This window comes from Myodes glareolus, chromosome 13 (assembly GCF_982192425.1).
Source record: "Myodes glareolus chromosome 13, mMyoGla1.1, whole genome shotgun sequence".
Lineage (NCBI taxonomy): Eukaryota > Metazoa > Chordata > Mammalia > Rodentia > Cricetidae > Myodes > Myodes glareolus.
Window position 1 is genome coordinate 75,173,871 of NC_142038.1, and position 103,788 is coordinate 75,277,658.

At 38.2% G+C, this 103,788-nt stretch overlaps 1 protein-coding gene across 3 annotated transcripts; it reads right to left on the reverse strand.

Moving 5' to 3' along the window:
- Positions 1–2,213: 2,213 nt before the first annotated feature.
- Positions 2,214–98,181, reverse strand: Rbbp8 (RB binding protein 8, endonuclease). 3 transcript variants are annotated; one of them, XM_085676319.2, is made up of 19 exons: positions 98,008–98,181; positions 75,013–75,217; positions 65,215–65,257; positions 61,111–61,206; positions 49,624–49,736; positions 45,872–45,938; positions 37,732–37,907; positions 33,791–33,895; positions 31,417–31,514; positions 29,728–29,840; positions 27,675–28,566; positions 27,470–27,596; positions 24,542–24,630; positions 22,944–23,052; positions 19,374–19,514; positions 11,675–11,744; positions 6,726–6,822; positions 3,762–3,903; positions 2,214–2,464 (listed from the first exon to the last, which is right to left on the reverse strand). In XM_085676319.2, exons 2-19 carry the CDS (start codon positions 75,119–75,121, stop codon positions 2,367–2,369), a joined length of 2,685 nt encoding a protein of 894 aa, XP_085532445.2. In that variant the 5' UTR covers positions 75,122–75,217; positions 98,008–98,181; the 3' UTR covers positions 2,214–2,366. The 3 variants fall into 3 exon arrangements, with proteins under 3 accessions (XP_085532445.2, XP_048303930.3, XP_048303931.3); XM_048447973.3 differs by lacking the exon at positions 98,008–98,181 and adding an exon at positions 79,145–79,314; XM_048447974.3 differs by lacking the exons at positions 19,374–19,514; positions 98,008–98,181 and adding an exon at positions 79,145–79,317.
- Positions 98,182–103,788: the final 5,607 nt, after the last annotated feature.

Here is a 103,788-nt window from a genome sequence, read left to right on the forward strand (position 1 = left end):
ATTCTCCAACCTAATCGTAATATTCTAATTCATTTCACCATTTTTTTCTAGTAGTTTTCAAGCTGAGATTACTGTATGCATCTTTGCCTGTGTATTCAAATCATTTGTCTGATTGCGCTGGGCTGACTCACATGAAGTATTTTGTAGTTTGGCCTGAGTCTTTTAGTAACTTTATATTCCTCTGGGTCTAATGGTGTCTGAGTTAACTGGGTACATTCTGTGCCTGCTATTTTACTGGCAATTAGTTTGCTTGTGTCTTTTTCTACCATGTGCTCTTAACCTGTATGTTGCCAGTATTTTATGTAAACCAGTCTACAAAAGACCAAAGATACAAAATACACTGGCAAAATCTTCTCAGAGTTGTGAAAATTCTCCTAGCTTAGCCTGCCTTCATGAGGATCCAGGGTCCAGATCTACTCTATCACTAATACATTGTTTGGCTCTCAAGCTTTTACATCACTATGGTAGCTTCTGTTCATTACTTTCTTTCTTCAATAGTTACCTTGTTCTGGTGGGTTTTGTCTTTTTGCTATCTTTTTGGTTGCACATAATATTTTCTCTTTTAATTCTTGAATAACCTGTTCACTTAATAGTGCTGTTAATCTATGACAAGTAGCTCCCCCAGACAACCTTTTAATAAACAAATGTTTTTCCCCTCACCTTAAAAAAAAAAAGTCATCAGTCAGAGGCTACCTATAGTTCTGTAAACCCCCCACTGCACGCCAGTGACACAGATCTTCTGACTTTCTGCTCTTCCAAACTCTGTGTTACATTTATCTTTGTGGCTGTAAGAAAGCTATGCAGTATCTAGAATCATGTTTATGTTCTGTGAGAAAAGAAAAAAACACATGCTGTTTTATCCCCTTTAAGATGTTTTACAGACCTGGGTGTGGTTATCCACACCTTTACTCCCAGAAGGGAGTTAGAGGCAGGAGGAGGCAGGCCAGCCTGATCTACACAGTGAGTTCTACAACAGCCAGGGAGACCCTGTCCCAAAGAACCACAAATAAATAAAAAATATTTACAGCAAAAGTCACATGTACGTGAGAGCCCATAGATGCTTCCTTCCAGAAGCAGAGCTCATATCCCCAGGCTAGGAGTCTGAGAGATCTCTGAGCATGCCACAGACGTGTAGTGTCCACCTCCAGTTGATTTTGCTTTTGATAAAGCAGTCTAAGCAGAGGAAGGTTGCCTGTGTAATGATAGTGTGACAGTTGTCGAACTCATTAGTAATTAAAATATTTAACTTTTATCTTGTCACCCTGTGTAAGATTGAACTGTTGTATGAGGCTACTTGTTTGTTCCTAGCTGCTCAGCCCGAAAATAACCACTCAGCAACTATGTAATTTGCAATACTGTTTGGCCAATAGCTTAAGCGTATTTCTGACTCTTATATCCTAAACTAACCCATCTCCATTAATTTGTATATAGCCACGTGGCTGTGGCTTACCAGCAAAGTTTCAGTATGTCTGTCTCTGGCAGATCCATAGCTTCTCCCTGACTCTACCTTTTTTCCCCCAGCATTCAGTTTCGTTTTCCCCACCTAGCTCTGTTCTGCTTTGCTCTGCTATAGGCTCACAGTAGTTTCTTTATTAACCAAGGTATGCACAGCATACAGAGGGGAATCCCACATCAGTACTTCTACATGTACACACCAGAGGAAACAGTAAGAAGACCTGTAAGTAGCAAATTATAGGCTACAACAATCATATTTCAATAACTATAATTACCAAATAAAGTTATGGTGGTTTGAAAGAAAATGGCCATGTGACCTTGTTGGAAAAAGTGTGTCATTGGGGAGCAGCCTTTGAAGTCTCAAATGCTCAAGTCCAGTGTGGCACTCTTTCCCTGCTGCCTGCTCATCAGGATATAGATTGAATCTTCTCCAACATCATGTCTGCTCATACACCACCATGCATCCCACCATGACAATAATGGACTAGACCTCTGAACTAAGCTAGCCCCAATGAAACGTTTTCCTTTAAAAGAGTTGCCATGAAAAAAAAAAAAAAAGAGTTGCCATGATCATGGTATCTCTTACAGCCACAGAAACCCTAGGACAAAAGTAAATAACCCTTGAGTTAGACTGAAAAATAAAATGCCTTATTGTTTAAAGGCACAAAAGACAAAACAAAAACAAACAAACAAAAAAAACCCACAGCAATAAGTAAACACATCCACATTTTAAAATAGCTATTTGTATAGTAGGTAAATGTTGCTTGAAATATTTTTAATAGAAAACTCATTTATAAATCAATTTATAGAAGATCAAAAAAATCAAAGATCAATGTTTATTACAACTTTAACTATAAATAACTAAAAAAAAAAAACCCCACAGGTCATCTGCTCTGCTTTGACTCAAACATCTAGGTCCTCTGTTCCTTGCCCTTTGGAGAAAACACTGCATTGTAAGGCTGCCGTCTTTTGGGACGAGGGCAAAGATCAAGATCTTCCTTGATGTAACCTGAAAAACAAATTATGAATTTAGATCAGTACATTATTAACATGCACTTCTTTTCGCACAGATGTGCATGGTGGCTGTTTGCAGCCTCAGCACTGAGGAAGCCAAGGCAGGAGGATCTGGAGTTCAAAGCCAGTCTGGGCTTCATGAAACCCTATCTTAAAACACAAAACTAATCCAAACAACGAAAACAACAGCATCCTTTCAACATATATTCACCACACATCTAACTTGTTTAATGCCTAAGTACTTCTGAGTTTTAGCTTTGTGATGCTGGTGAATGATTTCACTACTTGGCATCAAGTCTGCTCATTTATACCAAGAGAAAAAAGAGCAGCAAACATTTATAAAATGCTCCCTGTTCACCACCTCAGAGTTCTCATGTTCCTTAAAGCACTTCTACTACACTGACTTCCCAGGTGAGGGTGGAGACCTGCGGAAAACACATCACTTGCTAAACAAAGTTGACAAAACTGGAAGGTATGAGAACCATGCCCTAGTTCTGCCTAACTAAGATCAGCGTTCTCAGGAGTTCCTCTATATTGCTCCAATAGGTTGTATATGGGGCCACAATGCTAAACCCAAACTCTACTATTATTACAAATTCCAGGTGATTCTCCTCAAAGTCTTTTGTGGTAGTTATTCTATTCAGTGAGACACCTCTATGTTCTCCATACCATTCAGATTCTCCCTAGGAATCTCCAATCATGTAATTTTCAATGGAGGATGGTGCTCTGGGCCAGGCTAGCAGGGCAAACAATCAGTGTAGCCACCTTATCTGATTCTATGCAATAACCAGGAGAAACAATGTCAATGACCTTGTGCATTTCTTTCTTACAGTTAAATATACAAAGTTTCTCTGAAAGTGTATCCTTTTTCATAAAAACTCAGTATACCCAATTTTTTTTAGTGCTGTGCTATCAGTGACAGTGAGAAAAATTACTATTTAAAACTTTAAAAACTAGCTTTGATGATGCATATTAAATGTAACTGTCAAATTTGAAGGAACTGGGGGCATGCCAACATTCTAACCTTTTAAGATTTATTTACTTATAAGTCATCTTGACAGGATGAATCTGAATGTCAAAGCTCATAATACACAGTTCCATTAAGGACATTATAAACAATGTCTAATCTCAAATAAATTAACACAGCAGTGGAAAATCTTTACAACTCAGGAATTCACTAGTATGTTGCAGAATCAGCACCTAATGTGCAGTACAAGATAGAGTTAGAGAGAAAAGGGTTAACAATCAGACTTTTAAAAAAAAATCTAAAATACTAAAATCTATAACCCTACCCCTTTCCAGACATGTCTGAGTAGAAGGAAAACCAACTTCCCAGAAATTCTCTGGTGTGCTGGGTGGAATGTAGCGAAACCGGTGTCGGGAGCAGGAAGCCAACTTCTTTTCTCTTTCTTCTGCTGGCATATCTGCATAGTACTAACAATGACAGGGAATAATAAACAGTGTTATGTTTACTGATTACAAACTAGAAGCTAAAAAGCTATTTGTTTAATTAAACATTCAAAGGAAATAATACTGATATTGTAATAATAATGATAATAAGACAGTGCTTGATTCATGAATGAGAAAAGGAGCTTATATCACAGCGTGAATCAACACAGCCTTCTTTTATCAACAGACGTCTGTGCTAACAGTTGCCAACCCTGGGCCTGTGGTAAGCTGAGAGGACACTGAAAGGTACTGGCATGATTTAACTTCTATTCTAAAAGATCATTAGGAAAAAACACAAAAGACCGGTGTGGGAAGTCCTTCTGTCTATGTGTTGCTTTTATTGGTTAATAAAGAAGCTGCTTTTGGCCCAATGGCTTAACAGAATATAGCCAGGCTGGCTATATATCTTCCAGAGACAAACACAGGATGAAATTTTACCCAGTAAGCCACAGCCATGTGGTAATACACAGATTAATGGAAATGGGTTAATTCAAGATATGAGAGCTAGCTAGCAATACGCTTAAGTAGATTGGCCAAATAGTATTGCAAATAATATAATTTCTGTGTGATTATTTCAAGTCTGGGCAGCCGGGAACAAATGAATGATCTCCAACTACAAAAGACCATCGTGTTTAATAAGAGGTAAGGACATAAAGGAAGACTATAGAGGTTAGCAGGTATGAGGACTGTCTTTTGCTTATGCTCTAAAAGGTGAAGTGTATTAAGAAAGGCAGAGTACTTCAACAGTCCAGGGTAAGATAGTGCCTGGGTATGTAGCAGGTATTGGTAGTAGAGATAGTAAGTAAAGGTCAAGGGGAATTTTATGAAGGTAGACTCTGTGGGACTTAATGAAAGATAAGTTATTCACACATGAAAGAAGCATAGTAACTAGAATCTTCTCCTCAAAACCAAACAAAATTAGGAAACAAAATCAAACCTCAGACATATAAGAGACTGAGTCCTGAAGTATAGAAATCAAATGTAGAAAATACATTTGTTTTTACACTTGTGAGATTTGTGCTCGCTACTTTTACCATACATTTCGAATAGACATTGGGATAGACTTCCAAATAGTAAGCTACAAATTACATTTAAGAACACAGGAGTTGTGCCTTTATTTATTCTTACCATTTAAAGAACTCTTTAACAGTAAACAGATAGCAGGAGTACATAACATTTCCGATGATTAGCAGTGAAGGAACTGACTACTGAGGAGGAAAGCAGATCGAAACTGTGCTATGAAAACTAGCAAATGGTTTTATTTGTACTGATGTGCTGCTTTAATTTTATCAACTTGACACAGGTAGTTGATAAGCGTTCTCCTGGGAAGAGGAACCTCAACTGTGGAAATGTCTCCATCAGACTACCTGTAGGCAAATCTGGGGAGCATTTTCTTGATTAACTACTGATGTGTGAGGGCACAGCACATTGTGTCTGTCTTCAAAAAGACTGGGACTTTTAAAGTTATTTATATTTTATTATGTTATCATGTTTAATGTACCATCTTGGCTATGGTTGTGGCTTAACAGTGATGTGTTTGTGTGTCAAACTGACATAGGGTCAGTTACACTGCTGGTTTGTGTGTCAACCAGAAACAAGCCAGAGTCATCAGAGAGGAACAAGTCTCAGCTGAGGAAATGCCTCCATGAGATCCAGATGTAAGGCATTTTCTCAATCAGTGATCAATGTGTGAGGGTCTCACACCTTGGTGGTGGCATCCCTGGCATGATAGTCCTGGGCTCTATAGGAAAGCAGCCACGTGGAGCAAGTCAGTAAGCAGCACCCCTCCACGGTCTCTGTCTCTAGAGAACTGCCTTGAGTTCCTGCCCTGACTTCTTTCCATGAGGGACTGTAACACAGAAGGTAAGCCAAACAAGCCCTCTCCCAAGCTGCTTTTCATCACCATGTATTATCACAATATCACAGTTTATATTCCTGCTGTGATTAAGAGCGTATTTTCACCAAGAGCTTACTGTAATATTCATGTCTTCATGTTACTTTAAAGTGCTTTGAGTATCAAATTGTTTTAGAGCATAGCTACTAAAAAAATCTAAATGAGGAAGTTAGATGTTGAGGACGGCATCTGACTGCTTATAGTAAGACAAAAAATAAAAATAGCATGTTGTAAGATAAAAAAAGAACCTGTCTAGGATAACTTATTAATAGGATGGTTTGTACTGATTCTTCAGCCTAAGGCAGACAGTGTAAAAAAGGGGGGGGGGAGTAAGTATTTTAAAGATGAAGGAAAACTTATTTTTCACATTTTGTGATAAAAAGTATCTCAGAGAAAAATAGGGCCTATAGTGGTATTGATTCTTTAAAAAGTTATGGGTACACCTTATTTCCTGATAGTGAAAAGAATGAATGTTAAAATTTCCTATTGAAGATCAATTTTCCCTAATGGTACAGATATATCAGCATTTGCAAGTAACTACAGAAAAGAATGGCACATAATGTCTTAAGATAGTTATAAGATAATAGGGTTAGGGTACCTGAAAGCTGGCTCAGCAGGTTATTGTTGCCCACTAAGCCCCACTCCACATTAAACAGATAAATGCATTTAAGAAGAGAATTAGAGTTAGGCCTCAGACTCAATCTAAGACAAGTTAGGGGCATTCACTTTCATTTATTCATATCTATTTAATTAATAGATGCTGGTCCTAGCTGGTATGTTCCTTATTCTTTTTATCATTACTGGATCAAAGAAAGTTTCTGAATATAATTACAACCTGTAACTATAATTTTAAAATCATGCACTTACGACCTATAAAATCAAATTCAAAAGAAGTGTTTATATCAGTACTTACAATTTCACACTCTTTACATGTGTGCCCAAGCAATTTCCTTCTCTCTTCTTTTTTCCGAACTACCTCAATATGAGGAAAATTCTGTATGCTACTTTCTCTGTAGGGAAAAGGAATTTAAAATTAACCTATTTGTTACTAGAAGATTTCTGGTTTAAAATCTGAATTAAAAAAAATAGAAGAACTCAGAAGAGAAAAATCCCCAAACACTCATACTATATGAAATGTTCTGTATATTGGGAAAACAAAAGATTCTTTTCAAGTGTTTATTAAAGGCCTACTATTGGTAAGTATTTTAGACTAATCTTAAGTCAGCACACAAAATATGTTTCACTGTGTCATTTCATGTATGATTTTTTATTTGTCTCCTTCTTCTACTGTTCTCGTCCATGCCATCTTTTCCCTATGCTCACTGGCCCCTTCTCTGCCAAGTGCCCCCCCCCCCCCCCCGCTATCCTGCCACAGGTGGTCCACCCTTTCTCTTTCCCCTACCCCTTAAGACTCTCCTCTTAATGGCTCCCTTCTGAGCTTAATGACTTGCATAAATACATACAAATTTATATCTTTATGAAGACAACTGCTGGAAGAGTTATCAAATGACATATATATATATAAAACTATAAATATCAAATTACACACACATGTATAATTTGAGATATATACATACACACACATGTTGTTTCTAATAGAAACACTCTCAGTGAACTGAAATACTCTAAAACATAATAGATGATTTTAAAAATGATTTTTCTTGGAGACACACCTACTCTTCTTGATTGGAATCTCATGTTTCTTTAACTGGAACAAATTTTTCTTCAAAACAAATTTTAACTATTCTGTTTCCAACTACACTGAGTAAGAGGTCCCTTCTGTATTCTAACTTTTAAAAACCCTCAACTCTACAGTAATGCATGAATTAAAAAAGGGAAAGCAAGAAAGGGTGGATAAAATTTTGCTACACAATATTTTTGTCAAAGAATTTATAAAATCTAGGCATATGTAGAATCCATTTTTGCCATATCCTGCCCTCTGTGCATAGTACATGTAGCGGGTACTCACTAGACGACTGGCATCCAAGGCAGACTCAAGGAAAGCATCACTTAAAAAGCTGGTAAGCTTTGTGTCCCTGACCAGACCTGATATATAGTACTGCCAACTTGACCGAATCTAGAGTCACTTAGGAGACAGTCTCTCGGCACACCTATGAAGGAGCAGGAATGCTGATTAGCTGAGATGAAGACCCATCTTAGCTGTGGGGGATACCATTCCATGGACTGGAGGAAGACAGCTAAGCACCTACATTTATGGCTCTCTGCTTCCCAACTGGGGATACAGTAAGACAAGCTGCCTCAAGTCCTGCTGCTGTGACCTCTCAACCGTGACAGAAGAGATCTTACAACTGTGAGCCAAAAGAAACTCTCCCTTTCTCATGTTTCTTTTGTCAGGTATTTATCATAGCAATGAGACAAGTACACCAGGGCTTTCTAGACTTCTCAGTAGGAGAAGCACAAGATCACTGAGACCTTTACCATCCTTCCACCTTTATCCATTTCCTGTTTCCTTAGCTTCAGAAATAAAACTACTCTTACTTGAAAAATTAGTGCCTCTCTTAGGAAACACTGAAACTACAAGCTATTGCTCTGTAACATCGTATTAATCTAGGACTGTCTTGAAGTCACAGAACAAAGCTCTTTATTCACTGCATCATTAGGTGCACTAGCCTCGCAGTGAATGAAACGAGGGTTTACTGCTAGAGAACAAGCCATGGCAGTCACATGACAGCTAAAAAAAGAAGACAGTCATTATTACAATTCGACTAATTTTCAGGATATACAATTAAAGGAAAACTAATAAAACAGAAAAAAAAGCTATATTAACATCACTTGCTTAAGTGTATCCAAACACACATGACATAGTGCAAGCATGTACGCTTCCCATAGGGCTGAAGCTCCAGGCAATTGTGAGTCACCTGACATGGTTGCTGGGAACCAAACTCACCCTGTGGAAGAGGGGTCAAGTGCTCTAAACTGCCCCAGCTAAGAACATCTTCTACCAGACATTTTGCGGCTTCATCATGGAAGCTATAAAAGGAGTCTAGGCAACTGTTTGATCCAGGAGGCTTCTAACAGGTGAAAATGGGACAGTCTGTCTGTAGTAGTTCCTCATTTGCAGCTTCGCCTCCTGCCATTACATGTATGAAGTTCTCTGTATGTATACAATGGAATCCTGCACCATCATGCTCCATCTTGCCCCTGATGTGAACAGCCCCTTTAAACAGTATTTCTGATCTGTGTATGCCACCCACCTGCAGTCATTTCAGGTATCAGACTGGCCATAGCGCTACTGTGGTGCTTGTGTTCAACTCACCCCTGTTTATTTAATAATGTCTCTCAAGCACAAACACAGTGATGCTGACAATTTGGATATGTGAGAAAAATGCTTCTTTTTAATGGGGTGAAAACGTTCAGAGGCATAGGATAAAATGCTGTGCATACAGGAGTCAGCACCGCCTATGGTTCGGGTAGGACTGGAGGTCGTAAATGTATGTGGACAAGAACTGTTACTATAAACAAGTTAAATGCAATGAATGTAAACACATCAGATGCTTAAACTCATGAACCTATGAGAAAAAAAAAACCTGCCTGCTTACATTTTTTTGGGAATTTTAGGGTTCCATTTCTTTGGGGAAGTGGCACATAAAGGAAAATAATTAAACATTTAATGGCAAAATGTCAAGTTAGTGCTTTTAGACTCATAGGAATCAATAAAAATTCATTTTAGGCCGGGTGTGGTGGTTGGGCCTTTAATCCCAACACTCAGAAGACAAAGGCAGACAGATCTCTGTGAGTGTGAGAATAGTTTAATCTACCAAAGTGAGTTTCAGGCTGCTGGGGGCTGTGGACCCCCCACACCCTTAATTTCCTGTAAACAACTTGTTATTCTTGCAGCTGCTCTGAGCAAAACAAGTTGCTTTCCTGTGTTTGCAGCTGCTCTAAGCAAGAGACCCTGAGGAGTTCCTGATGCCAGGAGAGTGGTTTCTGGTGGGTTTGGCTGGGTCATGGCTATCAGTCAAGGATCTCTATATAAGCTGTCCCTGAACACAATAAAGGGGGCATTCTTGTTTCAAGGATGACCCGTGTCCCCATGTCTCTGTGTGTGTGTGTATATGTTTAAAATCTCCAGCCCTTTCCCAGCTAGCATCCAGTCCTATCCAGTAGTGCAGGTGGTAGGATACAGGCGTAGTACCATAGTACATGTAGTACAGGCACTACAGGACCGTAATACATGTAATAGCACGAACGCTACATCAGGCCAGCCAGTATTATACAATTAAATTACACCATGAAATCCTGCTCTTAAAAAATAATTAATTAAAAATTTTGGCTTTGAGGCTACTAAAGTACTCAACAGAAATGAAAGCTGAAGAGTGACTTTATTTTGGGCTGAAGAGAAGGCCCAACAGGTGAGGGTACCTTCTACCAAACCTGACCTGAGTCTGATCTCTGCAACCTGTATGGCAGGAGGGGAGCTCCTCCTCCTCCAAGATGTCCTCTCATTTCCGTACATCAGCTGTGGCATGCTCATGCCCTCTCCTAACAATACATAAATAAATGTAATTAAGAAGAATAACTTATGAAGTGACTCATCTTGAGAACTTCATAAAGAAAAAAAAGCATAGTTTTTTAGAATAAGTATTAAGTCCTAAATTGACTTAATAATTTATTTATTTTTATTTTATGTGCATTGATGTTTTGCCCACATGTATATCATCAGATCCCCTGGAGCTGGAGTTACTTGACAGGTGTGAGCTGTCATGTAGGTGCTAGAAATTGAACCAGGGTCCTCTTGAAGAGCAGTCAGTGTTCTTAACTGCCGAGCTTTCTCTCCAGCCCCCCTAAATTTACTTTAAAAAAAAAAAAGCCAGTTAGACCATTAACTGAAAGTAACAGAATTTGCAATCTTTGTGAAAAAGGCAGAAAGTAGCACTGAAGTTCAAAATTAAAAAGCTGAAATTTTTGTTCCAAAGATTCAAAAATACTCAAAAATGATGCATGGCAACCTTAGCTTGTGACCTAAAGTCTTAAACATGTGAAAGTTAAGAGAACATAGTTCAACAATTTCCAAAGTTCAAAATGAAATAGACTAAAAATAAGGTATTTGTTACAATAAAGCAAAGAAACTATTTCTACTGTTGAAAATGAGTGATACTGGTAAAAATTTCCTTCTATGTACAATTTGTATTCTTATTTTCCAGTCTCTTTGTTTACAAGTATAAAGTAAATGGCACTGTGTGTGCAGGTGTGGGTATATGCATGTTGCCCATGAGGGCACATGTAGAAATCAAAGGTGGACACCAGATGCCTTCAATTGCTCCCCACACTTTTTATTATTTCTCTGAGAATTTCATTCAATGTATTTTGATCATATCCAAGTGGCCCTCTTACTCACTCACCCTCATTTTTTGAGACAGGGTCTCCAACTGAACCTTAGCGATCTCTGTTAGACAGGCTGGCCAACCAGCCCCTGGACCCACCTGTCTCTACTGGCCAGTGCTGGAATAAATGATGTGCACGCGGTACCTGGCTTTTATCATCTTAGGTCATTGTGCCTGTCAGGCAAGACTGCACCACTGGGCTATATTCCCACGCTCCCTGGCCCATAAGTGATTTTTTTTTTTTTTTTTTTTGTGAGAGAAAGTCTGTGTAGGCCATACTGGTTGCAAATGTGTAATTGTTCTGCCTGTCTCCCAGTGTTGGTATTAGAGATGTGAGCCTGGTTCTAAATGATTCTTTTTATCTTCTTCTTCTTTTTAAACTATGTAGCTTTGGATGGCCTCAGTATCCTTGTAAATTATTTTATTTTAATCAAAGCAATCATTAAATATCTTACAGACTGGCAAAGTCAGCTCTATTGTACCTCCAAACACATGAGTAATATTGAGACCCACTTACCTCTCTTTATCTTTAAAATATGGCTCCACAAATGCTTTCTGCTTGACTCCATCTTGTTTGTCACCATGTACTGTAAACAAAACAAGAATGTCACAAGATGTAGAACTTGACGAGAAATAATCAGCTTGCTTAGGAAAAAAACAAAACAAAAAACAAGTATAGCATGCACCAAACTTCCCTTTATATTGATTTTCACATTTGAGTCCTGGGAGGCAATTCATTAAAATTTTATTTTTTTTATCTACATTAAAGGTGATGATTATCTTGTCTCAGAGACACTAAACTAAAAATTACATTTCAGGAAGTATTTAACTGATTGATTAATTTGGGTCCAGGCCTTATCATGCAGCCTCAAACTCAAGAGATCCACCTATGTCTGCTTCCCAGTGCTGGGATTAAAGGCGTACATCACCACAACTGGCACATGAAAATTTAAGAACAGAACTATCTACATGCCTGATGTTATTTGGCAGGAGACAGAAATAATCTTTTAGTATATCTCACTTATTTGACCTATTAATTTGTATAATGTATCTTTAAAACAGGTTATGATTCAAAAAATAGAGAATAAAGAATTACATCAGAAAACTGATGACAAAATTGAAAAATATCCATCACTTCCAACTTTGCTGTTATTACTTTGTTTCTCATGTACAGGGATGTTCTCATATTTCTCTTTAACTCCCTCTCCCAACACCACTTTGAGTTTTTTCACCAAATAGCTTGTTTTAGAACTACATACTAAAAAAATTTACAATTTACTTTATCATTTTTATTTTCCCAGCATAGCAAATTGGAGGTTTACCTATGTTGTTTTGATGTATTTACTTATTGATGGAAATGTAGACTGTTTTCATTTTTTAAGTTATTGCAGGTGGCACTAACATGAATATACTTTTCAGTGCTACAATCCTAACCCTATAAAAAATAAGCACAGCTCTTTTGCATGTTTACTTTTCTTAGGGCATACATTCATAACTGAGTCAAATGGTGTGATAGGTATATATATATTTAATTCTGTACAAAACTGATGATGAAATTATGAAACTGGTTTATTTTCCTTACTTGTGTTAACTCCTGTCACCAACACACATGACTCCCGGCACTCCTCACCCTTTCTAATATTTGGTTGTCAGTGTTTTTAATCACCCCAGGAAATGTGAATTCAACACTTGATGCCCAAGAACACTAGATACTTGTTTCATGTGCTTACTGATTATTCAATTATCTTTTCATTCAAGAACGTCCAGTTGAAAACATAGTATAATCAATCTAATTTGGTCCATCCTGGTGTTCTGTAGAAAATACAGGAGGCTTGCGCACAATAGGTAAAATAGCAACGCTTTAGATCAGGGACAGAGAGAAAGAGAGTAATGTAAAGTATGCTTTGGACAGTACCTCTAGGCTTCAGACTAGGCACAAAAGTGAGGTGAAAAATAAAGCCAAATATGACCCCCCCCACTTCCCACTCCAACCTCTGGTTCCTAGGTTAAATCTCATCCTAGAACCAGCTTTGTGTGTTGTTCTAGATAAGGGAGCCTCTACAGACAGCATTCACATGGTAGGCAAGTCATTATCACTACAGCAAATAATTCCTATCTACTTTTCATTAAGATTTTAATTTTTATTCTTCTGTGATTTATTCTGACATTGTTAGAAGTTGACTCTCATTGAGTTTTGTTGGCATGACCTGGGTCTGTCACAAAACAATAATGTTTACAAATTGTGATTTTTAATTGTAATAAAAAATAAAGTATGTGGGATTGGAGAGATGTCTCAGAGGTTAAGAGCACTGACTGCTCTTCTAAAGGTCCTGAGTTCAATTCCCAGCAACTAAATAGTGGCTCACAACCATCTATAATGATATCTGGTGCCTTCTTCTGGCATGCAGAACACTGTAAACATAATAAATAAATCTTTAAAAAAATGAACCATGTAAAAACTGGTTTCTCACATTTCATTTAGCTACTGGGTAGATGGATACTGAAATAATAATTATAAGTTATTACAATTATAATAAAATAATGAAATCTGGAGTGGCAGGGGAACACAAAAACTGGGGCAGAAAAATTTTTTACTGGGCAGTTGGTATGTGCACCTTTAATCCTAGCACTTGGGAGACGGAGGCAGGCGGATGTCTGAGTTTGAAGCTACACTGGTCTACAGAGCAAGTTCCAGGACAGCTAGGGCTACACAGAGGAACTCTGTCATAAGAAACCAAGAATAAAACAAAAGAAAAAGAAAACTTTCTGAGTTGACTGCACCTGGGTCTCAGTACTTATAAAGATGCCACAGAGGGCTCTAGGGAAAGGAGTACCGTGAGTACACAAAACACTCCCTTTCCAGAGCAGCAGAAGCTCCTTCCCCTCCTCCTTGTGTCCAGAGTACCACTTCACTCTCCTTTGCTACTTCTGTTCATCTGCGCTTGGTCTCCTTCTCCCCATCCTGGATTTTTTTTTAATTGTACTTATTCATTTAATGTACATAAATGTTTGTGGTGCCATAATTTCTGTGGAGGTTATAGAACAAGTCCTGGGACTTGGTTCTCTCTTCTAACATGTAGATCCCAAGGATTCAACTCAGTAGTCAGGTATGGCAAATAGGCGCCAATGACTCACTAAGCCATCTAACTCGGTCACCTCTGCTCTCTAAGTTGCTATATGCTGGAGGGATGACTCAGCCTACGGGACATAGCAACTTAGAGAGCAGGACCACAGCCAAAGCTGTAACTGTTATATACTAGAGGTCAGAAACCCGAAATGCTTTTCTGCTTTACTTATTTTCAACACCTTGGTAATCTTACTCAGTGTCACACTTTATGGAGAACCTACTTTCTGTTAATTTCCTGTCCTCAAATTATCTTAGTACTCTGAATTTCTTGCTTAAAGTCTACACACACTAACTGCCTACTAACAGACCCATTTGAATGTCTAGCACATATAAATCTGTCAGAATGAGCTTTTGATATTGTTCCCCAAACTTAGTTTGCCTATGAAGAAAATCAGTTAGTATGGGAGTTGTGAAAATGAAAAACCAAACTCTAAAAGTTATGCCTGTGGTTGAGAAAATAAGAAATTACTCAGTAGGAAAGACATGGAACTTGGGTTAGACATGACTGTTTTAAATTGCTGAAACACAAATGTATATAACAACTATTCACAAATGCAGGACTGGGATTCATTAGAAGTCAAACCTAGAAATACAGTTTGGGACTAGTTTTAAGTAATGACTAAAAAGCTGTAGGCAAAAATGCTATGTGAGGGGGAAAATCTTAGGAAAACTCTGGGAAATGGAAGCTCTAGACACCAAATAGTCCAAAGAGTAAATGAGAAGAAATTTTGAGATGGCCAGTGTTTAAATGTAAACTTAGCAATAATTTTAACTTGAAATTGCAATTATCTTCTTAAGAATTTCAAGAAGATGGAGTACTCTTTACTATCACACTACCTAAAGAACACAAAGAATATTAAGTATTTTCTCTGAGTAGACAGTGCTCACAGAAGAAAATAGGTCTAAATTCTCTGTGAATCTTTTTCCCACTGCATTACAATTATTTATAAAATTAACAATTATAAAATTAAAATTTCTCACATTTTAATATATGTAAACTTTTTATATATTTATAAATATGTATAAAATATAAAAATATATACTGGGCAGTGGCAGCACAGGCCTTCAATTTCAGCACTTGGGAGTCAGACAGGTGGATCTCTGTAAGGTCGAGGCCAGCCTGGTCTACAAGGCGAGTTCCAGGACAAGCTCCAAAGCTACAGAGAAACCCTGTCTCGAAAAACCAATATATATACACACACCCACATACACACATATGTTTATGAATGTAAGTATGCAAAAAACTTTATACTACTGAACCGAGACTAACCAGCAGTGGCCTCCAGAAATTATCTGACCACTGGAGCCTCAGTCTCAGCCCCACCAACACCAGGAGGAACGGCCATATAAGCCTTGGGTCCGTAAGCACTTGGAGGAATGATCACCTAAGGCTCTCCTCTGCCTACACATGAAGGAGTGTTCAACGGAGCCACAGTCCCCAGCTTGTGGAGGAAGAGATGGGTAGACAAAAGGGTAAGAATACAGTCAACAACATAAAGAACAATACAGCACCACCAGAAACTAGTGGTTCTACAACTGAACCATCAAACACAGCAAGAACTTCATTCAGCAAGAACTGAACATCCCAACACAGATGAATCAGAAGAAAATGACCTTAAAAATAACAAAATAGACTTCAAACTAAAATTAGTCAAAAGAGATCACAGGAAAAATCCATTGAGATGAAGTCTCAATTCTGAAGTCTCAAATACAAGGGCACCCACATTGGAAGAGGAACATTATTAAAGCTTAAATCACACATCAAGATCCACATACTAATAGTGGGAGACTTCAACACCCCACTTGCACCACTGGACAGGTCTGCCAGACAGAAACTTAACAGAGAAATAAATAATCTAATAGATGTTATGACTCAAACGGGTTTAACAGACATCTACAGAACATTTCACCCAAACACAAAAGAATATACCTTCTTCTTAGCACATTATAGATCCTTCTCCAAAACTGACCATATACTCGGTAACAAAGTGTATCTCAATAGGTACAAAATAAATTGGAATAAATCCCTGTGTCATATTGGACCATCATGGCTTAAAGTCAGAATTCAACAACAATACTAACTACAGAAAGTTGACAAACTCATGGAAACTGAACAATGCTTAACTGAATCACCCCTGGGTCAAGGAAGAAATAAAGAAATTAAAGACTTCCTAGAATTCAATGAAAATGAATGCACAACATACCCAAATCTATTGTACACTATGAAAGTAGTGCTAAGAGGAAAGTTCATAGCACTAAGTGCCTACATAAAGGAGCTGAAAAAGACTCACACTAGTAACTTATCAGCACATCTGAAAGCTCTAGAACAAAAAGAAGAAAAATCATCCAGGAGGACTAGATGGCAGGAAATAATCAAATTGAGGGCTGAAATCAATAAAATAGAAACAAAGAAAATAATACAAAGAATCAATGAAACAAAGAGTTGGCTCTTCCAGAAAAATCAACAAGATAGACAAACCCTATCCAAACTAAGCAAAAGGCAGAGAGAGAACATCCAAAATCAGAAATGAAAAGGGGGGGGGGGAACATAACAACAGACACTGAAGAAATCCAAAGAATCATTAGGTTATACTTCGAAAACCTGTATTCCACAAAATTGGAAAATCTAAAAGAAATGGACAATTTTCTGGATAGGTTACACATATCAAAACTAAATCAGGACCAGAAAAACAATTTAAATAGACCTAAGGAAATAGAAGCAGTCATCAAAAGTCTCCCAACCAAAAAAGCCCGGGGCCAGATGGTTTCAGCTCAGACTTCTACCAGAAAGAACTTCAAAGAAAAGCTAATACCTATATTCTTCAAATTGTTCCACACAATAGAAACAGAAGGAACACTACCACTTTTTACAAGGTTACAGTCACCCTGATACCCAAACCATACAAAGACACAACCAAGAAAGAGAATTACAGACCAATCTCCCTCATGAACATTGATGCAAAAATTTTAAATAAAATACTTGCAAACCAAATCCAGGAACACATCAGAAATATCATCCACCATAACCAAGTAGGCTTCATCCCAGAGATGCAGGGATGGTTCAACATACGAAAATCTGTCAATGAAATCCACCATATAAACAAACTGAAAGAAAAAAACAACAACAACATGTTCATCTGAAAAAGTCTTCAACAAAATTCATGCTAAAGGTCTTGGAAAGAGCAGGGATACAAGGAACGTATCTAAACATAATAAAGGCAATATACAGCAAACCAACAGCCAGCATCAAACTAAATGGAGAGACACTCAAAGCAATCCTACTGAAATCTAGAACAAGACAAGGCTGTCTACTCTCTCCATATCTATTCAATATAATACTTTAAGTTCTAGCTAGAGCAGTAAGACAACAAAAGGAGATCAAGAGAATACAAATTGGAAAGGAAGAGTCACTTTCATTACTTGCTCATGATATGATAGTATACGTAAGTGACTCCAAAAATTCCACCATGGAACTCCTACAACTGTAAACCTCTTCAGTAATGTAGCAAGATACAAGATTAACTCAAAAACAAACAAAGAGTAGCCCTCCTATATACAGATGATAAACGGGCTGAAAAAGAAATCAGAGAAACATCACCCTTTACAATAGCCACAAATAACATAAAATATCGCGGGGTAACTTTAACCAAACAAACAAGTGAAATATCTGTATAACAAGAACGTTAAATCCTTGAAAAAAGAAACCGAAAAAGACACCAAAAAATGGAAAGACCTCCCATGCTCTTGACTAGGTAGGATTAACATAGCAAAAATGGCTATCTTAAAAAAAAAAACAGATTTAATGCTAATGCCCATCAAAAATATTCTTCACAGATATATAGATATATAGAAAAATTCTTCACAGATCCCAAAAGAATACTCAACATCATATGGAAAAACAACAACAAAACAGGATAGTCAAAACAATCCTGTACAATAAAGGAACTTCTGGAGATACCATTTTACACCTGTAAGAATGGCCAAGATCAAAAACACTGATGACAGCTTATGCTGGAGAGGATGTGGAATAAGGGAAAAACTCCTCCATTGCTGGTGGGAGTGCAAACTTGTACAGGGACTTTGGAAATCAGCATGGTGGTTTCTCAGAAAATTAGGAGATTAATCTACCTCAAGACCCAGCAATACCGCTCTTGGGCATATACCCAACGATTCTCAATCATACCACAAGCACATGTGCTCAATGTTCACAGCAGCATTACTCATAATAACCAGAACTAGAAACAACCTAGATGCCCCTCAACTGAAGACTGAATAAGGAAAATGTGGTGCACTTAAACAATGGAGTACTACTCAGAGGTAAAAAAGAATGACATCTTGAAATTTGCAGATGGAACTACAAAAAACCATACTGAGTGAGGCAACCCAGACCCAGAAAGACAAATATACTATGTACTCACTCATGTAGCTTTTAGACATAAAGCAAAGAATAAGCCAGTCCACAACCCCAGAGATCCTAGACAACAAAGAAGACCTTAAGAGAGACATACATGGATCTACCTAGGAAGGAGAAAAAGACAAGATCTTCTGAGTAAATTGGCAGCGTGGGAGGAGGGAGGGTGGAAGGGGAGACGGGAGAAAGGAAAGGGAGTGGGGTAAAATGTAAAGCTCAATTAAAAACAATTTTTTAAAAAAGGTACTTAGCAGAAGGTATAGTTAAACATTCTCAACTTCTTTTTTGGAATATTTCCTTAGTTTGAAATTATTTCAAGTAAAAAAGTAATTGGGAGAGACAGCTCAAGTCATTAAGAACACTGGCTATTCTTCCAGAGGACCCAGTTTTGAGTCCCAATACCAACTTGGTGCTCCACAACCTTCTGTAATTCTAGTTCCAAGAGATCCACTACTATAACCTGACATCAGAGGGAACAAAATGCATATGTGGTACACAAACATATACACACAAAACACCCATACGCATAAAATTTTAAAAAATATCTGAAAAAGAAATTTACGTAAGAAACATGAAACTTTTGTTAGTATTTCTAATCAATCGTCTATTAATTAGCTTGATGACTTAAGTGAATTCAGTATAATGGTAAAGATATAATTAAAGAGAAAGCATATTTACTGTTTGTTTTTTTTGTGGCAGCAGACAATTCTTCCTCATCTGGTACCTGGGGAAAGTTATCTGTCAAACAGGATTCATATTCTTCATGTGCTGTCTGATCAAACATTTCTTCCAAGCTATCGTTCATTTTTAGGTCTCCATCTATAAAAAAAGTATTGACTTAGCAGCTTTGGCCTTCTGTGAAGCCCAATGTGAATAGTAACAAAGATAAAGTAATGTAATATGGTCTATTCTGAACTAAGACGATTCTTATATATGGACTACAGGGTTCATCTTCAAGAGTGCTCTTTTAAATAGATGAGTACAGTGAACTGTTTATAGACACATGTGTAAAATGTGACTCTAAGACTGTTAGCTTATGACACCTTGTTAAGAGAGAACGTTAGGTGGGTAACAAACCTTAATACATGTAATGGGAAGTTTAAAGATACTTAAAAAAATACACAGCTATAATCTAGACTTCAGAATCAGTTGTAAAGAGTGTTTTGCTGAATACAGAGTGAGGTGGAGGCATCTATGGACATGTTAAAAAGATGATAGAATATTAGTTGCAAACTCTAATGTTAAGAGCAGAACTTTGTGATTCAAAGTGAGTAACATACTACAATATATGTAATTAAGAATTTAGAGATCTTTAAGTTGAGATTCTTTCCATGTAACTTAATTCTTACAAGGGGCACAAGTGGTAATAAACTAAGTCTATTTATAAAAACCTTTTGCAGTGACTTCAAGTGTTATCCTATGATGATAAAGTTCTCTTTCGTTACTGTCACAAAACTGGATCTCTTACACATGTTGAAGACTTTCCCCTTCTATCAACTCACATATAACTTACAAAAACCAAAAGAATTCTTATCAAGGAAACTTTGAGAACTAGAAAATATACCATAATATATAATGAAAAATGCTAAATATAAAGAAATGTATAAACAGCAGACATTAAACTGTATAAAATTTTATTTGATTTTTTATTTTTCTAACAAAACAGCAAAAAGTTATTCTTTTTTAAAAATCACTATTAGCACTTGGTAATTTAAAATGACGGCAACAATGAACTCACACCCCATCTAGTACATCACAGTGCTGAATTCATCTTCACAAATTCCCTAAATGATTGTTTATAAGTGTTTGTTATATTTAAAGTGGAATATGCTATAGATATGAATACTTTGCTTGGTATAGTTCCTAGTCTATTGATACAAACTTAAGGTCAATTTTGTTATACTGTGTATATGTATTTCTGCTCTTGATTAAGGTATTGTGTTTGTGCAGCTCATTTAAAAATGTAACATATAATTAAGAAATATAGGTTAACAGATAATCACATATAATAGTCAAGCTTGCAGTAATGTTAGTTAGATTTCTAGACATATAGAAATATAATATATCTATCAGTTAGATACACATTCTTCAAATCTTTCAAAGACAAACAGAATATGGTATTTAAATGTTTTAAGAACTTAGGACTTTTCATGACAATGAGACACATGTTCCTGGCAGTACCAATCTACATCAAGAGATGATGGATTATGGAGTTTGCTAGTCATTTGGGCAAGAAACTGCTCTTGCCCAGACTGCTTGGTGTCATGCTGTATGAACTGGACATGCAGGATCCACAGAAAAATGACTGTTGAACTTGCCAGAAGGTGAGAAAGTCTTTTGGGGTTTCTGCTTCATGAAAGAGTCTGCCAGATATTCTGCAGGACACATACATGGAACTATCTTTGAAATTTCCCACTTCATGGGAAAGTCTGCCAGATACTATGGGCCTGTATGCTAAAGATGGGTACCCCAATGTTACAGAAGACCTTTGGATGACTGTCCAGGTGGCAAGATGTCTCTGTCAATTCGAGAGTTTTGGAAGTTGCTTACAATGGACTTCCTGTTAACTTAGGTAATAGCATACCCTTCTGGAGTCTTTGATGGAGTTGAAGAATAGATAGTTACAGTTATAGTTTTTCTTTGTTATGAAAAAAGATTAAGTAGATATAAAATTTTTAACTATAATTCTTGCTTGATATCTGTTTTGTTGTATCTAAATTTCCTATGTTAAAGTTAAAACCTTCCTTTTTATTTAACAGAAAAGGAGAGATGATGTGGGATTCTCCTCTGCATGCTGTGAATATGTTTTATTGCCATTGGTTAATAAAGAAGCTGCTTTTGGCCAATGGCTTAATAGAATAGAGCTAGGTGGGAAAAGCAAACTGAATGCTGGGAGCTCAGAGCGGACTGGGAAACAAATGAGGGAAAAGCCATGTAGCCGCCACAGGAGACAGATGCCTCCACCAGAGCCTGCTGTAACTTTGCCCAGTAAGCCACAGCCATGTGGTGATACACAGATTAATGGAAATAGGTTAATTTAAGATATAAGAGCTAGCTAGAAAGACACTTAAGCCATTGGCCAAACAGTATTGCAAATAATACAGTTTCTGTGTGATTATTTTGGGTCAGGGTGGCGGGAAATGAATGAGTGCTGCCACCAACACCTACTAAGTAGTATTCATGGTAGTAGAAGGTAGTTTGCATGCTACAAGAGGAGAAAGGTAATAATCAAACCAGCTACAAACCCTGTGACCTACAATGGTGACGTGGGAGGAACCATCTATACTCTGACTGGGTGGAAGGCCCATTCCATGAGATGGAACCCATGTGTGACACTGCTAGGGTGGCCAAGAAGCTGAACTGGCCTTGGGCCTAGACGAAAACCACATACTATTGTTTTACTAAAGGAACACAGCAATAAAATGATTGTTAACTACATTCTGCTATACCCATGCCAGTGCCTTGCCCAGCTATTATCACAGAAGTTTCATGCACTAAATGGGAACTAATACAGAGTCCCACAATGGACAATGTGCAGAAGAGTGAGAGACTTCAGAGCACTCAGTCCTAAATAAGATGTCTTCATCAAATGTCCCTCAGAGATCAGGGGTCTATGTGGAAGAGGAGGTGAAAAGACTATAAGGGCCAGAGGTGATGGATGACTCCAAGGAAGCCAATGCACATATGAACCCAGAGACTGGCAGTATGCATAGGACCTGCGTGCACAGGTTCCAGTCAGATGGGGTCCCATCACTGAGAGGAGGAAGTGGACCAAGGCTCCTACACTTAACCAAGGAGCTATTTGCAACTGATAACCACTTGCAGAGGAAAAACAGTTTTCTCTAATGGAATCTCACTGGTTATATTAACTACATTTTGGGGCAGGCCCATGCCTGGCTATAGTCAGCCAACATAAAATGAACTCAATGGTAGTTTTGTAAGACTTTTTGTCTCACACAACTTTGGGAAATTTTTGTCTTATTGGTCTTTTGCTTGTATATTTTATGTTTTAGTGGTTTTTTCTTTTGATTTTTCTAGAGAAAGAAGGTGTGGAGTTGAGTGGGTAGAGAAGACCTGAAATGAGTTGGGGGGAGGAAAATGTGACTAGAATATATTGTATGAAAATTTTTTACAATAAGAAAAAGTCCCAAAATCCAGTTCACAAACTTACTGCACTTATCACCATCATACAACTATACATTTCATTTCACATTTGATTAAAGTAAATGGAATCAAAATAAGTCTTACTTGGACTTTTTTCTTTTGGCTCTTGTTTCTTCATTTTTAAAAGCACGGTTTCACTGACCAATGTACAGTCCATGTCTACTGTTTCTCCTGATCGTGAATGACTGCTGTCCTAAAGAAATATATTAAAAACACAAAAGGTTAGCAGTTATTCCTTCATAGTCTTACATCTGCTCTTCTGACCACAAAAAAAGGGTTAAAAACTCTCAACAAACTTTACAATTTTAAAGCATTAAGTTATTTACTTTTGTATCTCAGGAACAGATATAGATTTTCTTGCTTCTAGAACACTTTAGCCTCAATATATAAGCTCTTAATGCCAATCTGAGGAAAAGGAAAACTGACCGTGGAAGACAGATTTATTTACCACTGATCCTTTGTGCTTTGCTTACCATCTCCAATCTGCCTTGCAGTAATAAACTTCAGTGAACATGAAAAGCAACTTTAATAGTCAAATTTGATCTCTTCATAGCTACATGTTACTTTAATAAATTACTTAATTTCTTAATGTGCCACCAAGTAGGAGAATTTCACTAACTATATGGAACTTGAACACAAAGCAAAATCATATTTCCAGTACAAATTAAACAAAATAAAACAAAACACCATAGCTGGGCATAGCGACACATGCCTTTAATCCTAGCACTCAGGAGGCAGAGGTGGATCTGAGTGTTCAAGGTCAGCCTAGTCTACAGAGCAAGTTCCAGGACAGTTAGAGCCACACAGTGAGATCCTCTCTCGAACATTCATGCATATATAAACACAAAAATGTTACTTAAAAAAAAAGTAAACTGGGGAAAAAAATGTCTTGCCAGCATTTTTTTCCTTTCTTCCTTCCTTTTTCCCTCCCTCCCTCCTTCCTTCCTTTTAAAGCTAATTAAGGTGGCCAGAGAGATGATGGCCTGGTGGTTACAAGTACTCGCTGCTTTTGCAGAGGACCCAGCTTCAGTTCCTAGCACTCATATGGTGACTCACAACCAATTGTAACTCCAATTCCAGGGGATCTGATGCCATCTTCTGACCTCTGCAGGTAATTTCAGGCAGATGTGGCACACAAACACACATATAGGCAAAACTCATGTGCATAATAAATAAATATAAAAATAAAAACAAAAACATTAAAGCTAATCAAGACACATGATGGAATTATTAGCATGGTGATACACATCTACGATCCCAGCATGTATAGGACTGAGGCAAGAGGAGAGTAAGTTTGAAACCATCCTGGGTTGTATGATGAGATCTTATCTAAAAAACTAAGAACATATGATAAAGGTAAAATCACTTGAAATACATAACTATAATTCTTTGCTATTTAATAAATACTGTCTTGTGTTTACAAGATGACTCAGGGGGTAAACATACAAGTCTGATAACCTGGGTTTGATCCCCAGGACTCACATGATAGATGAAGAGGACCAAATTCTGAGGGTTGTGCTCTGATCGCTGCATAAATGATGTAAAATTCACATGGTGTGCAGTACTGTACATATGCACACAAACATAATAAAGGAAACATGTAAAACAGTACTCCAAGGGGAGGAGGCTGCTAACTCACTGGAGTAAGACACAAATGGGCTTTAGTTCATTTTCTAACATACCTTTGTATCTATTACAGTAACATCCATTTTATACTGAGAAAGGTCTGCTCCGGGATCGACGCTCCACTGGATATTTTCAAAGGACACATCTTAGAAAAAGAGGACAAGCACAAACTAAAAACCCAATCTGAAAATTTATTTCACTTTAAAATGTTAGGAATGCACAGAACAGAAATATTAAGATTTCATGCAGCATTTACTCAGAAATCAATGTCCCAGGGAGCTGAAGAAATAAATACTTCAGTAGGTGAAAGCACTAACTGCTCTAGCAGAGGACTTGGGTTTGGTTCTTGGCATCTACATGGTGGATCATAACTGTCTATGACTTCAGTTCCAGGGACCCGATACCCCTTCTGACCTCTGCAGGCATGAGGCACATACACGGTACAAATTATACATACATGCAAAACATTCATATATATAAAAATTTTAAAATCTTAGGGGGCTGGAGAGATGGCTCAGAGGTTAAGAGCACTGACTGCTCTTCCAGAGGTCATGAGTTCAATTCCCAGCAGCCACATGGTGACTCACAACCATCTGTAATGAGATCTGGTGCCCTCTTCTGGCCTGCAGCATACAAGCAAGCCAAACACTGTATACATAATTAAGAAATAAATCTTTAAAAAAATTTAAATCTTAAAAAAAAAACCAATTCAAAGAGGCCAAAGAATCTCACAAGACAGTTCAAATGGCCAATAAACATTATGAAAAAGTTATCAATATAACGAACAATCAGAAAAATGAAAGATAAAAATGAGATCATTCACAGACTAAGATGGCTAGACTCAATCTGTGTGCATGTGTATATATGTTTTTGAAAAACCTGAAACTGTTACACAATCATAGTGTTAATGTGAAATGGCATAGCTGCTTTGGGAAACAGTCCCTTAAAAGGCTAATAGCTGATATGAGGTCAGGCAATTTTAGTCCCAGGTAAATTGAGAAAAGGAAACACCCATTTCCAGAAATTTCTGTACACTAATGTTCATAGCAGTATTATTCATAAAGGTAACACTGACAGCAAATTTGTATTAACTGATGAAAACAAGATTGTATATAATGGAATTTGATTCAGCAATAGACAGTGATGGAATACTGACACATACACAAAAGGCTGGGAACTGAAACGCTATGTCAGTGTAGGGAGACGGCTCAGCAGGTAACCCATGTCAAAGTTCAAAGACAGAACCGACTGCACGAAGTTGTCCTCTGACCTACACATGTTGTGACATGTTCACATTCATATTGAGGAAAACATCACACATGCAACAATAATAGTAAAATAAAGTCAAAAGAAAACATTATGCCAAGTGAAAGAAGTTACAAGATTTCATACTAAATAGGTCTCTATTCACATAAAACATCTACAATATTTCAATCTACAGCGATAGGAAAGGCTTGGGAGATGATAACCAGACAGCCGTACAACTCTTAAGTATACCAAAACCACTGGACTGGACACAATAGACATTTTCATAAGTGATTTGTATTTCACTAAAGTAATTGTTTAAAAGGTAGAATTGTAAAATTGTTTCAATTTTGAGTGTATTATATGTAGATATAACACATGACAACTACAAACTGTAGTTTAAAACATAAAACAACAGTTGGGTGGTGGTGTGTATCTTTAATCCCAGCACTATGGAGGCAGAGGCAGGTGGATCAGTGAGTTCGAGGTCAGCCTGGTCTACAAAATGAGTTCCAGGACAGCCAGGGCTACACAGAGAAATCCTGTCTCGACACCCCCCCCCCAAAAAAAAACATGAAGCAAAATGATACTAACTGCAAATGACTGTGGAAAGTTAATAGGTATAGTGTGGTTCCTAGAGGAATAATGAAACGAAAAATAAACACAAAAAGCTAAAAATCAGGAATGATAGAAAAAACAAACAAAAAACTAAAACCAAACTTTTTTTTCACTTAGGGATTGAAACCTGTGTAAGAACAACTAAATCATGTGCTTCAGGGGAAAATGGAAATAAGTCAATTATTTATATAAAAAGGTAGGTATGGTGAAGACAGAGGACTGATAAATCCTGGGGCTTGCTGGCAGGACCGGGCACTGCTCCAGGCCAATGAGAGGCCACCTAAAAATAAGGTGGACAGTATCTAAGTAGCAATAAACCAGGCATACATCCACCTACATGTGTTCCTATACAGATGTGCACATGCATGTATATACATACATAAGCAAGTACAAGATTTAAACAAGAAGCTAAAATAAATTTGCATATGTAAAAGCTTACAGACAAACATTTCAATGCAAAGAAAAAAGACAGCAGCTAAGTATCCAAGGGGTGAAGAACAAGTTTTGAATGATTAATTATTTATTCATACCATTAATATTACTACTACTATTACTGCTGCTACTGCTGTTGCTGCTGCTGTTTTTTAAGACAGGATTTCTCTGTGCAACAGCTCTGGCTATCCTGGAACTCACAGAGATCCACCTGCCTCTGCCTTCTGAGTGTGGGTACCACCACAGCCCAGTGATAAATTATTTTTAAATATTCTGGACAGTTTAGGTCTATGGATGGAGCTTAGTGGTAGGTTGCTTATCTAACTTGTTTAAGGCCCTGTGTTCAATCCCTAGTATTGTGTTCCTCTAAAACACTAAAAACCAAAACCAACTAACAAACCAAACAAGCAAACAAACAAATAAAAAAAAAACATGGAATAGTTAAAACACTTTTTAAAAGCTTTTGCAAAGGAAGTAAGAAATAGATCCACAAAACCATCTAAAAATACTTATAAAGTATTTAAAATAAAATTTTAAAAAGTATAGGAAAATCAAAGGCAAAATAAAAGCAGTGAGAATGATGCTATATGCAGGAAAAAATAAGGTATCTTCTCCCCCAAATTTATGTCTAAAGAATGTAAATGTCACGCAGTTAAAAAGAGGAATGAGTCTGTTTATAATGCACATACCTTGGTTGTTTGGCAGAGACTTTGTCTTAGCGCTTCTGCAGGGATTCAACTGAAGAACTGATGCAAGCTCACATCCTCCACGGACTGATCTGCTTTTTACTTTTGTTGGCACAAGAGAACTAGTACCCTAAACAAAAATGATTATTAGCACCTAAATGAAATCACAAACAATTTTAATCAAAATGACTGAACATGGAACACAAACCTTCACATCACTAAAAAGATTCTCTGTCTCCGAACTTTCTTGTGAACACAGAGGGGTTTTGAAGACAGGGTTTTCCTCTTTTATCTGCAGGGGTGTTTTATGGTCCGGAGAGCCTTTACTAGAGGTCTGGAGGATACACCGCTGCTGTAAACAGGACGCCTCTGCAGACTCTTTGGCTAATATGCACGTCCCACTCAAGGCTTTACGACCTGAGGAAGAGCCCTTTGGAATGGGCTTCAAAGCCTCATAAATAGTCACTTGGTTAAACTTGTTTTTACAAGTCTCATTTCCATGGCTCTTCTCTTGACGTTGGGTAGCTGCAAACCGATCTGACAGGTCCAGGGGTTTATCCATCACATGGTCTCCATTCATGAAGAACTGATTCTCCATTGGAAAAGGAAGAGTATTTTCCTTATCAAAACAGGTCTGGGGGCAGTTGACTACATGTTGACTCTCTTCCTCAGTCTTCTTCCTTTTGGATGCTTTGCCTCCCAGTGATTTTAAAGGCACCAAATATTTATCAGTAATAACGTCTTTAATAGGATCTGTACTGCTCTGCTCATCTACAGATTCACTTACATTTTTATTCATAAGTATCTGCTTATTAGGAAATGATTGGCTAATGACCTTGTTCACTTCAGACCCCAGACTATGATGTGTGAGAAGAGCACTGTCCTCAGATTTTGATCTAGCTTTCTCTGATTTAGAAGCAGAAATGTTACTAAAGGGAGCCGTCTTCAGAAGGTTTCTTTTCCCAATGTCTAAAAGAGAAGGGGAAAAACTTGTATTCAAACCCAAATGAGTTTTCACAGTAGAGGTAGCTCCAAATACAGGAGATGAGACCCGAGTAGTAAATTCTTGGGGAGGTGTCTTTGAAGTAGAGTCTGAAAATCTAAATAAAAGAAGAATGATAAGATTTTTTTTTTAAACTGAAAAGTAGGATAAAAATTAAAAGACCAGTATACTAAGAAAACATTTCTTGAAACAGAACAGTAAGGCACTATCTACCTACTTGAGGGAGATGATTAAAACAAATTTAAGATACAATGTTGGTTTTGCCTCATTTGACAGAATGAAATCCTCTGAGGACTCAAAAGTCTTTTGCTATTATTAAATCGTATGAGCAATTTCAGGAAGAGAAAAATTCTTAAACTACAGAACTTAATATAGAGCTTGGTAAGTGCTCACATTAGCTATACGATCTTAAACAAGATAGTCAACCTTAAAGAACCATATTTTTGTTATCTGTTTAAAGAAAATAGGAATGGGTAATAAAACTCACTTGATAAGTTATTACCATGATAAACTCAAAAAATAAATTCAAGCAAGGGCCAGATGGTGGTGGCACACACCTTTAATTCCAGCACTCAGAAGTAGAGGCAGGCTGATCTTTGTTAGTTCAAGGCCAGCCTGGTCTACAGATCAAATTCCAGAAAAGCCAGGGCTGCATAGAGAAATCCTGTCTTGAAAAACCACCACCAACAACAAAAAGAACAACAACAAAAAATCAAAACCAAAACACTAAAAAACAAGCAAAATGCCTTAACAACATAGGTATTGTTAGTTAAATATTACAAAATAGAGAAAAACAAAAACAAAAACAAAAAAATGGGCTAGAAATATAGCTCAGTGGGTTAAAAGCACCAAAAACTGTTGCAGAAGGTCCAGGTCGAGTTCCCAGAACCCACATGGCAATTCACAACCACCTATAACTCCAGTTCTAGGGGATCTGACACTCTCTTCTGATCACTGTTACCTCCAGGGAATACATGGCACACACATATACATACAGGTTTACACAAAACATAAAATGCATCTTTCACACCATTTAGTGTTTGGAGACACAAAGTAATGACTATGTCTTTAATAGGATAAAGCAAGATTGGGAACTCTTAATGTTGCTTGATGATTCAGGAAAAGGATCTAAAAATAATATCTGAAGCCACTTTGGGGGTGGGGTGCATGGAGTATTGCTGAAATTCAGCCTTAAAGGGTTTATGGAGCTACATTAAAAACAAAACAAGACAAACAAACATTATATGCTCCAAATCACCTTAAACTATCTTCACTACTTCCTGCAGATTCTTCTGAAGGCTGTTTTTTGTGATCTCCTTCAAGACAGTGGTAGAGCTCACCCCCAAGAGGGCTTGCAGGACCTTGGTGTTCCTTCAATAGAAAAATATGTTGAAAGTTGATAAATGCTTCAATGCAAATAAATCTCAAAAGTACATGAAGTAAAAGAAACCAGAATGAAGAGGTAATTAAACAGAGAAGGGAGTTGTATAATATTGTGAATGTATAAAATATCCTTATACTGTAGACTTTATTTTTTTTAACAAATCTTTTTTTAAAAAGAATCATTGATTTATTACGTATACAGTGTTCTGCCTGCATGTATCCCTGCAGGACAGAAGAGGGCACCAGACCTCACTGTGAGTCACCATGTAGTTGCTGGAAATTGAGCTCAGGTCCTCTGGAAGAGCCTGTGCTCTTAACCGCTGAGCCATCTCTCCAGTCCTATACTGTAGACTTTAACTAAGTTTGTTATCTAAATTTTATTTAATAAAATTTAGAAATTTTATTTCTAAAATAAATAAATTTTATAAAATTTATAAATAAATATTTATTTATTTAAAATAAATAAATTTATTTTTAAATTTTAAAAAATATAAAAATATACTACCATTATTTTAATATTTTACATAAGTATAATTTACAACTGCATAGAAATATTTCCATTAAGATGAAGGGTAGAAAACACAGGTGAATTTAAAAGAATCCTTTAAAGGGAATTCTCAAAATTTAATGTGCATACAAGTCAATCAGGAATTATTAAAACACAAGGTCAGTAGATCTGAGATTCTGTGCCTATAACACATTCAAGAACAATAAAGAGTTGCTGACCTGTGAATCAGACTATATGAAAAGTCCTTTGATATCTTGTACTTTAATATATAGTGGATACTTGAACTTGGTGGATTTATGGAGGATAGTAAGGAACTAGAAACTATTAAATACATTTAAATGTTCAGAAGATAAAAGTTACCTACTGTCACTTTAAGATAAACTGGAAAAGGTTAAAACAAATGTAAAGAAAAAAAATCAATCGAGTTTTAGAAATTTAAGAGTGAGACAGTTCTCTAAGAGCACTTACATATTTACTGGCAAGAGCATAGGAGGACTGTTTTAAACTATCATTTGCTTGTTTTTGTAGTGCTAGCAATCAGACTTGGGGCCCTGACAAGTGCTCTGCCACTGAGCTAAATTAAATCTTCAGTCCTTAAAATTGTATCAAAATGGAACTTAACCTAATATTTGTGAAGCCCTGGGTTCTAGTGGCCAGTACTACAAACAAAGAGACTAAAACTCTACAGTTTTGGGCTAGAGAAACAGCCTAGTGGTTAAGAACATCCTCTTTTAGAGGGCTAGGATGTGATCCCCAGCACTCGTATGAGGCAGCTCACAACAGAAGAGAAGTGGATGGGGAGGTGGGGGTGGGGTGGAAATGGGTAGGGAACAGGAAGAGATAATGGAAGGGAAACTGTAGTCTTTATGTAAAAAAAATGAAAGAAAGTTAATTAAATAAAATTAAAAATGTTTTGTCCTCCTGCTCATTCTCATAGTCCCTGTTTCTGCCTCTTCAGCATATTCTACTAGCCTGTTTAGTTCTTTAAGAACAGGTCCAAGTAGACATATCAATTATTAATAATTTATATAATCATCAAACTAAATGATTACTTACAGACTCTTCTTGAGCATTAAGTCCAAGTGTTTCAGCGACAACAGTGTCTAGACTGAAAGGTGACTTATCAGTGGGATAATTGCTCCTTCCACACATTCCTAAAGTAAGAACAAAGAATGCTCATTACACAATTTTAGAGGAGATATATTGGAAAAAAAAACCCAGAAAGATTAGGAGAAGAATCACGGCATTAACAACAACAAAACAACAACAACAAAAGAAACATTAGCAAAAAGCAAACAAGCAATCAAGCAAACAAAGAAACCAAGGTACCAGTTTTTAAGATGACAGCGAACAAATTTTAAATTCTGTTCAAAAGGTTCAAAATATTTTCTACAAATAGCAATGGGTTACAGGTATTTTAGCATCCAACTTGTTAAACCTTTTTATCCATCTACTTTTTCCATAAACTGAGTAGAACAAGCATGTTATGTTTTCTTCTCAAGGAGCTTAGTGATTACACTTGAAAGGTGAAAACAGAATCTTTCTGTTTTCTAAGAGGAAAAAAAGAATTTGCAAAAGAATGTAAAAAATATAACAAAGTTTTAAATGCAGGCCCTTCAATCTCCTTTGGGAAATCAAGATAAACTATACAAACTAATGCCTAAAGTGGCCCTGAAGGTAAAGGGAAGTTTGGCCACTTAACAAGATTGGGAAAACAGAAAGTACAGTTTTAGGTATCTTTAAGGATACAGACATATGGGGAAAGAGAAACAACAACAAACTGCTGCTCAGAGGACGACATGTGATTTAATAGCCAGGAACTGAATTGTAGCCAGGAAGATGAAAGTAGAAGGATATGAGCCCAAACCTGTGAATTAGGAGTCAAATTATGCTTAAGAACTCAAAATTTCAGCCGGGTGGTGGTGGCGCACGCCTTTAATCCCAGCACTTGGGAGGCAGAGGCAGGCAGATCTCTGTTAGTTTGAGGCCAGCCTGGTCTACAAGAGCTAGTTTCAGGACAGGCTTCAAAGCTACAGAAAAACCCTGTCTTGAAAAATCAAAAAAGAATTCAGAATTTCTCTTGTGAACAAGGAAAATATCCATATTTTGACAGGCCAGATGTAAATACTCGGGTAAAAAAGGTAATTCTGACTATGACAGCCTCATGGCCAAGAAGCAAACTCTGACAGGAGAATGAAGCAATGTACTTAAAACAGTTCCAATGATGCTGGTGGCTAAAATCAGTACAGAGATCCCATAAACATACAAGGAGTCAGCACAAGTCAGTACAGAGATCCCATAAACAGCCATGGAGACCGTATAAATCAGTATAGAGATTCCATAAACACACACGGAGACAGCACAAATCAATAAAATTTGGAGGATATTTAGAAATGAGGAAGCAGAAACCTAAGATGACTCAAAGCTCTTTGTGTTAATACCCAGGAACACTTTGGTCCTGCCCCTTGGGAACCTGGCACCCATGGCAAGTAGCTCCCTGACTGTACACTGGTGCAAAGGTCCCTTTAAGAAGCAAGTTCTGTGCACTTCCAATCTCTCTATTTCTGCAGAAGCAAGTAGCTCTCCACCTCTCTTCTACCTCCCTCTTTGCCTCTGTATCTCTCTCTGTCTTTGTGTCTCTCTCTCCCTTCCCTCCTTTCTCTCCATCCTCTCTACAACCTCTTCTCAATAAACTCCAGACTCAAGCTCTCTCTGCAGTCTTCTGTCACCATTGTGATGCTCACCCAACTGCGAAGGTCCCAACTTACACCACATCTTAACTCTTAACAATGGTGCCGAAAACTCAGCAGGCTCTCCCTTGCAGCTGAGGAGTGCTGGGGATCCTGGAACCCTTCTATCTGGTCACTTTTCTCACTCAGGATCGCTGGAATCCTAGACCTAACAGGGGCAAAACCAGCAGTAACAGTGCACCCTTGACTTTGCCTGACAATTTTGTTTTCCTTCTTCCACCACCAGACTGAAAGCTCTAGAATGGCAAAGGCTTTGTTTAGTGCCTGACATAGAAGATTCTTAAATACTTAAAAGATGAAGGAATAAATCAAAATAAAGTCTTTTTACTTAAACTGTTAGAACTTTGTATTCGATTCGATAGTAACATGAATTAATACTAGCATAACATTACTTTTTCAAACAAAGTTTTAAAGTCGGACGGTGGTGGCATATGCCTTTAATCCCAGCACCCAGGAGGAAGAGGCAGATGGATCTCTGAGTTTGAGGCCAACCTGGTCTACATAGCAGGTTCAGGACAGCCAAGAGTACATAGAGAAACCCTGTCTCAAACGAATAAACAAAACCAAAACAACAACAACAACCCTCCCATACCTTTAAAATACTGCCTAATTCTGACTGTTGGTCATTTTTGCCTACCACCAACCACAGTCTTAAACTTAGAACCTCAGTATCTACTTACTAGACCGGGGTGAGTGACTTTGATTGCAAGTGTCAGCTACTAGAATTTCATGTTCCTCAGAGTTATGTGGTGCAGGAGCTAAAGCCTTGGAAATTTTTCTTAATTCTGAGAAAAAAAAGAAAGAAAGAAAGTTACATAATAAACAATGAAAAAGATGCTATCAAGCTTTATTCTGATAAGTCAATATAAATTTGCCTTTAATGCATTACAGCCATTATTTTATTGACACAATTCTCATAAGTCATATGTCTCACTGAGAAATAAAGCGCAGGCTAGGATAGTGGAGAGAGGGGACTCAAACTAGTTAGCTTCTTCTGACCGAAGTCACCTAGGTCGTGACAGTTCAGACACTTTTCTTCTAATGGATAAAGCACTACGTTTACTGAAAATGTTATTGGGTCGTCTTTCTTTACAATCTGTCCTGAAAGGAAACTCTAAGGTGTGCTTTATTGGAAATACTTTTACTGCTTAAATACTTAGTTCGAAGACAAAAGGACAAGGTAAAGGAATGGAGCTGTACTTTAATTATAACTTGAAAACTAAAAAGTGTTAGAAACTGTTAAGATAAGTAAATATGATTAAGAGAATAACACTAATTAAGTCATTAAATTATTTCTTATTATTCTTATTTTCTAAGTTAAAAAAAGAAATAGAGTAAGATTAAAACTAGGATTTAAAGTGTTTATATTATATGCCTGTTTTCTACAGTTAGGAAATACGACAGAAGACTTATGGATACAAATGACTACTAATAAAATCACTGCAGCCGTTTTCTATACATTCAAATGACTAGATCACGATTCATATTCTGCCCAAACTTAAAGACCAATAAATGCTCACTTAAGACATAGGGTCTTATATTTTAACTTAACTCCAATTAGATGAAGGATTTAAAAACATTTCTTTTGTTTTCCACTAGATGGTGATGAAAACTCACAATTGAAAGAAACTGCAAAGTCTTATATTTTTCAAATAAAGATGTAACTAATTTTTTTAGAATTTTAATTTCTATTAAAAATTTTCATACAATATATTTTGATCATAGACTCTCTCCACCCAAATCTTCCTTTCCAATTCAACTTCATATTCTTGCTCTCAAAAACAAAACCAGGAAAAAAAAATTTCTAAAACCCCATCGAAACAAAGTAAATTTAAAAACTTGTGCATCGAAACAAAGTAAATTTAAAAACTTGTGAACACACACACACACACACAGCTGTGCTGGCTGACTCACTACTCCTGGCCTGGAGCACGGTTGATAGACCTAGTGACGCTCCCTGCCCAGCAAGCTACCGACTGCAGATGGCTTCTTAGTTAGGGATGGGCTTTTGTGCCCACTCTCCATTCTCAGTGCTGGAAGCTGACACTGTCACAGTCTCTGTGAGTTTATGTGTGTCAGTCCTGTTGTCTGGAAGACGCTGTTTCCTGGAGTCCTCGACCACTTCAGCCTTTCCGCCTTTTCTTTTGCACACATCCCTGAGCCTCCATGATACAGATTTGATAAAGACATCCCATTTAGGGTCAAGTGCTTCAAACTCTTTCACTCTCTGTATGTTTTCAGCTGTACATCTCTTTGTTAATTACCATCTATTGCAAGAAGCTTCTCTGATAGGGACTGAAGAGTGTTCTGCTCTATAGGTATGGCAATATGTCAGCACAGCAATTTTATTGCTATATGTCTTTGGCAGAATAACAGTAGTAGGTTTTCCCCTAACTCCATAACCTATCTAGTTTCAGGTTCTTGTCCACATTAGTAGCATCAGGCAGGAGCTCCATCTCATTAAGTGGGCCCTAAATCCAATCAAAAAGTGGCTGATTACTTCCACAACATTTGTGCCACTATTGTATTATTTGGTAGGCAGATGTCTGCTGTAGATTGCAGGCTTTGTACGTGGGTGAAACTGATTGTTTTTTTCCTTTTTAGTGTATAGAACCTTCCAGAACCATGAAAGCTAGCTAGTCAAGGGTAAAGTTTCTAACTGGGCACCAACTCAATTTCCTGTTCAGTAACATAAATAAGTTGTATCTTCAGCAAGAGGGCCTTATCATCAGGTTATGGAGAGTAACCAATAGCCTTGGAAATAGCCTGTGATGTTTGTGAGGTGGTGGTCTATTAGACCCCTTTGGCCAACAATTCAACTAGATGTAACCCATTTCTGTCACTGGAAGTTTTACTTGGTGGCTTAAGATGTCTAGTTGGGACACTGCCTCTCCCTTTATATGGTGACTCTATTTAAATTCCTTCCACAAACGTATATATTTTAGGAAACTTCTACAGTAGCAGGTTTCCATTTGGTTTTTCAAAGGGCCTTTAGTGTTGTCCTGTACCCTGCCTCTCATCACCCTCTCCACTTAATTCTAGTCTAGTTTTCCGGGTCTCTTTATAGGACCAGTACACTTTTACTTTCAGTGCAAGTGTAACAGGACTCATTTATACTTTCAAAGAATAAAGCTCTAATTAATTTTTAAGATTTATCTATTTTATACATTTACATGTATGTGTGTCTTGCCTGCGTATACCACATGCCCACAGATGCCAAAATCAGATCCCTGGCACTTGAGTTATGGATGGGTGTAAGCCACCATGCAGGTGCTGGAAATTACCCCAGGTCCTATGTAAGCACAAGTTACAAGTACTCTTAACCACTAAGCCACCTCTCCAGAATCCTATATTCATTTATTTTTTTACTTTATGTATATGGGTGTTTTGTCTGCATGTATATCTGTGTATCACATATGTGCCTGATGTCTATGGAGACCAGGTAAGGGAAATGGGTCTCATGGAACTAGAATTAAAGATGGCTGTGTTATACTATGCGTTTTTTGGTAACTGAATCTGAGTTTTCTGAAAGAGCAGCCATTGTTCTTATCTGCTAAACTACCTCTCCAGGCACATAGCTCTACTTACTTTTTAAAGCATAAAGTATTCACTTTATACAAATATCTCTACAACTTAACAGACCTCCTTTTTCAAAACATTTAAAATATTCTGAATTAAGAATTGGTCTTTGTTCTTAAGTTTAAATGGGGAATTAAAAAACAATCACAATGTCATGTCACATAAGCTACAAGTATTAGACCATTTGAGAAGGTAGTTTTTGAAGCATTTAGCTGCAATAGTAAACTGGGATGGAATTAGAATAGTTTCCACAAGCCAGGCATGATAGAGCACACCTTTAATCTCCAGCCCTTGAGAGACAGAGACAAGGGGATCTGAGTTTAAGAACAGCCTGGTCTACAGTGCAAGTTCCAAGATAACCAAGGCTACAAAGAGAAATCCTACCTCAAAAAAAAAAAAAACCCCAAAAAAACTAAAACAAACAAAAGGGATACATTAAGCCAGGCATAATGGCACATGCCTTCAATCCCAGCACTCTGGAGGCAGAGTCAGACCGATCTCTGTGAGTTTGAAGCCAACCTGATCTACAGAGTAAACTTCAGGACTGTCAAGGGTACAGAGAGACTCTCTGTCTCGAAAAGAAAAAAAAAATAAGTTCAATGAAATATATATATTAAAAAAAATCTATGCAGAGGGCTGGAGAGATGGATCAGCAGTTAAGAGCATTTGCTGCTTTTGCAGTTTCTGGGCTTGGTTCCTAGCATCCATAAGGCATTGTAGCACACAGCCTCCTGTAATTCCAGTTCCAAGGAATCCAATACTCTATTCTGACCTCACAGATGAGCTCCAGGCACATATATATTTACTCAGACACAAACACACACATAAAATTATGCACATATTCAGATGGACATACTGCTCATGGTTGTATATAATGCCAGCAGAAATATACCTTATTAGTCATTTTACTAATGGAAGTTAAATTCACAGTGATAGCCTTGATTATCTGAACAATGTTCATCTTCCTTCACCAAACCGTATTACATAAACACAGTAAGTGAAGATTTTACAAAAGCAGCTAAAACACAACTCTGACCCTTACCATTTGTACATACAGAGTGCTCCAATTTAGTATTTGTTTGTTCTATGTATCGAACATGGAGATTCTCCTTTTTTCGTAGTCGGTTAACGCCAGAAAATGAAAAGGATGTTATTGGTGAATCTGGGATAATGTTTTCCTCACATTCAAGCTCAGCTACTTGATCCTGTTGATCATTTCTAGAGCAAAATGACAAATTAAAAGAGAATGAATCTGTAAATATAAAACATCTACTAAATATCTGTTAACTATGGTAGAATATACATGCAAAAATAAAGGAGATGCTAAACCTTGCATCTAATGTTCCAAAGTCAGAGACCAGAGAAGTATGCAAATAAGTCAGTACAAAGTGGGGAACATCACTAGAATTCTTAATCTAAACTATTTGAAACATTTGGAATTGAAGTAGAAAGTACAGATTGCAGTGTTCTGAGGTAAAAATAAAGGTATTTTGAATGGCAAAGAAGCCACACAGCGTGAGGAAAGGTATGCAAAAGTGTATACTTGTGTTGCCTAAGGGAAAGCTGGAATTATAGGACACCCTGAGTGAATGTGTCCATAACCGAAGAGAAAAAGAATTAAGGTTTAGAGCATAAAAGGATTTGATAATTTAGCAAGAGCGTACAAGACTGATTGGAACAGGAAGAAAGAAAGGAAGCCAATTAGACAGGACTGTAAAAGAGCAGGCAAGATTCTGGGGTTTGAACTGTGATACTCATACATGTATGGAAAGGAAATGACCAATGTTAAACGATGTGGTAGTGGAAACAAATGGTACACAGGACGATAATGTTGACATGCAAGCTATCAACTTTTGTTGTGGGTTTACATTTCCAGGATATATCCAAAGTGCTTTATGTATGACTTTATTACTATGACTGTGTAAAATATTATTTTACTCTTATTTTGCAATTAGGAGATAAAGAAATAAAAATACAGTCACTTATTCCAATAGTAAAAGAGCTAGGACTTAAATTTAGCGTAGACTCTGGAGGTAAGTTACTTTTAGTGTAGATCCTGAGTCTAAAGACCAACCACAGTAGGCGCCTATCCCTGCTTCTGTCAAGCTCTGCTTACCCCATCTCTCAACACAGCGGTCACAACAGTCCTATTCAAACTCAAGTCTTATCAATTATATGATCACAACCCTGCACATCTTTCCACTTCACTAAGAATACAAGTCTGAGGTTCCCCAAGCATGCTACATATACTTCTGTCTTAGGCTCAGTGCTTTAGCCATTCTGTTTGGAGTGTCCTTGCCCACATGGATACTCATATCCTTTATTTATGTCTTTGCTGTAATTTCATTCCTTATTACCATATTAATGAAGTAGGACCTAACTAAGCAGGCCAAGCTGGTCTCAAATTTATCCTTCTGCCTCAGCCTCCTGAGTGCCTGGATTATAGGCATGTGTTTGGCCTGTGCTAAAATTTTAATGTTAAAATTGGAACTCCTCTCCGTAAAGTAGTCTCCTTCTGGTTCTTCTGTTTATCTATCATAAAAATGCTACCTAACAAAGTATGTAACTTATGATGTTTATTGATTACCATGATGAATCACAAGAATCTAAAGAACAAGTATGTAATGGGTAGTACACAGATTTGTTGAGTGAATGACTGACATTTTCAGGTTTCATTAAAGAAATAAATCTGTGATGATCTCAGCAACTGTTCTTGCCTAACTTGATTCAGGGCCAACGACACATAGAAAAATTGGGTTTGGATTGAGTTGTATTACTTAATGACCTATGCCAAACCACTGTTGACCTTATTAACTAATCAACAGTACTATTCTGTCAACCATTTAATTTTTAAAGACCAAACTAGTTATATTATTTGAAAATTAATTTGTTACATGACTTCAAAGAACTACTTAAGAATTTTATAAACTACAATCACCAGAGACTGATAGAAGGCTGGTGAGATGAGCCGGTGTGTGTTATGTGACTGGCAACCTTAATACATGGAAAGATGGACGGAGAGAAATGACTGTACAGAGCTATCCTCTGACCTCCACAGGTGTACCATGATGCACACAAATACACACACATACACACACAAAAAAAATAAAATAAAAATAAATCCACGACAAAAACAAATGTTTCCCTAACAAATATTTATACTTTAATTTTCTGAATAAAATCAGCATTATTTGTTATCTATAATTCTATAACATTATAAAAGACAACTTTAGAACTAATATCTATTTTTTCTCATTGATAAAAATCATTGTGTATATAAACACAGGCACTACATGTGTATATCATGTTTTGATGTGATACTATGGAATGATTAAGTCAAGCTGACTAGTAAATTCACTTTGTAATCCAAAGTGAATTATAAAGTAAAACATTTTAAACCTATATTTGTACCAAACTTTAAATAAACAATGTGTTATATTTTAGTTACCATTCTGTGCAATATATTTAACATGTAATTTTTAGTAACTTAGTAGTAGTCTTACTCTATAAAAACGAAAGTTAGATCCTTGCAAGTTAATGGAGTGTAAAACTATGGTGACCTAGCTTGAACTAGTCTCACCACTGTCTGCTTTCTTATTAGTCATAAGCATTCAACCTGAAACATGAGTCACAGAAACCTACATCCAGCCCTACAAGGGGCTGGGAACTGCAAAAGAGACAAAAACAAACAAACAAACAACTCCCCCCCCCAACCCAAAACCGCAGAGCAGCTCTATCTAGCAGTGCCTAGCTAAGTAAACAAGTTTGTACATATTCTTACCCTCTTTGGTCGAAAAAGCAGGTAACAGAGAAGTACAATTTTTGTTTTAATTAATTTAAATTTAATTAATTTAATTAAGACATTAGGCTCCATCTTGATTTTTCCAAAAAAAAAAAAATTAAAGAGTTCCTGTCATTTAGTTATGCACCTGCCATTTTCCTTTTTAGCTTTTCCTTCTGACGCTGTCAGTGTTTGCTGCTGTTTAATTTGTAGTCGGCCTCTTAAAACTTCCATCCAAACTGCTTTAGTATTCTTTCTCAGTGATCTAGGAGGAGCCAGGGTTTCTTTTCATAAGGAGTTCACTTTAAATGTTTTTTAAAATTTAGCTTTTTCCTTTGGTACTTTGAAGAATTTGTATCTCCAGTAAAAATGTAATTTAAACTCACTAAAGCAATGTTACAGCCATCAAGCTATTATTTAAAAATTCTCATTTTCAAAGGAGAAGATCCCATAAAGCACAAATAATCTGATACCTTAATCCCTGCAAATCAATATGCTTGTCATATAAATAATTCAAAGGCTGATTTTTAAAAGTAGCATTACTAGAACAATGTTCTTAAGGAATGGTTCACTGAGCATCTGCTATCGGAAAAATCTGAAAGTGGCCCTCTTGATAGCCTCTCACCGTAAACAATAAACAAAAAAGGAAACACAAACATGGTATGAACACAGACTCCAGATACAAGTTATTATCAACCTCAGGCATACTTAGCCCAACATTTTATCAATGACCTTGATACAAGGTACTGATAGTAGTCATTTAAACCTGTGAAAGACGTAAAGCTCAAGAGAATAAAAACAGACCTGATATGGATCAGAGGAAGCAGCAGCACACAGGAGCCACCCTCACTAAAGAGTTATGAAGCAAACCTTAGAAAAGGCAACAGCACAAGAACAGATGCTGGTGGGTCACTGAGATGGCTCAGCCAGTGAGCAGACTGTTGCTAAGTCTGGTAACCTGAGTTTGATCCCGGGATCCACATAGTCGACGGAAAGAACTGACTTTCCCAAGTTATTCTTTGATTACTACACACGTTCTCTCTCTCTCTCTCTCTCTCTCTCTCTCTCTCTCTCTCTCTCTCTCTCTCTCTCTCTCACACACACACACACACACACACACACACACACACACGCTGTTTCTTTTCTATTGCTATGATAAAACACCATGACCAAGGGAGTTTATTTGGGGCTCACAGTTTCAGAGCGTTCGAGTTTATGACCATTAGGGAGGAGAGCATAGTGGCAGGCAGGCAGAAAGCAGAAGCTTGAGAGCTCACATAAATCCCTAGGAACTCACAAGCAAGCTAGCCTGATACAAGCAGCAGTGACTAAGATCCTATTTTAAATAGAAGATAAGAAAAAATACCTAAGGTTGACATGTACACACAACTGCAAACACACAGCTGTTCTAATACACAAAGATAAATCAACATGTGTGCACACACATATACACATGGGGGATGAAAAAAGGTTATCAAAACATTAACAAAGATTTAAAAAGGAGCAAAAGAAAAGTGAGTGTGTGTGTGTGTGTGTGTGTGTGTGTGTGTGTGTGTAAAATAGATAATAAAAGGTTCCTTCATTGGACTGGAGAGATGGCACAGAGGTTAACAGCACTGGCTACTTTTCCAGAGGTCCTGAGTTCATTCAACTCCCAGCAACCATATGATGGCTCACAACCATCCATAATGAGATCTGGTGCCTTCTTCTAGCCTGCAGGGCATACGTGCTTATAGAACACTGTATACCTAATAAATAAATAAATCTTTTTAAAAAAGAAAAGAAACCTTGATTATTTCTTTATTACTAGAGCCATGTCTCTAAAGTCCTGCATTTATATTTAAAATAACAAATTTGCAAGTAGAGGGCAGAGAAAAGATAAATTAATATGTATGTTTGATTTTACTTAATATTCGCTAAATATGCGTAAGTAAAAAGAAACAAAGATGAGGCATTGGCAGCCTTGCTCTGTGTTTAGATCCTACCTGGATCACTGAGCAAAAATTTAATGGCACTTTGAAGAGCCTTCATGAAGGACAGTCAACAAATTAAAGAGTAAGGTGAGCCAGCCAGCTGTTTTGAGTGAAGTCAAGTAGAACAAGAAGACTCGCGTTTCCAATGGTCCCAGGAGGTGAAGCTGGGATCACAACACTGTAATTCTAAACAAGCTTAGAAAACATGTCAAAAATTTCATCTTGCTAAAAAATAAATACTCTTGGGAAACAATGAATTTACACCAAAACTGCTCAAACAATGGTTGAAGACATCACACAACAAATTCACTTTTAGAGGCAATAAAACAAATCCTCTGAAATTCTGTGTAGACTCCTTTGATCAAAGAAAGCCCCTTCTACACTGTTTTGACTAAGCATATCCTAAATAAAACACTTGTACTTTGAGTTTGTCTATGTGAGAAGTCTTTATTGTAGTACCTTTCTTAAAAAAAATATTTACTTAATTTATTTATTATGTCTACAACATTCTGTCTGTGTGTATGTCTGCAGGCCAGAAGAGGGCACCAGACCTCATTACAGATGGTTGTGAGCCACCATGTGGTTGCTGGGAATTGAACTCAGGACCTATGGAAGAGCAGGCAATGCTCTTAACCACTGAGCCATCTCTCCAGTCCAGTACTTTTTTAAAAAAAAAAAAACACAAGACCAAGATTAGAATTAATATTTCTTTTTAAAAAAATATTTATTTAGTGTATATATGTGTGTGTCAAAGTGTATGCATGTGTAGCACATGCATGCAGGAACCTGCGGAGGTCAGAAAAGAGAATCTCCTGGAAGTGGAATTACAGGCAATTGTGAGCAGCTATAACAGTGTTGGGAACTGAACCTGGATCCTCTGCAAGAGTAGTAAGCAGTCTTAACCCAAGCCCTCTCTCCAGACCAAAACTAGTATCTATCAAGCAAATGACAATTTAGTTTCAATATACTTAATACACTTTAGGCTTTTAGGCAAACACCCACTTAATTCTGCATACTCTCTAAACACTTAGTGTCTTATCTGCTGGCATTTAAAGATGCAAATAACAAGATTAATACTTTCAAAGCTAATGTATCATATGCTACATGTGCTAGATCATGTTGCAAATAAAAATATGTCAAAAATAGCCTATCTGAAATCCTTGGAAGCAAGAAATATTCAGATTTATTTTTAATGAAACTACACAGCACACAGACTGTAACACATGCAGTAGAGTCTGAGGCATCATTAGCAATAAATACCTTGATACAGTCACTGTAAAACATGTGACTATTCACATAGAGTAAGATAAACAGACTACACATAGCACTCTGGCAGTTGAAATAAACACAGGTTGTCAACACACGAAATAAACACAAACAACTTTGGGGCTCAGACCCCTTTTCATCACAGAAGAGGAGTGCTTGCATTTTCACACACTCATTATAGACTTAGTCTTTTCTAGTCTTGAGTTTTTGGTGGTGCCTATTTATTTATTTGTTTGTTTGTTTCTTGGTTTTTCAAGGTAGGGTTTCTCTGTGTTGCCTTAGCTGTCCTGGAATTCACTCTGTAAACCAGGCTGGCCTTGAACTCAGAGATTCACCTATTTCCCTTCCTAGGATCAAAGCCACGCGCTGCCACTGCCTGTGTTAGATGCCTATTTAAATGTAACAGGATATTAAGAATTCTGTAACATGGTGCTAGAGAAATGGTTCAGCAGTTAAGAGCACTGACTACTCTTCCAAAGGACCCAAGTTCAATTCCCATCACCCACATGGCAGCTCACAACTGTCTGTAATTCAAGATCCAGGGGACCTGACATCCTCACAGACATACATGTAGGCAAAACACTAATGTTCTTTAAAAAAAAAAAATTCTGTAACACCACACACCAAAGGGATTACCCAAATGTAACAGTTTAAAAAAAGAAACACACACACACAGAAGGCAGCCATCTTAGTATGCCTGCTGTGTCAGTTAACTTGTGGTTCTTGAGACCACAATTTCAAAACCACCTGATTAACAAATGTAGTGAGACCCAAGACTCCATTTCAAAACTTAAATACAAAGCGAAAACAACAAAAACTCTAAAACAATAAAATTTTACATAAGTATCTTAGGGTTTCCATTGCTGTGATAAAACACCATGATCAAGGACAGGTGGAGGTGGAACATGCCTCTAATCCCAGCACTCAGGAGACAAAGGCAGGTGGACTTCTGTGAGCTCGAGGCTATCCTGATCTACAGAGGTAGTTCCAGGACAGCTAAGACTATATAGAGAAACCCTGTCTTGAAAATCCCAAACCAAACAAACCAAAAACCAAACCAAAACAGAAACGAGCGCCTATCATGATCAAAAGCAACTTGGGAGGAAAGGGTCATTTCAGGTTACATGTCCTGATCACCGTGCACCATGAAGGGAAATCAAAACAGGAACTAAAGGCAGGAAAATGGAGGCAGGAACTGAAGCAGAGACATGGAAGAACACCGCTTACTGGCCTGCTCTTCATGGCCTGCTCAGTCTGCTTTTTTTTTTTTACCACCCAGGACCACCTGCCTAAGTGTAGCACCATCTACAATGGGCTGAGGTCTCCCACAACAATCAATCAAGAAAATGCTCCACAGGCTTGTATACAGACCAATCTGGTAGGGAAACTATCTCAACCAGTTTCTTCTTCCCAAATAACTCCACCTGTGTCCAGCTGACATGAAACCAGCCAGTGCAGTGGGAACTAGAAGTAAGCCATATCACTACTCTGAATTTTGTCAGACCACACTAGAAAAAAAGTATGTTTCTACATTTTGAGATAGTGCTACACAGTAGAAATAAACCAAGGCTTTTAAGTCTGAAGAAATAGGTTTGGTTGGTGTTCGTACTACTCACTAGTGATGAAACTATAGGTAAGTCATTTGACTTTGTGAGCTTTGCTTCTCTCATCTGTAAAATATGGATAATAAACTACTCTGTAGAATCACAGCATGGATTAGGAATGATACAAAGCAGAACAGCATGGAAAAATGGGAGAATAAAAAGTTATTTTCATTCCTACAGAGAAAGGAAGAGGGAACAAAAATAGAAGAGGGAAGTTGTTTTATATGCCTAAGAATTCTGCAAGAGTTCTTATGAAGCTTCTACAACATTGGAAAAAGAAGTAAATAATTTTAAATATTTATTTGAAATATAAAGTAATTAAATAATTTTTCTACTATTTATGCTATTTGATGCTCTAAATGTTTTAAGATGTTGATAGATATTACCCTAAAACATAAACAAAATGCAGTGATTTTTCTTTGAAGTTCTTATTGTACAGCATTTCATAACTTTTAAAAAATGAGATTTGTGACTATATTGTCAGTTTGTACAACTAAATATGATAAAAGCAAGAAAAGTAGAAGAATGCTCTCGCTGCAGCTGAGAGAAAATACTCACTCAGTTTTCTGCTGCAGTTGCTCAGAAAGCTTTTTGTTTTCTTCCTGAAGAGTATTCTTCTCATTCACTTATCAACATGGAAGAGAAAGCAGATTGATGTCCATGTCAGTTCTTAAAATGGCAACATTTATGAAGAAATTAGGACTTTATTTCTTTTCTTTTTTTGAGACAAGGTTTTAATGCGTAGCCCAGGCTGTTTTGAGACTCAGTATATGGGCCAGGATAGGCTCAAAAACAAAACAAAACAAAAAACCCAAAAACAACAAAAAGAAAAACACAGAAATTCTCCTGCTTCAACTTCTTAAAAGGGATTGCTGACACCTGGCCAGAAATGACGATTTCAAATCCTAAATCACAATGTTATGCTAGGCAAGTACTACTGTGCAAAACTAGCTTGCTCCTGCGTAGTGATTACTGCATTTCATATCATGCCAATTCTATGTAACTGATTAATTGATAATTTTATATAATGCTTATGAGTAAAAAAATATTAAGGAGTAAAGTCTAATTAGTCACACTGAGGACAAGAAAAAATTCCATCTGAGTTATTCAGTCCTATTTTCAAATATTATTTTAGATACCTTGAAATAAATTTAATTACAAAAATAGTATTTCCTAGTGTTCCCAAGGTCTGGGTTTGATATTGAGTATTACAAATAATAATGCTCAATATTAGTAAAATACTTATAAGCACATTTGTAAAATTAATCATTCTTTATACCTTTTTGTGAATAATTTAAACATGTCCTACCGTAAGTTGTACCTGATGGAATTTATCTCTATTATATCTTTCTGTCCTTGCTTAATTTATAAGGCAGAAAAATAACTATAGGATGTAACTTCCATTGGAGATAGCCCCAGGTTCCTATCAGGACCTGCATGGGTCTGCATGAGACAGAATATTAGAGCTGAAAGAAGTAGACACAAGCCCCCACTCCTAACTCAGAAGCAATTTCAACTTATGATCACTTGCTAACGAAAATTTAGTTTCCTCCAAGGGAGTCTCATGGGGAAACAAGCTTTAAGAGTAAGCTGCATGCCCAGCAGTAGACAAATGGCATCTTTGCGGGTTCCTTGTCTCACAATGTCATGTTAGAGCTCTTCCTTTTTTCCTTAATAAATTTTTTAATTGATTTTATTTATCTGTTTTTTTCTTCTCTCATTTTACCCTACATATAGATCCTTTGCATATATACAATGGCTTCCAGTTTAGTGTTTTCAAGGGATTTGAGTGTGCTCTTAGGCTCTTTTTCCTCTGCTTGTTTTGTCCTATTCCAATATGTTAGTTTTGTTTTATGTTAATACATTTTATTATCACAGAAGTCTGTTTTCTAATGAGAGAAGAAAGGGGGTAGATCAGGTTTGAAGGAGGTAAGGAGGATCTGGGAGAAGTAGAAGGAAGGGAAAGTGTAATCAGGATATATTATGTTAGAAAAAATATTTTTTCAATGAAAGGAAGAACAAAATCTCATTTTACCTACAGCAAAACTTACCACAATCCATGTGAAGTCGCTCTATAGCACAACATTTTTTTCTTCACATATACTAACAATATACAACGGGAAGTCGTGGGACAATATGTATAAAATTCAGTCTTGAAATCCTTAACTTTGCAGTAGGTTTTTTGAGACAGGGTTTCTCTATGTTGCTTTGGAGCCTGTTCTGCAACTAGCTCTTGCAGACCAGGCTGACCTCAAACTCACATAGATCCACCTGCCTCTGCCTCCTGAGTGCTGAGATTAAAGGTGTGCACCACCACCACCCGGCTGAAATACTATGCCAGATGTCAATTTTACCATTCCCATCATCAATGCTGTTGCTTTTATTTAGAAATAGACTGGACTGACTGGCCCTTTCATATAATGGGCTAACAATTTCTTCAAGAATTCTTGGAGAATTTGTCCAGTAAATTTTACTTTTTAATCTTAAAGAATGAATTAGTAAATGGTTGTTGGGGAGATGGCCCCATGTTAAAATGCTTGCTGTACAAACATGAGAACCCGAGATCACGTCTCCAGCATCCACATAAAACTGTGGAATGGTAGCACATGTCTGTAACCTTAGTACTAGGAATGTGGAGCAAGGAGGGCAAAGACAGGAAGATTTCCCAGGACTGCTGGCCAGCCAGTTTAGCCAAGACTGTGAACTCCAGGCTCAGAGAGAGGGCTCTCACTGAACTCAAAAACTAAAGTGAAAAGCAGAAGAGGATACACAGCACTGACCTCTGTCCTCCACATGTGCACTTAGGCACATGAACCTGCATTCACATATGCAAGCATAAATCACATTTATTCACAGAAAGATAAATGAGCTGAACAAATGATTATCTCATATAGAGTATTACTGTGCAAAAAGAAAGATTGAGCATAATTAGTGATGAATGTCTTTTAAAACTAGACTAAAAAATCAGAATTTCTGGTTAGTGTTAACTGTCAACTTGATAAAATCTAAAATTGCATCTACGCATGCCTATGAGGGAGTAGACTGATTAGGTTGAGGTGTGTGGGACCTTTCCCCAAGCAGGGAATCTTGAACTGTGTAAGTGGAGAAAGACCTGAGTACTAGCACATATGACTATGGGTGCAATATGATTAGTTACAGGAAGCTCTTGCCACTGTGACTTTCCTGCTGTGATGGACTAGAATTGTAAGTCAAGATAAGATAAGCCCTTAAGTTTCTTTTGTTATAGAGTAATAAGAACAGAAACTAAGACAGGATTATGTTTTAGATTACCAGAAAACTGCATATGGTGGCTCAAATCTATTAACTTCAGAATTTGAGAGATCGAGGCAGGAAGATTGCCACGACTTCAAGATCAGATTAGGCTGCAGAATGAGAACCTAGCTCAGAAAACCAATCTAAATAAAACTAAGAAAATCAACTAGCATTTTTCAGAGACAAATAATAGAAAGATCAAAATGTTGATATGTAGTACAGCATATAGCAAGATGAAAACAAAGCACAGACAAGATGACTACTGAAGATAATTAAAAGAAAGGAGTACCTTGAGCCAGGCAAGCTAAAATATTATCTATAATTCCAATATTGAAGAAGCTGAGGTAGGAGGATTATAAACTCAGGCACAGAAGGCTAGTGTGGGCTACAATGAAAGACCCTATCTTGAAAAGAGAGGGGAAGAAGGGGAGGGTTAGGGAGGGGAAAAGAAAGAAAAAGATTATCTGAACTAATGGAGGAGGTATAGAGACAAACAGACCATTATGTAGAAACAGTAGGATGTGGCAGCTCTGTTTTTCTTTAGGGGTGACCAAAGTAAATTTAAAAAAAAAAAAAAGACTTTAATAGACAAGAGCTAAGAATTTAACAAAACACTACAATGAATATGTGAAAGAGGAAACTGAAAATAATATACTCAATAACATACATACAAAAAAATCAAGATAGTACTCACCTTTGTGAGCATACTACATTGTTGTATTTAACTCTATTATGCATCTAACTGCATTCAATCAAGATAAAAGAAACAAATATAGACATGCCCAGAAATACGTTTCTTGATGTTTCTTATAAAACCTGGTGAGATTTTTAAGGACAATGTAAACGGGACATATATAACTCACTGTATATATAAATACATATCTATGTTTCTTACCAAAACAATAAGATTACATCTAAAAAGACACCAAAAGTTTTAATATGTAAGCAATTAATATAATTATAACCAATTCCCTAGTAAGTTTTAACAACAGGACAGTAGACTTAAAGTATGTAGTAAACAAGGAAAGGGAACTCACTAAGCTCTGTAATAAGCCTGAGATTCTGCTGTCGGATATTTTCAAACTCCTGCTGCTTTTTGTGCATATGCTCTTCAGTTACTGCACAGCGATCACACAGTCCTGCTCGTAACCTGTGACAGAAACAAAAGTAGTTTTCAGCTACTAACACATATTTCCTTATACAGAGCGAGCATCCTTTTTCACGGATTTGGGACTCTGGTGTTTTTCTTGGCTTTGTAGTATTTGCAGTCTAAAAAACATTTCTTTTAAAAAGTCCAAAATTTGAAGTGTCACTTCATGTAAAAATTTTGGAATGTTGGCATGACATCAAAAAGTTCTGGGATTTCAAAGCATTCTGAATTTCAATTTAATTGAAAAAAATTATTTTTATTTTCTAATTATATGTACAGATGTGTGCCTGTGTGTACGTGCACATGAGTACAGGTGCTCCAGAAGGCTGAGGTGTCAGCTCCCCCAGGAGCTAGAGCTGCAGGGGGTTGTGAGTGGTCAGACACAAATGTTAGGAATCAAATTCAGATGCCAACCCAGCTCTCTAGCTACAGACGGCGGATTAAGGATGACCAAACTATAAAAGCATTTGAAGAGTTTTGTACTTTATGAAGATCTAAAGAATTGACTTGGTGATTACAGCAACAACCAACTATTTAATATTAACCCTTTAATACACTTGTATCTAACCTGAAACCACGCTATAGTATTATTGGCAGAATAAATTCCCATAACACTAACAAAGAAATACCGTATCATTTATACATTGCAGTTCTGGATGAAATTATCATTTTAATTATTACCCAAAATCTTTTTTTCTTTTCTTTCCTTTGTACCCTTAAAAAACTTTTTATTTATTTATTTTAAGATGGTTTCACCTTGTAAGCCTGGCTGGTGACCAGGCTGATCTCACACTCACAAAGACCCTGCCTCAGCCTCCCCAATGCTGGAATTAAAGGCTATGCTACCACACCTGGCTAAAAATTATTCATATTTTGATTTTGAGACAGGGTTCATCCTATTATGCTGTCTAGGCTGATCTTACTGTGTAGCCCAAACTGGTCTTGAACTGATGTGGGAGTCCCCTCTGTGTGCTGTGATTACCATTAATGAATAAAGAAACTGTCCTGGCCTGTTGATAGGGCACATCATAGATAGGCAGGGAAGCAGAACTGAATGCTGGGAGGAAGAAGGCAGAGTCAGAGAGACACCATGAAGCCACCAGGGATAGACATGCTGAAACTTTGCTGGTATGCCTCGACCTCGTGGTGATACACGCCATTAATGGAGATGGGTTAAATTAAGATGTAAGAGTTAGCCAATAAGAAGCTAGAGCTAATGGGCCAAGCAGTGATTTAATTAATATAGTTTCTGTGTGGTTATTTCAGGGCTAAGCTAGCCAGGCGGCAAGGATGAACAAGCGGGCCCTCCTCCAACACTGAATTTCTAATCCTCTTCCTGTATCCTCCACAATTGAGGGAACCTTTCTCTTTTTCTTGGGTAGTGGGTGGAAATGTGTCTGTGTATGCTATGTATGCATGTGTATTCGTGTATAGGGGTGGACATGGAAGCCCCAGACTGACACTGGCGCACTCTTTGACTGCTCTCCATCTTACATATTGAGACGGTCTCTCTCACTGGTCTGACTAGCCAGCTTGCTCTGGGATTACAGGAAGACCATTATGAATGTTGAGTTCCAGGGACCCACATTCCAGGCCAAATGCTTTATAGACACTGGGCCATTTCACCAGCCACAAGAAACGTTTTTCTTAAGAAAGCTAACTTTGATTTTCTTTACTGCAGGAAAAAGTAAGCCCTGCTCAAGTACTAAGTAGTCAGATGATATTTTTACCAACTCTGCATCTGCTTTGCTCAGACTGGCACAGGACAGATCTAATGAATACTTGACACTTATTTATTGTTCTGTAAATATGAAAGATCAGTTAATACAAAGGGAAAAATCACCTTACATTTCCTTTCAACATTCAAAGAAATCAGTATTATTAGAAAACAGTGGCAATATATTGTTATATAAGAAGATTACAAAATATCTTCTAGTAAACTTGTAAGTACTGAAGAGAAAAGTACATATACAAAAATAAGTGTGTTTGGGGATAGAAATATATTGTAAAATGTTAAAAATGTTATCTTGTAAGCAATGATATGAGAATTCTTTCTTAGTGTTTATACACACACAAAATCAAAGTTTCTCCAATCTTATCACTTATATAATTGGAAAAATGTAGTTAAAAATGAAATATCCTACAGATAAATACTTAAGGAATATATTTTAAAAGACCTTCATCTCCATAACTGAAACAGAAGGAGCATCCAAATATCTACAGAAGGCACAGCACAGTAGTATACACCATAATTTTAAAGTAAGTGAAGAAAGAGAAACTAAAACTATATAACTTAACAAACAAGAACCTAGGCATTTTTATATGAAAGTGATGGTCTTATCAACAATATTGATTTGAGTAGAGAATCTCACATGACTCATTAACAGAATTATAATTTATACATTGAAGAACAGAGTTGGTGTCCTACCTTAGATGAAATATATTCTGTAGATAGCCCTCAGGGTGACCAGGGGCTTTTAAGTCATAATATATATAGAATATTATACAGGATGATAAAGGAAACATCTACATCTATCTACCTTTTTTTCCCCAGAATCCCACAAGTACAGTAAACATACATATATACATTTTAACCCACATGGACAGGGAAAATGGAAAAAAAAAAAACAGATAAAGAGAAAGCAAGGCAGCTGGTAGACAAAAATGGATGAGGAGTGTGAACAATCACTAAAAAAATGATGGGAAAGCCTATACCGTAAAAAATACGGTATAAAAAGCTGTATGTGGTCATTTCAATTTGCTTGTTATATTCAGAAATTAAAACTGAGTTCCTTGGGTAGGTGAGCATACTTGCTGTCAAGCCTGACAACCTGAATTCTATTCTGGGGCCTATATGGTGAAGGGAGGAAGCCTATTTTCTCAGGTTGCCCTCCGCCCTCCATACAGGTAACCACACATACACACATGCCAAAAAGAAATGTAATAGCCTTTTAAACTGAGTTCCTCAGTCATACCCAAGTACTCCATAACCACAAGAATCTAATGCTGCAATATGTGATGGTACAGATAACAAAGGCCCATCACCACCACCACAAATTCTTTAGACAATACTGTCTCAGATCCAACCTATTTACAAAGCAAAATTTCCCAAAAGTTCCAAAAATGTGCCAACAATGGATTGATTTAAAGACTGTTTTAAGAGATTACCATACCAGGCATCATAGTGCAAGTCTTTAGTCCCAGCATTTGGGAGGCAAAGGCAGAAGTATTACTGTAAGTTTGAGGCCAGCATGGTCTCTACATAGTGAGTTCCAGGACAGTCAGGGCTATGTAGAGAGATCCTGCCTAAAAATAAATATATAAATAAAATAAAATAAATTATTACAGCAACACATTCTTAACTATATTCTGAGTTGTCAAGTGATTCACTCAATGTATCCCTAGAAGCAAAGTGGAGATCTATACAGTATAAGACTATCTGGTTTGGGTATTCACTTTATTCAATAAAGTTTCAATAAATACTACTGTAATCTATTCAGTTATTTCTTTTGCATAACTCAGTTTACTAGGAAATAGTAGACAATAAAAAGTATACAGCAAAGTGATTTGATTCACATTGTGACAGAAGCAGTATAGAATGGCATAAAGACAACCTCATTTCAGAAGTTAGAGAAAGTATTCTGAAGAACACGATGCTTGAACTCTAAGAATCACCAAGATAAACTGGGATTTGTCTCAACTATATTTGGTCTTGTATTTGAGCAAGTTAAAATCATAACTTTTCTAGTTATGTGAGTCCCTTTTCCTTTTAACTACAACTGAAATGTTTGTTTCCTATCACTACCAAAAGGTTGTTTTTTTGTTTGCTTGGTTTTTTTTTTTTTTTTTGGTGGTTTTTCAAGACAGGGTTTCTGTGTAGCTTTGGAGCCTGTCCTGGAATTGGCTCTTGTAGACCAGGCTGGCCTCGAACTCACAGAGATCCGCCTGCCTTTGCCTCCTGAGTGATGAGCTTAAAGGCGTGTGCCAACACCATCTGGTGTTTAAAATAACAAACATAGGGCTGGAGAGATGGTTCAGAGGTTAAGAGTATTGCCTGCTCTTCCAAAAAAAGGTCCTGAGTTCAATTCCCAGCAACCACATGGTGGCTCACAACCATCTGTAATGAGGTCTGGTGCCCTCTTCTGGCCTTCAGGCATACACACAGACAGAATATTGTATACATAATAAGTAAATAAATATTTTTTAAAAAAATAACAAACATAAACTAGTGGGGAGGGTAGCAATTTAGTCTGGCCTGGACATCAAACCAAGATTTTGTCTGAAACCAACCAATCAAATAACAACAACAACAACCAACTCTGAAACTGCCACTAAACTGCAAGCTCTCCATTTTCGCTAAGCTGGCTGATCACTGAGTTCTCAGGACACAAACACATTCAGCAATATGCGCTATACCTGACGTTTTAGTGACACAGTGTTAGTATCCAGGCACACCTTTGCCCTGCCCCTTAGGAACCTGACACAATCACCTCTCTGAGCATGGCAAGGTCCCTATAGCTGTGGGCAAGTGCAAAGATCCCTTTAAGAGACAAGCTCCATCCACTCCCAATCTCTCTGCCTCTCTCTTCCTCCCCAACTCTCTCATTCTCTTTCCTTCCCATTCTCTTTATCTCAATAAATTCCGTATTCAAGTTCTGTCTGCATGGCGTATTCTGTTACCCACCATCCCAGTCACGCCAAGATCACACACAGACACACACAGACACACACACACGCACACACACACGTGCTATACCTGACATTTTAGTGACACATACCATACACATGCCCAGCAATATGCAGTATACCTGACTTTTTAATGAGCATTAGCGATCCTCTAGAGATCTAGAGAGCAAACGCAGACCCTCATGCTTACAGAGGAATTGCTCTTTGCTGCCAACCCAATCCCCAGTCTCAGCTGTGTTCTTAAAAGTGCGTTCTAGGTTTGACAAGACAGCACAGTGGGTAAAACAGAGCAACCCTGCAAGCCTGATGGTCTGAGCTGGGTCCCTGGAACTTATGGTAAAACAGAACAAAGTTCTCCTTTGATCTCTACCTGTGAACCACCAAGCACACAAGTCCTGTATATACACATACACAACAATAAAAAATGTCTAACACATTCTATTTGCTTTTCTGCCACAATGGCTGTTAGATTTCATGAAATACTATGGATCTGTGGTGGTATTTTCTTTGTATTTTCATAAATAAAGCCTGAGGATCAGAATGCAAAGCTTAGCCTAGAGGCCAGGCAGTGGTGGCACACACCTTTAATCCCAGGATTCAGTAGACAAAGGCGGGCAGATGTCTGTGAGTTCAAGGCTATCCTAGGTTACGTAGGCTCACCCAGAAACAGATCCAGGAGACACACATCTTTATTTTATTTTATTTTGGTTTTTTGAGACAGGGGTTCTCTGTGTCGCTTTGGAGACTGTCCTGGAACTAGCTCTTGTAGACCAGGCTGTCCTCAAACTCACAGAGATTCACCTGTCTCTGCCACCAGAGTGCTAGAATTAAAGGTGTACGCCACCACCATCTGATTGAAACAAATCTTTAATCCTAGCACTAGAGAGGTGGAGACAGGAGCTATATGGCTAAGCAAGAGACAAATATAAAGGGGAAGAGACAGGAACTCACTAGAGTGTGAAACCTGAGGATTTGTGGAGACAGGATCTCACCCTTTCATTCTGAAGATTTGGTAGAGGTAAAAGGTCTCTCTAGTGGTTGGCTGCTTTGCTTTTTTGAACTTCAGTTTGGACCCCAATATCTGTCTCTGGTTTTTATTTTTCATGCTATATGAATCTTACATGTTTTACGTTTTATGTATGTAATAGCAAAACAAAACTATATGAAATCATGAACTCTTTTGGACTCTCATATGTAGCAAACTCAGAGATTTGCTTGTCTCTTCCTCCTTAGGGATTGGGTTAAAGGTGTGAGCCACCAAGCCTGGCCTTAAAATGAGAACATTGTATTAGCACTGTGCAGAATGAATCTTATTAGGACACTATATGTATACACTGTACCATGATAATATTCATACTCTTTATTTCCACTCCTATTGTTCCTTTTATCCTTTCCAAAATGTGTCATTCTCCAACTGCCATCTCATTAAAAAAAAAAAAACAAAAAACATTTTGCATGATGTTCTCCAGTTCTATGTATTCTCTTTTCTTTTTCTTTTGTTGGTTTTTGGAGACAGGGTTTCTCTGTGTAGCCCTAGCTGTCCTGGTACTCACTCTGTACACCAGGCTGGCCTCAAACGCAGAGATTGCCAGCCTCTGCTTCCCGAGTGCTGGGCTTAATGGTGTGCGCCAACATGGCCAACTCCTCCATGTAGTCACTTGCAAAAATAAAATTTCATTCTTTTAGCTGAGTAAAATTCTACTGTGTACAGAAAACATTTTCTTTAACCTTACATTTGTTAAAAGGAGAATATGTTAATTCCATAACCTGGCTTTTTAAATTGCATTTTCCATGTTTCATGTGAGAGATGTGCATGTTTGCATATGTGTGTAGGCATATGGGGGTGCAAGTACATGTGAGCCGAAGTCTGATGCTGGGAATCATTCTCAATAGCTCTTCCATCTTTATTGAGGCAGGGTCTCAATCAAACCCAGAGATCAACAATATGGCTAGCTAGACTCCTTAGTCATCTTGTCCCAAGAATCCTGAACTCTGGTCCCGACTCTAGCTAGCACGCCAAGAGCTTTAATCACTGAGCCACTTCCCAAGTTCTATTTGGCCATTGTAAATAGTGTCACAATAAATGTAGAGGTGTAAGTATATCTACTGAATATTGTCTTGATTATTTTTCAAGGAATTTCTATACTGGCTTTCATTTAGACTATATTAATTCTCATTCCATCCAGCAGTATAAAAGGGTTCCTTTCTCTTCCACATTCTTGCCTGGATTTGTTGTCTTCCTGATGGCAACCAATTTGGCTAGGGCTTAAATAGAATCTCAGTGTAGTTTTGATTGTACTTCTCTTTTATTTGATATATATATCTACATATATATATATGTAGATATATATATATATATATATATGTTTTTCGAGACAGGGTTTCTCTGTAGCTTTGAAGCCTGTCTCAGAACTAGCTCTTGTAGACCAGGCTGGTCTCGAACTCACAGAGATCTACCTGCCTCTGCCTCCCAAGTGCTGGGATTAGAGGCGTGCACGCCACCACTGCCCGGCTTTGATTGTATTTCTCTGATGGCTAAAAATACTGAATACTTTTTTCTTCCAATTCTGTATTGCCTATTTTACTTCTGTAGAAAACTATTCATTCACTTCACATTTCACATCTGTTTATTGATTATTTGTTCTCTTGGCATTTGAGTACTCCGTATAGTATGGCTATTAATCCCATGTCTCCTCACTCTACTAATTATTTCTTTTGCTGTGTAGAAACTTTCTACCCCTTTATGTAATCCCTTTTGTCAATTCTTATTATATCTTAAGTTACTCTAAAGAAAGTTGGGCTCATTTATTTTCTCTAAATTTCCTCAGTGGTGCAGCTTCTGCAAACCACCTCCAATACTGATTAAAGTGACCGAGTCCAAGCCAGAGTCAAGTCCACCTTTAGGATGAGAAACCGGAAGAGAGAAGGGAGCCTGGCACACTAAGGAGAAGAAAAGGGGATGAGGCTGGAGGCTTGGGTATATAAAAGGAGGAGCAGCAGGACTTGTTTGTAGCCCAGATGGCCAGTGCTTTAAAAATTAGAACTCATCATCTCATTTGTTTTTATGTATTGGGCAATTTTTAAAATGCAAACACTGTTTTGAAGAGATGGCTTTGAGGTTAAGAGCATTGCATGCTCTTCCAGAGGTCCTGAGTTCAATTCCCAGCAACCACATGGTGGCTCACAACCATCCAGAACAAGATATGGTGCCCTCTTCTGGCGTGAAGGCACACATGCAGGCAGAACACTGTATACATAATAAATCTTAAGAAAAAGATATAAGCATTAAGGAATGAGGTGGGTGGTGATGGCACACACATTTAATCCCAGCACTTGAGAGGCTGAGTCAGGTAGATTTCTGTGAGTTTGAGGCCAGTTTAGTCTACAAAGTGAGTTTGAGGACAGCCCACCAACCAACCAACAAAATATCAAAAAAAAAAAAAAATCAAGAAATAAGAATTAGATGCTCATTTTCCAACAGCCCTTGTGCTGCCTTAACTCTGGTCACCAGGACTGCAAGATGGCATCATTTATGCTTCTGAAGAAAAACTCATGGAAATTAAACTTGGATATTGATGCTGGATTTCACTCCCCACAGGTTCTATTGGAGCCTTTCAAAGATTATGACTAATGCTACAAATACATTATGCATGGAAAGACAGCATTGTAACATGGTGCTGGCAGCCTGTTTTTCAGTTACTACATTTCTTACAAAGAATTCAAATATGGGCAGCAATGCAAGCAAGTACCACTGAAGAGGGGTCAGTATGGAAGGCACTGCACACCTAATGAACTGGTAACAACTGGTTTATGTAATTTTAAAAAAAGAAATGGAAATCATTTCATCTTAAGACCCTTAACCCTGGGCTGGAGAGATGGCTCAGCGGTTAAGAGCCCTGGCTGCTCTCCAAGAGGACCAGGGTCCAATTCCCAGCACCCACATGGCAGCTCACATCTGCCTATAACGCCAGTTCCAGGAAATCTGACACCTTTATACTAAATGCACATAAAATAAAGTTAAATAAATATTTAAAAAAAGAACCTTAACCCTAATCCTACTAGCAAGCATCAAAACTAATGCTTAGAAATGTTCACAAAGCTCAGTTGGTGGAACATCACCAGAAAGCCTAGACCAGTCTGAAATACCACATAAACTAGGTGCAGTAGTACACACCTGTAATCTCACTTGGGAGGTAGAAATAGGAGGTTCAGAAGAAGTTCAAAGCCATCCTGAGCTATATAGCAAGTTTCAGGGCAGCATGTAATATGTGAGACTTTGTCTTGAGGGGGGGGGGGGGGGGGAAGAAAACTTGAAGGCTTGTTCTAAGAAGCTGAAAAGATAGCTGTGATTTAAAATATCTCCTGCTCTTGCAGAGAACTGGAGTTTAGTTCCCTGCAGCATCAGGCATCTCACAACTGCCTATTTCTATCTCCAGTGGATCTGACAACCTCCTGGTCTTCGTAGGCACCCTCATACCATGTGCACATACAAACATGAAGACATACATATACACATAAATGAAAGCTTAAAGAAAAATTAATAACTTGCTCTACATATCATTCTTATATGTGACATAAAAATAAAGAGAAATTTAAAGACAAAACTTTACTAAAAGTACATTTAAAGATAGTATTCAGTAGCAATTAAAAAAAAAGAACCTTCTAAAAAGAATAGGCTACAAGAATAGGCTACATAATAAGCAATGTTGAAGATTTCACATTTCAGATCAGTTTTGGTAATGTGAGTCAAGCATAAATACTCTTGAGATGTAATTAATTTACACTGACATTCATAAAACTAAGGCCCATAAAGTATCACAAAACCATAGAAACTATGAGCAATAAGGAAAGTTTCAGATTTGCTCTATTTACGTATTAACTATGAAATCCTGGAAAAGCTTCTCTCTTCTTTGCCGGCTATTTTCTTTTATGGAAAATAGACCTACCATGCGTCTTATGGTGTTAATTTGAAAACCAACTGCTAGATGCCTCAGTATAAAGTTAATCCAAGATGCATATAGACTCTCACTGAAAATGAACCATGACATTGGGCACAAAAAACACTGAAGACTGTAATCTAAACATTGAGAAGGTTGAGGCAGAAGGAATGAGTTAAAAGACAGCCTAAAAATATCTGTCTCAAAGATAAAACAGCAGGCTGGCAGGCAACATTTTAAATGAAAAACAGCAATGAAGCATGATTCAAATGGTCAGAGGTTAGACATCTTACAATAAAGTAGTCTAGTTCTAAAGAAATTACAGAATTAACAACTAGACATCTTACTTGAATAATTTATAAAACACTTCCAAACGAAGTAGATGTACTGACACTTCTCAAAGAGGCTGTAGGATAGGAAAACTCACATAAAGTATAAGCCAGGTATAGTGGGCACACACCTTAATACCAAAATATGGGAGGCAGAGGCAGGCAGATATCTTTGAGTTTGAGGCTGGCATCGTATATAGTGAGCTTCAAGACAGTCAGAGTTTACATAGTGGGACACTGTTTCAAAAACACCAATGAGTAAACAAATAAATAAAAAGAAGTAAAAGCTACAAAAGCTAACTAAACTGGAAGACCAATTAAATACAAAGTGAAATATGTTTGAAGACACTGGAAAGGGAGGATCTTCAAAAGGGCTTAGATAAAGAACGTGAGGAAGAAATAGAGTCAACTGTACAGAGCCAGTTCAAGCAAAACAAACAAAACCATATTCTAAAATTGTTTCCTCCACACCCATTTCATTCAAGTTTTATCTCAACATCACTGCCTCAGAAAGGCTACCCTTTAGAAATCTTAAGCATCCTTCCTATAGTCACTCAAATATACCATGTAACTACATTTTCTTCCTAGCACTATGTCTATGAAATTCTCTTTAAAGATACACTGAAGTTGGAATTAAGATTCAAATATGTGAATCCCAAAGCATGAAGAGATCTTTTCCACATACTACTGCCTATCCAAGTAAATAGATATCCTTACAACTAGAGATGACACTCAGTTCTGCTCTGCATGGTGCAGACTTCTACATTATTTTGGAATGATAAGATGGTCTAGCAGGTAAAGGCTTTTGCTGCCAAGTAAGATAACAAAAACTTGATTCCCGGGACCCCACAGTTGTTCTCTGGCCTCTACATGCACAGCAAGGCACGTACACACATACACACAAAATATATAAATTAAGAAATCAGTTAGCCCTTTTTGTAACATATGAAAATGGAAAGCACTCAATTCTGAAAGTGTTTTTATTCCTGGGTATTGATTTACTCTCAGTGAAAAAAAGTCTACGTATGAAGGTTGAGAATGTTAAGAATATTCAGAAAGAAGAATCCCTACATTGGTGATAAGTGAGAAACTATAAGAAAAATCAGAGTAGAAAAGAAGACAGAAGTAGAATTTATCAGTTTCCATATACTTGGAAATAAAAAAAAATGTAAGCATTAAATGATTAGAACATTGATACCCTTAAGTTCCCCTTATATCTAACGTTAAAGACACCATTTATAGATTAAGCTATGACTGATAAAAATAATGAGAAAAAATACACACAACCTGGGAGTATATCCTCGGTGTCAGAAAGGACTTATTCAACGATGACATAAAGCTAAGGGTGGGGGGAGTCACTTTCAATTCCAGAATGGACTCGCAGTGAGAGGAAAATAAATCCTATTCAAGTACCAAACTTACCTATCTTCTAAAATTTTAATGGTTTCCTGAAGGACTTTCTGTTGATCTCTCAGCTGTTGATTTTTGGTGAAGAATTCTTCTAGTCTTTGTGCATCTCTAAATTTAAGAAATAAAGATTCCACAGAAAATTAAAAGGATAGTTCTGACACTATAATTCCGAAGTTTGTGCTATGCTGTGCTGGAGAAGGCAGTTCAGACAGTAAAATGCTCGCTCCCATCCTCAGCAACCAAGACAGCCAGCACCTGCAACAAGGCAGGCACCCGGGAGGCAGAGACAGCAGAACCTCTGGGGCTTGCTGGCCAGACAGCCTAGCAAAATCAGTGAGATCCTGTTTAAAAACTTTAGGAGAAAAACAAATAAAAACACTCAGCATTGGCCTCTAGTCTCCATACACATGTGAATACTCATATGTTTCATATGTTCACACACATTACCTTGTCTTGAAAAAAAAAAAAAGCTAAATGGCTGATTAGGGTAGAAGTATGTTATTGTTTTTTTTTCCTTAGTAAAATAAAGATTTTTTTTTCCATAAGCAATGGCAGATTTCTAAGATTATCAGATTGACTAATTGACCATTATGAAAATTATTTCTTTTGTTATGAAATAGATATAAGGTAGATAAACACAAAATCCTTGTTCCACTATGCAAGGACCTAGCTTACTTTGGAGAAGGCATAAAACAAACAAACAAACAAAACTACCCTTTACTTTCCTAGTTACTAGGAAATTGAATACTCATTTTTGTTTTTTGTTTTTTTTTTCCCCCGAGACAGGGTTTCTCTATAGCTTTGGAGCCTGTCGTGAAACTAGCTTTTGTGAACCAGGCTGGCCTTAAACTCACAGAGATCCGCCTGCCTCCGCCTCCCAAGTGCTGGGATTAAAGGCGTGCGCCAACACTGCCCGGCCTCATTTTTGCTTCTAAACCGGTGAATTTGGTATCCTGTAGGAAGACACTTTGAAGAATTTATGAAATTTGCAAATACAGTTTCTATTTTATACTCACATATTCTATTTTATAGGTGAGTGTTTTGCCTACATAAATGTTATGTGTACCATGTGTGTGCCTGATCCCCAGAAAAGTCAGAAGAGGCTGTCAGATGCCTAGGAACTGGAGTTACAGGCTATTGTGAGCAGTGATGCTGGGAACCGAACTTGAGTCCTATGGAAGAGCAGTGAGTGTTCTTAATCATTAGGCCGTCTTTCTACCTACAAATACTGTTTCTTACCATAGTTTTTTAAGGCTCAATTGGTGGTTATTGCCTTTTACAATTAGTGCTGTAAAGCTTCCCAAATAATGACTTTTATGTCTACTATTCTTTCTACATTTACTAATTGGAATTCCACTAATAAAGAGTTATTCCTTTGGGCTGGAGAGATGGCTCAGTGATTGAGAGCACTGGCTGGTCTTCCAGAGGACCTGAGTTCAGTTCCCAGCACCCATATAGCAGTTCGACAGGATGATCTAGCATCCTCACAGACATACATGTAAACAAAGAGCCAGTGTATACAAAATAAATCAATTTAAAAAAACTGGGAATCAAAACCAAACTTAAAAAAAAAGTTACCCTTTATTTTAAGAGAAATATAATTTGTGGTGGTTTGAATGTAACTGGTCTCCATAAGCTCATAGGGAGTGGCATTATTAGGAGGTATGGCCTTGTTGGAGTAGGTGTGGTATTGTTGGAGGAAGTGTGTCTCAGTTCACTTCCTGCTGTCTGAGGATTAATATGTAGAATTCTCAGCACCTTCTCCAGCCCCATGTCTGTCTGTATGCTGCCATGTTCCACTGTGATGATGACAGACTAAACCTATGAAACTGTAAGCCACGCTTTCCTTTATAAGAGTTGCCATGGTCACGGTGTCTCTTCCTAGCAACAGAAACTGTAACTAAGACAAATTTATCATTATTTATTTGTACAAGTTGTCTTAGATTTACTCTTGTGAGTTTTTTCACTTTGCCTCTTTAATTTTTTTGTGACAAGGTTTGATGTAGCCCAGGTTGTCCTCACACTTACTCTGAGGTCAAGATTAACAACTGCCTCCATCTCCAAGTGCTGATATTATAAATAAGTATCACCACGCCTGGCTTTTATTTGGTACTAGGAATCAACCTCAGGGCTCTGCCCATGCTATATAGTCTACCATGAGAGTTACATGACCATTCTTTTGTTATCTTTTAATGCACTACCTTTTTCATTACGTCCTTTTCTGGTAACACAAAATGTTCCAGCTCATCTTATATGCTATAAGCCTCAAGTAGCTGTTACCATTTCTTCAAAGAACATTGATTCCTTTAAAAATTATTAATTAATTGATGTGTATGAGGACTTTGCCTATATATATGTCTGTGTATGACTTATATATCTGGTGTTCTGAAGCCAAAAAGGACACTAGATCCCCTGAGACTGAAATTACAGGTGGTTGTGAGTCACCATGTGGATGTTGGGAATCAAACCAGGTCTTCTAGAAGAGCAACCAAGGGGTCTTAAACATCAAGCTGTCTCTCTAGCCTACACAGACTGCTTTACTGGAAGACACTGCTTAGAAATCAAGATCTGAGGTAGACACACATGTCACTGCTTTTAGGTCCTTTCAAGAGACCAATCATAGAACCTATACATACGTTCTCACCCATATTAACAAAAATATCAACTTCTATACTATTTATCTGTCAAAATATTCTATTAAGTGCCTACTGATAATTCCAACTCCCTACCAAACAGAGTGTTTCATTCAATTCTCCCCCTTTTTGGGTTTTTAACTCCTTTCTTCTACAAGTGACAATCCTAGCACTCGTTGTTAACAATGTAGTTACTTATTCGATACATTCTAGAATACGGATAAAGTAGTGCCAAATCCATTTAATCTAAACCAGTCATGTGAATTTCTGTGTAGTTATTTAGGAAATGATGGCAAAATTATGGTAAATTAGAGCAAGTCAGCTGAATGTTCTGGCAAATGTTGATAATTAATAAAAAGAAATACAAGTTCTCCAAGAGATGACTACAATGACATGGTCACTGCGCCATTTTGCAAGACTAAGGGGGAAAGGGAAACATAAACACTTGTAGAAAAGAAAGAAAAGAATAATCTGAGTCTTTCAGTGATTTTCTGAGTGATTTTGGTGATTTCTGATTAGGTAGCATCTTTTTAAGGGCCCTGTATGTTACAAGAAAGAACATAATTTCCTTAATAGGAAAGTAATTTCTGGTTGATTGCTAGAAAGAAAATACCTATTCAGTGAGCAATACATTCCAATACCTACTTCTTAGAAGTAGTATCAGAATATCCATTTCATTATCATTCATTCATTGATATTAAGTATTCATCCACATTCAAACACATGTTCTGTGTGTGTGCGTGCATGTGTGTGCATGGGGGGGTCTTTAAAAATAAAATCTCATGTAGTTCACATGTACTTCTAGCTCCTGCTCTTGCTGCCCCTTCCTCCCAAGTACTGGGATTCCAGGTGCAGCTTCAGGCTCAGGACCGCTGTTGTTTGTAAGACAAGTTCTCACATAGCTCAGGCTATCTAAATGAGATTGGTCTAGAACTCCTGATTCTCCCACATCATCTCCCAAGTGCTGAGACTACAGAGACACTCCTCTCTGGTTAAGACTGGATTTTTATGTAGTTTAGGCTCGTCTCAAACTTACATAGTAGCAGAAGCTATTTTTGAATTCATAATCTGCCTACCTCTACTCTCAAGTGCTAAGATTATAGATGTCTGTCGCCATATTTGACTTCCATTTCTTACAAGTTTAGAAATCTCACAATTATTCTTCTCCCCTCCTTGTAATACTTTGAATTTTAGGAATTAATATACAAGAGAAAAGAATGGCAATTCTCATCTCACTAACTATTCTATGAAAAGATGATTTTATATTACAGAATACAGTAAAATAAACATATGCATATTTACTAAGCCTGTACTTAGTAACCAGTTCTTTTTTTACTTTAAACATAAACAATAAAAATATAATAACAATCAGTTAGCCCAAAGTTAATTCCTTTATAAGACATTAAGTTTTTCAAATAACAAAACTGACAATATCAACTACTAATTAATAAATAAGACATAGGCATTACATACTGATACTTACAAAATTCGTTCCTTTTTCAGTTTGGTTACTTTTATTTGTAAACCTGCAAGGTAACAGAAAAAAAAAAGCATAGTATTTTGTTACACACTGCACCAATTCTAAAGCAGTTATCTAAGTTCCTTTACGAGGCAAATGCTACACTATTAAACCAATTTAAACCGGCTTCTGAATAATGATCCAGGACTCATTTGATGTACAGTGTATTCCCCTTACTTGTACCCTCAGGCTACAAAAATAAATCTGCAACATTATTGCTTTTAGTCTATTAAATGACAGCCAAGTAGATAAAATGTGAGTTATTTCCTTTCTAATAGTGAGGGCAAACATATAATTAGCATTTCACTATAAACACAGGTCTGTGCCCTGACACAGCATATGTATTTGCTAACAGAAATAGTGCTTATGTAGGCTCAAGTCTCTAGGGATTAAACTAGATTGTGGCAGGAAGTCCTGAATTACAAACAAAATTGCTTAGAGAAGGTATTTAAATAACGACACTAGAATTTTTAACTCTAGACACACTCTTTTCATTTTTACTTAAGTCTGGTAAAAAACGAAACAGCAAGAGAAAATATTCATAAAGTAATACGGTATTTCTAATTGTCATGGCAATAACCAATAAAAGAAAATCACCAAATAAGCACAAAACATTGTCTACAATACAACTAGCAACTTAATATAAATGCAAAACAAAAGAATTACTAATTATAAAAATGATAGTGTTGAGCATTGATAAAGGGTTGTAAAACTATACAACCATACTTTTTCTGGAGATACTGGAAGCCAGTACAGTCTTTGGAAAACAACTTAGCATTATATCCAAAGATATTCACATCAGTATCTGAATTCTTGGGTTCTAATCTATATAGAAACTCATAATAACAAAATATTCAATGTAAAAATATTTAGAAATGTCTTCACAATATATATATATATATAGATAGATGGATAGTACCACTTGCTGGAATAATAGTCTGTCTATCTCAATTATAATAAACTGATGTGGGAGTCCCCTCTGTGTGTTGCTTTTCTTGGTTAATGAATAAAGAAACTGCCTTGACCTGTTGATAGGGCAGAACTTATATAGGCGGGGAAGACAGAACTGAATGCTGAGAGAAGAAAAGAGTCAGAGAGACGCCATGGATCCTCTGCCCGAGACAGAGCTAGAGCTAATGGGCCAAGCAGTGATTTAAGTAATACAGTTTCTGTGTGGTTATTTTGGGGCTAAGCTAGCTGGGCGGCCAGGACAAACAAGCGGCCTGGCTTTCCTTGTAACAATAGACAACCTTTACAATTTTCAAAGGCTCTTCAAACACACTAAACTGGGCCCTGTGGTATGTAACTGTAATATTGGCACTTAGGCTGGAGCAGGATGATCACAAGCTATATAGTTGAATCTGTCTTTAAAAAAAGAGTCAAATTAGCTGAATTTTTCTAGTTTAATACAGCCTTTCTCTTTATCCTCAACAAATTTGATTAACATAAGAGAGTAAAAGGACTATTTACTTTGATTCCTAATTAAGTTCTTACTATTCTGTAATTTCTTCAATTAGGAATATTATACTTTAAAAATAAATTGCCTAGAAATTAATATTCTCTAAGAATTTCATTTCCTTTCTCTTTTTAAAAGTTGGGTCTCCCAGACTAGAGAAATGGCTCAGGCGGTTAAGAAACCGGCTGCTCTTCAGAACCAGGTTTGATTCCCACTACTCACCACATGGTGGCTTACAACCACTGCAACTCCAGTTCCAGGGAATCTAAAGCTGTCTGTTGACCACATGGACACCAGGTATGCATATGATAGACATGGATACATGCAGGCAAAACACTAATACATGTAAAATATATCTTAAAATTAAAATCTTGGGGGCTGGAGGGATGGCTCAGTGTTTTAAGAGCACTGGTTGCTCTTCCAGAGAATGAAGGTTCCAACCCCAGCACCACACAGCTGTTCCTAACCACCTAGAATGCCAATCTTAAGGGAGGTGACATGCTCTTCTAGCTTTGAAGGGCAGCAGCACAGACATACATTAAGGCAAAACAATCATATACATAAAAATAAAATATACTTAAAAATTTAAAACAAATCAGCATCTCTATATTACTCAGGCTGGCCTCAAACTCACTATGTAGCGCAGGTTGGGTCTCAAACTCACAATCCTCCTGTCTCAGCCTGCTAAACGCTGAGAATTTAAGTGTGTGCCACCATATTCAGCTAAGATTATCTTCTATGAGACAGAATTAGCCCTGATGAAATAGTTATTAGTCAAATTATTTCTGAATAAGAAAAGATTATTTATTTGCAGCTGCCTTTTGTAGTTCATGGACAATAGTAAATTACATACTTACACCAACATGATGTGTCTAGAAACACTAATGCACTTAATTCTAAGAACAACTACTTCGAAGTATCTGTAATTACTACAATCTTGGATAACAACTTAGATAGGGAGAATTTTTTTTAAATGTCCCCATTAGTCCTTGTCAAGACAGACACTGATGGGGAAGTCTGTTGTACTCTCCTTACTGCCTCTACTGGTGCCAGGAAACCCAAATAAGCAAATGGAAGGCTCTGAAGAATTTGGGGGCTAGAGTTACAGTTTTGTTCTCTTGAGTTTGGCCACTAGGAAGTGTTTAATAAATATGACACATTTTACCCTTGGTTCTACAACCTATCGTTCAATTAAATAAAATATTATTAATAAGGAAGTGTAAAAAGTCATAGACATTACGTACCTTTAGTAAAGCAGCTATATATCAGAAACAACCAAATGTTCTTCAACTTAAGTAACATCTAACAATAAAACCTACTTCAGAGACAGACAGAGAATGGCAAATTTGAGGCTACTTTGTGCTACACACCAAGACTCTCTCTGAAGCAATTAACTATTGATACATGCACAATTTGGATAGATCTCAAAGGGGATTGTGCTGAGTAAAACATCAATTTCAAAAGGTTATTTTTTATGATTCCACTTATGCAACATTCTTGAAATGAAAAAATTAGAGATGAAAATGAGAATATTAATGGAATAAACTGGAGAGGAAGGATGGACTGAGGAGGTAAGTAGCACAGAATCTTTAGTGGTACACGCAATCTACACATCACTAAACTGTACAGAACTAAACACACAAGTCTAGGTTTCACACATACACAAGTGTACATACAGAATTTGTGTGATCTGAATAAGGCTAGTAAATTACACCAGTAAAAATTTCTTGATTGTGATAATATATAATATATATAAAGTGTAACCAGTATAGTGGCTCACATCCATAATCCTAGCAGAGGACTTCATGAGTTTAAGGACAACCTGGGTTATAGAGTGACTTTCAAAGGAAGCAAATAAAACTACACAATATACTACCAGTGGGAAAACCTAAATAAAGGGGACGCGGAATCTCTGCACTCTTTCTTAAAATTACATGTGACTTAAAATAGCAAGAAAAAAGTGATTTGCTTTTAAAAGATTTGCAAAATAATAAAAAGGGAAAGCTTGTATAACTGGTAAAAGTAAACTGGTGCGCTTTTATTTAAAATAATAACAATCCTTCATAGTTGCTGAATTCCTAATCCTGAATTTCCTTCTCTTTGGGTAATGATGACAAACTCAAGAGCCTTGGAAGCACTCAGCAAAGCATCATTCTTGCAGAATGAAGAACTTATGCCCCATAAAATAAAGACTGGAGTCAGCAGTTTTTGTCTCTTCTCAAAATGTGGGGATTTTTATTTACTGACAGATTTTCTTGTTTTTAATTTTGGCTGACTTCTAAAACTCAGGTCTGCTTTTGCAAGTGAAAAAGAGCCAAAGATGAAGTGGATGCTTGCCATGAAATAAAGATTCTTTATTTTTTAGACAAGAAACAATGAAGTGCAAAATCCATATAAACTTCAAAAGAAAATTCTTGGGAAATATGGGAAGACCTCTCTTTTATCTTATAAGCATTCAACACCTGTGAGGCATTTGTTCTGTCATGTGGATCAGCTCTGAAACACGTTTATGTGTACGTGTGTTTTTAAATTTTAGCATTTGCTATTCATCAAGTCAATTAGGTATCTACAATTAGAACCCCTATAAAGTGTGCTTTAATCCTGTTCCACACCCATAGGAAGGAATGAGGCTATACAACAATGCAGCTCCTGTATGAACAGGTAGTCTGTTCAACAAAGTTTTTGGAATCCTAACACTTGCAACCTGAGAACCTATTGAGGAAACAGTGCTCAAAAGACTAAGTACTATAGGACATCAATTAATCATATACCTATTCATTCTATGAATTTTGGAGGAAACCAAACAATCAAGAGCAAGTATATGTTGTTATATTACACTAAACAAGTTTAAGAGGTCATAAATGAGACAAGAGTTCAATTTGTGATGTATAAACAAAAATCAATGCTACTAATTCCTGTTTTAGTTTTTTATCCAGATAAAAACCATATGTAAAAAAAAAACCATATGTAATGACTACTGTCACTTCATTTACTTATGTTATTTAAACAGAAATGATTTAACTAGTACCACTTTTCTTAATAAGTAACAACTTAATAGATCAAATAATTTGATTTTACCCCCCAAAAATCCTATTTCTCTAACTATATAACAAATTATTTCTATTCTAAAATGAAAACAAAATTTTTTGTTTTTTTCAAGACAGGGTTTCTCTGTGTGGCTTTGGAGCCTGTCCTAGAACTCGCTCTGCAGACCAGGCTGACCTCAAACTCACAGAGACTCACTTGCCCCTGTCTCCTGAGTACTGGGAGGCATGTGTGAATACTGCCTGGCTTTGAAAACTTATATTTATGAAACCAGCTGTACTTAATGTATATGTACTTTAATATTTAATTATCTCAAAATAAATAAACTAATTGCTGTGAATTTTACTGACTTTATAGCAGGTATGAATACAAGTAATAACATAATATGTGAGAGCTAGAGAGCTCTTAATGAACAGGCCCTGGTTCTATGAACCAAAACTGTTGATTTTCTAGTCATAATGTGAATTTTTAAATGAAACATTTTCAAGTAAGCAGAACAATAAACAACCAAAATCCAACTCAAGGTGTACCTGTGCTGTCACGCTAGAGCCTCCAACCTGGTCCGTTTTCTTCAATCAGTTGCAATTATGTCCCCTAAACTGCCCAGTTTTCTATGAAAATGACGTATGAGACACAGATATTATATTAACTGAGATGTGATATCAGAAGCTAGTGTGAACAGAGAACACTATAAAATGATATGAAAAACAAATATTCTAAATTCTACTTTATTACCTGTGCTTTTAATAAACCTGATACTGAGATTAAAAAAAAATCCTACCCAAATATACTCTTAGGACTTTTAAAATTTAAAGGATTCTGAAACTTCTATTAAAATATGAAAATTCTATTAGAACCTGCTATTCTGAATTCAAAGCAAAGAGTTGTCTATTCTCAGTAACAATTTAGACACTAGAATGAACAATGAAGGATACAATTATGCTAAAAAGAGTAAAAATTTAGTGACAAATATTGCTAGGATAATCCCTGTAAAGAATGCAGCTTGCAAATTGCTGATTTTCAGCATAAGAGACCACTTATTCTTTATTAGTTTTAAAAGAAATGCATGTAGCTTATATATCATGATCAGTGAACAGAGTTTTGTATATGGCATATCATTGACATTGTTTTATTATGTTTTGGTCAAACGAATCAAACAAGAAATCCCAAATGCAGGTATACAGATGAATGTAATTTCTTAAGGGTATATTTTCTTTGCTACGTAAAAATTATGCATCTCAAGTACTGTTTACTTTTCCTAATATTTCTCCTTTGTCTTTTACTGATATGAAGCTTTAAAACATAGTGAGTTAATTTTGATTCCTATATATACTTCAAAACCATGCAATGTCCAGAGACGTCTACATCTGATGTCTTGCAAACAGCTTCTTGTTTTTCTAAGTAGATGCCCCACCTTTTTTTTGTTTGTTTCTTTCTTTCTTTAAAGTAAGTGTCCCCTAGGCAGGTCTTTGATGTTATTACATAGTCAGAGGATTCAATTTTATATGAAACTATATGAACCACACTGACAAATGAGTAATAATAAAAAAGTCCTCTTTTGTTTTGGAAATATCTAGTAACCCAAACTAAATTTTTAAATAACATCAATTTTCTACAAATAGTGTTTACCATGCTAAGCATGGTGGCACATGCCTATGATCCCAAGTCTAGGAGGCTGAGACAGGAAGAAATTGAGTCTGAGGCCCGCCTGGGTTACACAGCAATTTCTAGACCAGCGGGGCGCCATAGTGAAAACTCTGTCCTATATGAACAAAAACCACCCCTCCAAGAATCCATAAGCAGGAAACAAGCCTGCTTCTTATCCCCTATCCTCTTAATGTTTTTGCCGCACACACATTCCTGGGACTACGAAGCCTATTAAAGAACAGCACCAAGGACTGCACAACATAAAAGAATTATCTACTATAAAACAAGGGTGAGCTATCTACTATGTAGTATTTGTCAGATTTAATAACAATTATGCCGCTTTGCTCAACGAATATATCATTTATTTTCTTAATGCTGCTTCATAAAATAGAGGTCTCCTGAAGACCCTGCTTATGAAAGAACAAAAAGAAACCTGTCAAAATATATTTCCCTATTAAATTAAGACAGAAAATAAAACTTTAAATGGTATGTTAGTCAGTTTTCTAGCACTATAACTAGCACTATAAAAAGATACTTGGCTAGGCAGTAGTGGCACACACCTTTAATCACAGCACTCGGGAGGCAGAGGCAGGTGGATCTGAGTTTGAGGCCACAGAGAGAGATCCACAGAGAGTGTCAGGACAGCCAACGTGACACAGAGAAACCTTGTCTCAAAACAAACAAACTTCAAATTAGAAAGAGCAAAGATTAGACTGGCAAGATGGATCAACAAGTACAGATGCTTGCTGTCAAGTTTCACGACCTGAGTTCAATCCCTTGAACTCATATGGTGGAAGGATAAAAACCATCTCCCAAATATGTCCTCTGACCTCAACTCATCTGTCTTATATGTAAATATCTCCAAGACAGGGATAGGAAAATGGCTAACCACTGCAGGGCATGACTGTAATACCTTTAATACTAGCACTTCAGGAAGTAGGGACAAGAGGAGCAGGAATTCAAAGTCACCCCAACCATACAGCAAGGTCAAGGTCGACTTGAGCTTAGTGACTCTTGCTCTAACTGCCCAGCCCCCGGCAAACCAACAACTTCAGAAAATAACAAGGTATATAAATAAACCACAGACAAAGAAAGACAAATTAAACTTAAACAGCCCTTGGGAGAGAGAGGCAAGAGAATCTGTTCATGCCTAGGATACATTATCATATACTATCTCAAAATTTTTATAAAGGAAAAATTCTATTTGATGCAACATGGAACTAAAATGCAATGCTTAGGCAACAAAGGATTCATACACTAAAAATCATAAAATCTTCCTGAAAAAAAACATTCTAGAAGGCACTAATACATGCCAAAATGTTTCATGTTCACGGTCAGCCTTGGTTACATGGGGAATTCGGGCCAGGGCTAGATCCTATAAAAGAAAAGACTAGGGCTTGGCATTGGTGGTGCATGCCTTTAATTCCAGCACTTAGGAAGCAAGGCAAGAAGATCTCTGAGTTCAAGGCCAGTCTGGTCTACGAAGCGAGTTCTAGGACAGCCAGGGTTGTTATGCAGCAGAACTGTCTTGAGGCTTGCTGCTGGGTAGGACAACCTGAGTTTGATGTCCATGGGACAGACACTCTTCTCTATAAATTAATAAATAAATAAGTGTTTTATAAATAAAAGTAACCAATATTTGAGACTTTTTGCTAAAAGTTTTTTCCAGTATCCCACTGGCAGGTGTCTGCAACAGACATTCACTGAACACGGTTGCTCTCTCAGAATGATGGTGATAATAAACATATATTGGCTACTGTACATCAGGCATCTTCCAAACACTCCATACACATTCAGTTATGTAACACAATCAGAGGCATCTGAAACAGTACAAAGTTAAATAACTTTACAGTTACCATCTCTACTCCAATCAGATAAAGGAAATGGCCTTTTGAACCGTAGTTAAATCTGTAACTTACAGGCTTCACCACTGTAACTCATGCCTCTGTCTCAATACAGACCTCTTAAATCCGCTCACAATCAACACAAGTAGAGTACTCAAGAGCCAATCCTAGCTGGGTATGTTGGTCCGCACCTTTAATCCTACCACTTGGGAGGCTAAGGTAGGATGATCTCCAAATTCAAGGCTAATATGGTCTACAGAATGAGATCTGTAGACAGCCAGGGCTACACAGAGAAACCCTGTCTTGAACCACCTCCCCAAAAGAGCTATCCTAAAAACAAAGTTGGTGAGACTCTCCTCAGCATGTTCACATTGCTAACCTGAACATATCTGTAGCATATCTGTAGGTAAAACTATATGCTGAACAGACCCCCCCCATCACATTACCACTTAGAAATAAACCAGCTGTGTATAATTCTTTGTGGGGGGAATCAAGGTCTCATTTTCAGTTTTTCTAAAGTCTTCTCAGGAAACTGTCTTTCTCACCCTCCCATCACCTTTTTTACCTGGATGTACCCAACTATAAAGCCTGATCTGAAAGAAAATCATAAACCACATGCTGGGTTTTCCCTTATCTTCCAAACACAATACACTACGTTAAAATTCTATCACACAGCAAATACTCAAAATACATTCTGAGATTAATATCGCTATGTACACTGGACTTACAGATTCCTTTAATAGTTCAGAATCTACCGAGGCTGTTATCATAAGGTTAAATTACACTCAGAACTGACTGGGGGCTCACACTTCAGCGCCACTGCAGTGCGATGTTAAAGGTGTGGGGCACTGTAATACAGAGCACATGGCTGCAGGGGACAATCAGGAAAGGCTCACAGAGTTGGGAGTGTAAGAGTGGGAGAGCACTCACTCGGCATACATGAGGCCTTGGCTTCCCTCCTCAGCATCACCATAAAAAAACATCTAATTTGTAATAGGGAACCTTTGTGATATATAAGGAAATCTATCATACATTAAAGATCTGAGAAAAACCTTAAACTTCTGATCCTCTTGCCTCTCCCTCTGAAGGACTTCGATTATAGGTGTGTGCCATAGCATCTGGTTTATGTGGTACTGAGAGATCTACCTCAGTATACAAGCCAGGCAAGCATTCCAATCAACAGAGCTACATCCCTCGTCCCCAAGGTATCTTTTAATACAAATATTTATATGCTCATCCTAATTACACTACTTAATCTTCTGTGCATTCACTGTGCTCCATATGAGTCTCCTGAGCTCTTATCTCAGTGTACTGTACATGACTGTCTCTCTCCATGACCATCTGGCAGCCTTCAGTAGCTGCCAAAGGAAGCTGCCATCCACGTTTGTGGCAGCAAAACCTGAACGGTTTGTCATTTACTTAAATGGCACTTTTATGTCTACAGATAATCCTGCAAATAACAGTAGAAAAAAAGATAAAAGATTATATAACAGTTAAGATTCCAATGAAATCAGAATTCAAATCTAAGTCTTCAGTCAATAAATTCTACTGTTTTTTTTTTGTTTTGGTTTGGTTTTTTTGCTTATTTCCACAAGTAACAAATGACAAGTCTATAAAAGCTATGGTCAAATATAAAGCATTACAATACTAAATGCCCTTTAAAGGTGGAACATTTGCTCCTAAATAAAGTTATTTCTATGTAAAAATATATAAAATGATCAAAGCTAGTTTCTATTACTATAGCCTCAAGCATTTGAGGAAAGACTTTACCTTGTACTTCCTTATCATGAGATTCTTTTAGTTTTGTCCAGAGCTCCTTGAAGTCACTGGACACATCTGCAGAGTTAGGGCTTCCACAGCTGCTTCCTGAAATGCTCATCTTCTTACCAGGCTTCACACTTCTGTTTGTGGATGTTTCCCCGACCTTTCTCGTTACTTTACATAGGTGGGAGGTTGTCTCGAAGTGGTCAAATACCTGAAATGACAAATTACAATGTGTCATCTTTTGCTTATCTGCTTATGTAATTTGAAATCATGATGAAAGTCGAAGTCTAGCTATTTTTCAGTTTTCTTTATCTATTTACAAGCAATCATTTGGAGAATTTGGGAAAAGAGAGAAAAGAAGATAATGGTGAGAGCAGGGTGTGGCTGAGAGGCAAAGGTAGGCAGAGATCTGAGTTCAAAGCCAGCCTGGTCTATGTAGTTCCAGGGCTACATAGTGTGAGACACTGTGCCATTATAAGAGAGAGAGAGAGGGAGGGAGGGAGGGAGGGAAAGAGGGAAGGAGGAGGAGAAGGAGGATGAGGAGGAGGAAATAGCAGTGAGAAAACTATGGTTTCAGTTATTGGCTTTCACAAAGGATAAATCTCAGCTGGTTTCCAGTTTTCCATCTAAGAAGGAATAATTACTCATATTATGTTGAAGTTAAAGGGCTCTAATAATACTGAAATGTTTACAATCATTCAGTCAGTACTCACCCTTATAAAATGTACTGGCCAGCTGTGCTGGCTTATGCTTACAATTGCAGTACTCCAGAGGTGGGGGGGGGGTGTCCCAAATTCAAGGTCAGCCTGGGCTATATAACAAGACCCATCTTTAAAAGAAGAAAAAAGAGAAAAGGGAATGGGGGCCTGCAAGATGAATCAGCAGGTAAAAGACCACCAAGCCTGACAACTTGAGTTTGGTCCCTGGAAGGTGAAGGAAGGAAAGACCTGACTCCAACAAGGTGACTTCTGACCTCCACGTGTCCTGTGGCATGGACACATACGTCCATTCACATGGTGAATAAATAAATATAGCAGTGATAAATACGCAAGGAATGAGAATGTAGGTAAGAAGTGCTTGCTAAGCACAGAGAAGGCCCTGGGTTCAATCCCTAGCACTGAAAAAAAAATGACTGCTTCAACTTTTGGAGAGATGTGCAGGTGCAACACTATAATGAACCAGGTAAGAAAACATTCTGAAATATTCCTGATTTTATAATCTCTTACATACATGCATGTTATAAAACCAGGAAGATGGATGACATATTAAGGCATGGGAGGATCTATGTATATTTCTAGGAATAAGTCAATATGATACACATACAGCAAAGCTCTAAGAATACTCTTTCTATTTAGAGGTACAAAACTATTAGGGTAATGGTACTTTGTGACTCTTACATAGTTCCAACTAATGATTAACTTTACAACTTATGCAGCCCCTAAAAAGTAACAGACTATTCAGGAACTCAAGTGGTTTAATAAATATTTTAAACTGTGCTCTTACCTGAAACCATTAATTAGCTACCATTACAAAAGTAACCTATTGGGCATGGTGACTCACGCCTGAATCTCAGCAATGGAAAGGCTGAGGGGAGAAGTCTGCTCCAAGTTCCAGGTTGTCCTTCTCAAGAAAAATAATGGGAGAAAGCAGAGGAGATAGGAGGAAGGGAGCACAACACATAAGGACCTGGAGATGTAGCTCAGTGGGTAAGTGTGCATCTAGCACTCACGGGGCTCTGGGCTCCATTCCTGGCACTAAGTAGAGGAGGATCAGGAGTTCAAGGCCATCCTCTGCTCTCCAGCTACACAGAGAGTTTGAGGCCAGCCTGGGACGCATAGTCTCTGTACAAAAACAACTTCTGGATAGAGAACCGGCTGCGTTTAAAGAGCACTGGCTGCTTTTTCAGAGAACCCAAGTTCAAGTTCTAGCACCCACATAACAACAGCTCACACCCTTTCGCAACTCCAGTCCCAGGCAATCTGACACCCTCTTCCAGTCTCCAGGGACACCAGGCATGCATGACACCCATGCACATAAAATAAAAATGAGTCTCAGAAACAAAAACTAAAGCAAAACTTTCAGAGGAGCAATAATGCATTCAACCTGATTATAACTGCGTAACGACATTAGAAGAAACCCATTACTTTGGCTAGACGTGGTGGTCACACCTTTAATCCCAGCACTCAAGAGGTAGAGGCATATTTCTGCCTTCCAGGCCAACATGGTCTACAAAGTTCCAAGACAGCCAGGGCTACCCAGAGAAACCCTGTCTGGAAAAACCACAACAACAACACAAAATGATGTATGCAAGCGCTTGGTCACCTGCGCAGCACTACAGAAATAACACACATTTACTAAGGGCCACAAAGTTGCAGTAGCTTTCTAAAGAGTCAGAATAAATGAAATAAAGAATTATTTCAAGTAATCTTATTAATTTTGGGGGGAGCACTAAGTTATTATTAAATCGCATAAATACAGTCATTTAAACTTTTTAAAAATTTTTATTTGTTATAGTGCTAGGAACAGAATCCAGAGCTTCATGCATGCTAGGTGAAGATTCTACCACTGAGATTTATTTTCAGCTCCATTTTCCTTTTTCCACTAAGCTTTTGTCTGTTACAGGAATAGTGTGGAATAAACTAATATTCTCTGGAATTGGCTTGAAAATGGGTGTGGGTGGAGAGAAGAAACAACACATTAGTCTGGCAATTACTGAAGCTGAATGATAATAATGCTAATGTCTCTCTCTCATGAATATTCATTTCATATTAATTTTTTAACGTGAGATGAGGAGCGTTAAAACAATTTTGCTTCACGAGCCTGTGTTTAGCTTAGCATCAAAGATACATTATGGTCAATAAGAGACTACACTTAAGTCATGTATAGTAGCATATGGGTTATACTTTTAATAATAATTCTAGTGAGTGAATTATCAGAACTCTACAAAGAGGTACAATTATTAACTCTGGTACAGACAGGGTGGGTTATTTCGGGGTTACGATTTGAGCCCAAAACTATACTTCTCTGTAGTGAGAAATAAAGTATGGGAGGTGGTGGTAGCTTGCCACCTTTAATCCCAGCACTTGGGAGGCAGAGGCAGGCAGACCTCTGAGTTAGAGGTCAGCCTGGTCTACAAAAGCAAGTTCCAGGACAGCCAGGGCTACTCAGTGAAACCCTGTCGAAACGAAGAGAAGAAGGAGGGAGGAGGTTGGGAGGAGGGAGGAGGGTGAGAGGAGGGAGGAGAGTGGAAGGAGGGAGGAAAGGCAGAAGGAAAGAAAAAATAAAGTTTAAAGGTTTAATAACTTTAATGGGAAGCTTAAAAGTGAGTTAACATTAGTGTAAACTAAGTATCCTTTAGGAAATGCTTCAATGACGAGGTAGTTAAAATAATGCAATGTTTTGTTGTTTTGAAACAGGGTCTATTTAGCCCTGGCTGACCTAGAAGGCCTAGGCAGACCAGGCTGGCTCCGAACTCATATGGAGACCTGCTCGCATCTGCGTGCGCTGCCACCACGGCCGCTCAGCTACATAAAACACCATTAATACCAAGTTTGCAAATTTTGGTTCACGACTTCCTTCCCGTCTACCCGCTCGCCCAGCACTTTGGAGCCCATCTTTTGGCTCTGAACCGTTATTCGCTGCGCACCGCGCCCTTCTCCCCTCCACACTCCGATCTCTCTCTGCGCACACAAAGGCTAGGTGTGTCCTCGGCGTCGCGAGCCTGCACACCGAAGATGCTAGGCAAGGCCAGGCGGTCACGCCACACAAGAGAAACGGGCGGGCCGGTCGGCATCCCTCTCACAGCGCTGTCGTGCCAATCCCGTCTCCAGCCGCCTCTCGTCAGACGCCACTAAGCACACACCGAGGGCGCTCCCGAGGGTGCCCGAAAAGCGCGCGCTGCGCACGGAGCGCATGCGCGGGGCGGGCTCAGTGCCGAGGGGCGCGCCGTCGCGGGAGCCCGAGACTCAGCGTGGACCAGGAGTGTGGTGCGTCCTCCAGGCCAGCCCAGATCCACCCTCTCTCGGCGGGTGCCTCACGCCTTGCCGCCGCAGCGGCCTCTCCTAGAGCGCGGTTCCCGGCCGGAAGTGGCCGCTCCGACTCCGCTCACCGGGTCGGGGGAAGGAGAGCCTGTACTCACCGCTCCGAGCCTCCCTGGAAGCTCTCGGGAGCGCAAGGCCGACAGCGGTGTCCTCCGCCGGGAAGGCCCCGCCGCTCGCTCCTACCCTCCTTCCGCCGCGTTCCCTCCCTCGCCAGGCGGCCGGACCCACGGCGGGGACGGCCACAGCCTCCCGGAGGAAGGCCGGAGGGCGCCCGGCCCCGCCCGGCCCGAGCCCTGCGGCGTCACGTGACGTCAGCGGGAGTTCCCGCGGCCGGCGGGCGTCACGCCCCTTTCCCCCAGCTGCTAGACGGCGGAGGAGGGGCTACTGGTGCGGACCCGGATGGAGGATGCTCGGAAGATGGGCCGCCCCGGGGGCCCCAGACGCTTGGCGAGCCCTGGTTCGCGGAATTCCCTGGCACATTGTCCAGCCGACCTGTTGTGAACTTGATCGCGAGCCCTGTGTCGGACCAAAGTTAGTTATCCATGATCGTGTGAGCCCTACACGATTCAAGGCTGGCGTGCTGTACCACACGGAGAGTTAAGATGGACAGATGTTTCAGCCTTAATTGCCTACAGTTTAGTGATGGGATTCGAGAGTACTGAATTTGAACGCCACATTTCAAAACGATTGCCGAAGTTAAATGATGAGTTTCTTTCAAGTGCCGAGTAAGAAATTAGAAGTCTAGAATCATTAACAGGCTGTTAAAACTTTTTCGTGCTTTTGTTGTTGAAACGAGTGTTGAGTGCCCCATGCAAGCTTCAAACTCACTATGCGTGACCTTGAACTCTTGATTCTCCTGAATCTTCTGAATGCTGGTGTTATACTATTATATAGGTATATGGCAGCCACCACACCAGGTCAGTTTATTTTACTTTTAGACAGTGCTGGGCATCCAACCCAGGGCTTTGCGCATGCTAGGTAAGCACTCTACCAACGGAGCCACATTCCTAGCTCTTCACTAATTCTTTTAAAATCAGGATTTCCTGTGGGTTGTTTTAAGGTTCAAAGTATAGGGGGGAGGGCCAATTTGTATACAGACAGCATATTCTACAGTGAAACAAATAGATAGAATTACAGTATCTTTTTAAAGCAACCCAATAGTTTTCTGTGATGCTTAGGTGTCCCAGGAGACCTAGGAATACTACAGGCTTTAAAAGTTAATAGTGCAGGACATGGTGACCAAGCCTGTAATCCCAGCACTGAGAAGGCAAAAAACAGCGGTGAGACTGGCCAGTTTGAGGCCAGCCTAGAAGGCAGTTTACCACTCATCTCCAATCTCAATGGAACACTCTTTGGAACTGGAAACTCCAGGGTATTTTTGTCCTGTTTTCCCACTGCCATGCAACCATCTTTAAGGAGCTCCCAGTATTCATTACTGTTACAGTACCTTCCCAGTTATAGTTTTTTTTTTTAAGATTTTGTGTGCATGCATGTTTACCTACATTTATGTATGTGTACCATGTGCATGCTTGGTACCTGGAGAGGCCAGAAGAGGGCTTTGGATCCCCTGGACCTGGAGTTGTGAATGCCCCTGAGCCACCATGTAGAAACTGGGAACAGAACCTGCTCCTCTGCAGAAACTGCTGAGTCATCTCTCCAGCTCCCTACTTCCTCATCTTATAAGACTTAATCAAAGAATGAAAACTATTATATTTTTTTCTCCAGCAAACACTCTACCATAAAGTTATGTACCCAGTCCTGTTATGCTATTGTTAGCACAACATATAGTCTTTAATTGTCAGAGTGAAACTTGTATAGTTTCTAATAGAAATAGGAAGTGTAGATGGTACTCTCCGTGATCGCAGCCCTTGGGGAGGCCAGGAGGCTGAGTAAGACAATTGCTGTGAGCCTAATACCAGTTTATACTACCTAGTCAGGCCTTTCCTTAACCAAAAACAAAACAAAACACCTCTCTGTATGTAATCCATTTATATAAACCAGAATCCATGAAAACATCTTTAAACATCCTATGAAATCCATCACCAAATCCTGTCAGTCATACCTATGAAATCATCTCCTAAATCCATTCCTTTACTTTCATCACTGACCACATAATCTTCTGCAATCTTATTTTTATTTGATTCTGAGACAGGTCACACGCAATCTAGGCTGGCCTTGGATTTACTAGGTAAATAATGTTGGCCTTGAGCTCTGGTTCCCCTCTGCCAAAAGGAATCATTTCCCTTACCTCTGGCTGAAGGGACCCATGGCTACCTGTGGCACCTATTAGCATATCAAAGCTCATGCTGGCCTCCTCCAGGCTACTCAGTGTCATAAGTAACCTGGTATACATTTCCAAGTTCATGCCAGCATATTAGTCCTTATTACCCCCCTCCCCTTTCCTAAACCCCCTCAAGCTACCCATTCTCTAAGCTGTTTTTTCTATTGTCTGTTCACTGCTATTCTCTCCACTGATGCAGAGGGCCATGGCCTATCTGCTGACTGTGTTCAGTCTACCATTTGTCTCAGCTCTGGACACCCCTGCAGATGCCTGTGCCTTTTCTCTCTCTTGTCTATAATAAAAACAAAAACAAACAACAAAAAAAGCCTTTTCCTTGGCCATTGCACATACTACTTCCACCTACAAAATAGGTTGGGATTGCAGGCATGCACTACCATAATCTCTTACCTAAACTATTACCACTTGATTTTCTACTCCACCCACTCAGATTACCTATCTAGACCTTTCTCTTCCTCTGATATTTGAAAAAATTGAGCATCTTTTCCCATGATGCATATATTTTGTTTATGTGCATTGTACTAAACCAACTTTTTAAGATCCAGTCTAATAAGAAAGATGCAGAATTTGGGGGCAGAACTGACTCACTATGCCTCTGTCACTGTGACTTCTGTCACATTTTCCTGCCTGTAAAATGAGTATAGTTGTACAAACTTCACAGGGTATAAGGATTAACGAATATATGAAAACCAGTTAAGATAGTATTCAAATATATCCAAATATATGCCCAATTAAAAAAAGCTAGCTATTATTAGTATTTCTGAGCTAAGAGACAAATATCATAATATATTTAAAAGTAATTTGAAATAATTGAAGAATGGAATTAAAGGCCTAATCTCTGAAAACAAATAAATATTTTAAATTTAAACTTTAAGCTGGGCATTGTGGTATATGTCTTTAATTTCAATACTCAGGAGTCTGAGACAGATATCTAAGTTCAGGCCATGGGGGTCTACACAGTGAGTTAAGTTTAAATTAAAAACCTAGTTTTAAAAAAGGGGCCAATTCCCCCCCCCCCCCCCCACACACACACTTTAAGCTGGTTACTTCCAGATCCCTTTTACACAGCAGCTGTGAATTTAAATCTGATAGTGTCACTTTGCAGTTTAAATGCCTTCAGGGACTTCCTGTTAACTCTTTCAAAAAAAGCCTATTTGTACATTTGCATTTTCTGATCTCTACCCTGTAGCCCTCTGTTATGGTTATAGGTGCTCCTAGACCCCACTGTGTCTCTTCCTGGTTTCTCACTAAACTCCTTTCCTCTTAACCAGTCATCTTTTTACCACAGTAGACAGTTCCTATTCTAGTACCATGTTTCTCCACTTTTTCATATTTAGGGTTGTTTTTTGATTTTGGGTTTTTTTTTTTTTTCACCTTTGAAGCTTGTAAGTTTCTTCTCACTCTTCAACTCCCCCGGGTTGTTTTGTTTTTCAAAACAGTCCTGGAATTCACTCTGTAGACCAGGCTGGCCTTGAACTCACAGGGAATTGACTGCCTCTGCCTCCTGAGTGTTGGGATTAACGGAGTGTGCCACCACACTGGCTTCCTTATTCATTTTTAATATCCCCACTACAGCCTAAGTAGAACTCTGGCTGACAACGAATTGGGCATCCCTTGACAGAGTTCCCATTTTTCTTGTATTTTAGATACATTGAAAAATTTTTGGTCAGATGTGGTGGCACAGGCTTAAAATCCTAGCATTCAGGGAATGAAGGCAGGAGGGTCAGAGTTCAAGAACAACTTCAGCTACACCTGAACTCCCAAACCTTCCTAGGCAACTTGAGACCTCATCTCAAAACAAACAAAAACTAAGAACAAAACAAAACTTAGATTTTCTTTCCTTTTGTTTTTTATTTTTTTCCCGTTTGTTTTTCAGGCGGAGTTTACTGTGTAGCCCAGGTCTGTAATTCACATTGTTGCGCAGACTGACCTGTAATTCCCTGTGTAGTGGAGAACCATAAACTCTTGTCACCTGGCTTCTAGCTCCCAGGTGTTAGGGTTACAAGAGTGTGCCACCACATCATCCTTTTATGAGCTTATATAGTGCTCACTTTAGTCGTGGAAATGGTGATCACAATTGTAGATACTTACCCCAAAAGAATTCTAAAAACTGCCATGGGAATAAATTATGAAGTTCCAAATATTTTCTGGGAAAGCATACTTAAAGAAGCAGTTACTTTGAACTCTTCATAATATTGTTTTCTTCATCACTTATGGTGATATATATATATATATATATATATATATATATATATATATATATATATATATATATATATATATATTTGACTCCTGATCTTTTCCTAGGCCAGTGATAACTCAACATGATTCTGTTGTAATTCTGGGCATCCCTAGTGAACTGCAACTCCCAGACAGTTGCTTGGTCATAGAGGCAACTGAAGGACCCCAACTCGTTTTAGCCACAGTTATACCATTTTGCAAAAGATTCATAATAACAAGCTCAGTTCAGGGCCTCCGGAATGCTAAGCAAAGATACCTGAGGTTAGAGCAAGGACAGCCTTATCTGGCTACAGGACAGGAGATTTATGGACTGGCCTGAGTAGGAACAAAGACTTCAAGGGATGAAGAGAGGATTGCGAGGCCTGAGTCACGTATAAAGCTCGTCACGAGTCAGGGCCTGTGCAATCAGACATCTGGTCGCCAGCCAGGGAAGGGGGACAGGATAAGGGGAACAGTAAAACGCTGAGTAGTCCCCTCATTGTTATTTAGGTTAAGAATTTACAACCCCGCATCTTGCTTCTGTAAATCTCGCTTTTGCTCTCCTATAAAAACCCCTCGCTCCAGCCTGATGGCGCGCAAGTCCTCCGAGAGACTTTGTCGCCCCAGGTACCTGTGTATTCGAATAAACCTCTTGCTGTTTGCATCCAGCTGCGTGTTTTCGACTGATCTTTGGGCACGGGGTCTCTCCCGAAGGAAAGACGCGCACGGGAGTCTTTCACAACAAAGCTGCACAAAGTACTGTGTTGCTAAGCTCAGATACTCTCTTAAGTTTTTCTTGTTGTTGTTGTTGTTTTTTTTTTTTGGTGTGTGTGTGTGTGTGTGTGTGTGAGGAGGGTTGTGTGTAGCCTTATGCATGCTTAACAAGTGTTTTACCACTGATCTACATTCCCAGCCCTGTTAAGTGTGTTTTGACTTAAAATATTTTTTATTTTTCTTGGGTGTATGGGAGCATGGCCCTATTGTAAGACAAGGAACTTCTGTACCTGTGTATTGTATTGTGATGGCAGAATAAGGCTATTTCTATCAGAAGCTTGGGACTCTAGCACCCTCAGAGCTGCCCCAATTAGGGCTGCAAACACAGTGTCTCCCCATGAGATGCCCCAATTGGGTTGCTCAGTTTAAAAGTTGTATGATGAAATGGTCAAAATGGTAAATTCTGTGCCGTGTATATTTAATTGTTTAAATTTCTTGTATTTTATAGGATTTTTTTTTTTTTAGAATTTAGGGCCTAGTATAGCTTTCTAAACCATTTAACTCTCACCATTTAAAAAATAAAATTCTTGATTCTACAGTAAATGCTTAACTCCCACAGTTGGATAGCTAAGTAATGTGAAGGGAAAATCAAATGTCAGGTAGACTCATGAGACTGAAATTACATGGTTTAAGCTTCATGGAAGGCTTTGGTTAATCCTTAAAATAGCCGTTGTTCAGCTTTCTTCTGTTTCCTTTGTTCTCTTCCAAACCTTCAATGTATTCTTCAAGCTTTTCTGTACAGTATTTTCATTTTCAACTGAAAAACCAGTCCAGATTAAATAAGACAGTTGAGCTAAGAGGGTGTGATATGCTGATAGTTCTTTCTCAATTCTGTGATTTGGACAATGCAATAAGGCAATTTTGGGGGTTCTTTTTTTTTTTTTAAATCTAATTGTGTCTCACCACCTGCTTTTTTTGTTTTTGTTTTCAAGGGTGCAGAGTCTTATACTGCAGCTCAGGCTGTTCTGGGATGCACTGGAGTCCAGGCCGGCCTGAAACACATGGCGGTCCTCCACCTCCTCTCCCCAGGGCTGGGATGACAGGAGTGAGTTCCTCCTGACCTTTGCATCCACCTTGCTCTAGGTCACCTAGTCCTTGTGCTGCAACAGCTAGTTTTTACTATCACAGATATCCTTTTGTCCCTCCTTGCAGTGAGGGACAGTCCTTTAAAATCACCAGACTGCCTCCTCATAACAGGTTGGGCTCTTGCTGCCATCTTAGAAAAGATCAGACAAGTCACCTATGTGTCTACTGATGTCAGCTCCTAAATATGGTTTGCTTAGTGTTTTTTCTATTCATATCCCCCCACCCCATTTCAGGTCATTTCTTACCTCTGCAGTCTTGCCCACTCTAAAGGAGTCCCTGTCACTTGCCTAAGATCTAAGCCATTAGTTTTTAGTTTACTACTCTGCTTAAAACCCTGCATTGACTGCTCCATGCCTAAAGGTTAAAATGCGATCCTTACAATGTCCCAGAAACTTCAGTCCTCCTTCCCCACTGTGCCTTACGCCTTGACCTTCTCCTTTGTCAACAGGAAAGAACCTCTGTTCTTTTCTCCTTTTTTGACATGGTTTATCCAATCCTTTTTCCCATTTCTACTTATCCGTTAAGATTCAGTTTAGGCAGTGCTGCTTCCAGTTGACTGACCTAATATTTCTTTTCATCCCTTCTTCCTGTCTTGTTCAACAAAGACCCCTTCGTTCACCCATACTGCAACACGCATCTTTATCAGTACACTAATGTACTATTATGTTTTAATTCTTTTCATAAAGCTTTTATCTTTTGCAGTGATGTCAGCTTCTGAACGCCAGGGATGCTTTCTCCATTTGTCTGTTACCCTAGTTCTTTCCAGAGTCTTAGCATTATACTAGCTGATAGCACCACAGATAAATTAAAATTTTCTAGTAACCACATTAAAAAACAAAACATGGTAAAGTTGGATATGTGAGTCATGCTTGTAATTCCAGCACTTAGTAGGTAGAAGCAGGTAGATCTCTGTGAGTTTGAGGTAAGCCTGATCTACATAGTAAGTTCCAGACTAGCCAGAGCTATACAGTGAGACCTGTCTAGAAACAAAATAAAACATAAAAACAAAAAGATAAGGTATGCAATATATTTTTATTTAACACAATTTGTCTAAAATATTTAACATATAGTCAGTTAAAAAGTAATGAGAAGCCAATGGTTTGTAGGAAAAAAGAATTGTCCTACAAACTTGATGACCTAATTTTGATCCCCAGAACCTACATAAAAATCCGTGTGTGCAAGCGGTGGTGGCGCACGCCTTTAATCCCAGCACTTAGGAGGCAGAAGTAGGTGGATCTCTGTGAGTTCGAGGCCAGCCAGGTCTACAAGAGTTAGTTACAGGACAGGCACCAAAACTACAGAGAAACCCTGTCTCGAAAAAAAAAAAGTGTGCATCAAAAATCCGTATGTGGTAGCACACATCTGTAATCCCAGGACTACAGGGAGTGAGAGGCAGAGACCCGCTCAAGGGCCAGACAGCCTGGTGAGCACAGCAGCAAAAACAGGAGAGACTGTCTGGAAACAAGCTAGAAAGGCAAGGACCGGCGCCTGATAGTTAACTCTTCACTCCATACAGGCGCCTGCCTGTACTTCACATCTTACATACACACATGCACTGCACACATGCTCGTGCCATATGCGCGCGCACACACACACACACACACACAAGATTTTTATTTTCTTTATACTAAGGGTTTTTCTTTTTGAGGCAGCATCTCATACTAACTCAGGCCAGCCCCCCAAATCATATAATCCTCCTGCCTCAGTCTCTCACACTTTGGTCCAGTGTCACCACTCCCTGCTTTTATACTAAGTTTTTGAGGACTAATATATCTCTTACCTAAATGGCACATCTCAGTTCAGACTAGCCACATTTCTTGTGCTCAAGGCCATGTAGTTGGTTAGTGACTGCTGTTTGGGGTACTACTGTATGTAATGACCAAATTAATGCTACAGGAACAGATGAGAATTTGTGATTCATATAAAGAACCAAGATGGAGCTAGAAGTAGAGTGCAGTATTTGAATCTCATTGTCCCCTGTTGGTGCCTGGAATTCCCCATCTTTCTTTAACCCCCTCCCCTCATATTGTCCTCCTCTTCCATACCATTGACTGAGAACCTGGATCTTCCGGTTCAAAACTCAAGCCAGTGATTTAATCTATTAAAGTAATTTATAAAAAGCCAGTACCTGTAGCATAAACATAATACTGGAAAACTAGTCAGCGTTATTTTAAGCACAGCCCAAGAGTTTGAGAAACAAAAGGGAATAGGAATTTTAAGACATAAGTATGTTAATTGAAAATATTGGAACAAGTTAAATGAATACTTGATAGAATTTTTAAAGAATTGTTTTCAGTTATTGGTAAGTGGTATTTATGTGTGGGCATATATATCCTTAGTGATCCTGCTCCAAGTGCCAAAATATTGGGTTCATGGTTTGAGTTGAAAGTGCCAAAGTTCATTATGCTGAGTAAAAATATCTGCCTTTGCTGGGCCTGGTGGTGCACATCTTTATTCCCTGCACTCAGGAGGCAGGGGTAGGTGGATCTCTGTGAGTTCAAGGCCAGCCTATTCTACACAGTGAGTTCTAGGACAGTCAGAGTTACATAGTGAGACCCTGTCTTGAAAAAAAGCAAAAAATAAATCAAAACAACAACAAAAAAAGTGCTAAAGTTTCAGTCAGGTTTAGCAATTTTATAGTTATTTTTTAAAGATATATTTAGCATACATGAGTCATGTCAGCATCAAAATTTTTTTATGGATTTTTTTTTTTATTGAGCTCTACATTTTTTTTCTGCTTCCCTCCCTGTCTCTGCCCTCCCAAGGTCCCCAAGCTCCCAATTTACTCAGGAGATCTTGTCTTTTTCTACTTCCCAACATCAACGTTTTTTATGTTGATAGTGCCTTAGATATTCATGGAAGTACTTACAGCAGGCATTGGGGATCAGCCTGGCTATATTGGAAGTTCTAGCTAGCCTCAGCTACATAATGAAATGTTTCTCAAAAGCATTTTTTTTGAGACAGGGTTTCCCTGTGTAACAGTCCTAGCTGTCCTGGACTAGCTCTTGTAGACCAGGCTGGCCTCGAACTCACAGGGATTCACCTGCCTCTGCCTCCCGAGTGCTGGGATTAAAGGTGTGCGCCACCACCGCCTGGCTTCAAAGCATTTTTTTACCCCATAGCTGAGGAATATAATTCACGATAGAGTGCTAAATTAGCATGCACAGTGTCCTGGGTTTGGTCCATTATACCAGCACTACACACACAAACACAGAAGAATGCATATTACTTTCAGTGTGAAAGAATACCTCATTCATTCTGGCCAGTTTTCAACCTAGATCAGCAAGTTTTAGGATTTATTTATAGACTTGTGTAACCCAGGCTAGCCTTTAGTTTTCCTGTCTCAGCAGGGATTACAGATGTGTGCCATCACACCTGGCTAGAAACTTCATTTAGTTTGGTTAAATAAGTCGCCATAGCTATACTGGAGTAAATTCCCTTCTTTTTCTCTAGAAACTGAGTGTGTTCAGACAGGGTCTTACTTGTTAGCTTAGGCTGACCTCATGGCAGTCTTCCTGCTTCAGACTTCTGAGCTACCATACCTGTATTTTAATTTGGTGTGTATATTGTTGCATTGTGACATATGTATGTTGGTGTGGATATGTGCATGTGTGCATATGCACGTGGAGGCCAGGTCAACATCATGTGTCTTCCTTAGCTGTGCTTCCTCTTACTCAGTCAGTGAGTCACTTTGTTGAGATGGGGTCTCACTATGCAGCACTGACTGACCTGGCATTTGCTATGTAGATCATACTGGTTTTGGACTCAGAAATTTCCCTGCCTCTGCCTCCCAACTACTGGACTTAAAGGCTGCCATAATGCCTGGCCTCCATCTTACTTTTTGAGACAGGTTCTCTCACTAGGCCTGGAGCTTACAGACTGAGGTAGGCTGGCTGGTAGTAAACACCAGATGTTTACTTATCTCCACCCACTGGGGTTTTTAACGTGGTGAGGAGCTAAATTTAGTACCTGTGCTTGGAGAGCAAGTACATTATGGACTTAGCCATGTTGTTACTGTTTGCTTTTTGCATTTATTTGTTTATTTTAGTGGGCTTAGAGACATAGCATCCATTTGGGAATCAGAAGACAACTTGCAGGAGTAAGTTCTTTCCTTCGACCATGCAGGCCCTGGGGACTGAATGCAGGTAATCAGTGTTGGCAGTAGGCACCTTTACCAACTGAATCATTTGTTTTTAAAGATTCATTGAGCTTCATTTCAGTTTAGTAATGGGCAATGTTTTACTGGATATATGATTTTTCTCAATAAAGAAACTACATGCTTGATAAAGAAGGTGCTTACACAATTTATTCTTAATTGGAGATGTGGTAATGATTTAAAAATGTTAGTCTCTTATTTTCAAAATGATGTGTAATGGACAGGGACATCTGTTTATAATGTAGTATGCAGGCAATATTTTATCTTTATGACTACTTTATAGGTTTATGAAGTTTAAGAATCTTAAGTATTTATCCCTTACACCTCCTTTCTAATGCTGACACTTAAGAGAACCTCTGCCAAAGAGATGCCAGAAAAACATAAAAACCATTGCCAAGACTAGAAAACTGAAAAAGTTTGTTTATTTTGAGACTCTTGAAAAGTGAGTCTTTATACTTTTATCTAGTCAATATACTATATTGTCATGTGTGTGTGTTGCAACCGTGTTAATAGTACTTATTTACAATTACATAAATGGAAACTATTCTGAAGGGCTAGCTATAAGAAGAGCAAATCACTGACACTTAGAGTCTATTTATTAAAGTATTCCTCAACAGACTTATAAAAATAAGCACATTATCATGTCTTTTCTAGTTTGCTTTCTGTCACTGTGATAAAAACACTAATAAAAGCAAGAGTTTATTTGGTTTATACATATCAATAACAGTCCGTTAATGAGGAAAGCCAAGGTAGGAACTCAAGCAGGAACCGTGGAAGAAGCTGCTATTGGCTGTGTCCCCTGGCATGCTCAGCCACCTTACCGAACCCAGGGGTGGAACTGCACATGTGGGGCTGGGTCCATCAATTAGCAATCAAGAAAATGCCCTACTGGCATTCCCCCGGGCCAGTTAGCAAAGACTTTGAGTTTTTGCTACTACTTTTCCATTTTTTCCTGAGTTATAATCAAGAATACAAAAATTCATTGTGAAATCATGCTTTAACATATGATGCCCTTAGTGACTCTCTCTGTAAGCTTTGAGGAAACTGATAAGCTGTGTCAGGTCACCATGTGGCTTGGCATACCAGTCATAGTCCTGGTTAATAACTGTTGTTCTAGTTTAATTATTAATGGGACTCCCTTTTATTAAAAAAATGTCTTGATTTGGGCCTTAAATCATAGGTCAGAGGTTTTAAAGAATTTTAAATGTAAATAAATTAAAAAGAGAAGACAGATGCTTTTTTGTGATCAGGAATATTTCCTTCTCATCCATACACAGTTCTACAGTCATATCTAAACTGTAGATAGGTAGGTCATTGTGTATATTATGTAAGCAATGGAGCATTGTATTTTTTGATTTATTAGTACGATACTGAGTCTGGTGTATATGCCTATGATCCCAGCACATGGGAGGTGGGGGCTCTGAAGTTCAGGCTTATCTGCTGCTGCATGGAGTTTGAGACCAATATGAGCTATGTGAGACCCTGACTCAGATAAAAATCCCCAGGTAAAAAAATAAATAATAATAATAATACACAGAATTTCTATGAGTTGAGAAGTGGTTTAATATTGGTAGGAAATTAATTCAAGAACAGTGTTAAAATACAAATGTACTTGTGCCTGTGCCCGTGTGTGTGTGTGTGTGTGTGTGTGTGTGTGTGTGTAAGTGTGCTCGCCTGCACCAGGACGCACAGATTTGAGTCCTGTTCCACCTTGACTGGAGGTCAGAAAGTTGAGCTTATTTTTACTCTCAAAGTTGTTGACAGCAGGTGTGACTACAAACAAGAGATCCTAACCTAGAGTGTGGTTAATAAGTATTTTGAGGATAGAGGTGAATCTGCTCCACCTTGACCAAAGGTCAGAGAATTCAAGTCCAAACAACAGAGTGGTTGACTGAGGACGCTCTGTCTATTTCTTATATCATGTTAATGAAGTCTGTTGCCTCCCCCTCCTTTCTGGACTGAAGTGTATAAACATGTGGAAAATAAACATAGGCAATTTCAGTATTCATTTAATTTCCCTCCTGGTGCTGCTCTGTGCTTCTGTTTTTTATTTCTTTCATATCTCTGTTCCTTTTGCTTAATAATTCTAATCTTCAAGCTCCTACCCTGGAACGTGCAAATTCTATCAAGGCTGAACCCCGACAGATGTCACCACAATGTGCGGCTTATGACAATGTGTGTGTGTATGTGTGTACATATAATTGTTTGGCTTGGTTCTGAGATTGGGACTTGTTTTCTAGCCCCAGCTGGCCTGAACCTTGTTAGATCCTTAATCCTTTCTCAGACTTGTTCAGTCTTCCTGCATCAGCTGAAATGCAGTGTATAAAGACAGGCTGTGTCTCCCTGTGTAAGAGGCCTAGCTGTCTGGGGCTAGCTCTGTAGACCAGGTTGGCCTATATCTTCTTTTTTGAACCTGAAAGTACAGAAAGGTAGAGCAGGTGCAGCTTTCATTATTTTCACAGGGGCTGAGAACTGACTGCTGCTGTTGGTGCCAGCTGTGGCTCTCTGCCTATGAATGTCCTGTTTGTAGATGTAGTCCTCTCCTACACCATGCAGTTTGTGATAGAATTGATAGGAAAGCGTCACATTTTATAAAACTACTTAATTGTCTTTATTTTTCTGCTTTGTAACTTATTTACTTTTTCTGTTGTGTAATTTATTTTTGCTCTAGCTAACCTTAAACTCCAGTTCTGTCTCAGCCTCTTGAGTGCTGGAGTACAGGCATTCACCTACTCAGCTCAATTTTTATTTTTTTTATTTTTTGCTTTTTTTAAGACAATGTTTTTCTGTGTGGCCTTGGCTGTCCTGGATCTCACTCAGTAGACCAGACTGGCCTTAAACTCACAGAGATCTGACTGCCTCTGCTCCCCAAGTGCTGGCATTAAAGGTGTACACTGCCATTGCTTGCCTAGAAAATATTTTGAAAAAATAATAAAGTTTGTGAATTTTAGTCAAAAAATTATTACATAAGTTAATTTATAACCCCAATATATCTTTCTATTTACTCCAGAAAGCTTTAAACTATAAGAGATCATATTCTTCAGTTAGTTTATTTAATTTTAGTTCACAATTTTATAGAGATGTGAAATGTACTTTCATAAAGTTTTCCCAATTTATTGTATTTAAACTTTTAAAATGTATTTTTTTATTCTATGAGAATTTAATAATTCATACAATATATTTTGGTGATAGTCATCCCTAACGTCTTCCCCTAACTCCTAAATACAGGGTCTCATTTAGCCCAGATTGGCCTGGAACTGTGTAGCTAAAAATGACCGTAAACTCCTATCCTCCAGCCTCCATCTCCTAAGTGTTGGGATTGCAGGTGTACACTACAATACTGGGTTCTATTTTTTAAACCTTTTTTTGCATTAATACATTAATAATTTATTTCTTAGGAATTTTGTTCTACATAGACTTTTATTTGCCTTACATATATTTATGTGTGTGAATAAAAATCAACTTCGGAATTAGCAAAAATATATACAATAGCTTTTCCATTCCTGTGTTGTGGATCCTTTCAAGTATTAAGTTTAAGGATTTATTTATTTTGATTTTTTTATGTATAGGAGTATTTTGCCTCAATGTATATTTGTGCATCAAGTGCTTACCTGGCTCCTGCAGAGACCAGAGGAGGGTATCAGATACAGGAGCTGGAGTTAGAAAGGGTTGTGGGTGCTAGGCATTGAGCTCAACCCCCTGCAAGAGCAGTAAGTGATCTTAGCCACTGAGTCATCTCGCTTCCGCTCCTCATGTACTAAATTTTAACTTAGTCAGACAAAAGTCTATGCATCGAGAAGGGTGGTGAGTACAAAGGCCCTCCCACTCTTAGCTGTGGAGCTATTGGCAGTGGATAGCTCCTGGAAGAGAGAGGCGGTTCTCTTTAAAGGTGCGACCCAGTAGGTTGGTCCAGTCTCTTTGGACATGGTGGGTTTAATAACAATAATAAAGGACATGAAGTTGGGTGGGTAGGAGGTGGAGATGAACTTGGAAGTAACTGGGAGAGGGAGTGAATATAACCAAAATGCCTTGTATAAGATTTTCAAAAAATCATTGCAAGTATTTTTTTTAAATCACTTATCCCAATTACAAAATTCTGTAGAAAGGAAAAACTAATTTATTCATTAATTTCAGTAGTTAGTGTTTGTTTGAAATTATTTAATGATGGTGATTCATGTCCAAGGATGGATTTTTTACCTTTGGTAATGTATAATTGTAAATACCAGAGTATATTTTCCCTGCACTTGAAAGTGTATATGTTTTGTTTTGTTATGTTTTTTGTTTGTTTGTGTTTGAGACAGTGTTTCTCTATGTAACTGCCCTGACTGTCCTGGAATTCACTTTGTAGACCAAGCTGACCTCAAACTCACAGAGATCCACTTGACTCTGCCTCCTGAGTGCTGGGATTAAAGGCCTGTGTCCCCATCGCCTGGCTACAGTGTATCTCTTATTATGGGATTGTTCAGCAGTGTGTATCCTCACCTCTTATTTGCTGTGCATTAGGGTTAATTTTCCTGTTTTATCCTAATTCAGTTCATTAGTCACTGTAACACTCAAGAGTTTCTTTCTTAATCTCAGGCATAATTATAAGATAATGAAAAATACACTCATTGTTAGATTTCTAGATTTCTTTCTTATCTGCACTGTGTCTCCTTTACTTTCTGATGTTTCCAGAGGCCATGTCTCATGTTGTAGCTCAGGTGGCCTCCAGCTTGCAGCAGTGCCTCTCCATCACCTCCCGAGGGTGTGGACTATAGGCGTGAACTACCATGCCAAGCATCTTTCATGGTCTCACAACCAAGTCTATGCACTGCACAAATGCATGTGGCATGTGTGTGACTGAAACACATGACTGCTTTTCATACATACTCTTCAGAGTCAAGCTCTTGCATCGTGTCATAGGTTATATTTAATTACTTCTGGTAACCAGGCCCTCTTGGAAACAATCCCAGATAAACTCACACTGTTCAAAATCCTGTTTTTCACTCGAATGAAAAGTGTTACTTAAAGGTTCAACGTGGTTGGGCTGGAGAGATGGCTCAGAGTTCAATCCCCAGCATCCACATGGTGACTCACAACCATTTGTAATGAGATCTGGTGCCCTCTTCTGGCCTGCAGGCATACAGGCAGGCAGAACATTGTATGCGTAATAAATAATTTTTTTAAAAAAGGTCCAATGTAGTCAGTTTGTTTTTACTATAATTCTATCAATGTAAACATAATAAAGTCTTTGGATCAGTACTGGGAATAGAGTGTATACTAACTGGTTATTTATCAATACCGGGAATAGAGTGTATCCTAACTGGTTATTTATCAATACCGGGAATAGAGTGTATACTAACTGGTTATTTATCTGCTCTCTGGCCCTTTGAGATTGGCAGCCAAATTCAGGAAATGAGTTGTAGTTTATTAGAAAATGCCTTTCTCACAGCAGGTCAAGTTTCAGTGCATCTCAGGCTTTGTGGGAATGAATTGAATACATGAAACAAAAATAGGCGAAAGTTCTTTACTTCCCATTTGAAATTGCTCTAAAAAATACATATTAGGTATAAAGTATATCAGAATTTATTGATAAACTAAAGAAAAAGCAGTTTGATAATGTTTTTCCTATAATATAATATATTGGACAATTGTCTGGCCTTGCTTGACTCAGTCACTTCAGTAACAACCAGATTTAGGCAGATGAAACTCAAAAGCTCCTCACCTGACCTTCTGGCCTGTCTCCTTCTTTGTAACTAGTGGAAACTACACAACTTGAAATTGGGGGAAATTAACAGCTTGCACAACCCCTTAGCTGGAAGTCAGAGCTGGTACATGTGTGCTCTTTGCTTCTGACCTCCAACAGAAAAACCTGAGGTTATTTCATGATATTGGCTTTGGGGCAACCGATTGAAGTTGAGGATGGGTTTAAACATGTAATCTTGGGGCTGGAAAGATGGTTCAATGGTTAAGAGCACTTGTTCAGTTCCCAGCACCCACTAATGACTCCAGTTCTTAGCCTCCATGGGCAACCAAACACATATGGCACACACCTTTTAAAAAATAAAATGCCAAGTATGGTTTGCATTGACTGTTTACTTTTTCCTTTTCTTGTTCTCTCATTCTCTCATTGATTGGGATGCCTTCTGAAATACAGAATTGCACATTGACCAGAAGACCAGATTCTACTCCCCATGAAGGACATTAAGGGATAAGAGGGACACACAAGATTTCTGTTTCACTATTTTTTTTTTTTTGGTAATAAATGGACGTTAAAAATTTTAGAAGTTGGGCTGGAGAGATGGCTCAGGGGTTAAGAGCATAGGCTGTTCTTCCAGAGGTCCTGAGTTCAATTCCCAGCAATCACATGGTGGCTCACAACCATCTACAATGAGATCTGGCGCCCACTTCTGGCCTGCGGTCATACATGCAGGCAGAACACTGTATACATAATATATCTTAAAAAAATTTTTTTTAGAAGTTTATATTAGCCTTGGTGGCATACACCTTTAATCATAGCACTTGGGAGGCAGGGGCAGGAGGATTTGTGAATTTGAGACTAGCCTGGTCTATATAGCAAGTGCCATCACAGCCAGGGCTATGTAGAACGACACTGTCTCAAATCTGCCCCACCTGCTTCAAAAATTTTAGAGGTTTGCATACATAGATGGGAGCCAGACTAATGATGCATCGTTGTTGGCAATGATGGAAATGCTGAGCTAAGATTTTGAACATGTGCATTTGAGGTTTTCTTCTGGTAGCATTTATAGCTTTGCTGTGAAGGACTCATTTATCAGTAGTACATACGCTCTAAAACACATTTTCCTGGTTACTTTTTAGGCTATCTTTAACACAGTGAACTGTAAAGTTCTTGCTATTCCAGTCCATTTTTTATTCATAGCAACTTTGTCAGTCTTGAATTCTCCAAAAAAGCTAACTGGGGGAAAGTTTAATTAAATGAAAATTACAGAGTCCCTTTCCAAAATATAAAATTGAGTTTGAAATATTGGCCATAGTTTTTTTTGCACAAAATATGCATTTGGTTTCACAACTTTTTCTTCAAAACCATAAACATAAAAAAGTGTTCAGAGTCTCAGGTTTGTCTCTGAGCAGTAAGCCCTGAATTTTAAACAGCATAGTACACAGTTTTTAATTACAGTATGCCACAGAGTAGCAGAAACATCATGATGTACTCTGAATGTATATTGTACCTAAAAATTAAAAGAAAAGAGAAAATTCAACTAAATAAAAGTTTTGACTCATAGTTCCTCAAACTGGGAAAATACAGTTTATGTTGAATAAAATGAAGGATGGTTTGCTGAGTCAGCACATTCCACTGCAGCTGCCCTGCAGAGTCCTTCAGAAGTTTTATGCAGAACTGCCTAGAAGCAGGACCAAGAGGCATCAAAGGTTTTCTGTATAAAATTGGAAATCTCTGAAGAACCCCTACCCCCACTTTACTAGCACACTAAACGTGTTATACTCTTATGTTTGAACATAACATAAACTGGGGACACTGGGGACAACAGAAAGGTCCACTCAGCCCTATCAAGATAACTGAGAGGAAAGTACTCAGTAGAGATCTGCTAGGCTTTTAAAAGTTCCTTGATAAATTCAAATGTCAGCTGTGAGTTAAACTCCCCAGAGGTGGGTGCACTCAGATGTTCTCAAGATGACAAACAGGATATAGGTGGTGCTAAAGTCAACCTAAAGGCTGCTTGCCTTCCAGGTGACAAACTACCACAAACATTAATTGACTCCATGAAAGAGATATGAGGGACTATTTTAGAATTTAAGTGGAAGGAGATCCAAGTATTCTGTAACATGAAAAGGTTTCAGACCTAATAGGCATGACACAACCTGTCTTCATTCCTTTCTGTTCAGCTCAGCCAGTGCTTTGGAGCCCACTAGTTAATCAGTTACCACATCCCACAGTCTCTGCTTTTCACACTCCTCAAAGCTTGCTGGGAATTGTTCCTCCCAAGTACTTAGGATCACCAAACAGGACAATACCTTTTTTTCTTTTGCCTTAAAGAAACAATTATTATTTTATTAACAATTAGATTTGCTATATGAACTTGTTACCATATAGCAACAGCCTGTAAAACATAATAGTATATCTTATCAAAGAAATAGCTGGCTGAAGATGATTAATTAATATGTGAGATATACTTAATAGAATTATTCAATTCAACTTTTTTAAATGATAATAGTTATAACTAACTTACAAAAGAGTATAGCAAAGTATGTAGTATACCATATAACTTTATCTCAACAAATACATGAACATAGATGCAAGTTCATAAAACAATATTTAATCAGTTTTACAGAAAAGTATAATAATGCAGGTACTTTAATGCTGCTATATTAAAATAACTATCTTCTTAAACATTCTACTCTTTCAAAGATGCATTTAAAATTGGAAAATATAAAAAATATGAACTTACCCTTCAGTTTATTTAGATTCTGTCTGCCCCTGGTCAAAAGCAGGTGGTATTTCTCTGCTCACTTCCCCTGAAATTAGGAACTTAGATGTTAGGTCAGTGAACGCCACCTCTCTGGACCACGTCAGAGTCTGCTAGACACTACTGCGATGTGGAAGAGTCCTGCTGCATCTAAGCTATATACGGAGAGCAATGGATAACCTAACAAGCCTTTCACTGAACTCGCCGGGCAGGTTTTCGGTCCTCTGTGGAACACGGAATCAAACCAGAATATGTTGGCATAACAGGCCAGTCAAACTGGTTCTTGTGTAGATCCAGAACCTGTCCGACCAGTCTGCATCAAAGGCTACCTCAACATGCTGCAGCGGCTCAGCTCTGCTAAGCTTGTATTGGGTGAGTTATCCCCACCTCCAGTCAACTCCCAACAAACTACTCAGAATGTTGTAGCCTCCAGCAAAATAATTCAGAGTTCTAGTGGGAGGAGTAGCTATGTGCCAGCTACATTGTTGAGAGCTTCTCCTGGTGGATAGAGTAGCAGGCAGGCTGTTATCCTCAGAGGTGGGTAATCTGTTTCAAAATGTATCCTGGGGCCCTGTGCCAACCAAAGCCTCTAGATACCGATTATCTGTAGTGGAGAAGAATCCCACAATGCCTGACCTTTCCCACATGTCCATCTAGGTTTATTTTCTAGTTTAGCCTTAATATTCCACACAAGTGTAGTTGCCCTGGGAGCTAGAAGGAAGCATTACTAGAGGGAAAGAAACAGGTGGAGGTTGACCAAACATTTGCCTGGGTGTATAGTCTGCCTTGTTTTCAACTGAGCCTCACAGCATTCCAAAGTCTAGAATCTGAATGCCTGCTTCCATACAAGAGAGAACTTAGAGAAGATTTTACTTTAAATATTCCACAGTTCAACCCAGACGGCTGATCTCTAGGATGTCCCAGGAACTGTGCCGATTTCAGACAAATGTGGGAAAAGGCACATTGAGAAGAGTTGGGAATGATGTCAGCGTCTCCAGTAAACCTATCTAGGAAGCTTTTGGAAGAAGGAAGTGAGCAACATAGGGTTGCATTTTGGTAGAAATTATTTTATTTTCTAGGGGGATGAGTAGGTGGAGCTCTTACTCTCATAACACTTTCGTGTTTAGAAACAGCTTTTCCTGCTGAGGCGCTGAGTCTCAAGCTGCTGCGCTTCACACTCATCCGTCAGCAGTACTCTAAACCACTTGCTGGACTGCGCCCAGGCGCTCTAAAGCTGTGCTGTGCAGGCCAGGGCTCTACGCTCTGCCCCACCCCTTCTCTCATGTAGCCCAGTGGAGGATGACCAAGTTCCTGTCCCTCCTGCCTCTACTTCCCAAGTGTGAAGACTACAGCTGTGTTCTGCTCTTCTGGACAAAATAAATAAATAAGTAAGAATTTTTTTTTTTAAAGTTAAGTTTCTGGGATGAAAATTCCACTGGAATAACCCAGTCCATCCTGACACCCATTATCCAGCCTATACTGGCCATGAATCCCAGATTTCAGGCTTGAGCCGCCACACCCAACTTCAAGTTCTTTTTCTGTACCTGATTAGTAAAGTAACAAAGTTACCATATTCATTTTCAAATCTCCAGTGTCTGGAACACTGACTGACTTTTTAAAAGTGCTTAATAAATGCTTGCTAAGTGACTGTACAGAAACAGCATTACTAGATTCCAGGGGAACCACAGCGAGTAACCATTATGTGAATCAAACTGTATAAGTACTGTAATTATAACACAGAGGTGGAGTCCCAGAAAAGAGAGCCATGTGATGGAGAGTAGTGACAATGTCACAAAGACCTTTCAGAGCAGGGCTTCTTTTAAAAATTATTCAAACTTCTTATTTATGTGTGTGCGTAGACCAAAGGAGGATATCATATGTCTTGCCCAGTGTGTGTGTGTGTGTGTGTGTGTGTGTGTGTGGTGTGTAGGCCAGAGGAAGATGTCATGTGTCTTGCCCAGTGTGTGTGTGTGGTGTGTGTAGGCCAGAGGAAGATGTCATGTGTCTTTCCCAGTTTAGCATTCTATCTTATTCCTTCGAGACAGGGTCTCTCCCTGAACTTGGAGCTAGACCAGTGGCCAGCAAGCCCAGGTGATGATCTTCCTGTCTCTGTCCTGAACAGTGACACATGCGTGGTGTGCCTGGGCTCTGATGTGGGTGCTGAGAGCTGCATCATGGTCCTCACGCATAGTAAGTGCTCATACCTACTGAGCTGTCTCCAGCTTCAAGTTGGGTTTCATAAACGTTATTCACACACAACCACCTTTAACTGAGAAATATGTTCACAAGTTCGGGTACCTAGAGATATTAGTAGGTATGCCAACCAAGTGTTTACTGGCACTAGATCATAAACAAATTCACTTTAAAACAATTTTTGATATATATAATTTTATCATTTATTAAAGAGAAAATTTGTATTCTAAGGGAGTAGATGTGCTTGTTTGTTTTTACATGAAGAGTTAATCTTGGTTGAATATTTAATCTTGCAAGATGTAGAACATTAGAAACATTTTTCATGGTTGAACCACGTTTTGATTTTATAGTGGTTGATGAGAACGCTGCTTCACATAAATACATTGTAAAGGAAAACAAGAGACATACGTAGTATAGAATGGCTGAAACTAGTTTAGGACATCACATACTACACTTCATAACATACAGTGGTCTCTACTCTGGCTCAGGCTGGTGTGTGGTATGACAGAAAGTGTTCAGGAGGTGTGTGCTGTATGTTAGAGAGAAGGCTGCAGTGAGGCTGCATGGCAGAACGCCTGCCAGAAATACCTCAGACTCATTACACATTCGATTCTGAATTGATTTTAATCACTGCAGTTTCAGAGACCTTTCACTGTTAGCAGGGTTTTGTTTTGTTTTGTTTTGTCTGTAAAGAATTCCTTTGACTCCGTACCATGAAAAAGTGTTAATTGTCTGAAGAAAGCCTTCCAGGTGGTAAGGTTATTTCCTAGAGGAAGAGTCAGAGGTTATTTCAGAGTCTGTAGGCTATATTGTCTTTGTTGCAACTATTAGAAGCAGATTTAGCCAGGCCGACTTTATAATCCCAGCAACTAGGAGTCCCAGGCATGAGGATGGCAAATTCAAGGCTGGCCTGAACTATATATTATGATCCTTTCAAAAACAAAAAAACAAAACAAAACCAAAACAAACAAATCAACTCAAACCAAAAACAGACGTAGTAGGTGATGGGGAGTGTCTGCCACCTTAATTCACTTACCTGTAAGAGGTCCATAAGAGGTGTGCCCGAGGCTTGTCTCCTCGTTAACTCTAGAGCTTGTCAAATTATCTCAGAGCTCACCCACCTTAAGAGAAACGGGGGTGCTCTCTCAACATTTGCAATAGAGATTGTTTGGACATGGCCAAGTGTCTCCTGTGTTCTTTGTGTTGTCAGCCTGGTCCCCGCAGTGAAGGGTGAGTGTGACCTATGAGCAGTGGGGTTAGTGAGTTGTACCCTAAGAAGGGAAAGCTAGCTGCTTCCTCTGGCTTCTGGACCACTTGGTGACTCTCCCGTGTGCCCTTACGTAACAGCGATGTGCCCAGTGCTGCTTTTACCAGAGCCCTAGTTAACATCGGAGCCATGCTCCTGGGCCTCCAGAGCTGTGAGCTGAGTAAACATCTCAGATTTATTGTGCATCTAGTTCAGGTATTTTATTATAGTGACAGAAAATTAATACAGAGACCAAGATCAAGATCTTTTTGTTTGGGGGGATTTTTTTCACTACACACGGCGGCTGTTGTTTAAGTGCCATTTTCATAAATGCAACAATGTGATTGATAAATACATTTATTAACCTATGGTGGCATTGGAATTCCAATTAGTAGTTTGTTACCCTGTTAATCTTAATAGGTGGAATTTGAGACATAGAAATGTGGTTTGTTTTTTTTTTTGCTTCATTTTCTTTCCTGTTTTTCACCTAGAAATATCTTTCATATTGAAACATGGCCACTCAATGTCTATTTCTTTCTTCTTTATACAACGGAATACCTATCAAAGCTCAGTTTTCAGAAGAACAGAGTATAGTTTGGAATATATATAAGTTTTTAAATTACTGACATATCTTTTATACCAAAATTTGATTTACTAATTACTTATTATAACAAGCAACATTGAATTTCATTTTGAAAGCTTTTTAATTCAGATGTTTACTTTTTATTCTAGCCTGGCTGTCCCTAGGGAAAGCTCTCTATCTGGCAATTCATGCTACATATTGTTTACCATAATAACAAAATATAACCAAAATACATTGCTACTTTGCAAGTCAAACCAAAACAACTAGTTTAATTATTTTGTGCAATGTAGTAACGCTAAGCTACTGCATATATCTGGCAATCTTTTAAACTGATGCAAAGTTAATAGAAAATGGGGTTAATGTTTATGGATCATAAAACGAGGAAGGCAATCAAACAATACAAGTACTAACTTGCACGCACAGGAAAAGTATGCACAAACATTTGTACCTGCCAATTTTCCCAAGTAGGCATTTGCAACACACTGCTCAATAGTTAGTTGAACTTGATCACCATAAAATTAAGTGCATGCTTTACCTGAACAAGCTCCAATCAAGAGCTTGTCTTAACTACTCTTAGGTTATAAACGGGTTAGTTGGAGATTCATCATCATACGGTGAATTTGACAGACCCATTCCAATATCTATTCGGTACAAGATGCTGTTGTCATTCTTCAGAGTTATTGAACAATTAAAACATGTGAGGGCAAAAGCAGATGAGGCTATAAGGAAGTACTTTACAGGCGAATGTTTTTTTAAAATGCAAGCGAATTTAGTGTCGGGTTCTCCAAAACCTGCTGCTGAGATGTGGGTGCAGGTATCAGTGATTTGTGAGAAATGTGTTTCTTCTGCAGCGATATGGCACCTGGGGAGGCAGGAAGCGGGGAACGAGGCAGTAGAAGTGTCAGCATCAGCACCGGAACTCCAGGGCTCCGTAGTACAGGGAACAAGGCAGGCAGAGGTCTCAGCATCAGCATTAGAACCCCAGGGGTTCTGCAGCATACATCACAGTGAGTTTATTCTACCTGGAGAAAAGGAACTGGATTTCCATATTCCACAACCTATCTTGGTTAATTGAAAGACTGGAAGCGCCCAGGCATTTTCAGCCCTCACAACTGACGTGACCTTAGCAACCCAAGGGTAATTTTTTGAAGCAGGTTGCAGGTCCAGAAACATTAAGAGTAATGCCAAGAACAGATTTACCCTACCACCTGAAGCAATAGCAAGTGAAAAATATACGAAATATATATTGGTCAGTAAAGAACAGAGGGCAACAAACAAGTCCAACCATTACCCAGCTTACTATCTGGAGAGCTTTCAAGCCACATCAAGGACGGGTAGTATAAGCTGAGCTTAGTGCTCTACAGAGAATGACATTTTGGATAAAAATATGCCCCTCCAAACTCATTTTAGCTAAATAAAGCCAAGTGGATCGGAGATAAAAGAGGAAGAAAAAAAAAACAAAAATCAAAACAAAACAAAAAACCTGTGCTAACACTAATCTGGACTGGTCCTCCTACCATCAGGCAAAATAGGTTTTTTATCTGCTAGTTTACTGAGGTAGCCTGTTAATGCACTCAATTTAACTTTAATATAAATGATATGTGTGAAGCAGAAATTGATAGGATTGGAAGGAGATTAGTACAAATCTATACCTGTCCCATAATTCTATTTGGAGATTTTAGAGCTCATCTCTCAATGATTGATAGACCTACCCCGAGTGTGAAAAGGGGACACAAAGCTT

What these genes read in the sequence shown, in the direction of transcription:
- Rbbp8 (XM_085676319.2), bottom strand. Translation starts at nt 75,121, where the DNA reads ATGAGCATTTCAGGAAGCAGCTGTGGAAGCCCTAACTCTGCAGATGTG. An exon ending in GCACTCTGTATGTACAAATG is followed by an intron (nt 33,896 to 37,731) that starts GTAAGGGTCAGA and finishes TTTTTTTCTCAG; the next exon opens with AATTAAGAAAAATTTCCAAG. An exon ending in GCCAAAAGAAAAAAGTCCAA is followed by an intron (nt 19,515 to 22,943) that starts GTAAGACTTATT and finishes CTTTTTTTATAG; the next exon opens with ATGGAGACCTAAAAATGAAC.